At 42.4% G+C, this 144,179-nt stretch overlaps 2 protein-coding genes, 1 long non-coding RNA gene, 1 other non-coding gene and 1 pseudogene across 7 annotated transcripts; 2 read left to right on the top strand and 3 right to left on the bottom strand.

Moving 5' to 3' along the window:
- Window positions 1–70, bottom strand: part of LOC137216480 (serine/arginine-rich splicing factor 3 pseudogene) — a 1,382-nt pseudogene extending 1,312 nt beyond the window's left edge.
- A 66,366-nt stretch (window positions 71–66,436) lies between these two features.
- ITIH6 (inter-alpha-trypsin inhibitor heavy chain family member 6) lies at window positions 66,437–107,428 on the bottom strand (the record flags this gene model as incomplete). Its single annotated transcript, XM_067722729.1, is given in 20 exon segments — window positions 66,437–66,708; window positions 68,011–68,330; window positions 68,332–68,383; window positions 69,365–69,478; window positions 80,085–80,122; window positions 81,454–81,544; window positions 83,775–84,761; window positions 84,764–84,826; window positions 84,829–84,875; window positions 84,877–85,628; window positions 85,630–85,823; window positions 86,551–86,722; window positions 92,441–92,557; window positions 97,302–97,471; window positions 99,634–99,813; window positions 99,816–99,877; window positions 100,721–100,740; window positions 100,742–100,832; window positions 105,878–106,032; window positions 107,294–107,428. Coding segments are annotated over 20 exon segments (4,032 nt in total), but the record flags the coding sequence as incomplete, so codon positions are not given.
- Window positions 107,429–107,455: 27 nt separating this feature from the next.
- LOC137217631 (uncharacterized) lies at window positions 107,456–117,689 on the bottom strand. Its single transcript, XR_010940154.1, has 4 exons — window positions 117,645–117,689; window positions 113,231–113,328; window positions 108,773–108,814; window positions 107,456–107,510 (listed from the first exon to the last, which is right to left on the bottom strand). It is a non-coding gene; the product is annotated as an uncharacterized lncRNA (long non-coding RNA).
- MAGED2 (MAGE family member D2) lies at window positions 115,818–124,086 on the top strand. 4 transcript variants are annotated; one of them, XM_067724681.1, is made up of 13 exons: window positions 115,818–115,955; window positions 117,460–117,533; window positions 117,904–118,395; window positions 118,969–119,277; window positions 119,398–119,461; window positions 119,721–119,800; window positions 120,360–120,454; window positions 121,157–121,236; window positions 121,330–121,372; window positions 121,717–121,779; window positions 122,872–122,986; window positions 123,359–123,765; window positions 123,952–124,086. In XM_067724681.1, exons 2-12 carry the CDS (start codon window positions 117,489–117,491, stop codon window positions 123,755–123,757), a joined length of 1,785 nt encoding a protein of 594 aa, XP_067580782.1. In that variant the 5' UTR covers window positions 115,818–115,955; window positions 117,460–117,488; the 3' UTR covers window positions 123,758–123,765; window positions 123,952–124,086. The 4 variants fall into 4 exon arrangements, with proteins under 4 accessions (XP_067580782.1, XP_067580783.1, XP_067580784.1 ...); XM_067724682.1 differs by lacking the exon at window positions 115,818–115,955 and adding an exon at window positions 116,499–116,586; XM_067724683.1 differs by lacking the exon at window positions 115,818–115,955 and adding an exon at window positions 117,190–117,274.
- On the top strand, window positions 122,582–122,710 carry LOC137217697 (small nucleolar RNA SNORA11). The gene has a single exon (XR_010940199.1). It is a non-coding gene; the product is annotated as a small nucleolar RNA SNORA11 (small nucleolar RNA).
- Window positions 124,087–144,179: the final 20,093 nt, after the last annotated feature.

Raw genomic sequence — 144,179 nt, 5'->3', positions numbered from 1 at the left:
CTCACCTGGGTCTTCCCGGTCCCCTCGCTCCTGGCACCCACAGATGCTCTCCCACACCCGTCGTCCACGAAATGGCCCATTTAGGTGTTTTTCTGAAGTTTTATCTTGTTCCTTCATCTGGTACATAGCCCTCTGCCTTTTCATCTTGTCTATCTTTCTGTGAATGTGGTTTTTGTTCCACAGGCTGCAGAATTGTAGTTCTTCTTGATTCTGCTGTCTGTTCTCTTGTGAATGAGGCTATCTAAGAGGCTTGTGCACGTTTCCTGATGGGAGGGACTGGTGGTGGGTAGAGCTGGCTGTTGCTCTGGTGGCCCGAGCTCAGTAAAACTTTAATCCACTTGTCTGCTGATGGGTGGGGCTGGGTTCCCTCCCTGTTGGCTGTTTGGTCCGAGGTGACCCAAGAATGGAGCAAACCTGGGCTCTTTGTTGCAGCTAATGGCCTACTCTGGGAGGGCTCATGCCAAGGAGTACTTCCCAGATCTTCTGCTGCCATTGTCTTTGTCCTCACGGTGAGCCACAGCCACCCCCCACCTGTGAAGGAGGCCCTCCAAAACTAGCAGGTAGGTCTGGTTCAGTCTCTTATGGGGTCACTGCTCCTTCCCCTGTGTTCTGATGTGCACACTACTTTGTGTGTGCCCTCCAAGAGTGGTGTCTCTGTTTCCCCCAGTCATGTCAAAGTCCTTCAGTCAAATCCTGCCAGCCTTCAAAGTCTGATTCTCTAGGAATTCCTCCTCCCATTGCTGGACCCCCAGGTTGGGAAGCCTGACGTAGGGCTCAGAACCTTCACTCCAGTGGGTGGCCTTCTGTGGTATAAGTGTTCTCCAGTTTGTGAGTCACCCCCCCAGAAGTTATGGGATTTGATTTTATTGTGAATATGCCCCTTCTACCGTCTCACTGTGGCTTCTTTGTCTTCGGATGTGGGATATCTTTTTGGTGAGTTCCAGTGTCTTCCTGTTGATGATTGTTCAGCATTTAGTTGTGATTCTGGTGCTCTCACAAGAGGGAGTTGATGATCCAATGCTGATATATTATTATTAGCTAAAGTCCTTAGACTATATTAGGGTTCACTCTTTGTGTTATATATTTTAACCATAACAGTATCATTCAAAATAGTTTCACTGCCTCCTGTATCCCATGTGCTCCACCTATTCAGCCCTCCTATTTCCCCCACCCTGCCAACTCTTTGCAACTACTGATCTTTTTTACTGTCTCCCTCTGGTTTTGCCTGTTCCAGAATGTCATATACTTGGAAACATATGGTATATAGACTTTTCAGTTTGGCTTCTTTCACTTAGTTATATGCATTTAAGGTTTCTTTCTGTGCTTTTGTGGCTTGAGAGCTCATTTCTTTTTACTGATGAATAGCAATCAAGTCTATGGATGTACCAGACTTTATCCATTCACCTACTGAAGAACATCTTGGTTGCTTTCAAGTTTTGGTAATTATGAATAAAGCTGCCATAAATATTTGAGTGCATGTTTTCTTCATAAACATAAGTTTTAAACTCATTTGGGTAAATACCAAGAGACATATTTTCTGGGAATGAGTGGCCAAAATGGTGGAGTAGAAAGACCCTGAGCTCACTTCCTCCCATGGGCACACCAAAGTTACAACTGTTCAGATACAAACTTTCGATGAGAACAATGTGAAGACTAGAAGAAAACATTTTCCACAACTAAAGATATAAAGAAGGAACCACAGGGAGACAGGTGGGGGGGTAGAGATGCAATAGAGTCAATACCTATACCCGCCCTGGATAGGTGACCCACAAATGGGAGAATAATTACAATTGCAGAGGTTCTCCCCAAGGAAAGAGTGGTCTGAACCCCACATTAGGCTCCCCAGCCCAGGGGTCCTGCACCAGGAAGACAAGCCCCCAGAACATTTGACTTTGAAAGCCAGTGGGGCTTACTTTTGGGAGAGCTAGAGGGTTGTGGGAAATAGAGACTCCACTCTTAAAGGGCACACATAAAATCTCACACTCTCCAAGATCCAGGACAGAAGCAGTAATTTGAAAGTAGCCTGGGTAAGACCCACTTGTTGATCTTGGAGAGCCTCCCAGAGAGGCAGGAGGCAACTGGGACTCACACTGGAAGCATAGATGCTGGAAGGAGCCATTTTGGGGAGCTCAGCCTACCATGAGGACACTGGTGTTGGCAAGCACCATTCTGGATCCCTCCCTCTAGCTTATCAGTGGTGAGAGCCAGCCCTGCCCACTGGATAGTCAGAACCAATCCTGGGATACACCATACCAAGCAGCTAGCCAGGCAGGGACACAGCCCCACTCACCAGCAGGCCAGCTGCCATAGGACCCCCTAAACCCCCAGCCACTCCAGAGCCCAGCCCTGCCCACCAGAGGGCCCAGGAACCAGCACCACACACCAGTGGGTTGTCACTAGCCCTGGAACACCTGGGACTAGTAGCCAGCCTTTGGAACATGACCCTGACAACCAGCAGGCTACCATCAACTCCAGGATCCCTGGGGCCTGAAGCCAGAGAACCCAGGACCTGGCTCCACCCATGGATGGGCTGGCACTAGCTCCAGTACCTGGCCTTACCCACGAGTGGGTGGGTGTCAGCACCTGGGACCATATGGACCCCAATACTGCTCACCAGCTGGTGGACACCAGCCCAGGGACCACTGCCTCCCCACAGCCAGCAGTGACAGGACCCAGCCCACCCACCAGCAGGCCAGCAACAGCCCCAACACTATCTGGGCCCTGACCCCATCCATCAGTGGGCTGCCACCAGCTCTGGGACGTCCCAGACTCCACAGCCAACCATATAAGAAACCAGCCCCACCCACCAGCAGGCCAACACTAGCTCTGGGATCCTTAGCCCCACATCCAGCTACCTCAGGACCTGGCTCTGCAGACCAGTGGACCAACACTAGCCCCAGGAACCCCGGGACTCTGCAGCCAGCCATCTGGTGACACAGCTAAGCCTACCAGCAGGCCAACACCAGCACCAGGACTCCCTGGGTCATACAGCCAGCCATGCCAGGACATGGTCCTGCCCACCAGTGGCCAGCAGCCTCCACATTAGGTAACCAGTTGGACTGGAATGGGGCCAGCCATGCATATCAGCATGCAAAAACAGAAAGGCCCACACAATTCACATAGAGGGCAGCCCACACAGAAAGAACATATATCTCTGGTGACCAGAGGGGTGTGTACTGCTGGACCCCACAGGACGTCTCCTACATATGGCCACTTCTCCAGATCAGGAACATAACAAACCTACCAAATACATATAAATAAAAACAGAGAATTAAGCTAAATGAGGCCATAGAGGAATATGTTCCAAACAAAGGAACAAGATAAAACCCCAGAAGAACCAAGTGAAGTGGAGATAAGCAATCTACTGAACAAAGAGTTCAAGGTAATGATCATAAAGACACTCGTAGAACTCAGGAGAAGAATTAATGTAACAATACATTAAAAGGATCATACACCATGATCTAGTGGAATTTATCCCAGGGATGCAAGGATTTTTCAATATCTGCAAATCAAACATTGTGATACACCACATGAACAAATTGAAGAATAAAAACCATATGATCATCTCAATAGATGCAGAAAAAGCTTTTGAGAAAATTCAGCACCCATTTATGATAAAAACTCTCCAGAAAGTGGGCATAGAGGGAACATACCTCAACATAATAAAGGCCATATATGACAAACCTACAGCTAACATCATACTCAATGATGAAAACTGAAAGCATTTCCTCTAAGATCAGGAACAAGACAAGGATGTCCACTCTTGCCAATTTTATTCAACATAGTTTTGGAATTCCTAGGTACAGCAATCAAGAAGAAAAAGAAATAAAAAGAATCCAAATTGGAAAAGAAGAAATTTAACTGTCACTGTTTGCAGATGACATGATACTGTACATAGAAGATCCTAAAGACAGCGCCAGAAAACTACTAGAGTTCTTCAATGAATTTGGTAAAGTCACAGGTTACAAAATTAAAGCACAGAAACTTGTTGCATTTCTATACACTAACAACAAAAGATCAAAAAGAGAAATCCAACAAACAATTCCATTTACCATTGCATCAAAAAGAATAAAACACCCAGAAATAATCCTATCTAAGGAGACAAAAGACCTGTAATCTGAAAATAATAAGATGCAGATGAAAGAAATTGAAGAAGACACAAATAGATGGAAAGATATACCACGTTCTTGGATTGGATGAATCAATATTGTCAAAATACTATACTACCCAAAGCAATCTGCAGATTCAATGCAATCCCTATCAAATTACCAATGGCATTTTTCATAGAACTAGGACAAAAAATCTTAAAATTTGTGTGGAGATACAAAAGACCCCAAGTAGCCAAAGCACTCTTGAGAAATAAAACGGAACAGGAGGAATCATGCTCCCTGACTTCAGACTACACTACAAAGCTACTGTCATCAAAACAGTATGGTGCAGGAGCAAGGACAGAAATGTAGATCAATGGAACAGGATAGAATGCCCAGTAATAAACCCACACACCTATGGTCAATTAATCTATGACAAAGGAGGCAAGACTAAATAATGAGGGAAATACAATATCTTCAATAAATGATGCTGGGAAAACTGGACAGGCTACATGTAAAAAATGAAATTAGAACATTCTTTAACACCATTCACAAAAATAAACTCAAAATGGATTAAAGACCTAAATGAGAGACTGAACACTATAAAACTCTTAGAGGAAAACCTAGGCGGAACACTGTCTGACATAAATTGCAGCAATATCTTTTTGATCCACCTCCCAAAGTAATGGAAATAAAAACAAAAATAAACAAATTGGATATAATTAAACTCCAAAGCTTTTGCACAGCAAAGGAAACCATAAACAAAATGAAAAGAAAACCCACAGATTGGGAGAAAATATTTGCAAATGATGTGACTGACAAGGGATTAGTCTCCAAAATTTACAAACAGCTCATGTGGCTTAATATCATCCAAACACACCACCCAATCAAAAAATGGGCAGAAGTCCTAAATAGACACTTCTCTAAAGAAGATATATAGATGGCCAAGAGGCAAATGAAAAGGTGTTCAACATCGCTAACTATTAGAGAAATGCAAAACTACAATGAGCTATAACCTCACAGTAGTCAAAATGGCTATCATCAAAAAATCCACAAATGGTAAATGCTGGAGAGGGTGTGAAGAGAAAGGAACCCCTCCTACACTGTTGGTGGGAATGTAAATTGATACAGCCACTATGCAGAACAGTATGGAGGTTCCATAAAAATCTGAAAATAGAGCTACCATATGATACTGCATTCCCACTCCTGGGCATATATATGGAGAAAAACATGGTCCAAAAAGATACATGCACCCCAATGTTCATTGGAGCACTGTTTATAATAGCCAAGACATGGAAGCAACCTAAATGTCCATCGACAGAGGAATGGATGAAGAAAAATTGGTACATATATAAAAGGAAATATTACTCTGCCATTAAAAAGGATGAAATAATGTTATTTTTAGCAACATGCATGGACCAAGAGATTGTCATACTGAGTGAATTAAGTCAGACAGAGAAAGAGAAATATCATATGATATCACTTATACAGGGAATCTAAAAAGAAATGATACAAATGACACATATTTACCAAACAGAAACAGACTCACAGACTTAGGGAATGAACTTATGAATACCAGGGTTGAAGGCTGGTGGGAAGGGATAGTTAGGGAGTTTGGGATTGACATGTACACACTTGTATATTTAAAATGGATAATCAACAAGAACCTACTGTATAGCACAGGGAATAGTCCTCAATTATATGTAACAACCTAAACGGGAAAAGAATTTGAAAAAGAATAGATACATGTATATTTATAATTGAACCACTTTGCTGTACACCTGAAACTATCACAACATTGTTAATCAACTATACTCCAATATAAAATAAAAAGTTAAAAAAAAGATTTATGTGCAAGTAGTTGTTTAAATACATGTTTTCAATTCTTTTGGTATATATTCAATAACAAGGAGTGGAATTACTGTGTCATATGGTAATTCTATGTTTTAAGTATTTGAGGAACTGACAAACTGTTTTCCCCTCCACATCCTCCCCAACATTTGCTAATTCCTGTTTCTTAGATTACAGCCTGCCTAGTGAGTATGAAGTGCTATCTCATTGTGTTTTTTTGATTGCATTTCTCTAATGACTAATTATATTGAGTGTCTTTTCTTGTGCCTCTTGGTAATTTGTATATTTTCTTTGGAGAAATGTCTATTCAAGTCCTTCGCCTATTTTATTTTATTTTGTAGCACCATTTTCTCTTTTTTCAAAGTTTTTATTGGATTATATTTGATTTACAATGTTGTGTTAGTTTCAGGTGTATAAAGTGAGTCAGTTATACATATATCCACTCTTTTTAAAGATTCTTTTCCCATATAGGCCATTACAGAGCATTGAGTAGAGTTCCTTGTGCTATAAGTAGGTCCTTATTTGTTACCTATTTTATATATAGTAGTGTGTATATGTCAGTCCAAATCTTCCAATTTATCCCTTCCCCCCTTGCTCCCTGGTAACCATGAGTCTGTTTTCTACATCTGTAACTCTATTTCTGTTTTGTAGATAAGTTCATTTGTACCCTTTTTCAGATTCCACATATAAGTGATATCATGTGATATTTGTCTTTGTCGGTCTGACTTACTTCACTCAGTATGGCAATCTCTAGGTCCATCCATGTTGCCTCAAATAGCATTATTTTGTTCTTTTGTATGGCTGAGTAATATTCCACTGTATATATGTACCACATCTTCTTTATCCGTTCCTCTGTTGATGGACATTTAGGTTGCTTCCATGTCTTGGCTACTGTAAATAAAGTTGCAATGAACATTGGAGTGCATATGTATTTTCGAATTATGGATTTCTCTGGATATATGCTCAGGAGTGGGATTGGTGGATCATATGGTAGCTCTATTTATAGTTTTTTAAGGAACCTCCATACTGTTCTCCGTAGTGGCTGTACCCATTTACATTCCCACCAACAGTGTAGGATGGTTTCCTTTTCTCCATACCCTCTCCAGCATTTATTGTTTGTAGATTTTTTGGTGATGGCCATTCAGACTGGTGTGAGGTGATACCTTATTGTAGTTTTGATTTGCATTTTTCTAATAATTAGTGATGTTGAGCATCTTTTCATGTGCCTGTTGGCCATCTGTATTTCTTCTTTTGAGAAATGTCTATTGAGTTCTTCTGCCCATTTTTTAATCAAGTTGTTTGATTTTTTTAATGTTGACTTATATGAGCTGTTTATACACTTTGGATATTAACCCCTTATTGCTCATCATTTGCAAATATTTTTCCCATTCGGAGGTTTGGCTTTTTGTTTTGTTTATGGTTTCCTTTGCTATGCAAAAGCTTTGAAGTTTAACTAAGTCTCATTTGTTTATTTTTGTTTTTATTTTCATTACTCTAAGAGGTGGTTCAAAAAAGATCTTGCTGGGGCTTCCCAGGTGGTGCAGTGGTTGAGAGTCCGCCTGCCAATGCAGGGGACCTGGGTTCGTGCCCCGGTCTGGGGGAATCCCGCATGCCACGGAGTGGCTGGACCCATGAGCCATGGCCGCTGGGCCTGTGCATCCGGAGCCTGTGCTCCGCAGCGGGAGAGGCCACAGCAGTGAGAGGCCCACGTACCACACACACAAAAAAAATTTAAAAAGATCTTGCTGTGATTTATGTCAAAGAGTGTTCTGCCTAAGTTTTCCTCTAAGAGTTTTATACTGTCCTGCCTTATGTTTAGGTCTTTAATCCATTTATTATTTATTTATTTAGTTGCACTGATTCTTAGTTGTGTCAGGCAGGCTCCTTTGTTGTGGCTCACAGGCTCCTTAGTTGCGGCATGCATGCCCCTTAGTTGTGGAATGCAAACTCTTAGTTGTGGCATGCATGTGGGATCTAGTTCCCTGACCGTGGATCCAACCCAGGTTCTCTGCATTGGCAGTGTGGAGTCTTAACCACTGTGCCACCAGGGAAGTACCTTTAATCCCTTTTGAGTTTATTTTTGTGTATGGTGTTAGGCAGTGTTGTAATTTCATTCTTTTTTTTTTTTTTTGTGGTATGCAGGCCTCTCACTGTTGTGGCCTCTCCCATTGCAGAGCACAGGCTCTGGACGCAAAGGCTCAGCGGCCATGGCTCACAGGCCCAGCCACTCCACGGCATGTGGGATCCTCCCATTCCGGGGCACAAATCCATGTCCCCTGCATCGGCAGGTGGACTCTCAGCCACTGCACCACCAGGGAAGCCCTGTAATTTCATTCTTTTATATGTAACTGTCTAGTTTTCCCAGCACCACTTGTTGAAGAGACTGTGTTTTCTCCATTGCATATTCTTGCATCCTTTGTCATAGATTAGCTGACCATAGGTGCGTGAGGATCTTTCCTTTTTCTTAATGTCTACATTTATCACTATAGATTTCACTCTTAGCACAACTTTTGCTGCATTCCATAAGTTTTGGTGTATTGTGTTCCATTTTCATTTGTTTCAAGCTATTTTTAAATTTTCCTTTGATTTCATCTTTAATCCTTTTTTTATAAGGAGTGTGTTGTTCAATTTCCACACATATTTGTAAAAATTTTGTTTCCTCCTGTAATTGATTTCTAGTTTCTTACCATTGTGTTTAGAAAAGCTACTTGATATAATTACAAATTATTTAAAAAATCACTGAAACTTGTTTTGTGACCTACATATATTATCCTGGAGACTATTCCATGTGTGCTTGAGAAGAATGTGTATTCTACTGTTGGATTGAATGTTCTGTATTTATCAGTTAGGTCTACTTGGTCTAAAGTACAGTTCAGATACAGTGTTTCCTTATTTTCTGTCTGGATGATCTATATATTGCTGACAGTGTGGTATTGAAGTATCTTGCTATTATTGTATTGTTGTTTATTACTCCCTTCTCATTTGTTAGTATTTGATTAACATTCAGGTGCTCTAATGTTGGGTGCATATATTTTTACAATTGATATATCCTGTTGATGAATTTACCCCTTTATCATTATATAATGACCTTCTTTGTCTCTTCTTACAGTTTCTGACTTAAAGTCTATTTTGTCCTTATAAGTACAGCTACCACTGCTCTGTTTCAGTTTCCATTTGCGTGAATATCTTTTTCCATTTCTTAACTTTGAGCTTGTGTGTATCCTTGAAGCTGAAGTGAGTCTCTTGTAGGCACAGTATAGTTGAATATTTTTTTAAAATCCATTCATCCACTCTCTGCCTCTTGATTGGAGAATTTAGTCTATTTACATTTAAAGTGATTTAGTGTTAGATAAGCACTGTTGCCATCTTTTAATTATTTTCTGGTTACTTTTTTGTTGTTGTTTTCTCTTTTCCTCTTGTTGTCTGTCCTCCTTTGTGAATTGATGGTTTGTGTCATGGTATACTTTGATTCCCTTTTCTTTATCTTATGTGTATCTACCATAGGGTTGTACATGTGTGTGTGTGTGTGTGTGTGTGTGTGTATGTGGTTACCCTGATGCTTACTTGAAACATCTTATGGATATATAACAGTCTATTTTAAGCTGATAATCACTTAAATTTGATTGTATAAAAAATGTCTATCTTCTACCTCCCTCCTCCCTATTTTATGTTTTTGTGTCACAATTTACATCTTTTTTTATATTGTTTCCCTTAACTAATTATTGTAGCTATAGCCTTTTAAAAAATACTTTTATTCTTTAAAGTTTACATTAGAGTTAAGTGTTTAACACTCCACCACATTACAATAGTAGAGTATTCTGAATCTGACTACATATTTAACTTTACCAGTGCATTGTGTATTTTCGTGTTACTAGTTAGTGTCCTTTCATTTCATCTTGAAGAACACCTGTCAGCATTTCTTTTAAGGCAGGTCTAATGGGAATAAACTCCCTCAGCTTTTGTTTGTTTTCCAAAGTCTTTGTCTTGCTTTTACTTTTTTTAAAAAAATATTTATTTATTTATTTATTTAGGCTGTTCTGGGTCTAAGTTGTGGCATGTGGAATCTTTGTTTCAGCATGTGAGATCTTTAGTTGTGGCATGCAAGCTCTTAGTTGTGACATTCATGTGGGATCTAGTTCCCTGACCAGGGATAAAACCCAGGCCCCCTGCATTAGGAGCATGGAGTCTTACCCACTGGACCACCAGGGGAGTCCCTATCTTGCTTTTACTTCTGATGGACAACTTTTCTGGGTAAAGTATTCTTGGTTGGCAGTTTTTCCTGTCACTTTTTAAAAAATTAATTAATTAATTAATTTTTGGCTGCGCTGGGTCTTCGTTGCTGTGCGCAGGTTTTCTCTAGTTGCGGTGAGTAGGGGGTACTCTTCATTGCAGTGCGCAGGCTTCTCATTATGGTGGCTTCTCTTATTGCATAGCACAGGCTCTAGGCACATGGGTTTCAGTAGTTGCAGCATGAGGGCTCAGTAGTTGCAGCTTGCAGGCTCTAGAGCGCAGGCTCAGTAGTTGTGGTGCACAGGCTTAGTTGCTCTGTGGCATGTGGGATCTTCCTAGACCAGCGCTCGAATCCGTGTCCCCTGCATTGGCAGGTGGATTCTTAACCATTGTACCACCAGGGAAGTCCTCCCCCATCACTTTGAATATATCAACCCATTCTCTCCCACCCTGCAAGGTTTCTGCTTAGAAGTCCACTCTTTCTATTGTATGAAAGAAAAAAATGTTTTTTGCTGATTTAAAATTCTCTCTTTGTCTTTGAGACAGTTTTATTTTAATGTGTCTTGGAGATAATACTTTTAGATAGAAATTTTGGGGTGACTCTTAGCTTCATGAATGTGGATGTCCAAATGTCTCCCCAGGTCAGCAAAATTCTCTGACATTATTTCCTTAAATAAGCTTTCTATTCTTTCCTACTTTTCTTTTCCTTCTGGGACTACAGTGATGTGTAGATTATTTCTCTTAGTGGTATCCCATTAGTTCTGAAGGCTTTCTTTCATTACTTTTCTTTTATTTATTTATTTATTTTTTTGCTCCTCTGACAATTTCAAATGATTTGTCTTCAAGATCACTGATTCTTTCTTCTGCTTGGTCCAGTCTGCTGTTGAAACTCTCTATTGAATTCTTCACTTCAGTCACTGTATTCTTTAGCTACAAAATTTGTTTTGTTCTTTTTTTATGATTTGTATCTGTTTGTTGAACTTCTCAATTTGTTCTTGTATTGTTCTTCCTGATTTCATTAAATTGTTCATTTGTGTTCTCTTGTAGGTGTCTGAGCATGTTTAGAATAATTATTTTGAATTCTTTGTTGGGAAATACCTATATCTCCATTTCTTTGGGGTCAGTTACTAGAAGTTTATTGTTTCCTTTGGTGGAGTCATATTTCTCTGATTTTCATGGTCCCTGTAGTGTTTTGTAGGTGTCTGTGCATTTGAAGAAGCAGTTGCTTCTATGGACTTCATGGACTGACTTTGGTAAGGAAAGACTTTTACCTGTATGTGTGCTGGGGGTGAGGTATGCTGGAAAGTGCCGTGACCCTGGTTCTAGTGGTGTAGATCACCAAGTGCAGGGGTGTGTGGTGGCACCAGGTCTGGGAGTGTGTGTGATATCTCTTCAGCTCAGGCTACTGGGGTCCACAGCACCAACAACCATGTGGTACATGGCAAGTGCTGTGGGGTCCACAGTGTCTGCACAGGCTGTTGGGTTCCTCAGTGGCACCTTCGGGTCCAGCATCTAGGGAACAGAGCAGGCAGTGGTAGTGGCTGGAATTGGTGGTGTGTACATACTCAGCTGCAGGGGCCAGATGCAGGTACCTGTGTAGTGTCAGGCACTAGTTGCAACAATACACATAGTGGTTAGGGGGTTAGGGCATCAACAAGGGCCAGTGCCAACTGTAGGCACACTGGCAGTCACAGGGGACCTGGCTGTCAGCACGTAATACTGTGGATGCTGGTTCTCACTACAGGCACATGGCAGTGGAGGCTGGTATTGGGTGTCAGGCTGGGGGCATGCAAGTGTTAAGTCTGGAGGGGCTAGCTGTTGGTGAGCCCAGTGATGTAGGCCAGTGACAGGAGACAGGGCTGGATCTGAGCCTATAAGTACCCGTGGAAGTCCTGGCTTGGACATGCCTTCCTGTGGTTGCGTAGTCTCCCCACAGGCATGTGAATGGCAGTGGAGACTGGTGACACGGGTCAGGCAGGTGACATGCAGGTACACAGTTGGAGAGGCTAGCTCCAGTTGAGCTCAGTGGTCCAGACCAATGATAGGGTCAGATCTGGGTCCATGAGCAGCTATGGAGACTCTGGTTGTTGTTGTTCACACTAGTGCCTGCACAGTCTTCCCAGGGACTTGTGCATGGCAATGGAATCCAGTGATGTGGGTTGTGCTGGGGATGTGCAGGTGCACAGCTAGAGGGGCTATCCTTAGGTGAGGCCAGTGACAGGATACAGTCATATCTGCACCCATAGCATCTCTAGGGGCCTTTGGCATGCACCTCTATGGCTGCAGAATCTTACAATGGGTGTGCCCATGGCAATGGAGGCCAGTGATGGGCATCAGGCCAATGGTGAGCAAAAGCATAGCTATAGGGACTAGCCCCGAGTGCACATATTGTGGTGGTGGTTAACTGCATGAGCTAGGCTGGCATTTTGCACTCATGCAGCTAAAGGGCCTGGGATTGTTGCTGGTGCAGTTTCTGGGCTATGGCATGGGCATGTAGGAAGGGAGCATGGAGGGACGCAAGCAGCTGGCATTTGTCAACACAAATACTTTTTCATGAAACATGGTGAAATCTACATGGGGTCTGTGGAGGCTGTGTTGGCCATTGGTTTCCTCAGCAGTGAAATCTGCTGGGTCTTCTGCAGAGCAGGTCACTGGGAAATTTGGTTATTCCCACTGCATGGCTGGTATTGGTAGCCCCTGATTTTCTTCCTTGTTCCTAGCCATCACTATATGTCTAAGCTTTGCTTGTCTCTGAACGGGGGGGCAGGGGGGAACCAAAATAGGTCTTTCATGCAGTGCCCCAAAAGGCTGGGGAAGTTGGTCTCCCAACCCATCCTCCTTTTCTAACCAGGGAGGGTGAGGCAAAATCTTTCTAGTTGGGGAGTTCTCTCTTGGCACTGAGTAATGCTGGCTTGGGGGATGGGATGATGCAGGCAAAATGAAGCTGTTCTTCCTTCCGTGTTTGTGTGGTTATTCTCAAATATTTTGTTCCACTGTGCTGCTGAAACTTTTTAAGTGGACTCCAGAGCTCTCTCAGAGCTGTTTTTGTTCATGGATAGCTGTCTAGTTGTTGATCTTTGTGAGGGTATGGAGGCTGGGGTCGCCAACTCTTCCACCTTGGTGACTGTTCCTCTACACTAACATTATTTACCATGTATTCTTGTGGATTTAAGTTACCTTCGGGTATTATTTCCTTATGCCAATACAGCTTTGCTCTCACCCACACTTTTGTGATTTTATTGTCAAGTGTATTTTAGTTTTTACATGTATGGACCTACAATACAAATATACCTATACATGTATATATGAACACATGTATGATCTGTTTATTATCTATCACCTATCTATCTAGATATGATTTTATATAATTTCTTTTAAAATTAGCTTAAGAAGGGAAAGGGGAAGAAATATGAATTTATATTGTTTTTTATAATTGCATAATTACCATTACTGATAATCTTTCTTTTTTTGTGTGAATTTGAATGACTGTCTGGGATCACGTACTTTCAGCGTGAAGAACTTCCTCTTAGTATTTTTTTTTAAGGAAGGTCTGTTAGCAGTAAGTTATCTCAGTTTTTGTTTATCTGAGAATGCCTTTATTTTGCATTCATTTTTGAAATTAATTTTTCTGGATATAATGTTCTTGGTTGAGAGTTTTTTCTTTTAGTACTTTAAATATGTCATCCTAATGCCTGCGGGCTTACATTTTTTTCTGAAGAGACGTCAACTATTAATCTTAATCGGGTTCCCTTGTATGTGATGAGTTATTTTTTTCTTGCTTCTTTAAAGTGTTCTTTTAGTCTTTGTCTTTCAATATTTTTAATATGATATGCCTGGGTGTGAATTTCTTTGTTAATCCTACTTGGATTTGTTGAATTTATTTGATTAATAGATGAATGCATCTCATAAAATTTGGGAAGTTTTCAGTCACTGTTTCCTGTAAAACTTTTTTCTGCTCCTTTCTCTCTCTTCTCTCCTTCTTGTACTCCCATTATGCATATGGTGGTGTGCTTAATGTCTATATTTCTCTGTTCATTTTTCTTCATTCTTTTTCCTCTCTGTTCTTCAAATTTCATAATCTCTATCAATCTGTTTTCCAGCTAACTGATCCTTTTTTAAAAATGTTAGTTTAGACCTATTATTGATCCCTGTGGTGAATTTTTTATTTCAGTTACTGTACTTTTTAATCTCTTGAAATTCTATTTGATTGTTTTAAAAATAACTTCTGTCTATTTATTGATATTCTACGTTTGTGAGGCATTGTCATCACAGCATGCTTTATTTCCTTAAGCATGGTTTTCTTTAGTTCTTTTAACATTTATAATGACTGCTTTGAAGTTTTTAACTCTGACAACAGGGCCCTCTCAAATCACTTCTGTTGCTTATTTCCCCTCCCTCCTTATATGGGTCACATTTTTCTGTTTCTTTGCATGTCTCATACTTTTGTTGAAGACCAGTCATATTATGCAATATATTGTAGCAACTCTATATATTGATTCCCTTCCCTCTCTATTTGGGCTTATTTTTATTTTGTTTTGTTTTTGCTTGTTTATTTGTTTAGTCATGTGCCTAGACTATTTTAGTGAAATATTCTTCCTCAACAGTGTGATGCCTCTTATGTCACTCCTCAGAGGGTATAGCCTTGGTCATGCACAGTCACCTTGGGATGACAGAGGTTTTAGCAGGATTCTTTTTGACTATATCTTTCCCTGATTTCTACGTTGTGTGCCTCTGTTGATATTACAGTTATTAGTTTTCACTAATTTCAGGCTGATTGCTCTATTTTTTGCAACAATGCCCTGCGGAATAAATTGCTGATGTCTGATTCAATTATATTTAGGAAGAAGTAGTTTTTTTGAGGTCAGACTTGAGATTTGTTCTGACCCCAAGGAGGACTCTTCTTATCTCTCTATTTTGTTCTCTCTGGTAATGTAGGTGACCTATGATTTAACTTGTGGCTCACAGAGAGCCATCACCCTCCTCTTAATTCCCTACCACCAAAATCTATTGTTATGAGAATGTCCTTAGGCTTCAAATAAAGTCAGTTCTTAGGGACTGCTTCTTTCTCTGGGCAAAAGCTCTGAGCCACTGTTCCAAGCACTTGGCTGGGATGGTAGCCTCTGGCCTTCTTATATTGCCTCTCTCGGTGTTGGGTCTGCACTAAATGAGAAAGCTGAGGTGAGGCCATTTTGAGTCCCATATTATTGGTGTGCTGTATCTGGGGTAGAACCTTTGCCCTATGATTTGGAGCTGGCTGGAGGAAGGAACTCACTCAGAATTTTTAGCCTCTATAACTCAGAGTTGAAGCAATTGAGAAATGCTGACAGACTTCCCCTCCAGTAAGATATCATCCCTTGATTAGGAGCTATGAGGAGAGGAAGCACTCCTTGGGCCACATTCCCCTAGAGTTGAGCTTCTGTCAAGATAAGCTGGGGAGATGAGGGAGGGATCAGGTTATGGTTGAAGTGCTACAGACTCTCATTGTTCTTGTGGGGGATTTGGTAGATTTTCAAGAATAAATGTTATTTTTCAAATTTGGTGTATGCCATTAAGATAAGTTCCAGGGACTTTATTTATTTATTTATTTACTTAATAACATCTTTATTGGAGCACAATTGCTTTACAATGGTGTGTTAATTTCTGCTTTATAACAAAGTGAATCAGCTATACATATACATATATCCCCATATCTCCTCCTTCGTGTGTTTCCCTCGCACCTTCCCTACCCCACCCCCTAGGTGGTCACAAAGCACTGAGCTGATCTCCCTGTGCTATGCAGCTGCTTCCCACTAGCTATCTATTTTACATTTGGTAGTATATATAAGTCATTGCCACTCTCTCACTTTGTCCCAGCTTACCCATCCTCCTCCCCGTGTCCTCAAGTCCATTATCTACGTCTGTGCTTTTTATTCCTGTCCTGCCTCTACGTTTTTCATAACCTTTTTTTTTTAGATTCCATATATGTGTGTTAGCATATGGTATTTGTTTTTCTCTTTCTGACTTACTTCACTCTGTATGACATACTCTAGGTCCATCCATCTCACTACAAATAACTCAATTTCGTTTCTTTTTATGGCTGAGGAATATTCTATTGTATGTATGTGCCACATCTTCCTTATCCATTCATCTGTTGATGGACACTAAGGTTGCTTCCATGTCCGGGGTATTGTAAATAGAGCTGCAATGAACATAGTGGTCCATGATTTTTTTTTCATTTTTTTAAAATGAAAGCTTATTTATTTATTTATGGCTGTGTTGGGTCTTCCTTTCTGTGTGAGGGCTTTCTCTAGTTGTGGCAAGTGGGGGCCACTCTTCATCGCGGTGCGCGGACCTCTCACTGTCATGGCCTCTTGTGTTTCAGAGCACAAGCTCCAGACGCGCAGGCTTAGTAGTTGTGGCTCACGGGCCTAGTTGCTCCGTGGCATTTGGAATCTTCCCAGACCAGGGATTGAACCAGTGTCCCCTGCATTGGCAGGCAGATTCTCAACCACTGCACCACCAGGGAAGCCTTTGTTTTAAATTTTATATTATTTATTTTTTAATACAGCAGGTTCTTATTAGTCATCAATTTTATACACATCAGTGTATACATGTCAATTCCAGTCATCCAATTCATCACACCACCATCCCCATCCCCCTGCGGCTTTCCCCCTTGGTGTCCATGTGTTTATTCTCTACAACTGTGTCCCAATTTCTGCCATGCAAACTGGTTCATCTGTACCATTTTTCTAGGTTCCACATACATGCGTTAATATACGATATTTGCTTTTCTCTTTCTGACTTACTTCACTCTGTATGACAGACTCTAGATCCATCCACGTCTCAACAAATGACTCAATTTCATTCCTTTTTATGTCTGCATAATATTCCATCGTATATATGTACTACATCTTCTTTATCCATTCGTCTGTCGATGGGCATTTAGGTTGCTTCCATGACCTGGCTAGTGTAAATAGTGCTGCAATGAACATTGGGGTGCATGTGTCTTTGTTAATTATGGTTTTCGCAGGGTATATGCCCAGTAGTGGGATTGCTGGGACGTATAGTAATTCTATTTTTAATTTTTTAAGGAACCTCCATACTGTTCTCCATAGTGGGTGTATCAATTGACATTCCCACAAACAGTGCAAGAGGGTTCCCTTTTCTCCACACCCTCTCTAGCATTTGTTATTTGTAGATTTTCTGATGATACCCATTCTAACTGGTGTGAGGGGATACCTCATTGTAGTTTTGATTTGCATTTCTCTAATAATTAGTGATGTTGAGCAGCTTTTCATGTGCTTCTTGGCCATCTGTATGTCTTCTTTGGAGAAATGTCTATTTAGGTCTTCTACCCATTTTTGGATTGGGTTGTTTGTTTGTTTAATATTGAGCTGCATGAGCTGTTTATATATTTTTGAGATTAATCCTTTGTCCAATGATTCATTTGCAAATATTTTCTCCCATTCTGAAGGTTGTATTTTCATCTTGTTTATGGTTTCCTTTGCTGTGCAAAAGCTTTGAAGTTTCATTAGGTCCCATTGGTTTATTTTTGTTTTTATTTCCATTACTCTAGGAGGCGGATCAAAAAAGATCTTGCTGTGATTTATGTCAGAGTGTTCTTCCTATGTTTTCTTCTAAGAGTCTCATAATGTCCAGTCTTAAATTTAGGTCTCAAATCTATTTTGAGTTTATTTTTGTGTATGGTGTTAAGGAGTGTTCTAATTTCATTCTTTGACATGTAGCTCTCCAAGTTTCCCAGCACCACTTATTGAAGAGACTGTCTTTTCTCCATTGTATATCCTTGCCTCCTTTCTCATAGATCAGTTGACCATAGGTGTGTGGGTTTATCTCTGGGCTTTCTCTCTTGTTCCATGGATCTATGTTTCTGTTTTTGTGCTGGTACCATATTGTCTTGTTTACTGTAGCTTTGTAGTATAGTCTGAAGTCAGGGTGTCTGATTCCTCCAGCTCCGATTTTTTCCCTCAAGACTACTTTGGCTATTCGGGTTCTTTTGTGTCTCCATACAAATTTTAAGATTTTTTGTTCTAGCTCCGTAAAAATTGCCATTGGTAATTTGATAAGGATTACATTGAATCTGTAGATTGCTATGGGTAGTATAGTCATTTTCACAATGTTGATTCTTCCAATCCAAGAACATGGTATATCTCTCCATCTGTTGATATCATCTTTAACTTCCTTAATCAGTGTCTTATAGTTTTCTGCATACAGGTCTTTTGTCTCCCTAGGTAGGTTTTTTTTTTTCCCTAGGTAGGTTTATTCCTAGGTGTTTTATTGTTTTTGTTGCAGTGGTAAATGGGAGTGTTTCCTTAATTTCTCTTTCAGATTTTTCATCATTAGTGTATAGGAATGCAAGAGATTTCTGTGTATTAATTTTGTATCCTGCAACTTTACCAAATTCATTGATTAGCTCTAGTAGTTTTCTGGTGGCATTTTAAGGATTCTCTACGTATAGTGTCATGTCATCTGCAAGCAGTGACAATTTTACTTCTTCTTTTCCAATTTGTATCTTTTTATTTCTTTTTGTTCTCTGATTGCCAGGGCTAGGACTTCCAACACTATGTTGAATAATAGTGGTGAGCATGGACATCCTTGTCTCATTGTTCCTGATCTTAGAGGAAATGCTTTTAGTTTTTCATCATTGAGAATGATGTTTGCTGTGGGTTTGTCATATATGGCCTTTATTATATGGAGGTAGGTTCTCTCTACGTCCACTTTCTGGAGAGGTTTTAACATAAATGGGTGTTGAATTTTGTCAAAAGCTCTTCTACACTTATTGAGATGATCATATGTTTTATATTCTTCAATTTGTTAATATGGTGTATCACATTGATTAATTTGCATATACTGAAGAATCCTTGCATCCCTGGGATAAATCCCACTTGATCATGGTGTATGATCCTTTTAATGTGTTGTTGGATTCTGTTTGCTAGTGTTTTGTTGAGGATTTTTGCATCTATATTCATCAGTAATATTGGTCTATAATTTTCTTTTGTTGTAGTATCTTTGTCTGGTTTTGGTATCAGGGTGATGGTGGCCTCATAGAATGAGTTTGAGAGTGTTCCTTCATCTTCAATTTTTTGGAAGACTTTGAGAAGAATGGGTGTTAGCTCTTCTCTAAATGTTTGATAGAATTCACCTGTGAAGCCACCTGGTCCTGGACTTTTGTTTGTTGGAAGATGTTTAATCACAGTTTCAATTTCATTACTTGTTATTGGTCTGTTCATATTTTCAATTTCTTCCTGGTTCAGTCTTGGGAGGTTATATCTTTCTACGAAGTTTTCCGTTTCTTCCAGGTTGTCCGTTTTGATGGCATAGGGTTGCTTGTAGTAGTCTCTTAGGATGTTTTGTATTTCTGTGGTGTCTGTTGTTAACTTCACCTTTTTCATTTCTAATTTTATTGATTTAAGTCCTCTCCTTCTTTTTCTTAATGTGTCTGGCTAATGGTTTATCAATTTTTTGTGTCTTCTCAAAGAACCAGCTTTTAGTTTTATTGATCTTTGCTATTGTTTTCTTTGTTTCTATTTCATTTATTTCTGCTCTGATCTTTATGATTTCTTTCCTTCTGCTAACTTTGGGTTTCATTTGTTGTTCTTTCTCTAGTTCTTATAGGTGTAAGGTTAGATTGTGCACTTGAGATTTTTCTTGAGGTAGGTTTATATAGCTATAAACTTCCCTCTTAGAACTGCTTTTGCTGCATCCCATAGGTTTTGGATCGTCGTGTTTTCATTGTCATTTGTTTCTAGGTATTTTTTGATTTCCTCTTTGATTTCTTCAGTGATCATTTGGATATTTAGTAACGTATTTTTTATCCTTCATGTGTTTGTGTTTTTTTTCATTTTTTCCCCTTTAATTCATTAATTCCCCTTTAATTCATTAATTAAATCCCCTTTAATTCATTCTAATCACATAACTTTGTCGTCAGAAAAGATGCTTGATATGATTTCAATATCTTAAATTTACTGAGGCTTGATTTGTGACCCAAGACGTGATCTATCCTGGAGAATGTTCTGTGCGCACTTGAGAAGAGAGTGTGATCTGCTGTTTTTGGATGGAATGTCCTATAAATATCAATTAAGTCTATCTGGTCTATCATGTCATTTAAAGCTTCTGTTTCCTTATGTATTTTCATTTTGGATGATCTGTCCATTGGAGTAAGTGAGGTGTTAAAGTACCCCACTATTATTGTGTTACTGTCAATTTCCTCTTTTATAGCTGTTAGCAGTTGCCTTATGTATTGAGGTGCTCCTATGTTGGGTGTGCATATATTTATAATTGTTATATTCTTCTTGGATTGATCCTTTGATCATTATGTAGTGTCCTTCCTTGTCTCTTGTAACATTCTTTATTTTAAAGTCTATTTTATCTGATGTGAGTAGAGCTACTCCAGGTTTCTTTGATTTCCATTTGCATGGAATATCTTTTTCCATCCCCTCACTTTCGGTCTGAATGTGTACCTTGGTCTGAAGTGAGTCTCTTGTAGACAGCATATATATGGGTCTTGTTTTTGTATCCATTCAGCAAGCCTGTGTCTTTTGGTTGGAGCATTTAATCCACTCACGTTTAGGGTAATTATCGTTATGTATCTTCCTATTACCATTTTCTTAATTGTTTTGGGTTTGTTTTTGTAGGTCCTTTTCTTCTCTTGTGTTTCCCACTTAGAGAAGTTGCTTTAGCATTTGTTGTAGATCTGGTTTGGTGGTGCTGAATTTTCTTAGCTTTTGCTTGTCTGTAAAGCTTTTGATTTCTCCTTTGAATCTGAATGAGATCCTTGCCAGGTAGAGTAATCTTGGTTGTACTTCTTCTCTTTCATCACTTTAACTATATCATGCCACTCCCTTCTGACTTGTAGAGTTTCTGCTGAGAAATCAGCTGTTAACCTTTCGGGAGTTCCCTTGTATGTTATTTGTTGTTTTTCCCTTGCTGCATTCAATAATTTTTCTTTGTCTTTAATTTTTGTCAGTTTGATTACTGTGTTTCTCCTTGGGTTTATCCTGTATGGGACTCTCCGCACTTCCTGGACTTGGGTGGCTATTTCCTTTCCCATGTTAGGGAAGTTTTTGACTATAGTCTCTTCAAATATTTCCTCAGGTCCTTTCTTTCTTCTCCTTCTGGGACCCCTATAATGCGAATGTTGTTGCGTTTAATGTTGTCCCAGAGGTCTCTTAGGCTGTCTTCATTTCTTTTCTTTCTTTTTTCTTTATTCTGTTCTGCAGCAGTGAATTCCACCATTCTGTCTTTCAGGTCACTTATCCGTTCTTCTTCCTCAGTTATTCTACTATTGTTTCTTTCTGGTGTAGTTTTCATTTCAGTTATTGTATTGTTCATCTCTGTTTGTTTGTTCTTTAATTCGTCTAGGTCTTTGGTAAACATTTCTTTCATCTTCTCAATGTTTGCCTCCATTCTTTCTCCGAGGTCCTGGATCATGTTCACTATCATTATTCTGAATTCTTTTCTTGGAAGATTGCCTATCTCCACTTCATTTAGTTGTTTTTCTGGGGTTTTATCTTGTTCCTTCCCTACATAGCCCTCTCCCTTTTTATCTTGTCTATCTTTCTGTGAATGTGGTTTTTTTTCCCACAGGCTGCAGGATTGTAGATCTTCTTGCTTCTGCTGTCTGCCCTCTGGTGGGTGAGGCTATCTAAGGGGCTTGTGTAAGTTTCCTGATGGGTGGGAGTGCTGGTGGGTAGAGCTGATTGTTGCTTTGGTGGGCAGATCTCAGTAAAACTAATCTGCTTTACTGTTGATGGATGGGGCTGGGTTCCCTCCATGTTGGTTGTTTGGCCTGAGGCAACCCAACACTGCAGCCTACCTGGGGTCTTTGGTGGGGCCAATGAGAGACTCTGGGGGGGGCTCACGCCAAGAAGTACTTCCCAGAATTTTTGCTGCCAGTGTCTTTGTCTCCACAGTGAGCCATAGCAAGCCCCCACCTCTGCAGGAGACCCTCCAACACTAGCAGCTAGGTCTGCTTCAGTCTCCCCTGTGGTCATTGTCCCTTCCCCTGCGTCCCGATGCACATGCTACTTTGTGTGTGCCCTCCACGTGTGGAGTCTCTGTTTCCCCCAGTACTGTCGAAGTCCTGCAATCAATTCCCACTAGGCTTCAAAGTCTGTTTCTCTAGGAATTCCTCCTCCCATTGCCAGACCCCCAGGTTGGGAAGCCTGACATGGGGCTCAGAACCTTCCCTCCAGTGGGTTGACTTCTGTGGTCTATGTGTTCCCCAGTCTGTGAGTCACCCACCCAGCAGTTATGAGATTTGATTTACTGTGATTGCGCCCCTCCTACCATCTCATTGTGGCTTCTCAGTTGTCTTTGGATGTGGAGTATCTTTTCTGGTGAGTTCCATTGTCTTCCTGTCGATGACTGTCCAGCAGCTACTGTTGATTCTGGTGTTCTTGCAAGAGGGAGTGAGAGCACATCCTTCTATGCCACAATCTTGTTTCCTCTCCCCATGACTTTTTGAATTATAGTTTTCTCAAAGGTATATGCCCAGTAGTGGGATTGCTGGGTCATATGGTAGTTCTATTTGTAGTTTTTGAAGGAACCTCCATGCTCTTCTCGATAGTGGCTGTATAAATTTATGTGCCCACCAACAGTGCAAGAGGGTTCCTTTTACTCCACACCCTCTCCAGCATTTATTGTTTGTAGATTTTTTGATGATGGCCATTCTGACCAGTGTGAGGTGATAAACTCATTTTAGTTTTGATTTGCATTTCTCTAATGATTAATGATGTTGAGCATTCTTTCATGTGTTTGTTGGTAATCTGTGTATCTTCTTTGGAGAAATGTCTATTTAGGTTTTCTGCCCATTTTTGGATTGGGTTGTTTGTTTTTTTGTTATTGAGCTGCATGAGCTGCTTGTAAATTTTGGAGATTAATCCTTTGTCAGTTGCTTCATTTGCAAATATTTTCTCCCATTCTGAGGGTTTTCTTTTCATCTTGTTTATGGTTTCCTTTGTTGTGCAAAAGCTTTGAAGTTTCATTAGGTCCCATTTGTTTATTTTTGTTTTTATTTCCATTTCTCTAGGAGGTGGGTCAAAAAAGACCTTGCTTTGATTTATGTCATAGAGTGTTCTGTTTAGGTTTTCATCTAAGAGCATGTCTGGCCTTACATTTAGGTCTTTAAACCATTTCGAGTTTTTTTTTGTGTATGGTGTTAGGGAGTGTTCTAACTTCATTCTTGTACATGTAGCTGTCCAGTTTTCCCTGCACCACTTATTGAAGTGGCTGTCTTTTCTCCACAGTATGTTCTTGCCTCCTTTATCAAAGATAAGGTGACCATATGTGCATGGGTTTCTCTCTGGGCTTTCTATCCTATTCCATTTATCTATATTTCTGATTATGTGCTAGTACCATACTGTCTTGATTACTGTAGCTTTGTAGTATAGTCTAAGTTGGGGAGCCTGATTCATCCAGCTGATTTTCCTTTCTCAAGATTGCTTTGACTATTTGGGGTCTTCTGTGTGTCCATTAAAATTGTGAATTTTTTTGTTCTCTTTCTGTGAAAAATGCGATTGGTAGTTGGATAGGGATTGCATGGAATCTGTAGATTGCTTTGGGTAGTAGAGTCATTTTCACAATGTTGATTCTTCCAATCCAAGAACATGGTATATCTCTCCATCTGTTTGAATCATCTTTAATTGCTTTCATCAGTGTCTTATAGTTTTCTGCATACAGGTCTTTTTCTCCTTAGGTAGGTTTAGTCCTAGGTATTTTATTCTTTTTGTTGCAATGGTAAATGGGAGCGTTTCCTTAACTTGTCTTTTAGAATTTTCATCATTAGTGTATAGGAGTGATGGAGATTTCTGTTCATTAATTTTGTATTCTGCTGCTTTATCCAATTCATTGAATAGCCCTAGTAGTTTCCTGGTAGCATCTTTACGATCCTCTATGTATAGTATCATGTCATCTGCAAACAGTGACAGTTTTACTTCTTTTCCAATTTGGATTCCTTTTATTTCTTTTTCTTCTCTGATTTCTGTGGCTAAAACTTCCAAAACTGTGTTGAATAATAATGGTGAGAGTGGGCAACCTTTTGTTGTTCCTCATCTTAGAGGAAATGGTTTCAGTTTTTCACCATTGGGAACGATCTTAGCTGTGGGATTGTCATATATGGCCTTAATTATGTTGAGGTAAGTTCCCTCTATGCCTACTGTCTGGAGGGTCTTTATCACAAATGGGTGTTGAATTTTTTCAAAAGCTTTTTCTGCATCTATTGAGACGATCATATGGTTTTCCTCCTTCAGTTTGTTAAAATGGTGTATCACATTGATTGATTTGCGTATATTGAAGAATTCTTGCATTCCTGGGATAAGCCCCTCTTGATCATGTTGCATGATGCTTTTAATGTGCTGTTGGATTCTGTTTGCTAGTATTTTGTTGAGGATTTTTGCATCTTTGTTCCTCAGTGATATTGGCCTGTATTTTTCTTTCTTTGTGTCATCCTTGTCTGGTTTTGGTACCAGGGTGATAGTGGCCTTGTAGAATGAGTTTGGGGGTGTTCTTCCTTCTGCTATATTTTGGAAGAATTTGAGAAGGATAGGTGTTAGCTCTTCTCTAAATGTTTGATAGAATTTGCCTGTGAAGCCATCTGGTCTTGGGCTTTTGTTTGTTGGAAGATTTTTAATCACAGTCTCAATTTCAGTGCTTGTGATTGGTCTGTTTCTATTTTCTATTTCTTCCTGGTTCAATCTGAGAAGGTTGTGCTTTTCTAAGAATTCGTCCATTTCTTCCAGGTTTTCCATTTTATTGGCATATAGTTGCTTGTACCATCACTCTTAATCCTTTGTATATCTGCAGTGTCAGTTGTTACTTCTCCTTTTTCATTTCTAATTCTATTGATTTGAGTCTTCTCCCTTTTTCTTGATGAATCTGCCTAATGGTTTGTCAATTTTTTATCTTCTCAAAGAACCAACTTTTAGCTTATTGATTTTTGCTCTTGTTTCCTTCATTTCTTTTTCATTTATTTCTGATCTGATCTTTATGATTTCTTTCTTTCTGCTAACTTTGGGTTTTTTTTTTGTTCTTCTCTGCTTAATTGCTTTAGGTGTAAGGTTAGGTTGTTTATTTGAGATGTTTCTTGTTTCTTAAGGTAGGATTGTGTTGCTATGTACTTCCCTCTTTGAACTGCTTTTGCTGCATCCCATAGAATTTGGGTCATCCTGTTTTCAACATTATTTGTTTCTAGGTATTTTTTTGATTTGGAGTTATTCAGTGATCTCTTTGTTATTTAGTGTTTTATTTTTTTGCCTCCATGTCTTTGTAGTTTTCACAGTTTTTCTTTTTGTGGTAATTGATATCTGGTCTCATAGTGTTGTGTTCGGAAAAGATACTTGATATGATTTCAATTTTCTTAAATTTACCAAGGCTTGACTTGTGACCACGGTATGATATCTCCTGGACAATGTTCCATGAGCACTCGAGAAGAAAGTGTATTCTGTTGCTTTTGGATGGAAAGTTCTATAAATATCAATTAAGTCCATCTTGTTTAATGTATCATTTACAGCTTGTGGTTTCCTATTTATTTTCATTTTGCATGATCTGTCCATTGGTGAAAGTGGGTTGTTAAAGTCCCCTACTCTGTGTTAAATTGATTTCCCCTTTTATGGCTGTTAGCATTTGCCTTATGTACTGAGGTACTCCTATGTTGGGTGCATAAATATTTACAATTGTTATATCTTCTTCTTGGATTGATCTCTTGATTATTACGTAGTGTCCTTCTTTGTTCTTGTAATAGTCTTTATTTTAGAGTCTATTTTGTCTGATATGAGAATTGCTACTCCAGCTTTCTTTTGATTTCCATTTGCATGGAATATCTTTTTGCATCCCCTCACTTTCAGTCTGTATGTGTCCTAGGTCAGAAGTGGGTCTCTTTTAGACAGCATATATATGGGTCTCTTTTTACGTCCATTCAACCAGTCTATATCATTTGCTTGGAATTTTAATCCTTTTACATTTAAGGTAATTATCCATATGTATGTTCCTATTACCATTTCTTAATTGTTTTGGGTTTGTTATTGTAAGTCTTTTCCTTCTCTTGTGTGTCCATCCTAGAGAAGTTCCTTTAGCATTTGTTGTTAAGCTGGTTTTGTTGTGCTGATTTCTCTTAGCTTATGCTTGTCTGTAAAGGTTTTAATTTCTCTGTCAAATATGAATGAGGTCCTTGCTGGGTAGAATAATCTTGGTTGTAGGTTTTTCTCCTTCATCACTTTAAATATGTCCTGCCACTCCCTTCTGGCTTGCAGAGTTTCTGCTGAAAGATTAGCTGTTAACCTTATGGGGATTCCCCTGTATGTTATTTGTTGTTTTTCCCTTGCTGCATTTAATATTTTTTCTTTGTATTTAATTTTTGATAGTTTGATTAATATGTGTCTTGGCATATTTCTCCGAGGATTTATCCTGTATGGGACTCTCTGCCATTCCTAGACTTGATTGACTATTTTCTTTCCCATATTAGGGAAGTTTTCAACTATAATCTCTTCAAATATTTTATCAGTCCCTTTTTCTCTTCTTCTTCTGAGACCTCTATAAGTCTAATGTTGGTGCATTTAATGTTTTCCCAGATGTCTCTGAGACTGTCCTAAATTCTTTTCATTCTTTTTTCTTTATTCTGATCTGTGGTAGTAATTTAGAGTATTTTATCTTCCAGGTAAGGTATCCGTTCTTCTGCCTGTATTTTTCTGCTATTGATTACTTCTAGAGGATTTTTTATTTCACTTATTTTATTGTTCATCAATGTTTGTTTCCTCTTTAGTTCTTCTAGGTCTTTGTTAAATGTTTCTTGTATTTTCTCCATTCTGTTTCCAAGATTTTGGACCATCTTTACTATCATTAATATGAATTCTTTTTGAGGTAGACTGCCTATTTCCTCTTTATTTGTTTGGTCTGGTGGGTTTTTAACCTTGCTCCTTCATCTGCTGTGTGTTTTTCTGTCTTCTCATTTTGGTTAACTTACTGTGTTTGGGGTCTCCTTCTTGCAGTCTGCACGTTCGTAATTCCCATTGTTTTTGGTGTCTGCCTCCAGTGGCTAAGGTTGTTTCAGGGGGTTGTGGAGGCTTCCTGGTGGAGGGGACTGGTGTCTGTGTTCTGTTGAATGAGGCTGTATCTTCTCTTTCTGGTGGGCAGGACTGCATCCAGTGGTGTGTTTTGGTGTGTGTGTGGCCTTATTATGATTTTAGGCAGCCTCTCTGCTAATGGGTGGGGTTGTGTTCCTGTCTTGCTAATTGTGTGGCATAGGGTGTCCAGCACTGTAGCTTACTGGTCATTGAGTGCAGCTGGGTCTTAGTATTGAGATGGAAATCTCTGGCAGAGCTTTCACCATTTGATACTACATTGAGCTGGGACGTCTCTGGTGGACCAATGTACTGAACCTGTGTCTCCCACCTCAAAGGCACAGGTGTGACACACGGCCAGAGCTCCATGGCCCTGTCAGCCACATGGCTGCTAGTGTTGGATGGTCTCCTGCCGAGGCAGGGTGTGGCTGTGGCTCACCATGGGGACAAGAACACTGGCAGCAGAAGTTCTGGGTTGTATTCCTTGGCATGAGCCATCACAGGGTTCTCCATTAACCCCACCAAAGAGCTAGGTAGGCTCAGTTGCTGGGTCATCTTAGGCCAAACAATGCTCCAGGGAGTTTTTCTTTCTTTGAATTTCATTTTATTTATTTTTTTATACAGCAGGTTCTTATTAGTCATCAATTTTATACCCATCACTGTATACTTGTCAATTGCAATCATCCAATTCATCACACCACCATCCCCATTCCCCCGAGGCTTTCCCCCCTTGGTGTCCATATATCTGTTCTCTACATCTGTGTCTCAACTTCTGTCCTGCAAACCGGTTCATCTGTACCATTTTTCTAGGCTCCACATACATGCGTTAATATACTATATTTGTTTCTCTCTTTCTGACTTACTTCACTCTGTATGACAGTCTCTAGATCCATCCACGTCTCAACAAATCACCCAATTTCGTTCCGTTTTACGGTTGAGTAATATTCCATTGTATATATGTATCACAACTTCTTTATCCATTCATCTATCGATGGGCATTTAGGTTGCTTCCATGACCTGGCTATTGTAAATAGTGCTGCAATGAACATTGGGGTGGATGTGTCTTTTTGAATTATGGCTTTCTCTGGGTATATGCAGAGTAGTGGGATTGGTGGATCATATGGTAATTCTATTTTTAGTTTTTTAAGGAACATCCATACTGTTCTCCATAGTGGCTGTATCAATATACATTCCCACCAGCAGTCCAAGAAGGCTCCCTTTTCTCCACACCCTCTCCAGCATTTGTTATTTTTAGATTTTCTGATGATACCCATTCTAGCTGGTGTGAGGTGATATCACATTGTAGTTTTGATTTGCATTTCTCTAATAATTAGTGATGTTGAGCAGCTTTTCATGTGCTTCTTGGCCATCTGTATGTCTTCTTTGGAGAAATGTCTATTTAGGTCTTCTGCCCATTTTTGGATTGGGTTGTTTGTTTTTTTTCATATTGAGCTGCATGAGCTGTTTATATATTTTGGAGATTAATCCTTTGTTTGTTGATTCATTTGCAAATATTTTCTCCCATTCTGAGGGTTGTGTTTTCTTCTTGTTTATGGTTTCCTTTGCTGTGCAAAATCTTTGAAGTTTCACTAGGTCCTATTTGTTTATTTTTGTTTTTTTATCTATTACTGTAAGAGGTGGATTAAAAAAGATCTTGCTCTGATTTTTGTCAAAGCGTGTTCTTCCTATGTTTGCCTCTAAGAGTTTTATAGTGTCCAGTCTTACTTTTAGGTCTTGAATCCATTTTGAGTTTATTTTTGTGTATGGTGTTAGGGAATGTTCTAATTTAATTCTTTTACATGTAGCTGTCCAGTTTTCCCAGCACCAGTTATTGAAGAAACTGTCTTTATCCATTGTATATCCTTGTCTCCTTTCTCGTAGATCAGTTGACCATAGGTGTGTGGGTTTATCTCTGGGCTTTCTATCTTGTTCCATTGATCTATATTTCTTTTTTTGTGCCAGTACCATATTGTCTTGATTATTGTAGCTTTGTAGTATAATCTGAGGTCAGGGAGTCTGATTCCTCCCGCTTCATTTTTTTTCTCTCAAGACTGCTTTGGCTATTCGGGTTCTTTTGTCTCCATACAAATTTTAGGATTTTTTTTCTAGTTCTGTAAAAATTGCCATTGGTAATTTGATAGGGATTGCATTGAATCTGTAGATTGCTTTGGGTAGCATAGTCATTTTCAGTATTGATTGATATTGATTCTCCAATCCAAGAACATGGTATATCTCTCCATCTGTTGGTATCATCTTTAACTTCTTTCATCAGTGTCTTATAGTTTTCCCCATACAGGTTTTTTGTCTCCCTAGGTAGATTTATTCCTAGGTATTGTATTCTTTGTGTTGCAATGGTAAATGGGAGTGTTTCCTTAATTTCTCTTTCAGATGTTTCATCATTAGTGTATAGGAATGCAAGAGATCTCTGTGCATTAATTTTGTATCCTGCAACTTTACCAAATTCATTGTTTAGCTCTAGTAGTTTTCTGGTGGCATTTTTAGGATTCTCTATGTATAGTATCATGTCATCTGCAAACAGTGACAGTTTTAATTCTTCTTTTCCAATTTGTATTCCTTTTATTTCTTTTTGTTCTCTGATTGCCATGACTAGGACTTCCAAAAGTATGTTGAATAATGGTGGTGACAGTGGACATCCTTGTCTTGTTGCTGATCTTAGAGGAAATACTTTCCTTTTTTCACCATTGAGAATGATGTTTGCTGTGCGTTTGTCATATATGATCTTTATTAGGTTGAGGTAGGTTCCCTCTATGCCCATTTTCTGGAGAGATTTTTATCATAAATGGGTGTTGAATTTTGTGAAAAGATTTTTCTGCATCTATTGAGATGATCATATGGATTTTATTCTTCAATTTGTTAATATGGTGTATCACATGGATTGATTTGCGTATATTGAAGAATCCTTGCATCCCTGGGATAAATGCCACTTGATCATGGTGTATGATGCTTTTCTTTTTTTCGGTATGCTGGCCTCTCACTGTGTGGCCTCTCCCATTGTGGAGCACAGGCTCTGCACGCGCAGGCTCAGTGGCCATGGCTCACGGGCCCAGCTGCTCCGTGGCTTGTGGGATCTTCCCGCACCAGTGCACGAACCTGCATCCCCTGCATCGGCAAGTGAACTCTCAACCACTGCACAACCAGGGAAGCCCGGTGTATGATGCTTTTGATGTGTTGTTGGATTCTGTTTGCTAGTATTTTGTTGAGGATTTTTGCATCTATATGCATCAGTGATATTGGTCTGTAATTTTGTTGTTGTTGTAGTATCTTTGCCTGGTTTTGGTGTCAGGGTGATGGGGGCCTCATAGATTGAGTTTGGGAGTGTTCCTTCCTCTGCAATTTTTTGGAAGAGTTTGAGAAGGATGGGTGTTAGCTCTTCTCTAAATTTTTGATAGAATTCACGTGTGAAGCCATCTGGTCCTGGACTTTTTTTTTGTTGGAAGATTTTTATCACAATTTGAATTTCATTACTTGTGATTTTTCTGTTCATATTTTCTATTTATTCCTGGTTCAGTCTTGGAAGGTTATACCTTTCTAAGAATTTGTCAATTTCTTCTGGGTTGTCCATTTTATTGGCATAGAGTTGCTTGTAGTAATCTCTTAAGATGTTTTGTATTTCTGCCATGTCTTTTGTAACTTCTCCTTTTTCATTTCTAATTTTATTGATTTGAGTCTTCTCCCTCTTTTTCTTGAGGAATCTGGCTAATGGTTTATCAATTTTGTTTATCTTCTCAAAGAACCATCTTTTAGGTTTTTTGATCTTTGGTATTGTTTTCTTTGTTTCTATTTCACTTATTTCTGCTCTGATCTTTATGATGTCTTTCCTTGTGCTAACTTTGGATTTTGTTTGTTCTTTCTCTAGTTCCTTTAGGTGTAAGGTTAGATTGTATACTTGAGATTTTTCTTGTTTCTTGGGGTAGGCTTGTATAGCTATAAACTTCCCTGTTAGAACTGCTTTTGCGGCATCCCATAGGATTTGGATCATCTTGTTTTCATTGTCATTTTTCTCTAGGTATTTTTTGATTTCCTATTTGATTTCTTCAGTGATCTCTTGGTTTTTTAGTAACGTATTGTTTAGCCTCCATGTGTTTGTGTTTTTTACATTTTTTCCCTGTAATTGATTTCTAATCTCATAGCATTGTGTTCAGAAAAGATGCTTGATATGATTTCAATTTTCTTAAATTTACTGTGGCTTGATTTGTGACCCAAGATATGATATATCCTGGAGAATGTTCTGTGCACACTTGACAAGAAAGTGTAATCTGCTGTTTCTGGATGGAATGTCCTATAAATATCAATTAAATCTATCTGGTCTATTGTGTCATTTAAAGCTTTTGTTTCCTTATTTATTTTCATTTTGGATGACCTGTCCATTGGTGTTAGTGAGATGTTAAAGTGTCCCACTAGTATTGTGTTTTGTCGGTTTCCTCTTTTATAGCTGTAAGTAGTTGCCTTATGTATCGAGATGCTCCTCTGTTGGGGGCATATATATTTATAATTGTCATATCTTCTCTTAGATTGACTCCTTGATCATTATATAGTGTCCTTTCTTGTCTTTTGTAACATTCTTTATTTTAAAATCTATTTTATCTGATATGAGTATTGCTATTCCAGCTTTCTTTTGATTTCCATTTGCATGGAAAATCTTTTTCCATCCCCTCACTTTCAGTCTGTATGTTTCCATCCCCTCACTTTCAATCTGTATGTATCCCTAGGTCTGAATGGGTGTCTTGTAGACAGCATATATATGGGTCTTGTTTTTGTATCAATTCAGCAAGCCTATGTCTTTTGGTTGGAGCATTTAATCCATTCACGTTTAAGAAATTATCAATATGTATGTTCCTATGACTATTTTCTTAATTGTTTTGGGTTTGTTTTTATAGGTCCTTTTCTTCTCTTCTGTTTTCCAGTTAGAGAAGTTCCTTTAGCATTTGTTGTACACCTGGTTTGGTGGTGCTGAATTCTCTTAGCTTTTGCTTGCCTGTAAAGCTTTTGATTTGTCCTTCGAATCTGAATGAGATCCTTGCCAGGTAGAGTAATCTTGGTTGTAGGTTCTTCCCTTTCATCACTTTAAGTATATCAAGCCACTCCCTTCTGACTTGTAGTGTTTCTGCTGAGAAATCAGGTGTTAACCTTATGGGAGTTCCCTTTTATGTTATTTGTCATTTTTCCCTTGCTGCTTTGAATAATTTTTCTTTGTCTTTAATTTTTGCCAATTTGATTACTATGTGTCTCGGTGTGTATCTCCTTGGATTTATTCTGTATGTTACCTGCTGAGCTTCCTGGACTTGGGTGGCTATTTGCTTTCCCATGTTAGGGAACTTTTCGACTATAATCTCTTCAAATATTTTCTCGGGTCCTTTCTCTTTCTCTTCTCCTTCTGGGACCCCTATAATGCGAATGCTGTTGCGTTTAATGTTGTCCCAGCGGTCTCTTAGTCTGTCTTCATTTCTTTTCATTCTTTTTTCTTTATTCTGTTCCGCTGCAGTGAATTCCACCATGCTGTCTTCCAGGTCACTTAACCGTTCTTCTGTCTCAGTTATTCTGCTATTGATTCCTTCTAGTGTAGTTTTCATTTCAGTTATTGTATTGTTCATCTGTTTTTTTGTTCTTTAATTTTGCTAGGTGTTTGATAAGAATTTCTTGCATCTTCTCGATCTTTGCTTCCATTCTTTTTCCAAGGTCCTGAATCATCTTCACTATCATTATTCTGAATTCTTTTTCTGTATGGTTGCCTGTCTCCATTTCATGTAGTTTTTATTTTCTGGGATTTTATCTTATTCCTTCATCTGGTACATAGCCCTCTGACTTTTCATCTTGTCTATATTTCTGTGAATGTGGTTTTTGATCCACAGGCTGCAGGATTGTTGTTCCTCTTGCCTCTGACTTCTGCCCTCTGGTGGATGAGGCTATCTAAGAGGCTTGTGTAAGTTTCCTGATGGGACAGACTGGTGATGGGTAGATCTGACTGTTGCTCTAGTGGGAAGAGGTCAGTAAAACTTTAATCCACTTGACTGCTGATGGTTGGGGCTGGGTTCCCTCCCTGTTGGTTGTTTGACTGAGGCAACCCAACACTTCAGCCTACCTGGGCTCTTTGTTGGGGCTAATGACTGACTCTGGGCGGGCTCACACTGAGGAATACTTCCCCGAAGTTCGGCTGACATTGTCCTTGCCCCCTCTGTGAGCCACAGCCCCCCCCCCCACCTCAGCAAGAGGCTCTCCAACATTAGCAGGTAGGTCTGGTTTAGTCTCCCCTGGGGTCACTGCTCCTTCTCCTGGGTCCCAATGTGCACACTTCTTTGTGTGTGCACTCCAAGAGTGGAGTGTCTGTTTCCCCTAGTCCTGTCAAAGTCCTGCAATCAAATCCTGCCAGCCTTCAAAGTCTGATTCTCTAGGAATTCCTCCTCCCATTGCCAGACTCCCAGGTTTGGAAGCCTGACGTGGGGCTCAAAACTTTCACTCCAGTGGGTGGACTTCTGTAGTATAAGTGTTCTCCAGTCTGTGAATCAGCCACCCAGCAGTTATGGGATTTGATTTTATTGTGATTGCTCCCCTCCTACCATCTCCATTGTCTTTGGATGTGTGGTATCTTCTTTGGTGAGTTCCAGTGTCTTCCTGTCGATAACTGTCCAGCAGCTAGTTGTGATTCTGATGTTCTCACAAGAGGGAGTCAGAGCATGTCCCTCTACTCTGCCATCTAAATTCATAATTCAGATACTTGTTATTCTCAGTAGTTGTGTTCCATAAAGCTGCTGCAATCACTGAATGAGCAAATATTAAACCAGTGCTTGCTGGAAGATGGCTGCTCCAGTGATGCCCACCATTGCCAAGCACCGCCGCCCCACACCTTCTCCTCCGCCCACAGCCTGGGTCCCTCACGCGCGCTGCTGTGGGACCTGTAGCAGCCAAGCTTACCGGCCCCAAAGCCACTGCTGCTGCCGCCGCCACTACCACCACCACCGTTCCCTCTAGGGACTTTAAATGGCTGTTTTTATGAAGTAATTTTCATTAGTTATGGTTGTTTGATTTGTATAAAGTCCATGGAGCTACTTATGTAGCCATTCTAGAAGTTGGAGCAAAGTAGTCATTTATAAATCAGGTAGGAGAAGAAAAGAGTATACACTAAATATATATTGATACTGCCTTTTAATGTTTTTGTACATATATGAATTCATATTATACTCTCTATATAGTGTATGTATATATATCTATATAAAATGTAAAAACTACATATAGTTTTTATATTTACTTATGTAGTTATTTTACCAGTGGTCTTTATATTTTTTTGTGAATTTGAGTTGTATCCTTTCATTTCAGTCTGATCAACTTCTTCCTTTAGTATTTCTTGTAGTTTAGTTATTCTAGCAACACATTCTCTTGTTTTTGTCTTGAAGTGTCTTAATTTCTTCTTCATTTTTCAAAAAGAGTTTTTGTGGACATGAAAATCTTGGTTGGTAGATTTTTGCTTTCAGCAGTTTGACTCTGATGAGAATTTTGAGCGTCTTGATTGTGTAATACTTTTTTTAAATCTAAATTTGCAACTTTCCAGCCATAATTTGTTCAAATATTCTTTCTGCCCCTTTTCCCTTCTTTGAGTAAGAATATTGCTAGTAAGAAGGCAAAATGTTGGTATCCTTGACTGTGTCCCACATTTCTTTGAGGCTCCGTTCATTTTTGTTCACTCTTTTTCCCTCTGTTTTTATTGAGATTGGATTATATCAATAGACCTATCTTCAAGTTCACATTTTTCTTCTGCCAGCTGAAATCTGCCTTCGAGTCTGTAGAGTGAAATTTTATTTTATTTTATTTTATTTTTTAGTGAAACAATTTAAGTGTTTATTAGGAGGAAAAAGTGTACATGTTCACCCGTGACTGACACGGGTGAATTCAGAGAAAGAGTTACACCTTTGTGGTAGTTTGAATCACTTATATGGGACAGTTCTTCTGGGTTTCATCTGGCCAGTCATCTTGCCTTGCCTGGTTCTTGTCTAGTGAAAATTTAAATTTGGTTATTGTACTTTTCAACTTATAATTTCTTTTTAAAAAATATTAATTAATTAAGTTGTACTGGGTCTTAGTTGTGGCAGGTGGGCTCCTTAGTTGTGGCATGCATGTGGGATCTACTTCCCTGAATGGGGATTGAACCCAGGCCCCTTGCACTGGGAGCACAGAGTCTTGTCCACTGTGCCACTGGGGAAGTCCCTCAAATTATAATATCTATTTAAAAAATAAATCATCTTTATTGATAGTCTCTATTTGGTGGGATATCATTCTTTTACTTTTTAGACATAGTCTCCTTTAGTTCTTTGAACATACTTATAAAAGCTGATTTAAAGACTTTGACTAGTAAGTACAAGTTTAAGTGTCCTCAGGGAGAGTTACTATTTACTTCATTTTTTTCCCTGTGTATGAGCCATACATTCCTATTTCTTTGAAAGATTCAAAATTGTGTGTTTAAGTGTGGACATTTAAAATAATATAACTTGACAGTTCTGGAAATTAGATCTGCCACCCTCCCATTCTCAGGGGTTTTTTTTTTGTTCTTATTTGTTGCTGATGGAGATGATGTTGCTTTTTTTAAAAAAATTATTTATTGGAGTATAATTGCTTTACAATGGTGTGTTAGTTTCTGCTTTATAACAAAGTGAATCAGTTATACATGTGCATATGTTCCCATATCTCTTCCTTCTTGCGTCTCCCTCCCTCCCACCCTCCCTATCCCACCACTCTAGGTGGTCACAAACCACCTAGCTGACCTCCCTGTGCTATGCGGCTGCTTCCCACTAGCTATCTATTTTACGTTTGGTAGTGTATATATGTCTATGCCACTCTCTCGCTTTGTCACAGCTTACCCATCCCTCTCCCCATATCCTCAAGTCCATTCTCTAGGAGGTCTGTGTCTCTATTCCTGTCTTACCCCTAGGTTCTTCATGACATATTTTTCCTTAAATTCCATATATATGTGTTAGCATACGGTATTTGCCTTTCTCGTTCTAACTTACTTCACTCTGTATGACAGACTCTAGGTCCATCCACCTCATTACAAATAGCTCAATTTCGTTTCTTTTTATGGCTGAGTAATATTCCATTGTATATATGTGCCACATCTTCTTTATCCATTCATCCAATGATGGACACTTAGGTTGTTTCCATCTCCGGGCTATTGTAAATGGAGCTGCAATGAACATTTTAGTACATGACTTTTTGAATTACGGTTTTCTCAGGGTATATGCCCAGTAGTGGGATTGCTGGGTCATATGGAAGTTCTATTTCTAGTTTTTAAAGGAACTTCCATACTGTTCTGCATAGTGGCTGTACCAATTCACATTCCCACCAGAAGTGCAAGAGTGTTCCCTTTTCTCCACACCCTCTCCAGCATTTATTGTTTCTAGATTTTTTGATGATGGCCATTCTGACTGATGTGAGATGATATCTCATTGTAGTTTTGATTTGCATTTCTCTAGTGATTAATGATGTTGAGCATTCTTTCATGTGTTTGCTGGCAGTCTGTATATCTTCTTTGGAGAAATGTCTATTTAGGTCTTCTGCCCATTTTTGGATTCGGTTGTTTGTTTTTTTGTTATTGAGCTGCATGAGCTGCTTGTAAATTTGGAGATTAATCCTTTGTCAGTTGCTTCATAAGCAAATATTTTCTTGCATTCTGAGGGTTGTCTTTTGGTCTTGTTTATGGTTTCCTTTGCTGTGCAAAAGCTTTGAAGTTTCATTAGGTCCCATTTGTTTATTTTTGTTTTTATTTCCATTTCTCTAGGAGATGGGTCAAAAAGTATCTTGCTGTGATTCATGTCTTAGAGTGTTCTGTCTATGTTTTCCTCTAAGAGTTTGATAGTTTCTGGCCTTACATTTAGGTCTTTAATCCATTTTGAGCTTATTTTTGTGTATGGTGTTAGAGAGTGATCTAATCTCATACTTTTACATGTACCTGTCCAGTTTTCCCAGCACCACTTATTGAAGAGGCTGTCCTTTCTCCACTGTATATTCCTGCCTCCTTTATCAAAGATAAGGTGACCATATGTGCGTGTGTTTATCTCTGGGCTTTCTATCCTGTTCCATTGAACTATATTTCTGTTTTTGTGCCAGTACCATTTCTGTTTTTGTGCCATACTGTCTTGAATTACTGTAGCTTTGTAGTATAGTCTGAAGTCAGGAAGCCTGATTCCTCCAGCTCCATTTTTCATTCGCAAGATTGCTTTGGCTATTTGGGGTCTTTTGTGTTTCCATACAATTTGTGAAATTTTTTGTTGTAGTTCTGTGAAAAATGCCAGTGGTAGTTCGATAGGGATTGCATTGAATCTGTATATGGCTTTGGGTAGTAGAGTCATTTTCACATTGTTGATTCTTCCATTCCAAGAACATGGTATATCTCTCCATCTATTTGTATCATCTTTAATTTCTTTCATCAGTGTCTTATAATTTTCTGCATACAGGTCTTTTGTCTCCTTAGGTAGGTTTATTCCTAGATATTTTATTCTTTTTGTTGCAAAGGTAAATGGGAGTGTTTTCTTGATTTCTCTTTCAGATGTTTCATCATTAGTGTATAGGAATGCCAAAGATTTCTGTGCATTAATTTTGTATCCGGCTACTTTACCAAATTCATTGATTAGCTCTAGTAGTTTTCTGGTAGCATCTTTAGGATTCTCTATGTGTAGTATCATGTCATCTGCAAACAGTGACAGCTTTACTTCTTTTCCGATTTGGATTCATTTTCTTCTCTGATTGCTGTGGCTCAAACTTCCAAAACTATGTTGAATAAGAGTGGTGAGAGTGGGCAACCTTATCTTGCTCCTGGTCTTAGTGGAAATGCTTTCAGTTTTTCACCATTGAGGATGATGTTGGCTGTGCGCTTGCCATATATGGCCTTTATTATGTTGAGGAAAGTTCCCTCTATGCCTACTTTCTGCAGGGTTTTTATCATAAATGGGTGTTGAATTTTGTCAAAAGCTTTCTCTGCATCTATTGAGATGATCATATGGTTTTTCTCCTTCAATATTTTAATATGATATCACGTTGATTGATTTGCGTATATTGAAGAATCCTTGCATTCCTGGAATAAACTCCACTTGATCATGGTGTATGATCCTTTTAATGTGCTGTTGGATTCTGTTTGCTAGTATTTTGTTGAGGATTTTTGCATCTATGTTCATCAGTGATATTGGCCTGTAGTTTTCTTTCTTTGTGACATCCTTGTCTGGTTTTGATATCAGGGTGATGGTGGCCTCATAGAATGAGTTTGGGTGGGTTCCTCCCTATGCTATATTTTGGAAGAGTTTGAGAAGGATAGGTGTTAGCTCTTCTCTAAATGTTTGATAGAATTCGCCTGTGAAGCCATCTGGTCCTGGGCATTTGTTTGTTGGAAGATTTTTAATCACAGTTTCAATTTCAGTGCTTGTGATTGGTCTGTTCATATTTTCTATTTCTTCCTGATTCAGTCTTGGCAGGTTGTGCATTTCTACGAATTTGTCCATTTCTTCCAGGTTGTCCATTTTATTGGCATAGAGTTACTTGTAGTAATCTCTCATGATCTTTTTTATTTCTGCAGTTTCAGTTGTTACTTCTCCTTTTTCATTTCTAATTCTATTGATTTGAGTCTTCTCCCTTTTTTTCTTATTGAGTCTGTCTGATGGTTTATCAATTTTGTTTACCTTCTCAAAGAACCAGCTTTCAGTTTTATTGATCTTTTTTATTGTTCCCCTCATGTCTTTTTCATTTATTTCTGATCTGATCTTTATGATTTCTTTCCTTCTGCTAACATTGGGGTTTTTTTGTTCTTCTTCTTCTACTTGCTTTAGGTGTAAGTTTAGGTTGTTTATTTTAGATGTTTCCTGTTTCTTAAGGTAGGATTGTATTGCTATAAACTTCCCTCTTAGAACTACTTTTGCTGCATCCCATTGGTTTTGGGTCGTCGTGTCTCAATTGTCATTTGTTTCTAGGTATTTTTTTTACTTCCTCTTTGATATCTTCAGTGATCACTTCGTTATTAAGTAGTGTATTGTTTAGCGTCCATGTGTTTGTATTTTTTACAGGTCTTTTCCTGTAATTGATATGTAGTCTCATAGCGTTGTGGTTGGAAAAGATACTTGATACAATTTCAATTTTCTTAAATTTACCATGGCTTGATTTGTGACCCAAGATATGATCTATCCTGGAGAATATTCCATGAGCACTTGAGAAAAATGTGTATTCTGTTGTTTTTGGATGGAATGTCCTATAAATATCAATTAAGTCCATCTTGTTTAACGTGTCATTCAAAGCTTGTGTTTCCTTGTTTATATTCATTTTGGATGATCTGTCCATCGGGGAAAGAGGGGTGTTAAAGTCCCCTACTATGAATGTGTTACTGTCGATTGCCCCTTTTATGGCTGTTAGTATTTGCCTTATGTATTGAGGTGTTCCTATGTTGGGTGCATAAATATTTACAATTGTTATATCTTCTTCTTGGATTGATCCCTTGATCATTATGTAGTGTCCTTCTTTTTCGCTTCTAATACTCTTTGTTTTAAAGTCTATTTTGTGTGATATGAGAATTGCTACTCCAGCTTTCTTTTGGTTTCCATTTGCATGGAATATCTTTTTCCATCCCCTCACTTTCAGTCTGTATGTTTCTCTAGGTCTCTAGTGGGTCTCCTGTAGACAGCATATATATGGGTTTTGTTTTTGTATCCATTCAGCCAGTCTGTGTCTGTTGATGGGAGCATTTAATCCATTTACATTTAAGGTAATTATTGATATGTATGTTCCTATTCCCATTTTCTTAATTGTTTTGGGTTTGTTATTGTAGGTCTTTTCCTTCTCTTGTGTTTCTTGCCTAGAGAAGTTCCTTTAGCATTTGTTGTAAAGCTGGTTTGGTGGTGCTGAACTCTCTCAGCTTTTGCTTGTCTGTAAAGATTTTAATTTCTCCATGAAATCTGAATGAGATCCTTGCTGGGTAGAGTAATCTTGGTTGCAGGTTTTTCCCTTCATCACTTTAAATATGTCCTGCTACTCCCATCTCGCTTGCAGCGTTTCTGTTGAAAGATTAGCTGTTAACTTTATGGGGTTTCCCTTCTGTGTTATTTTTCCCTTGCTGCTTTTAATATATTGTCTTTGTATTTAATTTTTGACAGTTTGATTAATATGTGTCTTGGCGTATTTCTCCTTGGATTTATCCTGTATGGGACTCTCTGTGCTTCCTGGACTTGATTAACTATTTCCTTTCCCATATTAGGGAAGTTTTCAACTATAATCTCTTCAAATATTTTCTGAGTCCCTTTCTTTTTGTCTTCTTCTTCTGGAACTCCTATAATTCTAATGTTGGTGCATTTAATGATGTCCCAGAGGTCTCTGAGACTGTCCTCAGTTCTTTTCATTTTTCTTCATTCTGCTCTGCAGTAGTTATTTCCACTAGTTTATCTTCCAGGTCACTTATGCATTCTTCTGCCGTAGTTATTCTGCTATTGATCCCATCTAGAGTATTTTTAATTTCATATATTGTGTTGTTCATCATTGCTTGTTCATCTTTAGTTCTTCTAGGTCTTTGTTATATATTTCTTCCATTTTGTCCATTCTATTTCCAAGATTTTGGATCATCTTTACTATCATTATTCTGAATTCTTTTTCAGGTAGACTGCCTATTTCCTCTTCATTTTTTAGGTCTGGTGGGTTTTTATCTTGTTCCTTCATCTGCTGTGTGTTTTTCTGTCTTCTCATTTTCCTTATCTTAGTGTGTTTGGGGTCTCCTTTCTGCAGGCTACAGGTTCGTAGTTCCTGTTGTTTTTGGTGTCTGTCCCAAGTGGCTAAATTTGGTTCGGTGGGTTGTGTAGGCTTCCTGGTGGAGGGGACTAGTGCCTGTATTCTGGTGGATGAGGCTGGATCCTGTCTTTCTGGTGGGCAGGTCCACGTTTGGTGGTGTGTTTTGGAGTGCCTGTGGACTTATTATGATTTTAGGCAGCCTCTCTGCTAATGGGTGGGGTTGTGTTCCTGTCTTGCTAGTTGTTTGGCATAGGGTATCCAGCACTGTAGCTTGCTGGTCGTTGTGTGAATCTGGGTGCTGGTGTTGAGATGGAGATCCCTGGGAGATTTTCACTGTTTGATATTATGTGGAGCTGGGAAGTCTCTTGTGGACCAGTGTCCTGAAGTTGGCTCTCCCACCTCAGAGGCATAGCACTGACTCCTGGCTGCAGCACTGAGAGCCTTTCATCCACATGGTTCAGAATAAAAGGGAGAAAAATTAGAAAGAAAGAAAGAGAGAAAAAATAAGGAAGGAAGGTAGATGGAAGGAAGAAGGAAGGAAGGAAAGAAGATAAAATAAAGATAAAATAAAATAAAGTTATCAAGATAAAAAATAATTATTAAGAAAAAATTATTTAAAAAGAAAAAAAATGGATGAATTGAACCCTAGGACAAATGGTGGAAGCAAAGCTATACAGACAAAATCTCATGCAGAAGTATACACATACACACTCACAAAAAGAGGAAAATGGGAAAAAATCATAAATCTTGCTCTCAAAGTACACCTCTTCAATTTGGGATGATTCATTGTCTATTCATGTATTCCACAGATGCTGGGTACATCAAGTTGATTGTGGAGCTTTAATCTGCTGCTCCTGAGGCTGCTGGGAGAGATTTCCCTTTCTCTTCTTTGTTTGCACAGCTCCGGGGACTCAGATTTTGATTTGGCCCTGCCTCTGCGTGTAGGTTGTCGGAGGGCGTCTGTTCTTTGCTCTGACAGGACGGGGTTAAAGAAGCAGCAGATTCGGGGGCTCTGGCTCACTGAGGCCGGGGGCAGGGAGGGGTGCGGATGTGGGGCGAGCCTGCGGCGGCAGAGGCCAACGTGACTTTGCGACAGCCTGAGGCGCACTGTGTGTTCTCCCCGGGAAGTTGTCCCTGGATCCCCGGACCTTGGCAGTGGCGGGCTGCACAGGCTCCCCGGGAGGGGAGGTGTGGATAGTACCCTGTGCTCACACACAGACTTCCTGTTGGCGGCAGCAGCAGCCTTAGCGTCTCATGCCCATCTCTGGGGTCCGTGATTTTAGCCGCGTCTCGCGCCCGTCTCTGGAGCTCCTTTAAGCAGTGCTCTTTATCCCCTCTCTTCGCACACCAGGAAACAAAGAGGGAAGAAAAAGTCTCTTGTCTCTTTGGCAGCTCTAGACTTTTCCCGGACTCCCTCCCGGCTAGCAGTGGTTCACTAACCCCCTGCAGGCTGTGTTCACGCCGCCAACCCCAGTCCTCTCCCTGCGCTCCGACCAAAGCCCGAGCCTCAGCTCCTAGCCCCGCCCTCCCCAGCGGGTGAGCATACAAGCCTCTCGGGCTGGTGAGTGCTGGTCGTCACTGATCCTCTGTGCGGGAATCTCCACTTTGCCCTCCGCATCCCTGTTGCTGTGCTATCCTCCGTGGCCCCGAAGCTCCCCCACTCCGCCACCCACAGTCTCTGCCCGTGAAGGGGCGTAGTAGTGTGTGGAAACCTTTCCTCCTTCACAGCTCCCTCCCACCTGTGCGGGTCCCATCCCTATTCTTTTGTCTCTGTTTATTCTTTTTCTTTTGCTCTACCCAGGTACGTGGGGGAGTTTCTTGCCTTTGGGAGGTCTGAGGTCTTCTGCCAGCGTTCAGTAGGTGTTCTGTAGGAGTTGTTCCACGTGTAGATGCATTTCTGGTGTATCTGTGGGGAGGAAGGTGATCTCTGCATCTTACTCTTCCACCATCTTCCCAATTCCCCCGATTGACCTCTCTTGTTTACATTTTAATTGAGTTGTTTGTTTTCTTACTGTTTTGAGAGTTCTGTGTTTATTCTGGCTACAAGCTCTTTGTTGGATATGTGATTTTCAAACACTATTTCATAGTAAATGGCTTGTTTTTCATTTTCTTAACAGTGTCATTTGCAAAACAAACATTTAGAAATTTTATTGAAGTCCAAATCTATTTCGCAAATCTCTTTTTGGATCATACTTTTGGTGCCAAACCTAAGGTCATATAGAATTTTTTCCTATGTATTCTAAAAGTTTGTGGTTTTACATTTAGATCTATGACCCATTTTGACTTAATTTTTATATAAAGTGTGGTGTTTACATTGAGGTTCACTTTTTTTTTGCATGTAGATGTCTTATAGCTCCAATAATATTTGTTGAAAAGACTATCCTTTCTCCATTGAATTTCCTTTGCAGCTTTGTAAAAAATCACTTGGCTGTACTTGTGTGTGTCTATTTCTGGGTTCTCGATTCTGTTACATTGGTCTAGGTGTCTATTTCTTTGTCAATACCACACTGTTTAGATTACTGTGGCTGTATAATAAGTCCTAAAATCAAGTAGTATGATTCCTCCAACTTTATTCTTCATTTTCAAAATTATTCCAATTATTCTATTTCCTTTGCCTTTCCAAATGCATTTCAGGTAAGCTTGTTTTTATCCACAAAAAATTCTGCTGGGAGAAGGAAAGAAATCATAAATATCAGAGCAGAAATAAATGAAATAGAAACAAAGAAAACAATAGCAAGGATCAATAAAACTAAAAGCTCGTTCTTTGACAAGATAAACAAAATTGGCAAACCATTAGGCAGACTCATCAAGAAAAAGAGGGAAAGGACTCAAATCAGTAAAATTAGAAATGAAAAAGAAGTTACAACAGACACCGCAAAAATACACAGCATCATAAGAGACTACTACAAGCAAATCTATGCCAATAAAATGGACAACCTGGAAGAAATGGACAAATTCTTAGAAAGATATAACCTTCCAAGACTGAACCAGGAAGAAACAGAAAATATCAACAGCCCAATCACAAGTAATGAAATTGAACTGTGATTAAACATCTTCTAACAAACAAAAGTCCAGGACCAGATGGCTTCACAGGTGAATCCTATCAAACATTTAGAGAAGAGCTAACACCCATCCTTCTCAAACTCTTCCAAAAAATTGCAGAGGAAGGAATACTCCCAAACTCATTCTATGAGGCCACCATCACCCTGATACCAAAACCAGACAAAGATACTACAATAAAAGAAAATTACAGACAAATATCACCGATGAATATAGATGCAAAAATCCTCAACAAAATACTAGTAGACAGAATCCAAGAACACATTAAAAGGATCATACACCACAATCTGTGGGATTTATCCCAGGGATGCAAGGATTCTTCAATATATGAAAATCAATCAATGTGATACACCATATTAACAAATTGAAGAACAAAGTCCATAGGATCATCTCAATAGATGCCGAAAAAGTTTTTGACAAAATTCAACACCCATTTATGATAAAAAACTCTCCAGAAAGTGGGCATAGAGGGAACCTACCTCAACATGATAAAGGCCATATATAACAAACCCACAGCAAACACCATTCTCAATGGTGAAAAACTGAAAGCATTTTTCTCTAAGATCAGGAACGAGCCAAAGATGTCCACTCTCACCACTATTATTCAACATAGTTTTGGAAGTCCTAACCATGGCAATCAGAGAAGAGAAAGAAATAAAATGAATACAAATTGGAAAAGAAGAAGTAAAACTGTCACTGTTTGCAGATGACATGATACGATACATAGAGAATCCTAAAAATGCCAACAGAAAGCTACTAGAGCTAATCAATGAATTTGGTAAAGTTGCAGGATAAAAAATTAATGCACAAAAATCTCTTGCATTCCTATAGAGTAATGATGAAAAATCTGAAAGAGAAATTATGGAAACACTCCCATTTACCATTGCAACAAAAAGAAGAAAATACCTAGGAATAAACCTACCAAGGAAGACAAAAGACCTGTATGCAGAAAACTATGACACTGTTGAAAGAAATTAAAGATGATACCAACAGATGGAGAGATATACCATGTTCTTGGATTGGAAGAATCAATATTCTGAAAATGACTATACTACCCAAAGCAATCTACAGATTCAATGCAATCCCTATCAAATTACCAATGGCATTTTTTATGGAACTAGAGCAAATCATCTTAAAATTTGTATGGAGACACAAAAGACCATGAATAGCCAAAGCAATCTTGAAGGAAAAAGTCGGAGCTGGAGGAATCAGACTCTCTGACTTCAGACTATACTACAAAGCTACAGTAATCAAGACAATATTGTACTGGCACAAAAACACAAACATAGATCCATGGAACAAGATAGAAAGCTGAGAGGTAAACCCACACACCTATGGTCAACTAATATATGACAAAGGAGGCAAAGATATACAACGGAGAAAAGACAGTCTCTTCAATAGGTGATGCTGGGAAAACTGGACAGCTACATGTAAAAGAATGAAATTAGAACACTCCCTAACACCATACACAATAATAAACTCAAAATGGATTCAAGGCCTAAACGTAAGACCAGACACTCTAAAACTCTTAGAGGAAAACATAGGAAGAACACTCTTTGACATAAAGCACAGCAAGATCTTTTTTGATCCACCTCCTAGAGTAATGGAAATAAAAACAAAAATAAACAAATGGGACCTAATGAAACTTCAAAACTTTTGCACAGCAAAGGAAACCATAAACAAGAAGAAAACACAACCCTCAGAATGGGAGAAAATATTTGCAAACAAAGCAACGGACAAAGGATTAATCTCAAAAATATATAAACAGCTCATGCAGCTCAATAATAAAGAAACAACCCAATGCAAAAATGGGCAGAAGATCTAAATAGACATTTCTCCAAGGAAGACATACTGATGGCCAAGAAGCACATGAAAAGCTGCTCAACATCACTAATTATTAGAGAAATGCAAATCAAAACTACAATGAGGTATCACCTCACACCAGTTAGAATGGGTATCATCAGAAAATCTTCAAACAACAAATGTTGGAAAGGGTGTGCAGAAAAGGGAACCTTCTTGCACTCTTTGTGGGAATGTCAATTGATACAGCCACTATGGAGAACAGTATGGATGTTCCTTAAAATACTAAAAATAGAATTACCATATGATCCAGCAATCTCACTGCTGGGCATATACCCTGAGAAAACCATAATTCAAAAAGACACATACACCCCAATGTTCATTGCAGCACTCTTTACAATAGCCATGTCATGGAAGCAACGTAAATACCCATTGACAGACAAATGGATAAAGAAGATGTGGCACATATATACAATGGAATATTACTCAGCCATAAAAGGAAATGAAATTGAGTTATTTGTAGTGAGGTGGATGGACCTAGAGTCTGTCATACAGAGTAAAGTAAGTCAGAAAGAGAAAAACAAATACTATATGTTAACACATATATATGGAATCTAAAAAAAAGAAAAATAGTTCTGAAGAACTCAGAGTGCAGTCTCAGTAGTTGTGGGGCATGGGCTTAGTTGCTCCATGGCATGTGGGATCTTCCCAGACCAGGGCTTGAACCTGTGTCCCCTGCATTGGCAGGCAGATTGTTAACCACTGTGCAACCAGGGAAGCCCCTAATGTGTTCTTTATCTAGTTTCTTAAGATGGAAAATGAGGGCATTGACTTGAGACTATTCTTTTCTAATCTATGTATTTAATACCATAACTTTCCCCTCAAGTACTGCTTTAACTGTATCCTGCAAATTCTGATAGATTATAGTTTCATTTTTTCAGTTCAAAACATTTTCTAATTTTAATTTTGATTTCTTCTATGATTATTGGATTACTTAGAAGTGTGTTACTTCATTTCAAAATATTTGGGGAGTTTCTAAGGACTTTTCTGTTACTGACTTCCAGTTAAATTCCACTGTGGTCAGAAAACATACTTTGTATGACTTAAATAGTTTTGAATTTATTGAGACTTTTTAATAGCCTAGAATATGGTTTATCTTGTTAGATGTTCTGTATGCACTTGAGATGAATATATATTCTGCAGTTGTTGAGTGGAGGGTTCCATAAGTGTAAATCTGGTCAAGTTGGTCAATAGTGCTATTTGAGTCTATTTTATCTTTGTTGATTTTCTGCCTAGTTATCAATTATTGAGAGTCAGTTATTGAAATCTTTGACTATCATTGGGGATTTGTCTGTTTCTCCTTAAAATTCTGTCAGTTTTTGCTTCATGTATTTTAAGTTCTGACATTAGGTGTGTAAACCTTTAGGATTATGTACTCTTGATTAACGAATCACTTTATCTTTATGAAATGACCTTTAAAAATCCCTGGTTATATTCTTCACCCTGAAATCTACCTTCACCTGATCTTAATATAGCCACTCTAGCTTGTTATATCTTTTCCACTTTTTACTTTTAACCTATTTACCTTTACATTTAAAGTGTGTTTCTAGTATGCAACATATAGTTGGGTCTTGCTTTTTATCCAATATGGCAATCTCTGTCTGATTGCATGTGGATATTTAGACCGTTTACTTTTAATGGTTGCTGAAATAGCTAAGTTTGAGTCTATTATTTTGCTATTTGTTTTCTTTTAGTCTGCTCTTTTGTATAATCGCTTTTCCCTCTTTTTCTTCCTCCTTTAGGACTAATGGAGTATTTTTATGATTCCATTAATATAATTCATTGACTTATTAGCTATAACCCTTTGTTTTTTTTTATTATAGCTGTTGCTTTAACATTTACCATGCATATCTTTGATATATTAAAGTCTTTCTTAAAGTGTATTATATTATTTAATGTATAGTATAAAAAACTTACAATAGAATACTTACATTTTTCTCCTCCTAGCTTTTTTTCCTATTGTTGTCATGCTTTTATCTTATATGGTTAACCATTTGGTAACAATTTCTGATGCACTTCATTCTTTTGTGTAAATACAGATTTCTAAGTGGCATCATTTTCTTGTTGCCCAAAGGTCATTCTTTAACTTTTCTTTTAGTCCAGAGCTGCTGGAAATGAAATCACTCAACTTTTAAATTATTGAAATGTCTATGTTTTGCCACCTTGTTGTTCTTGTTCTTCTTTTTCTTGTTCTTGTTCTGTTTCTCCTTTTTCTTCAACTATTCTTACCATATGCATGCCCATTTATTTCATGTCTGTAGTAGTGAAAATTCAGATGGGTTTTGGTAAATTATTCAAGTATTACACACTTAATCAGGTGGTGATGACATTCATGTTTGTGATTTCTTGTGTAGTCTTTTTAGGAAAATTGGCACAGTCACTGGAAATTAGTATGTGGCTACCTAGCAAGTACTTTCCCCCATCTCTGTCAGGATGAAAAATCAAAAGCAGCTGACATTTGTATAGCAAGGAAAACAGAGTCCTTTCACTCTTTTGTTCAGGCCTATATCAAGTCTCCTGCATTGTCAGGTCTGGAAGAACCCTCATCATATTGATTTTCTGAAAAACATTTCACTGGTCCATTATATGTATTGACATTAGATAATAAATGGAAGTAGTGGGCAGGAGGTAGAAGCCTTTTAGATGGCTAAGTATGAAACATGCATGATAATCATTGGGAGATAAAATATAAATATTCAGGAACTATCCATACTGATGAAGTCTCTAGAGGATTAGTTGTCTGAGGTACGTTAAGTTATATTTTCAAAAGTGAGAGACAACAAAAAAAAGTGAGAGACAACTTGTTGCACTGATTTTGGAGGCATGTTATACTGCATTTAGGCAAGTTGCACTCTTGTGTTTGCTGGATTGCCCATAAGGTTTTTGAGTGGGACCTGGAGCAAAAGAAGGCTCTGCAGTGATTCAGGCCAGTGTGCAAACTGTTTTACCTCATGAGCCTTATGATCCATTAGACAAAATGGTATCAGAAATATCTGTGCAGTTAGATATGCATTGTAGAGCTGTTGGAATACATCACAGAAAAATTACAGGCTCCTAAGGTTTTGGAATAAAGTATGCTTTTTCCTGCTAACTATCCTCCATTCGAAAAATAGCTTCTGACCTGCTATTTGGTCTTGGTAGAGACTAACCTCCTGAATCTAGGACAGCAAGTGATTATGTGCCCCAAAATATTTGTCATGAACTGTTCTATTCCACCAAATCAGAATATTGGATATATGTTGTGCTGTTCCTTTGTTAACTTGAATAGTAAGTATGAGAACAGACCAAAACAGGATCAAAAGGCACAAGTAGAGTGTATGAGCAACTGGATCACACTCTGATGATATTGATTCCCACTGCTTCAATGCCTGTTATTGAACTCACCTTATGGCTTTATGGGGAGTTCACTATAACCAGCTAATAGAGGAGGAAACAGCACACTCCTGGTTTATAGATGGGCTTGCAAGTATGGTGGCATCAGGTGGAAGTCTATGACTATTGCATTATAGTCCAATTCAGGGGTATCCATGAGAGGCTGAAGTGAAGTAAAATCCTGCCACAGAGCAGAGTTTTAGGAGGTACATTTACTTGTTCATTTTGTTAGGAGGAGAGATGTCCTGAGTTTAGACTTTATTGATTTGTGTCCAATGGCTGAATGAGTTTACTGATAGCCTGGCACTAGGAAAGAATATGATAGGAAAATTGGTGACAAAGAAGTCTGGAGGCTAGTTATTTGGATGGAATTCTAGGGATAGGCACAGAGTAGAGGGATGTAAATGCTTACCAAGGGATAGGACATTAGAGGGTAGAAAACAAATGAGTTCTGGGTATTTATTTCTTTGGCTCTTTGTCCTGAGGCATGTACTGACCATTACAATATTTCTATTCTTAAGGTCTCATCTCCTCATAGAGCGGCCTTTTCTGTCATGTTCATACTCCTTTCCAGTTTGTGGGTGTAATGACTACTTCCTGGCACAAGTCCCAGGGTCCTTTATCATACACTCTTGGTTTCTATTAACTCTGCCAGTGCTTTATAAAGAGCCCAAGACTCATGGATTATTTAGAAGTATGTTGTTTAGTTTCCAAGCCTTTGGAGATTTTCCTGTTATCTTTCTGTTACTCATTTCTAATATGATTTTATTGTAGTCATAAAATGTATTCTGTATGATTTCAATTCTTTTAAATTAGTTGAGGTTTGTTTCATGGCCCAGGATATGGTCTTTGGGTACTTAAAAAGACTGTGTATTCTGTTGTTGGATGAAGTAGTCTATAAATGATGATTTGATTCTGTTGTTTCATGGTAGTATTCAGTTACGGTACATTATTGTTGATTTTCTGTCTGGTTGTTCTATCTATTGTTGAACAAGGCATACTGAAGTCCCCAGATAAAATTATGAATTTACATGTTTCTCTTTTCAGTTCTGTAAGTTTTTACTTCACATATATTGCAGTCCGTTATTTAGTGCATACACATTTAGGATTGGTATCTCTTTTTGGTGGATTGACCCTTTTATCATTATATGATATCCCTCTCTGGGTATGTAAATTTTCTTTGATCTGAAATCTACTTTATCTGATATTGTATTAGTCAGGGTTCTCCAGAGAAACAGAACCAATAGTATGTGTATATATATAGAGAGATTTATTTTAAGGAATTGGCCCATATGATTATGTAGGCTGGCAGGTCCAAAACCTGCAGTCAAGTCTGAAGGCTATCAGGCTGGAGACCCAGAAAAGAACTGATGTTGCAGTTAAAATCCAAAGGCTATACTGCTGGCAGAATACTGTCTTGCCTGGGGAAGTCAGTCTTTTGTTCTATTCAGACCTTCAACTGGTAGTCCCTCCACATTATGGAAGGCATTCGGATTTACTTAAAGTCTACTGATATAAATGTTAATCTCATCCAAAAACACCCTCACAGAAACACCTGGAATAGTGTTTGACCATACACATGGACACCATAGCCCAGCCAGGTTGAAGTATAAAATTAACCATCACAGATATTAACATAGCCACTCCTGATCTCTTTTGATTAATATTTGAATGATATATCTTTTTCTATCCTTTTCATTTCAACATACCTAAGTCATTATGTTTGAAGTAAATTTCTTGTAGTCAGAATGTAGTTGGGTCATGTTATTTTTTTAAACTTACTTTGACAACCTCAGTCTTTTTCTTTTTGACAATCTCAGTCTTAATTGGTATATTTAGATCATTTATATTTAATGTAAATGTAATATAATGTGTTAAGGCTTAAGTCTGCCATTTTAATTTTTGAATTTTATTTTATTTATTTTTTTAAACAGCAGGTTCTTATTAGTCATCAAGTTTATACACATCAATGTATACATGTCAATCTCAATCGCCCAATTCCTCACACCACCACCACCACCACCCCACCGCTTTCCCCGCTTGGTGTCCAAACATTTGTTCTCTACATCTGTGTCTCTATTTCTGCCCTGCAAACTGGTTCATCTGTACCATTTTTCTAGGTTCCACATATATGCGTTAATATATGATATTTGTTTTTCTCTTTCTGACTTACATCACTCTGTATGACAATCTCCATCCATGTCTCAACGAATGACCCAATTTCATTCCTCTTTATGGCTGAGTAATATTCCATTCTATACATATACCACAACTTCTTTATCCATTCGTCTGTCTATGGGCATTTAGGTTGCTTCCATGACCTGGCTATTGTAATAGTGCTGCAATGAACATTGGGGTGCATGTGTCTTTTTGAATTATGGCTTTCGCTGGGTATATGCCCAGTAGTGGGATTGCTGGATCATATGGTAATTCTATTTTAAGATTTTTAAGGAACCTCCATACTGTTCTCCATAGTGGCTGTATCAATTTACATTCCCACCAACAGTGAAAGAGGGTTCCCTTTTCTCCACACACTCTCATTTGTTGTTTGTAGATTTTCTGATGATGCCCATTCTAACTGGTGTGAGATGATACCTCATTGTAGTTTTGATTTGCATTTCTCTAATAATTAGTGATGTTGAGCAGCTTTTCATTTGCTTCATGGCCATCTGTATGTCTTCTTTGGAGAAATGTCTACTTAGGTCTTCTGCCCATTTATTAATTGGGTTGTTTGTTTTTTTAACATTGAGCTGCATGAGCTGTTTATATATTTTGGCGATTAATTCTTTGTCCGTTGATTCGTCCACAAATATTTTCTCCCATTCTGGAGGTTGTCTTTTCTTCTTGTTTATGGTTTCCTTTGCTGTGCAAAAGATTTTAAGTTTCATTAGGTCCCATTTGTTTATTTTTGTTATTTCCATTACTCTAGGAGGTGGATCCAAAAAAGACCTTGCTCTGATTTATGTCAAAGAGTGTTGTTCCTATGTTTTCCTCTAAGAGTTGTATAGTGTCTGGACTTACATTTTGGTCTCTAATCCATTTTGAGTTTATTTCTGTGTATGGTGTTAGGGAGTGTTCTAATTTCATTCTTTTAAATGTAGCTGTCCAGTTTTCCCAGCACCAGTTATTGAAGAGACAGTCTTTTCCCCAATGTATATCCTTGCCTCCTTTGTCATAGATTAGTTGACCATAGGTGTGTGGGTTTATCTCTGGGCTTTCTATCTTGTTACATTGATCTATGTTTCTGTTTTTGTGCCAGTACCATATTGTCTTGGTTACTATAGCTTTGTAATATAGTCTGAAGTCAGGGAATCAGATTCCTCCAGCCCAGTTTTTTTCCATCAAGACTGCTTTGACTAATTGGGGTATTTTTTATCTCCATACATATTTCAAGATTTTTTGTTCTAGTTCTTTAAAAAATGCCATTGATAATTTGGTAGGGATTGCATTGTTTTGGGTAGTATAGTCATTTTCACAATATTTATTCTTTCAATCCAAGAACATGGTATATCTCTCCATCTGTTGGTATCATCTTTAATTTCTTTCATCAGTGTCTTATAGTTTTCTGCATACAGGTCTTTTGTCTTCCTTGGTAGGTTTATTCCTAGGTATTTTATTCTTTTTGTTGCAATGGTAAATAGGAGTGTTTCCTTAATTTCTCCTTCAGATTTTTCATCATTAGTGTACAGAAATGCAAGAGATTTCTGTGCATTCATTTTGTATCCTGCCACTTTACCAAGTTCATTGATTAACTCTAGTAGTTTTCTGGTGACATTTTTAGGATTCTCTATGTATAGTATCATGTCATCTGCAAACAGTGAGAGTTTTAATTCTTCTTTTCCAATTTGGATTCCTTTTATTTCTTTTTCTTCTCTGATTGCCGTGGCTAGGACTTCCAAGACTATGTTGAATAATACTGGTGAGAGTGCACATCCTTGTCTTGTTCCTGATCTAGAGGAAATGCTTTCAGTTTTTCACCATTGAGAAAGATGTTTGCTGTGGGTTTGTCGTATATGGCCTTTATTATGTTGAGGTAGGTTTCCTCTATGCCAGTTTTCTGGAGAGTCTTTATCATAAATGTGTGTTGCATTTTGTCAAAGCTTTTTCTGCATCTGTTGAGATGATCATATGGATTTTATTCTTCAATTTGTTAATATGATGTATCACATTGATTGATTTGCATATACTGAAGACTCCTTGCATCCCTGGGATAAAACCTACTTGCTCATGGTGTATGATCCTTTTACTGTGTTGTTGGATTCTGTTTGCTAGTATTTTGTTGAGGATTTTTGCATCTATATTCATCAGTGATATTGGTCTGTAATTTTCTTTTTTTGTAATATCTTTGTCTGGTTTTAGTATCAGGGTGATGGTGGCCTCATAGATTGAGTTTGGGAGTGTTCCTTATTCTGCAATTTTTTGGAAGACTTTGAGGAGGATGGGTGTTAGCTCTTCTCTAAATGTTTGATAAGATTCACCTGTGAAGCCATCTGGTCCTGGACTTTTGTTTGTTGGAAGATTTTTAATCACAGTTTCAATTTCATTTCTTGTGATTGGGCTGTTGATATTTTCTGTTTCTTCCTGGTTCAGTCTTGGAAGGTTATATCTTTCTAAGAATTTGTCCATTTCTTCCAGGTAGTCCATTTTATTGGCATACAGTTGCTTGTAGTAGTCTCTTAGGAAGCTTTTTATTTCTGTGGTGTCTGTTTTAACTTCTCCTTTTTCATTTCTAATTTTATTGATTTGAGTCCTCTCCCTCTTTTTCTTGATGAGACTGTTAATGGTTTATTAATTTTGTTTATCTTCTCAAGGAACCAGCTTTTAGTTTTATTGATCTTTGCTATTGTTTTCTTTGTTTCTATTTCATTTATTTCTGCTCTGCTCTTTATGATTTCTTTCCCTCTGCTAACTTTGCGTTTGTTTGTTCTTCTTTCTCTAGTTCCCTTAGGTGTAAGGTAGATTGTTTATTTGAGATTTTTCTTGTTTCATGAGGTAGGGTTGTATAGCTATAAACTTCTCTCTTAGAACTATAGGTTTTGGATTGTTCTGTTTTCATTGTCATTCGTCTGTAGGTATTTTTTGATTTCCTCTTTGATTTCTTCAGTGATCTCTTGGTAATTTAGTAACGTATTGTCTAGCCTCCATGTGTTTGTGTTTTTTACGTTTTTTCTCCTTTAATTCATTTCTAATCTCATAGCATTGTGGTCAGAAAAGATGCTTGGTATGACTTCAATATTCTTAAATTTACTGAGGCTTGATTTATGACCCAAGTAGTGATCTATAGTGGAGAATGTTCCATGCACACTTGAGAAGAAAGTGTAATTTGCTGTTTTTGGATGGAATGTCCTTTAAATATCAATTAAGTCTATCTGGTCTACTGTGTCATTTAAAGCTTCTGTTTCCTTATTTATTTTCATTTTTGATGTCTATCCATTGGTGTAAGTGAGGTGTTAAAGTCCCCCACTGTTATTGTGTTACTGTCGATTTCCTCTTTTATAGCTGTTAGCAGTTGCCTTATGTATTGAGGTGCTCCTATGTTGGGGGCATATATATATTTATAATTTTTATATCTTCTTCTTGGATTGATCTCTTGATCATTATGTAGTGTCTTTCCTTGTCTCTTGTAACACTCTTTATTTTAAAGTCTATTTTATCTGTTATGAATATTGCTACTCCAGCTTTCTTTAGATTTCCATTTGCATGGAATATCTTTTTCCATCCCCTCACTTTCGATCTGTATGTGTTCATAGGTCTGAAGTTGGTGTCTTTTAGACATCATACATATGGGTCTTGTTTTTGTATCCATTCAGCTAGCCTGTGTCTTTTGGTTGGAGCATTTAATCCATTCATGTTTAAGGTAAAGCATAATTCAAAAGGAGTCATGTACCAATATGTTCATTGCAGCTCTCTTTAGAATAGCCAGGACATGGAAACAACCTAAGTGTCCATCAACAGATGAATGGATAAAGAAGATGTCATGCATGTATACAATGGAGTATTACTCAGCCATAAAAGGAAACGAAATTGAGTTATTTATAGTGAGGTGGATGGACCTAGAGTCTGTCATACAGAGTGAAGTAAGTCAGAAAGAGAAAAACAAATACCGTATGCTAACACATATATATGGAATCTAAGAAAAAAAAAAAGGTCATGAAGAACCTAGGGGTAAGACGGGAATAAAGACACAGACCTACTAGAGAATAGAGTTGAGAATATGGGGAGGGGGAAGGGTAAGCTGTGACAAAGTGAGAGAGTGGCATGGACATATATACACTACCAAACGTAAAATAGATAGCTAGTGGGAAGCAGCTGCATAGCACAGGGAGGTCAGCTAGGTGGTTTGTGACCACCTAGAGTGGTGGGATAGGGAGGGTGGGAGGGAGGGAGACACAAGAAGGAAGAGATATCGGAACATATGTATATGTATAACTGATTCACTTTGTTATAAAGCAGAAACTAACACACCATTGTAAAGCAATTATACTCCAATAAAGATGTTAAAAAATAATTATCGATATGTATGATCCTATGACCATTTTCTTAATCGTTTTGGATTTGTTTTTGTTGTTCCTTTTCTTCTCTCATGTTTCTCACTTAGAGAAGTTCCGTTAGCATTTGTTGTACACCTGGTTTGGTGGTGCTGAATTCTGTTAGCTTTTGCTTGTCTGTAAAGCTTATGGTTTCTCCTTAGAATCTGAATGAGATCCTTGCCGGGTAGAGTAATCTTGGTTGTAGGTTCTTCCCTTTCATCACTTTATGTATATCATGCCAGTCCCTTCTGGCTTGTAGAGTTTCTGCTGAGAAATCAGCTGTTAACCTATGGGAGTTCCCTTGTATGTTATTTGTCATTTTTCCCTTGCTGCTTTCAATAATTTATCTTTGTCTTTAATTTTTGCCAATTTGATTACTATGTGTCTTGGTGTGTTTCTCTTTGGTTTATTCTGTGTGGGACTTGCTGCCCTGCCTGAACTCGGGTGGCTATTTTCTCTCCCATGTTAGGGAAGTTTTTGACTACAATCTCTTGAAATATTTTCTCTGGTCCTTTCTCTTTCTCTTCTCCTTCTGGGAGCCCTATAATGTGAATGTTGTTGCATTTAATCTTGTCCCAGAAGTCTCTTAGGCTGTCTTCATTTCTTTCACTCTTTTTTCTTTATTGTGTTCCACAGCAGTGAATTCCACATTCTGTCTTCCAGGTCACTTATCTTTTCTTCTGCCTCAGTTATTCTGCTCTTGATTCCTTCTAGTGTTGTTTCCATTTCAGTTATTTTATTGTTCGCCTCTGTTTGTTTTTTCTTTAATTCCTCTAGGTGTTTGTTAAACATTTCTTGCATCTTCTCGATCTTTGCCTCCATTCTTTTTCCGAGGTCCTGGATCATCTTCACTATCATTATTCTGAATTCTTTTTCTGGAAAGTTGCCTATCTCCACTTCATTTAGTTGTTTTTCTGGGGTTTTATCTTATTCCTTCATCTGGTACATAGCCCTCTGCCTTTTCATCTTGTCTATCTTTCTGTGAATCAACACTACTTTTGCCTTATTAATTTTCAGTTCCAGATGATATGTTCACTGATGTAACTAGGGTGTTAAAGTTGCCTACTATCATTGTATTATTGTCAATTTCTCCCTTTATGTCTGTTAGTGTTTGCTTTGTATATTTAGGTGCTCCTGTTTTCAGTGTGTTTATGTTAATGAGTGCAATATCCTCTTCTTGTACTGATCCCTTTATCATTATATAATGTCCTCTTTTTTCTTTTGTTTTAGACTTTGTTATAAATTCTATTTTGTCTGATATGAGTATTGTTACCTTCCCTTTCTTGTCTTTTCTTTTTACATAAAATGTCTTTTTCTATCTGTTAACTTTCAGTCTGTGTGTCTTTAGCTCTGAAGTGAGTCTCCTGTAGGCAGCATACAGATAGGTCTTGTTTTTTATTCAGTCAGCACCCTAGGTCTTTTTTTTTTTTTTAACATCTTTATTGGGGTACAATTGCTTTACAATGGTGTGTTAGTTTCTGCTTTATAACAAAGTGAATCAGTTATACATATACATATATTCCCATATCTCTTCCCTCTTGTGTCTCCCTCCCTCCCACCCTCCCTATCCCACCCCTCCAGGCTGTCACAAAGCACCAAGCCAATATCCCTGTGCCATGCGGCTGCTTCCCACTAGCTATCTACCTTACTACGTTTGTTAGTGTGTATATGTCCATGACTCTCTCTCGCCCTGTCACAGCTCACCCTTCTCCCTCCCCATAACCTCAAGTCCGTTCTCTAGGAGGTCTGCGTCTTTATTCCTGCCTTACCCCTAGGTTCTTCATGACATTTTTTTTTCTTAAATTCCATATATGTGTGTTAGCATACGGTATTTGACCCTAAGTCTTTTGATTGGATCATTTATTCCACTGATATATAATGTGATTATTGAAAGAAACACACTGCCATTTTATTACTTGTTTTTCAGTTGTTTTTGTAGTTATTCTCTGTTAATTTCTTCCTTTTTGGTTTGATGATTTTCTTTAGCAGTATTTGCGTTCCTTTCTTTTTAGTGTCTGTGTATCTATTGTAGGTTTTTGACTTGTGGTTACCAGGGTGTTCACGTATGTTAACCTATAACTATACGTACTTTTCTAAAACTGGCAGTCATTTAAGTTCAAACACATTCTGAAATATGTACACTTTTTATCCCCCACCCCCACATTTTTTGTTTCTGATGTCACATTTTACATCTTCATGTTTATCCCTTAACTGTTTATTGTAGTTATAACTGCTTTACAATTTTTTAAATCTTTTAATCTTCATAGTAGCTTATTTAAATGGTGAAACTCAGTCCCTACTATATACTTGCCTTTACTATTGGGATTTTTCCTTTCCTATAAATTCTTACTTCTTGTTATAGTCTTTTCTTTTCCACTTAGAGAAGACCCTTGAACATTTATTTAGGGTGGGTTTAATATTGATGAACTCTTTAGGTTTTGCTTGTCTGAGAACTTCTTTATCTATTGTTCAACTCTAAATGAAAATATTGCTGGGTAGAGTATCCTAGGTTGCAGATTTTTCCTTTTCAACCCTTTGAATATATTATGCCACTCCCTTCTGACCTACAAAATATCTGCCAAAAAATCAACTAATAGTCTTGTGGGTGTTCCCTTGTATATAATGCTTTGTTTTTCTCTTGCTGCCTTTATAATTCTCTCTTTATATTTAACTTTTACCATATTAATTATGATATGTCTTGGTGTGGGTCTGTTTGAGTTCCTCTTGATTGAGACCCTCTGTGTTCCCTGTACTTGGATATCTGTTTCCTTCTTCAGGTTGGGAAGTTTTCACCCATGATTTCATTCAATAAAATTTCAACTCCCTTCTCTCTCTTCTCCTTCTGGAACCCGTATAAGGTGAATATTGGTATGCTTGATGTTATCCCAAATATCCCTTAAATTGTTATCATTAAAACTTTTTTCTTTTTGCTGTTCTGATTGGTTGATTTCCAATATTCTATCTCTCAGATAACATGCATTTTGCTGTATCACCTAGTCTGCTGTTTATTCCTTGTAGTGTGTTTTTCCTTTCAGTTATTGTTTTCTTCAGTTCTGACTGATTCTTTTCTATATTTTTGAGTTACTTTTAAAAATTCTCACTGTGTTCATCTATTCTTTCCCCTAATTCAGTTAGCATTCTTATTATCTGGTAGATTAATTAACCAAGGAAGTAAAAGACCTATACTCTGAAAACTATAAAACATTGATAAAGGAAATTGAAGATGATACAAAGAAATGGAAAAATATCCCATGTTCTTGGATTGGAAGAATTAACATTGTTAAAATGGCCATACTGCCCAAAGCAGTCTACATATTTAATGCAATCCCTATCAAATTACCCACGACAATTTTCACAGAACTAGAGCAAATAATCCTAAAATTTATATGGAACCATGAAAGACCCAGAATTGCCAAAGCAACCCTGAGGAAAAAGAACAAAGCTAGAGGTATCACACTCCCTGACTTCATACTATACCACAAAGCTGCAGTAGTCAAAACAACATGGTACAGACACATAGGTCAGTGGAACAGAACAGAGAGTGTAGAAATAAACCCACACACTTATGGCCCATTAATATACAACAAAGGAGGAGAAAAGATATATAACGGAGAAAAGACAGTCTGTTCAATAAGTAGTACTGGGAAAACTGGACAGCTACATGTAAAAGAATGAGATTAGAATATTTTATCACACCATATATGAAAAATAAACTCAAAATGGATTAAATACCTAAACATAAGACCTGAAACCATAAAACTCTTAGAAGAAAATATAGGCAGAACACCCTTTGACATAAATTGTAACTATATTTTTTTGGATCTGTCTCCTACAGCAAATGAAATTTAAAAATACTAAAGAAATAAGACCTAATTAAACTTAAAAGCTTTTGCACAACAAAGGAACCCATTGATGAAATGAAAAGACAACCTACTGAATGGGAGAAAATATTTGCAAATGATATGACCAATAAGGGGTTAATATCCAAAATATATAAACAGCTCATACAACTCAACATCAAAAAATCAAACAACCCAATTAAAAACTGGGCAGAAGACCTGAATAGACATTTTTCCAAAGAAGACATATGCATGGCCAATAGGCACATAAAAAGATGCTCGATATCACTAATTATTAGAGAAATGCAAATCAAAACAACAACAAGATATCACCTCACATCTGTCAGAATGACTATCTTCAAAAAGTCAACAAATAACAAATGTTGGCAAGGATGTAGAGAAAAGGGAACGCTTGTACACTGTTGGTGGGAATATAAATTGGTGCAGCCACTTTGGAAGACAGTATGGAGGTTCCTCAAAAAACTAAAAATAGGACTACCATATGATCCAACAATTCCACTCCTGGGTATATATCTAGAAAAAACAAAAATATTAATTCAAAAGATACATGTACCCGATGTTCATAACAGCATATTTTATAATTGCCAAAATATGGAAGCAACCTAAGTGTCCATCAACAGATGAATGGATAAAGAAGATATATATATATATATATATATATATATATGCGCATATATATATACATACACATATACATAACTCAGCCATAAAAAAGAATGTAATTCTGTCATTTGCAATATTGTGGATGGATGGACCTAGAGAATATTAGGCTAAGTGAAATAACTCTGGCAGAGAATGACAAATACTATATGATATCACTTATATGTGGAATGTAAAAAATAATACAAATGAATGTATATAGTGAAACAGAAACAGACTCATAGATATAGAAAACAAACTAGTGGTTACCAGTGTGGAGAGGGAATTGGGGAGGGACAAGTTAGGGGTATGGGATTAAGAGATACAAACTACCATGTTTAAAATAGATAAGCAACAAGGTATATTGTACAGAACAAGGAATTATAACCATTATTTTGTAATAACTTTTAATGGAGTATAATCTATAAAAATATTGAATCACTATGTTGTACATCTGAAACTAATATAATATTTTTAATGAAATATTAAAATATTCAATTAAGAAAAAGGAGTGTGAATGTGCACCAAGGATAGAGTTTTGTGTTTGTGCATTCCCACCCGCTAACACCTCAGAAAGGCATTCTCTTCTCCCCTCTCCTCTCCTCCCATCCTATCAGACCAAGCTCCTCAAGTCTGGCTTCAAGCACCATCCCTTGCCCCAAGCTGCACTGGTTCTACTGGCCCTGGAAGAAAACTCACATTTCTCATCCACACTCCCTCTTTCCACTTCACTCGTTTTACCCTGCCATCCACTCTCCTCACTAGATCACTCTCATGCTTACCCCTGTCACAAGGCTCAGTATGAGACCACTCCCTCTCCTAGTCTCTCCTTTTCTCCTCTTTGTCAATGGTAAAGCAATGGTAAAAGTCCTACAAGGCCTGGCATCAAGAACACCTTCAGATCCTTTGTGTCCCATTCCTATGTCTCCCACTGTTTGTGTATCCCAGTGTCTTTGTGTCTCAAACTTTGAGTGTCACAGTGTTTGTGTATATCCCAGCGACATTGTGTCCAAATGTTTTAGTTTCTGTGTGTCCTAATGTCTTTATGCCCTGGTGTCTCTGTGTTCCAGTGTTTGTATGTCCTAATGACTGTGTGTCATAGCTTTTCTCTATGCCCAAGTGTCTATGCGTCTTGGGGTCAGTGTTTGAATATCCCAGCACCGTGTCCCCACTGTTGGTATTTACCCTTATGTGTAAATGCCAGTGTCTCTGTGCCCCAGTGTCTGTACATGTCCCAATGACTATATTGAACAGTGATGTTATCTTAGCATCTGTGTATATCTCAGAACCTTTGTGTTTCCAGTTTCAATATGTCCCAGTGGCTGTATATCTCAATGTCTGTGTTTCCTAGGGTCTGTGAGTTGCAGGGTCCAGGTATGTTCCAATGACTGTTTGTCCTAGTCTCTGGGTCCCAGTGTCTGTGTCCCAGGGTCTCTGTGTTACAATGTCTTTGTGTGTCCCATTGACCAAGTGTGCCTGTGTTTCTGTGTCCCAGTCAGTGGTTCTTATTGTCAGTATGTTCTAACTCCTGCTTTCCAGTGTCTATGCATCCTATTTACTGTATGTTCCAATGTTGTATATTTCCTGATGGCAGTATATCCCAGTGTTTATGAGCCTTACTTTCTGTGTGTTCCCATATCTGTATGCCTCAGTGTTTGTGTATCCCAATGCTTGTGTTTCCTGGTGTCTGTGCTTCATAGAATCTGTGAATGCCCCAGTGTTGGTGTGTCCCAATGTCTGTGTACCTTGTGTGTGTGCACCAATATCTATGAGTTCCAGTGCCTGTATATCCCAGAGTCTGAGTATCCTAGTGACTATGCACCAGTATCTACATTCCCAGTGTCTGAGTGTCTCAATGAATATATATCCCCATGTCACTGTATATCAAAGTTTCTATGTGTCTCAATTTCTATGTGTCTCTGTCTATGTACCACAATGTCTATGTATACCAATTTCTCTATCTCTGTAAATAAGTGCATTAGTGTCCATGTGCCCCCAGTGTCTGTGTGTCATAGTGTCAGCATGTTGGTTTTATAGCTCAGTTTCAGTGTTTCTGTGTGCCTCAGTTTCTATCCCAGACTGTGTGCCCTAGTGTTTTCATACTAGTGTCTGTGTTTTAATATCTGTGGAAAGAGTGTCTGTACGTCCCAGTGTCAGTGTATCCCCATGTCTGTAAGTTTCAGTGTCTATGTGTCCTAGTGTCTATGCAAGTCCCAATGGACTATATGTTCTATTGTCTGTCAATGTCTGTATGTCCCAGTGTTTGTGTGTTCCAAAGTGACTGTGTGTTCCAGAGTAAGCATGTTGCAGTGTGTCTATGTATTTCAGTGTTTTGTGTGCCTTAGTGTCTGTACCCCAGTTTCTGTGTGTTTGAGTCTGCATATCCCAGGGTCTACATGTTTCAGTGACTGTGTCCCTATGTCAGCATGTCGTATTCTGTCTGAGTTTCAGTGTTTGTGTGCCTTAGGGACTATATCACACTGTCTGTATGTCCTAGTGTTTGCGTGTCCTTGAATCTGTAGGTTTAAGTGTTTGCTACTGTATATGCCAGTATCTGTATGTTTTCTGGTGTCTGTATGTCCTAGTTTCTGAGGACCCCAATGTTTGTATGTTCCAGTGTGTACCACAACATCTCTATGTGTCAGTGTTTGTGTGTCTCAGGGTCTGTAAGTCCCAGTGGTTGTCTCAGTGTCTGTGTACCTTGTTTCCCAGTGCCTAGGTGCCCTAGTGACTGTACATCCTAGTGACTGTACATCCTAGTGACTGTACATCCAAGTGTCTATGTGTCTCAGGGGCTGTGTCCCAGTGTCTGTACACCCAAGTATCTGTGTGTCTCAATGTTTATGTATCCCAGTGTCTATGTACCTCAATGTCTATAAGTCCCTGTTTCTGTCTACTGACTATGCAACAGTCTGTGTGTCAAAATGACTGTGTGTCACAGTGTATATATAACTCCCAGTATCTGTAGATCACAGCCTCTCTGTACTCTAATGCTTGGGTGTCCCAATATCTGTTTATGTCCTAACAACTGTATGTTCTAGTGTCTGTGTGTCTTGATGTCTGTGAGTGTTCTGGTATCTGTGTTCCTCAATTTTTATATGTCCCATGGTTTGTATACCCCAGTGACTGTTTCCATGTTGCATATGTCTCTTAGTTTCAGTGTTTTTGTGTACTTCAGTACCTGTAGCCCAGTGTTTATGTGTCACAACATCTGTTTGATCCAGTTTTGTGGTGGTTCTATGGTGGTTCTGTGTCTCTATGTGCCTCAATAACTGTATGTCCCAGGATGTGTCCCAGTTCCTGTGTGTTCCAATGTCAGTGTGTCTCAGTGTATGTATATTCCAGTGTTTGCTTGTTCTACTGTTTGTGAGGTAAAGTGTCTATGTGTCTCAATGTTTTTATATGTCCTTATGTCTGTGTGCCTCAATATCTATATTCTATTGTCCGTGTGTTCCAGTCTCAGCATGCTCCTGTGTGTCTCTGAGTTTCAGTTTTTGTGTGCTTCAGTCTCTATACCCCAGTTTCCTTGTGTCCCAGTGTGTGTGTGTGTCCCAGGTTTTATGTGTCCCTGTTTGTGTATCCCTTTTTGTGTTCCTGAGTCTTTACATGTTCCTGAATCTTTTCACTTTTCTGAGTCTTTATTGTGTCCTCGAGTCATTGTTCATCCTTGAGTCTGCATGTTCCTGAGTCTTTGCATGTGATCTAGGATCTAGTGTCTGTTCATCTCCATGTCAGGGCACCCATGAGCCTCTGTGTTCCAGTATCTGTGTGTTCCTATCTTTGTGCATCCCCAAGTTTTGCATATCCCTGAACTTTTGTGATCCAGTGTAAGTGTGTCCTGGAGTCTCTATATTCCTGTCTGGGTGTCTCTCTCTGAGCCTCTGAGTTCTAGTGTCTATATTAATGAATCTGCACATGCCTCCTTCTATGTGCCCTTGTTTGGTGAGTCTCTGAGTCTATGCATCTCTGGGGCTTGGCTCTCCATGTCTGTGATTTTGTATTTATCCTACTTCTCCATTTATTTTCACCAGCTTTTGCCAATGTTTCTGTATTATTTTCTTGATGTTGCTGTGTCTTAAGTTGCTCTGTGCCTCAGTGCCTCTCTTTCTTAGTCCATTGATCTTTTTCTCTAGATTCCCATGACTGTGTTCTTGTTTCTATGGGTCTGTTTGTCAGGGTGTCTCTCTGTATCTGTTCCTCTTTTCGTCTTGCTCTGTCCTTGGTATGCTTTTGATCTGACTCACCACGTCTGTGTCCCTGTCTCTGTTTGTGTCTGGTGTCTGGATCCATGTCTTTTTATTTTTGACCCACTATTTATGTGTCCTTGGGTCTGATTCACTGTCCCCATCCATTCATCTGTGGCCTTGATTGCCTTTTTGTGTGTCTTTATTTCTGGATAACCCAGGTGTATCTTGATTCTGTGTCTTTGCCCATTTGCTTATGTTCTGTGTATCTGTTTCTCTGTGTCTAGGTTTCTTTATTCCTATCTTGATCCTTCCAGAAGTGTGCCTGTGTTTTTGTCCCTATGTCTAGCCTGTATTCATACGATTGTGTTTGTGAGTTCACATCCCCATGTCTACTTGTTCTAAGATTTCTGTCTCTGAATTCCTGTGTCCCTGTCATTGTGTCACAATGTCCCCATTATTCCTGGGCCTCTATTTTGTCTGTCCTTATATCTCTGTTACCTGGTCTGAAACTTATCTCTTTGGTGGTGTTTGTCACTGTTGAGGTGTCTGCATCCCCATGTCTTTGTCGCTGGATCTCTAAATATATAAGTCTATGCTCCTGTCTCACTCTTAGTGTGTTTCTGCATGTGCGTGTGTCCTTGGGTCTTTGTCACCAAGTCTGGATCTGTGTAACATCTCTATTTCTATGTCCTTATAGGTCTCTGGTCTTGTATCTTTGTGTTCTCTTCTCATCCCCCACCCCATGTCTGCATGTCATCATGTCTATGTGTTTCTACCTCTCTGTCCTTGATATCTTGGACTGTGGTTTTGACCAATGTCCCCCTGGTTACTTCTGTGTCCTGTGTGTCTTGACTCCTCTGCTCCTGTGTCTGGATCTCTGTGAATCTTTATCTTTTCACTTGTATGCTGTTATGTCTCAGTGTCTTCACATTAGTCATTGTGTGCCTGTCCCTGGGTGACCTCATTTTTGTCTCCCTGCCTCTTTGTTTGTGACAGGGACAGCACCTCAAAATGGGGATACAGAAGCCCAGCAAGTGGGCATCTGTTTTTCTGGGTTTATGTCCCTGATACTGTCACTCTGGCTTCCTGCCCCCCTCTTTGTATGTCTACATGCTCTTATGTCTATTCTCTTTATTTTGAGATCCTTGTGTTTCCACATGTCTCTATCTCTATTTACCCATCCATGCCTGTGTCCTCGTTGCTGTCTTTCTGTGTGTGATTCTGTGCCTTTGGTTGTGAGTATTATATGTGTGTGTCTACTGCTGTGTCATGGGATCCTTTTTGGTTCATTCATTCAGCAAATATTTACTAAGCACCTACTATGTGCTAGGCCCTAGGGATACATAGATGATTCAGAAAAGGTCCTTGCCCTCAAAGAGCTCACAGTCTAAGTAAGGGATCCAGACAAGTAAATAGATGATTACTACATAGTATGATAGGTGAGCTTGAATGGAATGTGGGGGTGGGCTATGGTAACAGGAGGGGACCACACTCAATCTATGGGAGGGGTCAGGGAAGGCCTCCTAGAGGAAGTGACAACTAAGACTTGAAGAATATGTAAAATTTACCTGCATGAAGCCAAGGAAGGGAGTCCCACATAGAAGGAAAAGCACACGCAAAGGCCCATTGGTGGGAGAGAGCATTGTTTGCTAGGGGAACTGTAAGAACTTTAAATATGTCATCAGAGCCAGAGGTCATGAGCAGGACTGGTGCTTCAGTTTTTTGTTTTAAGGAAGTCACTTCTAAGGCTGCTGTGGAGTATGGATTGAAAAGAGTAGAGACTGGAGACAGTAAGGACTGTGAGGAGGTAGAAGTCCCTAAGCCTCTAGGTCCATAGATCTGCATGTCTTTGTGTGTGTGTTCTGGTATGTGTGTCACTTAGTGCATGTGTTAGTGTGCATGTCCCTGTGTGTTTCCACGTCCTCGGAGCTTTGTTCCTGGCTCACCCTATGCCCTGGCCTCTGGGTCTCCAAAACTCAGGTCTCCTGCTCTGGGGTTCAGGGGCCATCGCAGGACATAGGCAATGTAGGGGTGGCCCAGCAGCTGCTGTACATGAGAGTGCTTCACCAGCCAGCAGGAAGCCCAGTGGGGTGGCAGCCTTGGTGAGTCCTTCAGCAGCCTCTTGCCTAGGATCACAAGCACATCTGGGTCCTGGTGCCTCCTCAAGCTTGGCGCCATAGGCCCTGCCACCAGCTGGATGTCTGCATGCTGGAAATGTCCTGAGGGAGAGAGATGCAACACCAGTTAAGGCAGTGGTCTCAGTCCTACTGACAGCTCTGAGAGGATCCTAAAGCAGGAAACCTAGAAGGAAAAGTGGGAGGGAGGAAGGGCAGCAAAGGCCTGGAGGAGGGAAGAGGCTGAGCATTGTGTGAAACGTGGAGGAGCCAGATGGGGCAGTAGTATGAAAGTAGAGAGCCAAGGTGGATGAGATGGCAGCAGAGGGGTTCAGTCCGGCTTGAAGGAGATGACAAGGCAGATTGGAGAAGTGAGGAAGTTCAGAGGAAGTAAAAATATCTGTCCAACCCACCATCACTGCCCAAACTCTTTGGCGTGTGCCTCTGCCTCAGGTTCTGCTAGTGTCTCCTGACCTACAGTCTGGTTTCCTGCAATCTCCCTTTACAGTAGCCTCCAGAGGGATCTTTGTAATACTCAGATCTGACTGTATCTTTCACCTGCTTATGCCTTTTCATGACTCCCATTGCCTTCAGGAAAAAGCCAAATTCCTCATGCTGGCATTCTTGTCTGATCACTCCAGCTCCATCTCCTCCAATCTCTATTCCTTTCCTCTACATGTTTGCTCAGCTTTACAGACTCAGTGTGGGTCTGTCTACTATAGGAGATCTTTCTTGAACTCCAGAGCTGGGCAAGATGTCTCACCCTGGGTTCCTCCAGCTCCCTGGACTGCTTTCTGTCTAGCACTGATAACTCCCTGGGATCACTATCCATGCCTGGGTCTGTCTTTTATATATATATATATATATATATATATATATATATATATATATATATATATATATATATATATATATATATAATTGCTGCATAGGGTCTTCATTGCTGTGTGTGGGCTTTCTCTAGTTGTGGCAAGCGGGGGCTACTCTTCATTGTGGTGCGTGGGCTTCTCATTGTGGTGGCTTCTCTTTGCTGTGCAGCATGGGCTCTAGGCGCACGGGCTTCAGTAGTTGTGGCACATGGGCTCAGTAGTTGTGGCTCACAGGCTCTAGAGCAAAGGCTCCATAGTTGTGGCACACGGGCTTAGTTGCTCTGTGGCATGTGCGATCTTCCCAGACCAGGGCTCGAACCCATGTCCCCTGCATTGGCAGGCGGATTCTTAACCACTGTGCCCCCAGGGAAGTCCTGGGTCTGTCTTATTCCTAGACCAGGAGCTCTCCAAGGGCACAGCTTGGCTCTGATTCCTCTTTGTGGTTTGAGGGTCAAGGTGCTGGGGGCTCATTGGCCTCTCACCCTGGCAGAGTCTCTCTTGGGACTGGTGCCCTCTGACCACTATCAGCCTCAGTAACACTTTTCCAGCAGACCACGAGCCAAGGGGCTGAGACCTGAGCCACTGATCACATAGAGCCCCAGGTGGGGTAGTTGCAGGGTGCTGGCATTCTGGTAGCGGTGCTGGAGGACTAGGAATTCAAGGTGGGGCCCAAGGCAGAGGATGAGGTGGGCTGTAGCAGCCGCATGGAGCTCCAGCTGGGACCTCTTCAGTAGGGCTGACTGATCCCAGGACAGAAGCAAGGTACCCTCACCTTGCATGGATATGGAACTGCGGGTGATGGTGATAGTGTAGGCCTGGGATTTGTCTTTAGTAACTGTGATGGTCTGGAAGTAGGTACTTGTGCCCTGGCCTTGATGGTGTCCCAAGCAGCTGTCCACGTACATGCAGCCCTGGAGGGAGAAGAATGCTTGCTGGGAGCACAGGCTTTCACATGGTCATTCACATAGTCACCCACAGCACAGGAGGGGTGAAGTCTCAGGGCCTGAAGTTCAGATGAAGTGGTGCAGATCTGTGGTTAGAAAGCTAGCTCCTGAGGAAAGTGCTTCTACCACAGCCCATCTATCTGTTCCTTCCTGTGCAGTGTATGAGCATGTATGTATATGTGTGCATGCTTACCCCAGTGGGGCTATTTGCATGTATGTGCTTGCCTCTGAGTGTGTAAATGTGTGTGTTTAGTTCTGTTCATATGAGTATCTCTGGACATATCAGTGCATCTGCGTATTTGGGGAAGGTGTTATGGTAGAGCGTGTATTTTTTTTGGTTGTATGTGTATATGTGTCTCTGGATATGTTGGTGTTATAAGTCTTGGTGAATAGTTTATGTTGTGTGTGTCTGGCTGTGTGTTGGTACATATTGTATAACTGGGGGTGTCACTGTGCATGCATCTGGCTGTGTGTCATGGTATTTATGTGCTTTGGTATGTTTTATATGTCTAGAGTAGCAGAGTATGTGTACCTATGTGTGTTGAATTCTTGTGTATTGGGATGAGTGAGGTTACCAGCGCATGTGTGTGTGTCTGAGTGTGTTGATATATGTGTCATTGTGTAGATCTGGGCATGTGTTGTTCATCTCTGTGTGTCTGGATGCTTATTTGTATGTTACTATGTGTAGGTGTGGAAAGTGTCAAAATATATGTGCCTAGATGTGTATTTTTGTGAGTTTACTGTATTCCCTAGTGTGTGTGTATGTGTCTCTGTGAGTGTCTTGGTGTTAGAGTATATTTGTGTGTGTTTCCTTGTGTCTGGGTATGTCCTTGTGTGTTAGTGCGGTGCACTGATATGTGTTTGTATTAACCCACAAATGTCTGGGGGTGTTGACATGTGTATATCTGGCTGTGGAGTTATATGAGGTAGAGTCTTTGGGGCTATCACCTGCCTTTGGGTCATCTATGAGCTGTAGTAGGTCCCCTGGGCACCCATCTAGTGTGAAGCGGATCCTCTCTTTTGAGCATGGGCTGTGGATCACAAAGTGGGTGTCCCCATCCACTGCAAGGCAGGAGGCACAACTCTGAAGTTATGGTCCTAGAAGTGAGGCAGGAGGTAAATGGGTGTCCCAGGGTAGGCAATTGGAGATTCGTTCCCTAAGGACAGAAACTCCAAGATGAGCATAGCAGGACAATTGAGAGAGGAGGCTGGGCCCTGCTCAGATAGAAGATAAGAGACCATATATTTCTCATTCTCAAAGTCAAGGAGACCTTCCCAACTAGAAAGGCTCCTTGGAGGTCAAAAAGGGAGGGGGCGCCACCCCATAGTAAGTGATTTCAACTACCCATAGGCCTCTTGGGTGGCATCCATCTTGGCGCACACATTGGGAGGATCCTGAGATATACCAAATACGGACTCTGAACCAGGCAAATCAAAATGATTGGCTAAAGGAAACCTTGAGGAAATGCCCCATATAAGTGATTTAAACTACCACGAGGGCGTGACTCTCTTTTTGAGTCAATCCCTGTGTCTATACACGCGTACTGTACTCTTTTTCCTCCTAATAAATACTTTACTTGTTTCACTACTTTCCATCTTTGTGGGAATTCTTTTCTGCAAAGCTGAAGGGCCAGAGCCTTGTCACTGACCACTGGTCTAGTGGCTAGGATTTGCTGCTCTTACCACCACGACCTGACCTCAATCTCTGGCCAGGAACAGAAACCCTGCTTCAAACCGTTGCAGGCTGAGGCACCTGAAATCATATTTGGTTCCGACACCTGGGAATTCAGGCATTCAAGGTAAACAGTGGGTTTCACCCAGCTGCGGCTTGAGGTCCCTGACTTTTGCTCTTATTTTCTTTCTCACTCTCCACTTCACTTTCTTTTCAAGACCTGCAGGGCATAACCTCTGTCTGCTCACAGCGTTGTGGCTACCCCAACAACATTGAGGGTGGCAGGCAGATTCCCCAGGCTGTGCAGATTCAAATAACACTTGGGTGACAGCTGATGCTATCCTTTGGGACATGGTGGAAACGTGATTTCCAACTGAGAAGGAACCCAAGGGGTGTCTTTTTCTCTCTCTTGCTCTCTCTCTCTCATTGTCCTGTATGGAACCCTCCACTACGCTTTTCTTTCAGAAATTACTTGCACAACAAGGTCTCTTTCTCACTTCGTATCTCTGTGCCCTTTTAGGGAAGGATTTCCTGGACATCATTCCTAAACTGCATCCCCGCCACTGACAAACCCAGTGCTGCCTGTGTGAGACAAAATTGTCAGACCCTTCCCAGTTCTATCTTAGCTGCCAGACAGGGCAAAGGATTTTGGGTTCTTTTGCTGTCTAGTCTCTCACCTCACTCAACGCCCAGAAATTTACTATGAGAATTTCTCCACCTCCCGGCCCTGGAACCTTGAACCCTGTGGCATCTTCCATAGCGCCCAACTCCAATTTCTCCAAGGGTTCCTCTTTGCATCTATGGGACCCCCTTCACTCCAGGTCTTGGCAGCCTACACACTGCTATGGACAGCCTGTCTGGCTGGCCGCTACCCAGAAGCCTGAATTATAAACTTTGTAGATGCTCAGTCATGAGGAATACACCCCAGCATAGGAAGACTTATCACAGGACATAAGCTCTATAGACAAGGGATCCCTCCTAAGGAAAGTCCTGGCAACTGGTCTGCACTGGTTCAAAGGTCCTCCCCTGGCCATGTTGGGGGAGAAGGCTTGCACAAGTTACCATGGAAGACCAGAGACATCTGGTCAGAAATCGATGGGAGAGTAGAGGACACTTGAAACCTCATCAGGTTTGAAGAGAATTTGGGCTATGCCCTGAACCCCTTCAGGTTAAAGCCTCCTGATAAATGTTTCCAGCATGCCAGATTCCATTCTAGAAGCTCTCTCTTGTTCTTGCTTGCAAGTTACTCAACATAGGAGGATCCCCCTCCAAGCAAGAAGAGACACCTCTGGAGTGTATCCTTAAGAATTGGAAATTTTTTTTAAATAGAAGGGCTAAGAAAGGAAAAACTTAAGTTCTACTGTAACAGTGCCTGGCCTTTGTATAAGTTAGGGAATGGAGAAAAATGGCCTGAAAATGGGTCTTTAAATTACAATACCATTCTGCAATTGGATCTTTATTGCTGCAGGGTGGGAAAGTGGACTGAGGTTCCCTATATTCAGGCTTTCATGGTCCTTTACCAAAATCCCACCTCTTATAATTCAAAACCTGGGGAACCAGAAAACTCTCCTGACATGTTAGATGATCCCCCTTCTAAGCTCTCCCATCTCTCAGGGGCAAACCTAGCTCCTCCTCCTGACAGTATCCCTACTTCTCCAGAGCCACCTACTTCTCTTGCTCCCTCTGACTGACCCCAAACTGCACCTCCTTATGTCCCACCAGACCCTCCATTACCCCAAGAGAGGCTAGTCCTTCTTGGGTAACTCGCAGTGGAGCTTCCTATCACCCAGGATCAGGGAAACTATGCCCTCTTAGGGGAGTAGCAAATGGAGAAGGGACAATCAGAGTACATGTGCCCTTCTCTTTAACTGACTTAGCCCAATGCAAACAGAAACGGGGCCAATTTTCTGAAGACCCTAGTAAGTTTGTTGAACGGTTTCATGACTTAACTTGGAAGGATGTCCAAGTAATTCTATCTATTTGCTGTACTCCTGAGGAAAAACAGAGAATCTGGACAGCAGCCCAGGGACATGCCAACCAGCTTGCCAGACACCAACCCGAACATTATGCTATGGGTGGAGATGCAGTCCCAAATCAGGAACGCCCTTGCAATTATAATTTGCAGGCAGGAACAGAAGCCAGGAAGCCTATGCTCCAATGTGTATTAGAAGGGATGAGAAAGTGTATCAAAAAGTCAGTTAACTATGAAAAGGTTAAAGGAGTGACCCAAGAAGAAGAAGAAAATCCAGCCCTCTTTCATAGGCAGCTTGTGGAGACTTTTAAGAAGTATACCAACATAGATCCCTCCACTTCTGAAAGTCAGCCCCTGCTGGGACAACACAACATTTTATTAGTCAGTCCACCCCTGATATTAAATGGAAACTCCAAAGATTACAATTAGCCCTACAAACACCCATGCCCCAACTACTAGATGTGGCATTTGGGGTATTTAATAATTGAGACCAAGCTGAGAAGGAAGAGAGAACCCATCATGAGAAAAGACAGACCAGGGCTCATGCAAAACTGATAGGTGTTGCTGTCAGCCATGCCTTGCAACCTCAGGACAACCCAAGGGGGCCAAGGAAGTCCAACTCTCCATCTGGAGGTAAGACCAACAAGGGGGAATGCTACAAATGTAAGTCAACTGGCCACTGGGCCCAAGATTGCCAGAAAGAGCCCCCCAGGCCATGCCCAACCTGCAAACAAATAGGTCATTGGAAGAGGGACTGCCCTCAGTCCCAAAGAAGAAGGGGGGCTCCCGCTCCCAAGATGGCCATGCTCGACAACTGAGGTGGGCTGGGGATTCTGGTGGCTCCCCCCAATGAGATGTCTTATCTCCATCGAGGAGCCCTGGGTAGTCCTTGACGTGGCAGGTAAGAAGATTGATTTTTTAATTGATATGGGAGCCACTCACTCTGTCTTAATTTTTCACTCTAGACCTCTTTCCTCCAAAAGCTGTACTGTGACTGGTGTTGATGAAAAGCTTAGCACCCATTGCTTTACTGGGCCTCTCACTTGCCAATTTGAGCAGTGGTTGATTTCGCATGCCTTTTTAGTTGTACCTGAGTGTCCCACTCCATTACTGAGGAGAGACCTTCTGAGCTCCCTCAGGGCCATACTCGATTTAGGAGGCCCCGAGCAGCCCCTTATCTTGACTCTGACTAAGACAGACCAACTGGAAGAGCAAGGTCCTATTCCCAGCCATATTCTACAAGCAGTGGACACTTCAGTATGGGAAAAAGGAATCCCTGGAAGGGCCATAAATGCCCAACTGTAAGAATTAGTCATAGACCAGAAGCTGCCTACCCTAACAAGAGACAATACCCTATAAAGTTGGAAGTGAAGAAGAGTTTACAACCCCTTGTAGATAAATTCTTAACGCACGGCCTCTTGGTGCCCTGCCAGTCTCCGTGCAATACTCCTATTAGGCTAGTTGTTAAGCCAAATGGGGAATGTAGGATGGTACAAGACCTTAGAGCAGTAAACGATGCAGTGGTCCCTATACATCCCCTCATGGCCAATCTTTATAACATATTAGCCCAAATCCCTGAGGACACTAAATGGTTTATTGTACTTGACCTCAAGGATGCCTTTTTTTTGCATCCCAGTTCATCCCTCATCACAATATCTATTTGCCTTCTAGTGGACTAACCCCGGCTCAGGCCAAATGCAACAATATACCTGGACAGCATTGCCTCAGGGGTTTTGGGACAGTCCACACTTTTTCACCCAAGCCCTAGGAAAGGAACTAAGGGAAATACACATGAAAGAAGGGGCTATTATACAGTATGTAGACGATATATTAATATGTAGTCCCTCCATGGAGGCCTCAGATCAAAATACCATTGAAGTGCTTAATATCCTTGGGGCCTGGGGTTACAGAGTCTCTCAGATAAAGGCACAAATCTCAAAACAACAAGTTAAATATCTGGGATATATTATAAACCCTGGAAGTAGACAGTTATCTCCAGATAGAAAACAAGCTATATTAGGCCTAAGCACACCAAAGACAAAGAAACATCTCTGTACCTTTTTGGGCATGACAGGATTTTGTAGAATTTGGATTCCAGGATTCAGGCTAATGGCTAAGCCCCTATATGAAGACACTAAAGGCCCAGATACAGAACTATTACTTTGGAACGGGGAATAAGAAAAGGCTTTTTAATGATATCAAGCAGGTCCTCACCAGAGCCCCTGCTCTGGGTCTCCCCAATTTGAAAAGCCATTCATCTTGTATGTGGCTGAAAAGCAGGGGACAGCTTTTGGTGTCCTTATACAGAATCTAGGGGAAGTTCCTCAGCCCATAGGCTACTTTTCCAAGCAACTAGACTCCATGGCCCAAGGTTGGCCTGGCTGCTTCCGGGCAGTAGCTGCCACTGCTTTATTAGTGGAAGAAGCCAACAAGCTCACCTTTGGACAGCCACTGGAAGTCCAGACCCCTCATCAAGTGCAAGGGATTCTAGATACAAAAGGTCACAATTGGCTAACTGGAGGCCGTCTTATTAAGTACCAGCCTTTGCTCCTTGACTCCCCAGAGCTAACCCTCAAAACTTGCCACACTTTTAACGCCACTACACTAATGTTCGCCGAAAGCCCAGAGCTAACACATTCTTGCCTCAAAACCCTTGACTGGGTCTATGCCTATAGGTCTGACCTAACAGACCAGGCCACAGAAAACCCTGAGGAAGAATGGTTTACTGATGGCAGTAGTTTCATTAAACATGGAGTTAGGAGGGCAGGGTATGCTGTTGTGAGCATGCATAGTGTCAGAAGCAAAACCTTTGCCACCTAAAGGCTGAACTGATAGCTCTAACCCAAGCCTTAATCCTAGGGGAAGGAAAGATTGTAAATATATACACTGACTCAAAATATGCCTTCCTTGTTTTACATGACCACACAGCTATCTGCAAAGAGAGAGGACTCCTAAATGCAAGAAATTTCCCTATAAAATATAGGGCTGAGATTTTACATCTCATAGAAGTGGTTCAAAAACCAAAACAGATAGCAGTCATTCACTGCCACGGGAACCAAAAGGGAACTTCTCAAATTTCCCAAGGAAACAACAGGGCAGATCGGGAAACAAAGAAAGCAGTCTTGATGCCCATAACTGAAATGGCATTAATCCCATCTCTTACCCCTTCTAACGTTATACCCAGGTACTCAACTTCCAAAGAGAACTGGACATGAGACAGAGGAGGAACTAAGGGAATGGATGGCTCGTGGCACATAGATCAGAAATTGCTCATACCTCTCTCTGACCAATGGAAAATTATTATAGGGCTACAAGATTCTTTCCATCTGGGGAGAGATGCAATGTTTATAATTGTTTTCCGTCTTTTTACAGGGAAAAGGCTCCCAGAGACAATTAAAAGAGTTACTTGAGCATGTGCCCTTTGTGCCACCCATAATCCAGGAGGCAACTTCAAGCCTCCCCCTCTTGTTAACCCAGTCCAGCGATGTAGGACTTACCCAGGAGAGGACTGGCAAATAGATTTCACTCAGATGCTCTCTTTCCAGGGTTTCAAATACTTACTAGTCTTTATAGATACTTTTACTGGATGGAGAGAGGCCTTCCCTACTAGAACAGAGAAGGCAACTGAAGTGGCTAAGGCTCTCCTAAAGGAAAGTATTCCTAGATTCAGGTTGCCCCGTCACCTTCAGAGTGACAATGGACCTTTGTTTGTAGTAAAGATCACTCAACAGCTTTTTCAGGCTTTAGGGATTAAATACAACCTCCGTTCATCCTGGAGACCACAGTCTTCAGGAAAACTGGAACAGGCTAATCATACTCTAAAGAAAACCTTGGACAAACTCCATCAGGAAAGGTCAGAGTCATGGTATTGCATGCTGCCAATAGCCCTCTTAAGGGTAAGAGCAGCCCCTAAAACAATCACTAAGTTAAGCCCTTTTGAAATGACATACAGAAGAAATGACATACAGAATGACATAGCATGTCCTTACTCTGGACATGCTAACTGACCCAGAAACCCAGGTTCATCTTAAATACATTATAAACCTAGGCCTGGTGCAGAGGCTATACAAGAGCCTGGCAACAGAGTACAGCCCTCTCCAGATGACAGTCCCAGTCACTCTGTTGTAAAACCTGGAGATTGGGAACTTTTAAAGACCTGGAAAAATGAGTTCCCTGGTCATCAGCTACTCACAAAATGGAGGGGTCCTTACCAAGTCCTGCTGAGCACTCCTATAGCAGTTAAACTCCAGGGGGTCACCAGCTGGGTTCATCTGTCCAGAATTAAACCTGTTTCCACTGATATGTTACAAGAACCTGAAGACCTACATTCCAGCCATTCTTGTGAATCCACCCCTTCCTCTGAGTCTCCACAGGATCCGGAGGACCCAGAAAAGCCTGAAAATTCCAGGTGGATGAATGAACCTCTCCAAGACCTGAAGCTTTTATTTGAAAAGGACAAAAAGACTTCTTAGACCCTAGGCTAAGTACCCATAGCCACTATCTTCCTTCTTGCCTTCCGGTACACTTACAGAATAATTGATAGGCTCTGGTAGATTTAGATAACTATTGTCTTCTTTGCTCTCACCTTTGCTTTTGGAATTTACTAAACTTCTCTGCCCATGCTAGGTGATTTAAATATGACTCTGACTGGTGCTACTATGAAGCCTTAGCTTTTCTATGCCTATTTCCCTTATCCACAGGATGGACAGCAGCTCTGGTTCTCATTGCACAAACTCTTGCTTCCTCCACTCTATTGACGGAATGCTGGATTTGTTTACCCTGAGCTAAGTCCATTGTGGACCAGAGCAACCCTCTTGTCCATCTTGTAAGGAATTATAGCCAAGTTCCTGATGGAAAATGGTCTTCTACCAGAGACCCAAGGCTCAGAACGGTAATGTACGGAGTCAGAATTGTTCATTTTCCTACTGAAGAAAATTCTAATGTCTCTTGCCTAACCCTCCCCTTAGCAACAGAAGGAGAATATGAAGTCAAACTGGGAGGACAAAGAACTGGCATTAAAGCACCCCAGCATTTTATAATGCCCCCCCAAGCCAGAATTCCAGTTACTTATTTGTGCTCAAACTCTAACTCGCTACCCAAAGGAAGAACGATCCACACAGGAGAAGCAGATAGTAGGACGGATGTGGATGGAACGGGTTGGTTTTGTAGCTGCAGAAATTTTCCATAACAATAGAATTGGATGGCTAGGTCTTTTTTTTTTTTAAAAAAAACATCTTTATTGGAGTATAATTGCTTTACAATTTTGTGTTAATTTCTGCTGTATAACAAAGTGAATCAGCTATATGTACACATATATCCCCATATCCCCTCCCTCTTGAGCCTCCCTCCCACCCTCCCTATCCCAACCCTCTAGGTGGTCACAAAGCACCGAGCTGATCTCCCTGTGCTATGCAGCTGCTTCCCACTAGCTACCTATTTTACATTTGGTAGTTTATATATGTCAGTGCTACTCTCACTTCGTCCCAGTTTACCCTTCCCCCACCAGATGGCTAGGTTTTAAAACTTTGGGTGAGTTAGTCTACCGTGCCCTGCCAGGATACATTTTCATATGCCAGGTAGATAAAAAACCATGCACCACTAATTGCCTACAAAATAACTCCATGCCCACACAGTGTATGCTGGGAACCTTGATTACCCCTTTCTTAATCCACTCCTTAAACGAATCCAAGCACTGGGCCACTTCATTAAAACTGTTCACACAATTAACTCGAGATTTACCTGGTGGCATCCCGGATGCAGATGCCTATTTCTTTGGGTATACATTGTTACCATGGTGGGGAGTAGCCGCCCACCAACATGTCCTTCGAAACTTGTCTTATACTCTTACTACCATAGGTAACAGTACTGCTAACTCTCTCACTAATTTACAGAAGTCTCTAGATTCGCTGGCCAAAGTGGTACTTGACAACTGACTGGCCCTGGATTATCTGTTGGCAGAACAAGGAGGGGTACGTGCAGTTGCCAACACTTCTTGTTGCACATACCTTAACACCTCTTCCCAGGTAGAGGCCAACATTGAGAAAATTCGACAACAAGCCACCTGGCTTCAGCAGACAATTAACCACCAATCCTCGGTATTATGGGTGGGAAAATTGAAAACTGGTTCTCCAGCTTGTTTTCCTGGATCCCACAAGATATTAAAACCTTTCTAATGCACTATGATAATCTAAGTGGGAGGGAAGTCCAAAACGGGAGGGGATATCTGTATGCGTATGGCTGATTCATTTTGTTGTGTAGTGAAGGCTAACACAACATTGTAAAGCAACCATACTCCAATAAAAATTAATAAAAAAAGAAAGGGATTTAAAAAATGTAACAGGAAGTGGCTTTAAAAGTAAAAGTATAATAATATTCTTAAAAAGAAATTAAAAATAGAATTAATATTAGATTCTAATTAAGTTCACTCAAAAGATAAATTAAATTTAATTAATTAATTTTTTGGTATACACAGTTGTTTCCTTTATTGGTTCTAGTAATTATAATTACATGTATTTATTAGAGTTCTTTAATCTTAAAAACTTTAATTTCTAGTGATATCTAAGAATTAAGCAATTGTGAACTGTCATGCCTTCCTATACCAGCATTCTTTTTTTAAATTAATTTTTATTGGAGTATGGTTGCTTTACAATGTTGTGTAAAAATAAAATCATGAACCAAAGAAAAAGAACCTCTCTGATGGGAGGTTTCCATTTCCTTATAACCTTCCTTGTTTCAGCCATACTGATTTATGTTATATTTTGCCTAGTGCTCTGTTGTCTTCCATACTGTTGCAAATTTGCAACCAAGACCTTTCAGTCCAAGAAGGAGACCTGGAACCAACAGGTTCAGAACTTCCATTTTAGAAATAGAGAAATATACTAAAATTTTAAGCCTGAGATTAACAAAGATATGCTGACCTTGTATAACCAACTTCCTACCCTTGCTTGAGTCTCTGATTATAGTAGTCTTTTGCTAGTCTTTAGCCCCTGCTTCTCTAATCTAATTATTTAGTTTGTTTTCTCTAGGGCATCACAGGACAATGGTGGTGCAGGGACTCCAACCACTCCCCACAGCCAATCCTGCTGAAATAACAGAAATCACCCTGGGGCCCCTTAATGAGACAGGGCAAGAGTTCTGTGACCCCAGTTAGGTAGGGTCTACAAGACCCTTGCCAGCCTGAGGAAGCTATGGAAGATAGACCTTTGTCCTTCATCTTCCCCATAAATATTTCTTGGGGGCTACTTCTCCCACGGGGTATTTGAGGCAGGAGGTAGATGCCCTCCCTAGGGCTAAGCTATTGGAGATTCAGTACCGGTGGACCGATACTCTAAGATGAGAATAGTAGGACAATTGAGAGAGGAGGCTGGGCCCTGCCCAGATAGAAGATAAGAGACCACATAGTTCTCATTCTCAAAGTCAAGGAGATCTTCCCAACTAGAAAAGTCCTTGGAAGTCAAAAGGGGAGTGACACCCAACTACCCATAGCCCTCTTGGGTGGAATCCATCTTGGTGCACACATTGGGAGGATCCTGAGGTATACCAAATACGGACTCTGAACCAGGCAAATCAAAATGATTGGCCAAAGGAAACCCAGAAGAAATGCCCCATATAAGTGATTTAAACTACCATGAGGGCTTTATTCTCTTTCTGAGTCCGCCTGTGTCTATCCACATGTACTGTCTCTTTTTCCTTCTAATAAATACTTTACTTGTTTCACTACTTTCCATCTTTGTGGGAATTCTTTTCTGCAAAGCTGAAAGGCCAGGGCCACTGGTCTAGTGGCTAGGATTTGGTGCTGTCACTGCCACGACCTGACCTCAATCTCTGACTGGGAACCAAAACCCTGCTTCAAGTCACTGCATGCTGAGGTCACTTGAGATCAGAAGGAATGGGAGAGGAGGGGAGGGAAGGAGTGAGGAGAAGGTAGGAGGCCATGTCTATTTCCCCAGAGAGACAGCCCAGACCCAGTCCTAGTGCACAAGCTGTCCTGTACTCAAACAGGACAGCGAGGGTGGCTGGCTTACCCGAGGATGAGAAGGTGAAGATGCTTGGCAACGTGCCTACAAAAGAGAGGGGGAGGGATTCCCTGGTGGCGCAGTGGTTGAGAGTCCCCCTGCCGATGCAGGGGACATGGGTTCGTGCGCTGGTCCAGGAAGATCCCACATGCCGCGGAGCGGCTAGGCCTGTGAGCCATGGCCTCTGAGCCTGCGCGTCCGGAGCCTGTGCTCGGCAATGGGAGAGGCCACAACAGTGAGAGGCCCACGTACCGCCAAAAAAAAAAAAAAAAAAAAAGAGGGGGACTGTGTTGGTAAGAGACTGATCCATTACATTCCTAGGTACTCTGGGGCCCCCTGGCCTCTCAGTCACCTCCTCCAAAATAAACCCCAAAATCCTGAGCTCAGCATTTAAGTCTTTTCTGATATCTAGTCCCTGCCTAGCTCTCCAGGCTCCTCTGCATGCTCCAGCCCAACTGAACTGACTATTCTTATGAGTGCCCTGCCTTATCTTGCTAGTGACCCTTTGCTTCTGTTTTTTCCTGTCACCTGGAATGTTCTCCTTCCTTTAGCTACTAAGGATCAATTTCTAGTTATTCTTCCAGGCCAACTCAAATGTTATTTTCTCTTGCTCTCTGTCTGTGGTAGGTAGAATTCTAAGATGCCCCCCAAGATTCCCCAGTATACACACCCTGTAAAATCCTCAGGGTGTGATATGGTGAGTTATCACTCCCATAAATAGGTCATGGTATGTGGTGCAGTTGATGAAATAAGGAGATTATCCAAGTGGGCATGACCTAATCACACGAGCCCTTTAAATCTGGGTCTGGAGATCAGAGGCAGAGATGTCAGAGGGATTTGAAGTATGAGAAGGATTTAACAGGAGGGAGATTCTCCATGGCTGTCTTTGGAAGATGGACGGGGCCACGTGGCAAGGAATGCAGGAAGCCTCTAGGACCTGAAAGTGGCCCCAGGGGCCTCTAGAAGCTGAGAGTGACTGCTAGCCAACAATCAGAAAAAAACAAAAAACCCAAAGAAAACAAAAAACCCCCCAAAAATCCCACAGCGATCTCAGTCTTAATACAAAGAACTGAATTCTGCCAACAACCTGAACGAACGTGGAAGACAATGAGAACTCAGTCTGATAGACACCCTGATTTTAGTCTTATGAAATCCTGAGCAGAGAACCTAACTAACTCTTGCCTAGACTTCTGGCCCATAGAACTGTGAGATAATTAATGGGAGTGTTTTAAGCTACTAAGTTTGTGGTAATTTATTATGCAGCAATGGAAAATTAATACATTGCCCCTCCTCTGGGATCACACAATGCCTGTGAAAATTCTAACTGAATGGAAATGAAAGCTCAGGGATCTTTGTCAGGGGAGCTCTTTGTTCAATTTTTGCTAGCCCTGCAGAACTTCCCTGAGATTCCATGCTGTCTCCAGCTCCTCCCAGAATCTCCTCAGAATTGCTGTCCCAATGTGGATTTTCTGCCAAGTGTAAAAGAAATAAGAGAAATCCTTCACACTCTGAGGGCAAAGATGTCCTCGGCCCACCAAAGGGGAGACTCTCCTTCTGACCAGGAGAGTCTTCACTGGCTTCCCAATCTGACCTGCACATTGCCAAGACTGAGACCTTATGTTCTCCATAGTACCTTAGTCTTTCAAGCTCAGTTATGTTCAAAATTCTTTCTTATAGCATTTATGCATGAATTCATGTGATCATTTATTTATTCATTCAGGCACTGTTCAAGCATCAGGGATATGGTGGTGAAAAAGTCAGTCATGATTTCTGACCTGGTGAAGCTCATATTTTGGTTGGGAAGGCAGGCATGAATGAAATTATAATTACCAATGATGACAAATGCTATAAGAAAAAAGAACAGATTGATGGAGGGAGTTGCAGATCCTTGACATAGTCTGGGGCAGTAGAAAGGGGTGAGAAGGACATTTGACCTGAGATTTAAGGCATGAGCTGGAGTTTGAGTGGCAATGGAAGAGATGAGAGTGGTAGGTAGGGAGCAGGGCAAGGCAGGTCAGAGCAATTTTCAAGCAGGGGGAACAGCTTGGAAGAGGTCTCTGAGTGGAGGCAGGGATGGGGGTAAGGCCCATTGGAGGAACAGGAGGCCACTGGGGCTTGAGTTCAGAGGGTGAGTGGGAGAAGGTGAGGTCAGAGAGGTATGGGATAGAGGGCAGATCATGCAGGGCCTTGAAGCTCATAAAGAGGACTTTGGACTTTATTCTAGGTATGATAGGAAACCCTTGAGAGGAGTTAAGTAGGGAAGGAACATGAAGTGATCTATGTTTTGAAACGATCGTTTTGGGCTTCCCTGGTGGCGCAGTGGTTAGGAATCCGCCTGCCAATGCAGGGGTCATGGGTTCGAGCCCTGGTCCAGGAGGATCCCACATGCCACAGAGCAGCTAAGCCTGTGTGCCACAACTACTGAGCCTGTGCTCTAGAGCCTGCAAGCCACAACTACTGAGCCTGCGTGCCACAACTATTGAAGCCCATACACCTAGAACCCGTGCTCCGCAACAAGAGAGGCCACCACAATGAGAAGCCCATGCACCACAACGAGGAGTGGCCCCCGCTCGCTGCAGCTAGGGAGAGCCCGCGTGCAGCAACGAAGACCCAACACAGCCAAAAATAAAATAAAATAAAATGAATTTATATAAAAATAAATGATCCCTTTGGCTGCTGTGGGAGAATGGCCAAGAGAATATCTCAAGAGAGGAAGCAAGAAAACCAGTGAGGAGGCTGGAACAGTTTTGTTGGTGAGGCACAATGGTAGTCTGCCCTAGGATAGTGAGAGTTGGGGTAGTGAGAAGTGGGTGCATTTGACAAACATATTAAAGGTAACAGTGTCAGGAATTGAAGATGGATGGGATATTGGGAGGGAGGGTGGTGAAGGATAGGGGTATGTCAAGGATGTCATGCCCAAATTTCTATCTCTATGACTTATTGCCACCAACACCTGGTTCTAATCCTGTCCTACAAGGTCACCCCAGGAAATGTCACTCCTCTCAGGAAGGCGAATAGTGAAGTGGTGAATCACATTCAGCATGGGACCAGATTATGTAGGTTCAAATCTCTTACTAGCTATGTGATGTGGAACAAGTTATTTCACTTCTCTGTGCTTCAGTTTCCCCATGAGTAAAATGCAGATATTAAGAGTTTTTTGGTGAGGATTAAATGAGGACTACAAGTACAATATGTAGAGCAGTACCTGCACATAGGAAGAGCTAAAAAATGTAAACTGTTATTATTTCACAGTCTTTGGGAAATTTAAAGACAACTGTCATCATCTTCCCCAATTTTTATATCCCTTTCATTAAGCAGGGCTGTTCATAGAGCACAAAAGAACCAATCAGAGCTGACTGGCCTAGTGATGCTCCAATTTATAACCCCACATCCCTTCTCTGCTTGGGAAGCATGAGCAATTCTCTTGTCCAACAAAGCAAATGTCAAAGCCATAGCTTGGCCAGTTCATTTCTGTGCATTCCCCAGTCTTAACATCCCTTCTCTCCCAGGGCCTCTAATTATGTGCCTATGTGCTGAGGCCCAGAGAAGTTAAGTAGTTGGTTCAACGTCTCAAAGTAAGCAAGCAAGCAGTTTGAATCACAAGAATTTGCACAAGCTTTGTATACTTCTAGCTCCTGGTTCCCTCTATTCATACTGCTCCCCCCACTTGTGGCTTGACCTCTTGCCTATGGCACTCACCATCTTTGTCAGGAGTGAGGAAGGTATAGAAAGCCGGTGGGTTCAAGGACTCCACAAATTTGGACTCCTCCATTGACTCAGACAGCAGCTGTAGCTCCTCAGGGATAAGGAGCAGGATGACCGCCTCAGGGAGGATGCTAGAAGGCAGCAAGACTGGCAGGTTTGGGGGGTTGCCTTCTGGCATAGGCCTGGAGCTGTTGGGTAGGCCCATTGTTGGGACTCCTGACACAGATGGTCCCAGAATTTTCCTGGTGCACTGGGGCTCTGGCAACAGGTCATGCTGATGCCATAGCCTTCCAGGCGGCAGCAGAGAGGGCAGGGTGGGGTGAAAGAGAGTAGGGAGGGGCTCTCCAAGGACAGAAATTGTCATGGAACTGCTGGGACTTGTAGGACTTGAGATAGTGCTTAGAAGTATGCTAAGGCTCTGAGGAGGTGGGGACCTGAGTTTGTCAGGTCTGGAGGGTAATGAGATTTTGGGTTTATTGGGGATTGTTGTCTTAGGTTTGGAAAGTGATAAGCTTAGGGGAGTTTGATGAGGTGGGGCACTAGGTTTAAGAGGTGATGGGATTTTAGGGGTCTTGGGTAAGAGGATCCCAGGTCTAGGGTACGGCAGGTTGTTTGGGGTCTTAGGAGCAGGAACACTTGCTCTGGTGTGTGATGGGTATTTGAAAAACTGATGTGTGGAGACTCCAGCCCTGGGCTGTGACAGACTTTTGGGTGACTGTGATGTAAGTACCCCAGGTTGGGGGTGTGATGGGGCATCTAATTTAGGTTGTGATGGAGAACCAGGTTTGGAATGCAGCAGAGTAACATGTTTCATAGAGCCACCTTTGGGCTGGGCTGGGGTGCTAGGATTCAGAGGTGGGACTTGTGTCTTGGAATTCATGGGTAATAGGGTACCAGAATTCTGATGTAATGGCGTGTTGGGCTTCAGAAGCAATAGGCCACCAGAATTTGAGGGCACAAAGGCAGCAGGTGGTATCCTAAAGTTGGCTGAGCCAAGTTGCCAGAATCCTGTTGTGCTGGAATTTGGGGCTTTGGTGTGCGAGGGTGGATGGGGTACTAGGGCTCTGACCCAGTGGCTCCAACTCCTTGGAACTGGGCAGGAGTAGTTGAGGATAAGTAGAACTTTGGTTTCACAAGCCTTGATTTGGGAGAAACCTTGGGAACCAAGGCTGGCTGGGCTGTGCCTGCCCTTAGGCCATGACTGCTGGTGGATGAGGGCATGATGGTGCCTAGTCCATCTGCGGTGAAAGTCTGTTTCCTGACTTCAGAGGCTTCTTTGGGCTGCACCATGACCAGTGATGTCAGAGGTGTGACAAAATCTTATTCAAAGGACAGGTTGAGGACCTTGGAAGCCAGCAGGTGGTGAGTGCTGGCATCGTGAGCTTGGAAGTGTGCCTCCAGCAGTTCTCCAGAGGTGATGTTGGCCCAGAGGCAGCGTATGAAGTGGGCTACATTGGGGGCTGGCTCCCCTGGGCAACCAAAGACATTCTGGCTGCTGTTGGTGGCCACCTCACTGTGGCAGGCCCCGAGAAGCCGACCCCTGGGGCCACGGGTTGCCAGGTAGATGTCTAGTTCCTGCTCTCCTGGTTGCACTTGGCCTGCCACCACCAGCTCCGAACCACCAAAGTAGTTGGGGAAAAAGGCCCAAGGTGAGGCCCCAATCAAGCCACCTAGGTAGTCCAGATGCACATCTACCAGCAGAGGCATGGAGATCTCTTCACAGAGGCCCTCCAGCTGTAGGGCTGTGTTGGTGTCCTCACATATGGGTCAGGCTGCTCCTTGGTTCTCCAGGGACAAGCGACGCAGCAGTGGGAAGTCAGCATCATCCCCAAAGGCCAAGCTGACCTTGGGACACTCTGTTGTCCAGTGCCTGACGGATGTTGGAGAGGATCACACTGGGAGTTGTCACTCCAGCCATGGGCTCCCCATCTGTCAGGAAGATAATGAGAGGGATCCTCCCCACACTGTGGCCCCTCCCAGGCTCCTGGTTTCTATGGTTCAGCACTGAAGTAGCTGCCAGCAGAGCTGCATTGATGTCAGTCCCTAATTGGAGAGCAGACTGTGAGACCATTTTTTCTAGTAACTTCTACCCGCATTGGACACACTGGGTACCTCACCAACCTCCCAGGCAGAGTCATATCTCCTTATCTTTGCTCACACTGTTTCCGCTGCTCATCCTTCCCAAATCCCCACCCCCACACAGGCTCCCTGAGATCTGACAGTGGGGCCCACATGTCCTTGGTTTTTATCACTCCCTGTCTCAGACTGCTCTGACTGTTTCCTGGGGGGATGTCTCATTCTCTAGTCAGATTGGCAGATCCCCAAGGATAGCATCTCCACCTCCATGCTACAGGGGAAAAAGGGCTGAGTTGTCAGGAGGTGGTGGGTGGGGGAGACTTCAGTAATCGTCTGAGAGAGGATTGATCAGAAGCCAAAATCAGGGCAGCAGCTTGCTCAAATACTTAGAAATAAATATCTAGATTATTGATAAAAAAAACACAAAAGTTTCAGCAAATTCTTTTGAGTATGTGCTTTAAAGAGGAGGAAATTCAGCCCCAAAGAGGAATGTGTCCTAAAATACATGGAGATTTAGCTATGCTCTTTCCACTAGGCAAAGAAACACAGAAGGACAAAGGGACATATTTGTGTAAAATGTAACAGTGATATTTCAGACATTATGAGAGGTGAAGTGGATGGGTGCGTGAAGGGAGGGTTTCAAGAATTTCCCATGTAACCACAGCCTGCCAATTTGGGTGGGTAGGTCTAACACAGCCAGCAGCTTCCACGTGCCCCAGGTAGTCCTTGGCACTGGGGACATTCTGGATGGTGGCCTGGATGGAGCCTCTGGCTTTCCAGACACTAACTGTGTCAGAAAAGGAGATGATGTTGAAGTAGTCGCTGACCGGCAGGTTACCAAGGATCACACTCATGGCCTTTTTAATCTGTGGGATATAGATGATGTGAAGGAGATGGACCAAGACTTGAGGTCTTGTTCAAGACTGAAAGGCTCTTTCTATACAAGGTACTAAGTGTTGTATGGTTTTAATGTTCTCTGACTCCAGCACTTTAAGTCTAGGATTCTTAGGCCAAAATGCTCTATAGGCTCTAATGGATCAAAGCCTAGAACTGTACTGTCCAATGGTAACTGCTAGCCACATGTAGTTATTTAAATGTAAATGTAAGTTAGTTACAATTAAAGAAAAAGTTAAAATTCTGTTTCTTCATTTGCAGTAGCCACGTTTCAAGGGTTCAATAACCTCATGTTGCCAGCAGCTACTGTACTGGACACTGTTTAGAACATTTCTATCATCAAAAAAGTTCTACTGGACAGTGGTGATCGAGAAGGTTCAAGTTCTATGCTTTCAGAGAGCTAGGATTCATGAGTTCTATGGTTTCTGAGCCCATGATCAAGGATTCAATGATTCGAGGGCCCTAAAGTTTAAGAGCTTTACGACTCCAGGTATTTATAGCTACCTTTCAATGACTTTGCATGCTTTGGTTCTCTGTTCTCTCTAATCTGTTCTTCTACCTCAATTTCTGTTTCTTCCAGGCTGGTCTTCTCACCAGCCTCCAGATAACCTAGATTCTATTTCGTCTCCACAACTTTGTCCTTTACTTATTCATACCTTCATAGTTCCTTCAGTTGCTCTTTCTCTGGGCAGCCCTTCCTTGATTGCCTAGTCTGATCCATGCCCTTCACACCCAGATATTCCCTGTCCCACACTATTTGCTGACTATCTTACGTGGAATATTTTCATTCTCCATACAGATCTTGAGTCCTCTGAGAACAGGGCTTAGATTGCTACTTCCTCTTGGCTCCCTTCTCCATGACAATATTTAGTATAGGGCTACGCTCAGGGAATACAATATGTAGGTTCCAGTATTAGGGTACCATTTATAGGATAATTGCTATGCTCCTGGCAGTGCAATTTTAGATGCATCAGCTCATTTCATCTTCACAGCAACACAATGAAGAAGGTACTAATATTATCCTCATTTTACAAGAGATGACATTAAGGCTCAGAGAGTGGAGTGGCTAGCTCAAGGTCACACAGCTAGTCATTGATAGACCAGGGACTCAAATCTGTATTTTGGAGGTGGTAAATCCAGTGATTTTAAGCATAATATACACCTTCAACCTTTTATAGAGGTGTGGATTCTAGAAACCACAGGAAGGACATTTGTGGCTTGCCTTTCTCTACATCTTAAACTGATAGAAGATGCCTTGAATGCTTTTAAGGGAATCAGAATATTTCCTGCCATAAGATGAACTCAGGGGATAAGTCACACATTCTGGGATCAGGAGCTGAGCACCGGGGACTTCCCTGGTGGTCCAGTGGCTAAGACTCCACACTCCCAATGTAGGGGGCCCTGGTTCAATCCCTGGTCAGGGAACTAGATCCCACATGCCACAACTAAGAGTTCTCACGTGGCAACGAAGATCCTGCATGCTGCAACTAAAAAAAGAAAGAAAGAAAAAAAGATCCCACATGCTGCAAATGAAAAGATCCCACATGCCACAAAGAAGATTCCACAAGCTGCAACTAAGACCTGGAGCAGCCAAATAAATAAATAAATATTTAAAAAGAAAAAAGGAGCTGAGCACCATATTCCTGCTTCCATTGAGAGGGCTGACACATAAAGGATGGCTTCCCTGAGAATCTCCTGTTATCCAGGGACAGATTACGTTTTTAAAAGTATGTTGTTTAATCTCCTATTACTTTGAGATTTTCCAGCTATCTTTCTGTTGCTGATTTGTAGTTTTATTCCATTTAGTCTGAGAACATACTTTGTATGATTTATATTATTTTAAATTTGTTAAGGTGTGTTTTATGGCCCACAATGTAGTCTGTCTTGGCAAATGTTCCACATGAGCTTGGGGCAAATGTGTATTGTGCTGTTGTTGGATGAAGCGTTGTGTAGATGTCAGTTAGATTCAATTAAATGATGGTGTTGTTCAGTTCAACAATGTCCTTATGGATTTTCTGCCTGCTGGATATGTCCATTTCTGATATAGGGAAGTTGAAGTCTCCAACTATAATAGTGGATTTGTCCATTTATCCTTGCAGTTCTATCAACTTTTGCCTCATGTATTTTGACACTCTAATGTTAGGTGCATACACATTAAGGATTATTATGTCTTCTTGGAGAATTGACCCTTTTACCATAATATAATGCACCTTTTAATCCCTGACAATTTACTTGCTCTGAAGTGTACTTGGTCTGAAATTAATATAGCTGTTCCAGCTTTCTTTTGATTAGTGTTAGCATGGTATATGTTCTTTGCATCCCATTACTTTTATCTATCTGTGTCTTTATATTTAAAATGGGCTTCTTGTAGAAAACATAGTTGGTTTTTGTTTTTGTTTTGTTTTGACACTGACAGCTTCCGTCTTTTTTTTTTTAATTTTTAAAATTTTGTTATGGTAAGAACACTTAACATGAGATCTAGTCTTTTAAATTTTGAAGCAATTTTTAAGTCAGCCGTACTGTTTTTTTTTTTAACATCTTTATTGGAGTATAACTGCTTTACAATGGTGTGTCAGTTTCTGCTCTATAACAAAGTGAACCAGCTATACATAAACATTATATGGAAGCTTCTGTCTTTTAATTGGTGTATTTAGACAAGTCATCATTAAGGTGATTACTGATATAAGTAGATTAATATTTGCTATATTTTAAACTGTTTTCTCTTTGTTTCCCTTTTTTTTCTTTGTCTCCTACTCTTTTCCTGCCTTCTCTGGTTTCAGTCGAGTGTTTTATATGACCCCATTGTCTCTCGTCTCTTAGCATATCCATTATGTTAAGAAAATTTCTTAGTGGTTGCCCTGGAGTTTGCAACATGCCTTTACAACTAATTACAGTCCACATTCAAATAACACTATACAGCTTCATGAATAGTTCAAATACCTTGTGACAGAGTAGTCCAATTCCTCTATCTTGTCCTTTATAACATTGCTGTCATTAATTTCACTTATCAGTAAACTATATTCACTGAATACATTGTTGCTATTATTATTTTGAACAAATCGTTATCTGTTAGATCAATTAGTTAAAAAATAAAATATATTATTTTACTTTTATTTATTCCTTCTCTAACAATCTTCCTTTCTTTATGTAGATCCAAGTATCTGAGCTATCCCGTTTTCATTCTCTATGGAGAACTTCTTTTAACATTTAGCTGTGCAAGACAGGTCTACTGGTGACAATTCTCTCAATATTTGTTTGGCTGATAAAGTCTTTATTTTTCACTTTGGAAGGACAATTTTGCTGCATACAGAATTCAAAGTGAGTGGTTTTTTCCTTCAACACTTTGAATGTTTCACTACACTCTCCTTTTCCTTGCATGGTTTCTCAAGAGAAATTCAATGTAATTCTTATTCTTGTTCCTCTATAAGTAAGATATTATTTTCTGTGGGCTTTTACAGGATTTTCTCTTTGTCTTTAATTTTCTGCAGGTCGAATAGGATATGCGTACATGCACATTTCTTGGTATTTATCCTGCTTAGTGTTCTCTGAGCTTCCTGGACCTGTGGTTTGATGGATGTAATTTATTTTGGAAAATTTGTATCTGTTATTCCTCCAAATATTTCTTCTGTTACTTTCTTTCTTTTCCTTATGGTATTCCCATTACACATGTTACACTTTTGTACATGTACACAGTTCTTGGATATTTTGTCTTTGTTTTTTTTTTAACATCTTCATTGGAGTATAATTGTTTTACAATGATGTGTTAGTTTCTGCTCTACAACAAAGTGAATCAGCTATACATATATCCCCATATCTCCTCCCTCTTGCGTCTCCCTTCCACCCTCCCTATCCCACTCCTCTAGGTGGTCACAAAGCACTGAGCTGATCTCCCTGTGCTATGCGGCTGCTTCCCACTAGCTATATATTTTACATTTGGTAGTATATATAAGTCCATGCCACTCTCTCACTTCATCCCAGCTTACCCTTCCCCCTCCCCGTGTCCTCAAGTCTATTCTCTACATCTGTGTCTTTATTCCTGTCCTGCCCCTAGGTTCTTCAGAACCATTTTTTTTTTTTTTAGATTCCATATATATATATTTTTCATTCTTTTTTCTCTTTGCTTTTCAGTTTGGGAAGTTTCTATTGTCATATCTTCAAGTTCATTGATTCTTTCTTTGGCCATGTTCAGTTTCCTAATGATCCCACCAAAGGCATTTTTCATTCCTGTTACAGTGTTTTATATTTCTAGTATTCTTTTTAATTTTCTTAGGATATCCATCTCTGCTTAAATTTGCCATCTGTTCTTGTATGTTGCCCACTCTTCCCATTAGAACCATTAGCATATTAGTCATACTTATTTTAAATTCCTGGTCTGATAATTTCTAAGCTCTGCCATATCAGTTTGGTTCTGATGCTTGATTCATTTCTTCAGATTGTGTTTTTCCTTTTAGCACTCTTTGTATATTTTTGTTGAAAGCCAGACATGAGGTATGAGGTAAAAGGAAATGAAGTAAATAGACCTTTAGTGTGAGGTTTTATGTTTATCTTGTTAGGAGTTAGGTTGTGTTTGTTGGTTGCTGCAGTTGTGGGTGTCAGAGGCTAAAATTGTTTCTAGAGTCCTTGTTTTTGTTTCCTATGTTGTCTTGGATTTCCCTAGAGACTCTTTCATAAATAGAGTACAGGCTTCCAGTTCTTTCAACTGTAACCTCCTGCTTTTACACAGGGACCCAGCTGATATGGTGGTCATGCATGGGGGGAGGGGAAACATTCTATAGTTCTAGGATTAGGTCTCAGTCTTTTAGGGCACCTAGCCCCTGGAATATGCTCATCACAAGTTCTTTCAGCTTTTATCCTGCCTTAGATGAAATGGGAAGACTAAAAAGGTTTGGAGTTGGGTATATCCCTTCCCATACATTAAAGGCTAGAGGAGACAGTTTTCAATACTTCCCTTCTCCCAGTTTGGTTATATTCTCATAAAACACAAGTCAGTTAGCCTTAGGTCGGATGGGCTCTGTGGTTCAAAATGTCAAGGTAAAAAGGTTACACTGTCCCAAGACACTAGAACTGTATATTTCTAGAACCCTAGAGTACAATGGTTTGAAACGCTGCTTCCAGAACTTCATGGATTCAGGCTCTAAAGTCAAAATCTCTTTGGCCTATGGCTCCAGGATTCTGTTTCAAGGGTGCTATGGTAGGTGAGGTACAAGACTGAAGCCTAGATGGACCCAGGACTCTATGGCTTCTAAGCCCTATAAGGCCAGTGCACTGTATTCTTCTGGCTATATAGTCAAACAAAACAAAACAAAACAAAGCTGTGGCCCCTTGACAGTTCTGAATCTAAAATGACTACAGTTTTAATGTTTTGACTCATGCTTTATGATGCCAGAGTACTCTAGCCCAAAGTCTCTATGACTCTGGGCCTTATGAGACCTGGAGGTTTGTGGTTGAGGCTCTTGATGGATTCAGGCCCCACAGTCCTATGTTTCAGTGTTCCTATGATTCTGTGGCTCCATGTCTACGTGGCTCCTGATATGTAAGGTACCAAGACTCTAAGGTAGGCCTAGGCCTATAAGGTCCAAAGGTGATGGGATGGCAGGGTGTCTTGTCTCAGGGAACCACTGTACCAGCACTCTCTGCTTTCTGAGCTTTCTAAATCAAGAGCAATGAACGATCCCCAGGGTCCTTGTTACCTGCTTCATTTTGGTACCAAACACGGAGCCGCTCGCGTCAATAACAAACACCACGTTTTTCTTAACAGGTGGAAGGCTTCTGGGTGCAAAGTAATGAACAAAATAGCCATCGCAAATCTGGAGAAAAAGAAGTGGAATCAACAAAAACTGTGAAAGCCAGTCTAAATCAAGTCCCCTCTTATTTTGCTGCATAAAACCCTGCTCTTTTCCTTCCTAGGCCTTATCACTGTTGCTATTAAATAGGCATTTGTGGGATTGTTTGCTCAATGTCCATCTCCTCCACCAGAAGTGTATCTCTGCTGGTCAGGCTGCCAGCCCAGGGCCTGCCCCTGAGCTGTGGAGAAAATGAGACTGGCTTGTGGCCCAAGGCTCCAGGGATCAGGATCTCTGTAATATGTGAGTTCCTGTCTGTGAGAGCTGGGCTTGCATAGTCTTGAGGGCCCCTAGGGACGTTTTGCCTGGGCTCCAGGAACTGAGAGTGTTGTTTTAACCTCCCTCTATAGAGTGAGCCTGGGGCCCGGCTCCATTGCTGCCAGGGGCTGGGAGTTTGCAGGGCCTCCCTCTCCTCCTTAAACCTCCTTTCTGCTGTTGCTGGGCAGAGCAGGGAGGGGAGGAGGGAGCAGAGGCTGAGTGAGCTATTTGTTCAGAGGGGATTGGTTAGACCAGGTGCAGATGCCTTGGGCTATCAGGGATATGATTGGCTGCTGACCCCCTTCCCCCACTCCATCTCTCCTTCTGCAGAGCCTGGGGCCTGGGACAGTTGAGGGAAGGGGAGGGGGAAGCTGGAAGGGCCCCCAGGACCAGTGGCAGCTCAGCCTAAGGAAGTATAGGCTTGCTGAGGGTCTGAGCTGCCCAGGAGCCTGAAGCAAGCTCTGTCCTGGGATAACCAGCTTATTCTCCTCTCAGCCCTTCAGGCATTCTCCGGTCACAAAGCTGGACACACTATCTCCTCCCATCTTGGAGGGCGGGAGGGGGGTGGTGGAGAGCAGGAAGGAGATGGGAGGACATCTTGCTCTTCCCCTCCACCCCAGCCTTTGAATTAATTCACAAGCACAAGCGTAGGCTTTGTCTGCACTTTTTCCTGGCACTCTACAGCAGTTCCCCGAGCCCTGGGTCAACCATCCTGCAACTGCCCAAGCCACAGGCAGAGTCCAGCTGCCCTTCTGTGTTCTCCCCATACCTGGGTAGGTGAGACTTCTGGGAAAATCACATTCCTACCTCTCCATGGTCCCAGGCTCACCAGTGACCCCACACCTCACATCCTATTATGTAAACCAGAGGCATGACCCAGGTCACCAACCTCTCACACTCCCTTCAACTGTCATGCCACCCCATTCTCAGGAAATGCCTCCCCTCCCTCTTCATGAAAAAATTAAGGGCACCAGGCCATGTCCCTTGGACTGCCCACCCCACCCTTGCGCAGGGTCCACACACCTATATGCCTCCTCCCTCTACTGAAAGACAAAACAATCCTTCCCTGACCCCATGCATGCCCAGCCTCCAGTACCTCCTCCACCAGCCAGACTCCTACTCTCCAACCCAGCCCATGCACCCGACTGGGTCTTCTTTAGAGTTTAAAAATGTTGGTGTCTTTTCCATCCACTAAGACAACCTCCATTCATCCCAATCCCACCCAAACTTCAAATCAGCTCCTTTCTTCCCGGTAGCATGCCAAGGTAATGAACTCGGCAGCTGCAATGGTCTTCTCACCTCCGGTTTACTCCTCTGCCCACTGCAGCCTGGCTCCCACCCCCACCGCTGATCCATCTCTCACCAAAGGTAGCAACGACCAGTTGGTTGGAAAACTCAGTGGGTGTATTTCAGTTCTCACCAGACTGCACCTCCCTGATATATTTCACAATTGACAATCACTTCTGCTCCTCAGAAGAATCTTTTCCCCTGGGATCCAGAGAGGATGAACACTCCTTATTCTCCTACCAGCTCTCAGGTCCATCGGATTCAGTCTCTTTCTTCAGCTCCATTTCCCCACTGTCCCTTAAACAGTGTTGCCTAATATTTGTCTGTCATGGCGTGCAAAGAGAATGATTACGTTTGTGTAGCACAATGGAGGGAAGTGGTGGGGATTTACAGCCCTGAATAGGCTGATGGCAGCTCCGTGGGGCCAGATACCCCAAGGGCTGTGGAGATCAATAGCTCCTAGACTGGGAAGCTCTACCTTAGCAACTGCCATCCTGGGTCTGCTCTTCTGGCTCTATACATTTGGCCTGGGTCACCTCCCTAGCTCTCTTGGATTCAACCCCTGAATTTCCACTGCTGACCCCACAACTCTTTCCCCAGTCCGATGCTCTTCACTCTTCCCCCTCCACAGCTTCATACACACTCACCATTGGACCTGTTCCCTTGGATGGCTGAAGCCTCCAATGTATGTTGCCCAAACAACAAATTCATTACCTTCCTCCCATCTCAGCCTTGCGTGTCTTTGTCATTTAGAGGCACCATCATCCACATGGTCACTCCAGATACAAACCTGAGTGTCACCCCTGAATCCTCCTGTGTCCCTCACTCCTCACATCCAACCAGCCACAAATTCATGCTGGTTTGATCTGCTGGATATGTCTCAGGCCCAACCCGCCTCGCCATCCCAAACTAATGAAGTCCAAATTTAGGGCTCCTTTCCCTCTGGTTTCCCTGCTTCTCCTGGGGCCCCTCCCGTCCATGCATCGTTGCAGCAGCTGCAAGGTCTGGTCTTTCTAAACACAAACCTCATAGCATCATTCCCTCTCAGGGCTCCCTGGGCATGTTCAACATAAATTTTATGTTCCTTATCAAGCCCCTGCAGCACTCATGGCCTTCAGTCTCACCTCTTAGCATTTCTTGGGCCTCAAATCAAAACTCCAGGAACTCCAATCCACTTGTAGTTCCCTACACACCCCTGGATATTTCCAGCCTCTATTCTTTGTATCATGCAGCCCTCAGTTTACTAGACTGCCTTTGCCTTCTGAGAGCCCCCCTTCCCAACTTGGCACACTTCTTTGAATTCTTTAAGACCCAGGTCAGGCTCCCTGACCTCCTCACCCCTCATGATGGCTTCCATCATACTTATGTTGTCATTGATAAAGCACTTCTCATCTTGTGTCATTCTCGTGTCTCTCTGTTTCACCTGGAGACAGTGAATAAGATCTGTGTGTGATTCACTTCAGGGTTCCTGACATCAGCCAGCAGTGGGCATAACGGATTAGGTGCCCATGGAGTAAATGTGTTGGGCTTTGAAAGGCAGGCATACTCAAGTAAAATGGGAGGTGAATTGAGGGGTTCTTGGTTGGGGGATGCAGGAATCATAGCACACAGTGGATGGGGGTATCAGTCGTACTATTTAATGCCTAGTTCCGTCTGTTCTATCTGTATCTTTACTCCAGGCAATGATGGGAGAGGTAAAGAATGAACAAGCAGACAAATGTCTCAGTTCACACGTGCACGCGCGCGTGTGCACTCACTCACACACATACACACACACACACACACACACACACACACACACACACACACCAGAACACCAGGTTAAGGCCCTGCTGCCACCTACTGGCATGATACCCTCAGCTCCTGAGAGGGTGAATTGCTTCTATTCCCCTTACACAACAGGCCTCTGTTATACCTCTGTGCCTCTGCATATGCGATTCCCTTCTCTCTGCATGCCCTCCCCTTCATCCTATCGGCCCAGGTGGAGGTAAAGTCTATTCAGTTTTCCTATGCTAACTTAAAGGCCAACTCGTTCAGGAAGGCTCTCGTGAAACCCTCCTCAGTGGTATCCATACGTAACCCATTACATATTTATACACAGCCCTTAGAACCTTTTATGACTGCTCTGGCTCTATGTATCGAGTTACCTCAGGATGGGACATTTCCAAAGGGAGATTAGGGACTGTGTCCAACTCATTCCTGACTTCCCAGAGTCACTGAGGGCAGGACTGGGCTAGAGATGTTTCCAGCTTGATGGAGGTGAGTCCACATATGAATGAATGAATGAATAAGTAAGTGCATGAGGAGAGGTGTAACCAAAGCACTATACTAGCCCAGAGCAGAGAGAGGAATTGTAAGTGGGGTGGGGTCATCATGGAGGTGGCACTGAAGCAAGGTTTTCAGGGATGAGGAGGACACTCACCAGTGGAAAAAGGAGGGAGAAGACATTCCCAGGGCGGCAGACAGTATGAGCACATACTCAGGCACAGATGACTGGCAGGTTCAGGTGCTTTGGGACATTGGTGTGTGGTGTGGCGTGGTGTGGGGCAGCTGGAGGATGGTTTGTGTGCTGGAGGCAGTGAGAGGTGTGGTGGGAGAAGCAGGCTGGGACCAGACCTCTCAGGCTGCCATGCAATTGTTGTTGTGAAGCCAAGGGTCCCGGATCAGCCTCTACCCCTCTGGTAGAGCGTGGGACCTCTGCACATTCTTCGTGAGTGTGTGAGCTCAGAATTTAAGGGTTCCCTGTTTAGGCAAATGGCTCAAGTGAGGCAAAAAGAATTTTTAAAACTTAGAGACATCCAGAAAGCCCAAGAGAACATGAGAGTATCAGAGCTGCAGAAAGTGTGAGAGACTAATCGCTGGCCAATGGTTGCCTTTCCGAAAGGTCTGGTTAAGAGTGGGCTATGACTTGCTTCAGTTAGGAATGGATTCACCTGGATCTTGATTCAGTTTATACAGTTCCGGGTGTCCAACCCTTTGGGGGACACATGTGCCTCACCAGGTGTGAAGTCATGTGTCGCTACACACCGTCCTATCCGTGTTCACTAGTCCTCACTGATCCCTAGGGAGAAACAAACGTGCACCTTGTGGAGGCCAGCGCCTTGTTTCCCAGGTCTGTCTGACTCCAGAGCCCACGCTCTTTCCATTCTCCTGGCCCTCTCACCTGCACGTCTCCAACGATGTCCTCCATGACTACATCATACTGGACCACGAAGTCGGCCCTGATGCCTGAACTGGAGAAGGCAGACTGATCTTGCAGTGTCGCGCAGAAGGTAATTCGGACACTGGTCTCTCCCCTCTCAATCCTGGTGGATGGGGGCGAGTCAGCCTCACCTGCATGGGTGGGGAGGGGTTAGGTGGGATGGAGAGCTCACCAGGCAGAAAGTCAGGTAAAGGGACATCAAAAGAGGCAATATCTGGGGAGGGTGAGAAGTAAGCCCTGCACCACCTGCTGTTCCTTTTGCCTGCAACGCCCCTCCACCTGCCCAAATGCTACATTCCTCTCCCAATCCTACAACCAGCTCCCCCTACTCTGCCTCTTCCACGGGCCCAGCCTGACAGACCCAGCCCCCACTCAGCTCCCAGGCTCTGGCAGCCTGGCCCTCACTCACAACTTCATCCTGGCTCATTTGCCATCCATCCAGGGAGCCCAGTCTCTGGAGGAGTGTCATGTCCCCAGGAGCCTGGATCTCCTCCCGGAGAGACCGTGTCGTGTGTGTTGTGGAGAGAGACAGATACACAGTCAGGGCCTCGGTCTCCTCCCATGCCCCTTACTGCTGTGGGAAACTGCAGCCCAGCAACGTTCTCTTCTAGATAGAATTTCATGTGTTTTCTTCCCCCTCTGGCTCCTTGACTCTCAGAATCACGTGTGTGAATAAGACTTTTAGCGCCTCATGAAATCACAGATGAACTTCTGGTCCCGGATGTTTGCTGAGCTGGCCACAAGATCAACTCCTCTGGAATTTCAGCCCAAGACAAATGTCCATTTAGACATGCCTCTGTGCCTCCTTTTTTCCAGAAAATGGAAACTAGGGAATTCTGCTCCCCACCCCCCTTTCCTGCTACAGCTGTCAGGAAGCTTAGGGGCAAACTGAGCCCCCATACTCTCTGAGGCGTCTGCTTACATACATTCCCTTGGCTTCCTTCCTTTCAGAGGTCTTTGTTCTGTTTTATCCCCACAGGATTGGCTCTCCCCTCCGTTTTAACCTTTAAGGAGAAGGGGGGAGGGAGCTGCCATTTATAGCTTAGGGTTTAAGCGTGCAAGCTCCAAGGACTCAGATGCTGCCTGTGGGCCCCTGGACAAGTTATTCACACTCTCTAAGCCTCAGGCTCCTCATCTGTAGCACGGGAAGGATAATAGCTCCTCTTTCATAGACAGTGTTTGTGCGAATTCAGTGAGATCATTTATGTAAAGCATTTGGAACCATACTTGGATCTTAGTAAGTGCTCGATAATGCTAATGATTACAATTATCATCAGGTCTTCATTACTCTGTACCAGTGATTTGCAGAGAGGAATTTTCTCAAATTCTCACAGTGGTCCTGGGCCATCGATTGCACGTCCCCATCGTACAGACGGGAAAAGTGAAGCAGAGCCAGTGAGTGATTTGCCTGCTGCCCCACCTTTGGAGAAGGTCAAACCTGGGATTTGAACCCAGGTCTGTGTCTGTCTCTCTCTTGTCTGTATTCCATACTGTCTCTCTGGGTCAGCAGGATCCAAGTAGGTAGGACATCCGAAGCTAAACAGTTTAGCGAGAGTGGCCACATGACATGGGTGATTTCTCTGTGCCTGTCCACTTGTCCCTCAGCGGAGGCGTCTAGGCCGGACCAGTGGTTCTCCAATCTGACTGGACATCAAGTTCACTTGCAAATGGGTTAAAAAGATAGGTTCCTGGGCCCCTCCCCAACCTACTGAAGCAGACTCCAGGAGGGTGGGGTCCAGGAATCTGTATTCTGACAGCTCACATAGCGATTCTGCTGGCCGTAGCCAGTGTGGCCTTCAAACACCTTGAGATGGAAAAACAAACACCTTGAGATGAAGTTTGAAGCAAGCCTGGCAGCCAGGACATCTCTCTGGCATACAGGGCCTGAGATGATGTCCTCTGGGGCAGCCTGCACTTCACACTGTCCTCCCATTGCCCTTCCATTCTCAGTGGTGATTCCAGAGGAAAGCAAGTGTGGGCTCTGAATCCCTTAGCAATGTCAACATATGATTTCATGGAGCTGACCCAGCAACTCCTTCTCCCCTTTTACAATTTCAGGAGGGAAATCACCACTGCGGGAAATGTGGGACTTGCTGGTTTCACACAGCTTGCAAGGATGAGAGCAAGTTTGTAACCGAAATATTTTCAACTCCAAACCTGCCCTCTTCTCCTTGTTTGAATGGGAAAGGAACCTAGGGCAGAAGTGGTATTAGAGGGAAGCAGAGGGAAAAGGGGCAGCTTCCCATTTAGGGAAGGCCAGTCTTATGGTTGACCTGTAGTGCTGCTCACATACTTGTGTGGGTGTTGGTGTGCAGGCGGCTGGTCCTCAGCGGTGGTACGTGAAGATAGCCAATGCCTGTCTTTTCTGACACTGTGACCTCTACACTCAGCCTTGTCACCAATTGGGGTCTCAGGCTCACCACCAGCTGGTACTGGCCCTGGTGCCGCTGCAGCAGCTCCTCGTAGGCGAGAAAAAAGTCACCTTTGTGGCTGTTGCCAGGCTGGTGAAGATGCGAAACTTCTCTGATTCTCAGTCCCTGGTCTTGAAAGGGAGGAGGATGAGAGATGGGATGTCGTGAGGAGGAGGGGAGCTGTTAGATGACCTAGTTCTGGCTACCCCCTCTCTGGCCCCAGCAGACCTGGCCAGGCTTCTGTTTCAGCTAAGTCCCTCAACCACAGTTAGTTATTCACTCACCCACTTGTTAAACTATCTCTCTCACTCATTCATCCTCTTAAATATTCTGCCTAAGAAATTCTATCACAGGCAGCTTACCCATAAGGAAACTATGTTAGTGAAAATCTGAATCTACAATAAAACAATAAGGGAGTAATGATTTATTTTATAAAAAGAGGTTTCAATTTACACACAATGTCTCTTTCCCTTCAAATAACCCCTCACACCCACCCCTCCCCCATGCTTTAGACTAAGCTTGTTTATACGCCATTAATTCCTCAGTATGCAGTAGCCAAACCTAAAGTTTCCGTGCTTGATGAAACTCTTTTGGAGGCTGAGAGGAAACATTGAAGGAAGACAATACACTTCTGCCATCAGAATGGAACTCAGTTAGGAAACAGGATTTGATTTAGAGAAATCTCACTTGAACATAACCTTACCGGAAGATGCCAGTTCTTAAATAAGCCACATCCTGCTGGCAGGAGGAAAGTGGAAGTAGTGAAGTAAACTCCCATTTATTGAACACCTACTCTCTTATAGGTTTTGCTATTCATTAACTCACCTCATCTTCATGTAATCCTATGAAGTAGAGATCATTATCCCCACATTACAGAGGTAGAGATTGAGGCCAAGTGAGAACATGTGTAAGTCCCTGATCACACATCTAAGATGAACTTGTCATGTTTCAGACTGGTTGGAGCCTTACCTGATGCCTACATGAGCAGCTATTTTTTCCTTGCTGATGGGCTTCCTCATAGATTTTCTTTTCCTGGTGCTTCTCTTTGACTTCTGCAATGTAGACTTTATTGTTGATGGTCCTGATGGAGCAGGAAAGAGGAAGGACAGACAGAAACAGAGAAAGGAAAAAAGAGATGGTCAGTGACATAGACAGAAAGAGACATACAAAGAAGATGGAAGAGGAGGATGAGGGATGGGGAGAGAAAAAGAGCAAAATAGAACTGTGAAGCCAGAGTGAGAGAAGGAAGAAGAGAAGAGAGCAGAGTCCAGGGAGATAAAAGCAGGTGAAGCAGTTATCATTATCTCCATTTGTCAGGTGGGGAAATAGAGACCACACAGTTGGTATATGGTTGACTTGGTGTTAGGACTTTATGTTTTCCAAAGTGTTGAATGAATTCCATGTTTTGGCACATAAAATAATTTTAGGTGGGACACAACTGAACATTTTTATTACAATTGTTATATATTTACTGTAATGTGTATTAAAAATATAAGTAGCATGTTGAACACATGAGCTCATAGATATTGTTACTTAGGATAAGCCTAACTTAGGTAATCTTAAGTGTATCTATTTACAGAAACTATATTAAGTAACTAATATGGTGGGTGGCACAGGCAGTAAAAATTGTGAAAGCAGAATGCAAATTGCTGCAAAGGCATCTGAGATTGACTAGGGAAGGGGCCTTGACCTTAGCGGGCTCAGAGACCAATGAGATACTAATTCAAACTTGTTTTACCCCAGTTTTTCCTATTGCTCTAAGGAAGGTAATAAGGTATAAAGGAGTTCAAAGAAGGGAGGAAGCACTTTTGCCCAAGTCTTCCAGAAAAGGTCCTAGAGGAGGTGGCCTTGGTGGTGGGGGAGTTCAAATTAGGGAAGATTTGGACAAATGATCATCACTGGCCATGCCTCCTCAGTCTCCTTTGTTGGCTCCTTCTCTTCTTGATTCTAAATCTTTGGAACATTCCTAGACTCTGCTCTAGACCTCCCCTTCCTCTCCTCTGTTCTTTCTACAGTCACTCTCTAGGTGAGGTCATCTAGTCCCATGGGTTTAAATATCATTTGCACACAGAGGCCTCCCAAATCTGTATCTCTAGTGTGGACCTGTCTCCTGAACTCCAGACCTATATATCGCTTACTTGACATTTCACTAGCATTTCCAATAGGCACCTAAAGCTTAACATATCCCAAACTGAGTTCCTTGTAGCTCCTCCACCTCCCAAATCTGCTCCTCCCTTGGTTTTCCTTATCTCAGGAAATAGTTGTTCGGCTGGAAATCTTAGAGTAATGCTTGCCTCCCTTCTTCCTCTCATACACCACTTCTAATCCATCAGGGAATTTTGACCCTATCTTTAGATATGTCCACAATCTGATTACTTCTCCCCACACCCACAATTACTACCCTAATCCAAACTAGCAACATTTCTTGCTTGGATAAATGCAACAACCTACTAACTGGCCTCCTTCTTTAAAGCCTTGCCTCCTTATTACCTGTTCTCTTCACAGCAGTCAGACAGATCCTAGATCCTGTTAAATCCTAAGTCAGACCATGTCCCTTCTTTGCTCAAAAGTCTATGTGGCTCTTGTCTCAAATCAGAGTAAAGGCCAAAGTCCTCACCAGGGCCTCCATGGTCCTATACTATATGGCTCCCTGTCACCTCTTTAACCCCATCCCCTCCTTCTCTTCACCTTATTTATTATTCTCCAGCCACCAAGGCCTCCTTGCTGTTTCTTGAGTTTTTTCAGAACACTCCTGTTTAAGAGCCTTTACAATTTCTGTTCCCTTTGTTTGGAACACTCTTCCTCCAGATATTGGCAAATCTTATACTCTCTCTTCTTTCAGGTCTTTGTTCAAATGTCATTTCCTCAGAGAGACATCCTTGATCGCTCCTAAACAGCGCCTTCCCACTCACTCTTTATCTCTCTTGCTCTACTTTCTATTTCTTTGTAACACTTATCCATAAACTGACATATACTTCCTTGTTTATTTTTCCCTTATCTGCCTTCTCCATTGGACTGTAAGCTCCTTGAGGGCAGGGATTTTTTCTGTATTAATTGCTACTGTATCCCCAGTACCTGGAATGCTGCCTGGCACATAGTAGGCGCTCAACAATTATTTGTGGAATGGGCATTCAATACAGACAGCAGGAAAACACAGGGACCATGTTTCAGAGAACAGCAAGTAGTTAGATTTGGCTGGAACAGAGAGGTAGGGAAAGGAGTTATGGAGAGAAGTTTGGAGTGGTTGTATAAGCCTAGAGAATAAAGGGTTTTGAACACTAGACTCAATGAGCTCATATGACAGTGAAGACTAGATATGGAGAATGGGAGTCCAAGATAAATCTTGAAGGGGGGGATGGGTCAGATCTGGTCTTTGAGGAGTGATAGATAGTTCCTTGTCCTAGAGAACGTTACTGCAACTCTGCAAGCGGCAGGAACAACAGTCTCTCTTTAACAAATGGAAGGCACAGGTACTGGGGGTGGTTGGGGTAGAATGAAGTTATTTGACCAAAGAAGCAGTTTCTAGGAACACTTGAGGAGGATATGCAACCTGCAGAAAAGACCACTCAGGTGGGAAGTGTTTCTAGGCAGCTGAAACAGACTATTGCTGTGGCTGGGCTCATGTGGGGGTGGGCTGAGCTGGCATTGCCCCAAGGTCTCCTGGGGGTTGTAGGGGTGTAGGGTGGGGCTGGTCTGGCAGCAGCACACTGGGGCCTCTCTATGTGTGCTACCTGCAGCAAGCATACTTTCCATGGAGTCTGCCCAAAACATTTCCTCCAGCCTGCTTTGCTTAATTAAAAAAATTATTTTGGAGTTTTTTCTATTAGAGCAAAAATCCACATTCTGTTTGACTGCTTAGCTCTTGTATCATTTGACCAGCAACCTCTCTGGTGAGCCCCCATACTCCAAACCCATGCTGTCTTTTTTGCCTTTGATCTTCCTGGGTCACCCACACACAGTGATCCTGGTTCCTTCCAGTCTTACCCATATGGAAATCCTGTTTCCAGGAAGCTTTCTTTGACTACCTCACCACCTCTCCCATGAACTCCCTTGCCAGGGACACACTGCCTACCTCCTCCAACCTTTCCTCTCTTCGGGGGAGTGCCATCTGTCCATCAAGGCCAGGAGGTTCCTGATGACAAAGCTCAGGCTCTAGGGCTGCTGTTAACAGAGGCTTACAGATTGTTTATAGCACAAAGCCCACCTCTGGTGAGGGGGTCTGTGCAAAGGCCGAAACTCTGCACGTGCTGGCCTCATTCATCTGCTAAATCTGAGTCACTCTTCCCGTTGGGACCATTTTCTAATTCACACTAAGGTATTATATGAGCCAATGAGGCCCCACCAAGTTCTCCTTATCTGCTCCTCCTCTCAACGTTTACCATCTCAAAGAAGGCACTGTCATCTACCAGGTCAGACAAGCTGAAATCAGGTGGGCACCTTCTATCTTTACTTACTCCCCACATGTATGCACCAGGTTGTTTCTCCCTCCTTATGGTATCTCAAATCCCACCCCCACTACGCTGTTCCAGCCCTCAGCAGCCCTTATGCGGATATTGCCTCAGGCTCCTTACTGAGCTCCCTGCTTCCCAGCTGGCCTTTCCAGCCCACCCCACCTCACTATTGTCACTCCTTGCTTAAAACCTTGCCATATCTCCTCATTATGGGCCACAGTTATTTCTAAAGTGGAGTACACACACTCTGGGGGTGCTGGAGTGTGTACACGCCAACACACACTGAGGGAGTGGGAAAACAATGTTAACACTCTACTTATAGGGTTTTCTCTTACATTGTCTATGTATATTTTTACATATGCTTCATAATGTACCTAATATATTTGCTCAGTAGTGTATTTATAGACTTTATAAATTAATAAATAATATATATTTGGGAAGTACATGATCAATTTTTTCCTGATGGGTGTGCAAACACATAAGATGGTTTGGAGACCATCAAGTAAGGTCCAGGTGCTTGGTCTGGCATTGGCAGCCTTCTACCACCTAGTCATTCCTTACCTCTCCAGTCTCAATTTTGACCACTCTCTACCTCTGCTTGTGCCCTACACTCTGGTGACACTGAAGTCCTTCCAGTTCCCCTAATGGGGAAACATTTATTCCTGTGCTCCTTTTGCCTGGATTCTCCAGCCCTGCCCTCAGCCTGCTTGCCCGATGAACAGCTCATATTTTGAACCTCAGTTTAGGTATCATCTTTGTGAGGCTTTCTCTGCATGGGGCTGGGGAACTGACCACTGTCTCCTGGTAGGTCTCGCCATTCCCACCATCCCCACCATCCCGCATTCACGCTTCTCTTTCTTCCCAGCATACTTTATTAAAATTATCTGCTTTCATTTTTATTTCCCCCATTAGACTGTGAACTCTTTGGGAGCAGGACCATGTGCAATTCATCTTCCTTTTTCCGTAATACCCAGCCCAGTGTAAGTCACACAGTCAGCATCAGGAAATGTTTGTTAAAAAAATAATCAAGCAAATATTATCAAGGAAATATTATCTGCCCGCCACTAATTTTAGCATATATTTTCACATATATTAGCTCATTTAATCCTTTCAGGTGGGTTCTAATTTATTTTATTTTATTTTATTTATTTATTTATTTTTGGCTGCACTGTGTCTTCGTTGCTGGGTGCGGGCTTTCTGTAGTTGCGGCGAGCAGGGCTACTCTTCATTGCAGTGCGCGGGCTCCTCATTGCGGTGGTCTCCCTTGTTGCAGAGCATGGGCTCCAGGTGCACGGGCTTCAGTAGTTGTGGCATGCGGGCTTCAGTAGTTGTGGCTCGTGGGCTCCAGAGCGCAGGCTTAGCAGTTGTGGCGCACGGACTTAGCTGCTCCGTGGTATGTGGGATCTTCCCAGACCAAGGCTTAAACCCGTGGTCCCCTGCATTGGCAGGCAGATTCTTAACCACTACACCACCAGGGAAGCCTGGTGGGTTCTAACTTTATCCCCATTTTACAGATGTGTAAAATGAGACTCTGATAAGTGACATGATTTGTCCTGAGTCCCATAGCTGGCAGAATCAGAATTCAAACTCAAGAGTGCATGCTCTCTATCACTATGCTCTGCTGAAAGAATGAACAAAAGAATGAATAAAACAGTGAGTTTGGAAGCAGACTTACATGGTGAAATTGGAGATAAAGGTGAGGCGAGGCAGATCCAGGTCAAAGATGACTTCATGAGCCTTGGCATGCGGACTGAACAAGACAGAGGTGACCAAGGTGTGGGCGTAGCGGGAAACCACAGTAGAATGCATTGAATAGATTTTCATCAACAGCTGAGGGAAGACAGGGAGGTGGGTTAGGTAGACTCTATCCTTGGCCTACATGTATTAGTACCCAGGACTCCTGGACAGGCCTCAAGGTACAAGTGGAGAAACTGAGGCCCAGAGAGGGAAAACAGCCTCTGTCATTCATTTTGTGGATCTGCCTAATATTTCAGTGAGCTTTACCAAGTCTCAGACCTAAAGGCTCACAGAGGATCACAAATCAAGGGACTTCTGGACAAGTGCTTCTCCAACTTTAATGTGCACATGAATTTCCTGGACATCTTGTTAAAATGCAGATTCTGATTTAACAAGTCAGGGGTGGGGACTGAGATTCTGACTTTGTAACAAACTCCCAGGTGATGTTGATGCTGCTGGTCTATGAATTTTACTTTGGGTAGCAAGGCTTTAGAATATAACAGAGTGGCTGTCATTCATTGAGCTCTACTCTGTGCAAGACACTGTGATATATGTGTCTATAACTATATCTATATCTATTCCCTTTTTAGGAACTCAAGTGTAAAGGATTGCACCTGGGGACTTCCCTGGATGTCCAGTGGTTAAGACTCTGCACTTCCACTGCACAGGTCACAGGTTTGATCTGGTTGGGGAACTAAGATCTCCCATGTTGCAAGGCGGGGCCAAAAGAGGGGAAAAAAAAAAAAAGAATTGCACCTGATAAGTACAATCAGACACTGAAAGCATGATAAGCATTTGGCATCCATGATCTTATTTAATCCTCACATCGGCTCTATGGGCTACATAATATTATTGTTCATATTTTACAGATGTGTTAACTGGGCCCAGAGCCTGAGGCCGCACAGTAAGTAACATATCGATCTTCTTCCTGACCTTTCCTGAAGCCATGATCCCTTCATCTACCCACACGTCTAGCTCATTCTCAGTGTGGGGCAGAGGGAAATGAAGGCATTTGGGATCAGCTGGACCTAGAATCAAATTCTGGTTCTGCCACCTCTTAACTGTGTCAATCTCTGAGCCTCAGTTTCCTCTTCTATAACAGTAGATAGCTTAGCTATCTACTTAGCTATAATAGTAGAGCTTAGGTTACAGGGATGCTGTAAGGACTAAATGAAATAATAACTCTAAAATCCCTGGTGGAGCACCTGACATATGCTCAGAAAATAGTAACTCTTTCCTCTGGCCCTAGTTTCCTAGGACTGAGAAAGCAGACCAAATAACCTTCCACTGTTGCCCCCAAGGAGCTAATTTCCTTGCAAATCCTGGGGCTCTGTTCCCTCATCCCAGATCTAACCTTTGTGCTTGATGAGGAGGTCCCAGAAGGTCCCTGGCATGTCAGTTCCAGGAGAATGGTCAGCAAAAAGCTGATACAGATGAGGCATCTCCATTTAGACAAGATGCCACCTCTGGCCCGGGGCTGTTGTTCACATCCAGAAGGTCTGAGCCCAATCTCCAAACTCGTGCTCTTTTAAGCCTTCAGGTATCCCTTCTCTTGGGAGGGAGGGACTATCCTGAAGGGTGGGGAAGACTCTGAATGTGGCATTGAATCCACACAAGCCAGGATTGTCCAAGAGCTGGGGTTGGCATCTTGCCTGGAGAGGGGCCAGTTCCATGCCTCCCTTTTTCCCATCATCCAGCTGTAAGATGAATGGAAACTAAACATACTAGAGTTCTGGGTCTGTCTGTTTGCTGTGTTGGCCCAGGGTGGGGTTTTTCTTTCCTATAAACATCCACAGGAGCACAGTAACTGAGGCCAGAGAAAGGTCACTTAGCACTGATCATCTTAAAAAGGTAGCTGATATGAGAGAGGGGTTGGTGGAGCAAGGCCCCAATCCTGGTCCTTTCTGGCATGGATTTTAGCCTTGAGACAGGAAGGATTTACTTAGGGTCCCATAAAAATTGACTCTTACAGATATGAGTCTTACAATCTGCAGAATATTCAGAGGCCAAGATAGGCTAGGGTAGGACTGAGAAAATAAGATAGTGGTTCAAAGTAGAACTACTGGACTCAGACCATCTGGGTTTGTCTCAGTTCTGCCACTTACTGAGAGTGTAATATTGTGAAATTTAATTAATTGCTCTGCAGCCTCAGTTTCCTTACCTATAAAAAGAGAGTAATAATAGTACCTATTTCATAAAGTTGTTATGAAGATTAAAAAAGCTTGTACTTTCAGAATGCTTGGCACATGGTAAGCATTCAGTAAACATTAGCTGCTAGGACTAGAGCTGGATGAGGCCTGATTGATCTCGAAAGTATGGGAAGCTCCCTGTCCCTCTGGAGACCTAGGTGGGGGAGGGGTGGGGAGATGCTCAGTTGATGGGCGTCAGTCTGCCTGTGGGAACCCAGAGATGCTCTGGACTGTGTCTACAGGAACTGTGGAGGGCAGGAGTGAGAACTGGAGCTGAGAAAGAAAATTACTTGAAGGTGCGCACACGGGACATCAGCATCAGTCAGAACCCCTATCCCTCTGCCCTTTCCATCCACATAGAGCACATGCAGCCCCAGCACTTACCTTCAGGCAAAATCTCTAACGACATTTTACAAACTGCGTAGGGAACATTCAGACTTGTCCTATGGCATTTGGTATCGCATAACAAAACCTCCTCATTCTTGTATTTGGTGACCATGGCCTGTCAGTTGCAACCTCCCCCAAGTCCACACGAGGTTTCCTGTCAGAATTTCCTCATGGGAGAGAGCCCTAGCTAGAAAAAAACAGCTCTGCTTATACAACAACAGAGAAACCCACATCAGCTACCAGTCCTTTTCCCTTACCTGGGATGGATAACCAAGTGTCTTCAGGCAAATTAAGGGAACCTGCAGCATGAAAGCAAAAGACTAAAATAAGAAAATAGAACAACTGACCCCAGAGAAATTGGGGAATTTTGGAAAGGAAAGAGAATTTCAGAAAAGAAATGATAATATCCTCAGCAAATTTCAAGAAGGTAAAACATGAAAAAAACAAGACGTAAATGCCACAGAACAGGAACAATCAGAAAAAAGAAAGACTCCTTAGGGATGGAAAATAAGTTGCTGAAATTAAAAGAAAATCAACAGAAGGACTGGGAAATAAAATTGAGGAAATTTCCCAGGATGCAGGGCCAAAAAACAAAGAAACACAAAGTAGGAGAGAAAATTTAAGAGATGAAGATTAATCCAGCAGGTTCAACATCTGAATAACAGGAGTCCTAGCCAGAGAGAACAGAAAAAATAAAGGACAATTTGTCAAAAACTTGTTAGAAGTTAATTTTCCAAAGTTGAAGAAGGATTTCCAGAACAGGTGCCCAGAACAGTGAACCCAGGTAATAGTGGATCCAACCCAAGCAATTACTAAAACAGCCTCCTCACTGGTCTTCAGCTTCCTAATTTGTCATCCCTGCCCCCTTCACCAGTATATTTTCACAACAGCCAGAGGGATCCTTTTAAAACCCAAGTCAGATACTCTCCCACCTCTGCTAAAAACCCTCCTGTGGATTCCACTGTGGCTTGGCTTACAGGGCCCTATAAGATCAGGCCCCCATTACCTATCTGACTTCATTTTCTATTACTTCCCTCCTTGCCTTCCTCCACTAGTCTAGCAACACTGACTTTTATGTTCTTCAAAAATGGCAGGCACGAGACAAACAATGCCAGGCACAGTCCTGCTCTAGGGCCTTTGCACTGACTGTTCTTTCTATTTGGAATGTTCTTTCCCCAGGCATCCACTTGGCTAGCTCTCTCACTTCATGCAAGTCTTTGTTCACATGCTACCTTTTCAGTGAGTCTTTCTCTGACCAACCTATTTAAAACTTCAATAACCTCCCACTCTCACTGGCATTCCCTATCCTTTTTACCCTGATTTATTTTTCTCTATAGCACTGATAACACTTAAACTTGTTATATATTTTACTTATTTATCTGATCATTTTCTCTTTCTTCCTCACTAGAATATCACCTCCATGGGGACAAGGATCTGTTTCACTGCTGTATCCTCAGCTTCTAGAACAGTGCCTGGCACATTGTAGATAATAAATGTTTGTTGAAAGAATGAATACAATAAAGGCAAATAATTCAAGGAATAAAGAAAGGCTATTAGAGAATCCGTGTGTGTGTGTGTGTGTGTGTGTGTGTGTGTGTGTGTGTGTGTACCTGTTCGAAAAAATCATGGTCTAACTACAAAGCAAAATAAAACATAACATGATTATAAGAAGCTGATGGAATATAAGAGGGACTCCCTTTGACCTTGATAGTAGAAACATTCTCTTTGGAGAGGCCGAAAGATTGTGACATAGGACTTGTAGAGAAGGAACTGTATTCCTGGCTCACTATTTGGCTGGGTTTTGAAAAATATTTACATAGTCATGATAATGTAAATCATGACTGGTTTTCAGGTTTTACAGTCAACATGAAGACAAAGCAGGGAAGAGCTGGTTGTGGCTGCAGGACAGAATGTAAATGTTAATAACCTAGACAATGTGAAGGAAAGATCAAACTGACAATGTGGGTCGTTCAATGGGCAGAGGGAGGGTGGTGGCTCTAATATCCTTGTCCTAAAAAGTGGGTAGTCAAAATTACCTGTCAAAAATGGATGGAATAAGGAATAGAGGTTTGAGTATATGTATTTTTTCAAGTTACAAAGTTAACTAGGAACAACAAAGGAATATCAGCGTTAAACATTGCAGGGGAGTGGAGAGAAAGTGAGGCAGTGTACAGAAACAAAGCCCTCATTGTCATACTTGAGAGTCAACAGGATATTGTCTAAATTTTATAAACCAAGAGACAAAGTATATACATGTTATCTAGAGTTGTAAAGGGAGCCACCAGCAGAACTAAGTGCAAGAACTGGGTTTTTTTTTGGTTTGTTTTTTATAAATTTATTTATTTTATTTTTGGCTGCGTTGGGTCTTCGTTGCTGTGCACGGGCCTTCTCCAGTTGCGGAGAGCAGGGGCTACTCTTCTTTGCAGTGTGTGGGCTTCTCATTGTGGTGGCTTCTCTCATAGTGGAGCACGGGCTCTAGGCGCACGGGCTTCAGTAGTTGCGGCACGTGGGCTCAGTAGTTGTGGTGCATGGGCCTAGCCACTCCGCAGCATGTGGGATCCTCCCGGACCAGGGCTCGAACCTGCGTCCCCTGCACTGGCAGGCAGATTCCCAGCCACTGCGCCACCAGGGAAGCCCAAGAACTGTTAAAAGGTTGCTTTGAAGGGGTGGGATGGAGATGGGGAGAGTCAAGGCAGGGGACCATTGGTTTTTATCATGTGCTCCTTCTTACTGTTTGATTTGTTGCCATGTATGTGCATTACTTTAATAAAAATAAGATCTTAAAAACTTCATGTTGATCTTACAACAAAATAGTTATATATCCTATGACACTTTATGACAATATCAGAATGGGTATGTGGATATCCAATTAGACTTGCCTCCACGGAGGGAAATCACACTGTAATGTGCCTTGCATATGTTTATGAAGAGGGTTGGAAAGGATATTATGGGACTTAAAACATTGGCAGTACTTGAGCATAGTAGTGGAGGCTCTGGTATTCGGCATCGTACTGGCCTGGGTTCAAGTCCTCTCTCTGCCATTCATTAGTTGCTCTGTCATGGGCAAGTTACTTCCCTCACCCCCAGTTTGTCCGCCATAAAAGGAGGCTAATGCTCAAACAGTAGAAATGTAAGCCCCTCAAGAGAAAGAGCCACCTCTGTAGAGGTGCATAATATATAGTTGATGCTCAATGTCTGCATGTGAGGCCCGAACCTGCCTCACAGGTATGTGTTGATGAAGGACTCAATGTGCAAAGAGCAGGGGAGAAGGAGTGTTAGTTCAAAAGTGGGTAGCCGGTTTCCTCGTCTATGGGAAATTTGCCTTTGGTTTAATAAAATGTAGTCATTTTGGCTATGGAAAGAATAGCTCTCAGGGCTTAGAGTGATACAAAATGAATTAAATTGCCCTGTACATAAAAGGAAGAAAACAATAAGAATTCACCAGCAGCTCAAGGGAGAGGGCACATGAGCCTGGAAATGGAAAGGAGGGGAGCTGCTTTCTCTGAGTATTGGGAACAGAAAGAACCCAACAGCGATAGGGAGTGGGGTCCAGGAGAAGGGTTGGTTAGGAAGCTTTTCCAGTGATGGGAAAGGCTTAGGAAACGTGAAGAACAGGAAAGTCTGATGTCCAATATTAAGTTGGTTGCTAGGCTGTGCTGTACAACTTAGATGACTAAAGAAGTGATAGGTAGCCTTGGAAGGAAATCTTTGCCACTTACTCCCAGCCTTCAGAATTTTCCAACATTCAGAGGTACTGATTTTTATATAGTTTGGGGGAAGGGAAATGTGTTAGGAGAGGACTGGTGGTGAGGATATTCTGGGCTTCTCATGTAAGCTTTAGGTGTCTGAAATCTTGGATGTCCCGGTACTAGGCAGTTTCATCCCCTGACATTCTGCAGTAAGCAGTCTTTAGCCTGCCTTTCCTTATCACCTGAACAGAGCTGCTTGGTGATAACTCAGCTTTTCATCTTTGTTCCTAGTTAATATGTAGAATCTATATGATTTCAGGTATTTTCCTGCTGATTTATGAATGCTGGAAACCGGTCTGGGACACAGTGACCTAGGTTCATCAGAGTTTATGGGCAGATGCTGAAGTTCAAAAGATTCCAAGAGTTTACAAAGAGAGAAGGTGGGAGGAAATCTCTCTAGTCAAATGATGAAGATTGTAAGTGAATTTATTTTTTTCTCTCCTGTTAAGGTTTCATCCTGTCCTCTGATCCCCAGATCATAAGATGAATGATTATGGTATTATGCTATGAAGGTGTTTGGCATTGAGAGGCACTGGGGAAGTTTGGCTTTGAAAGTCTCTGGGAATATCTCTCTGATGGACATGGACTGAGATTTTGCCTGAGTCCCTTGAGTCCAATATCTCCTAAGGATCTGACTCTATATTCTTTTAAAGTTATCCCAGGATCCCAAAGGCCACAACCAGGACTTAAAATGTTGTGGAATTTAAAATGATGGAGGTTGTAACAGAGGGTAGATATAACAGAGGGCGTTCCATAGGGAAGAAATCGTATGAGCAATGGCTCCTAAGAGAAGGCAGGGCACATCTGGTAATAGTGAAGTGTTTGTTTGGAATATACACAGTACTCAGAAAAATAGCAAGAAAAAGCCTGGAAAACTAGTCAGGGCTAGATTTTGGGAGAGTCTCAAAATCAGAGTCAGACATTTCTTGAAAGAGTAGTTTATGCTCATTGTCAGGAATACCTCACCTGCAATTCACATCTCAACTCACTGCAGTCATAAAACTTCTGCATGGCATAGACTCCCAAACAGTGGCTTCAATCAGACATACATGTATTTATCTCACCTAAAAGAAATCCAGAGTTAGGCAGTCCAAAGTTTGTATGGTGGTCCTATGAAATTGTTAGAGATCCCGATTCTTCTCAGTTTACTCCTCCACTATCCTTAGGGTGTGACCCTTGTCCTCATGGCCTTTATTCCAGGAGGCTATGTGTCCAGGTAAAAATCAGATTTTCTATTAATAGGGAAGGAGAGGAGAATGTATACTGGAGTAAACAGTTATCGACCTATGCCACAAGTGTGAAACTATCCCCTCCGTGGTCACCAGAGACCAGACCACTACCTGACTGCTACAATCCCTAGACATTTTTCAGGACTTTTCTTGACCTCTGGGTAGTATTCAACACTATTGACTCCTCCCACCTTTTGAAATATTCTCTTCCTTTGGTTTTGTGGCATTACTTTCTCCTGCTTTTCGCTCTGTCTCCTTGGTCATTACTTATCTGTCTCTCTCCTGGGCTCCTTTTCCTTCACCTATGCTGAGGTTGCTGTTGGCCTCCAGGGCTCTTCCCTGGGCCCCGTCTCTTCTAAGGTTTTTATTCTTCCCAGGCCCAGGGAAGAGCCGTTAGTATTCCATATGTTAGTGAAAGGGGTTACCATCTACACATTTGATCTCTCAAATTAGATTCCCAAAAGTTGCCTTTGACACTTCCCTCCTCCTCACCCCTTTCCCTACATCCAACTATTCATAAAGCCTTGCTTTTTATTTCTTTAATATCTTCTGAATTCAATCACTTCTCATGACCTCCACTGCTACCACTCTAGGCCTAACCACAATCATTGTTTACCTGGATGACTACTCTCCCTTTTTCCAGGAAGACATCTAATTCATACTCCTAATGGGTTAGGCAGCTAGAGTGGTGTTCTTTCTAGAACACAAATCTATGTTGCATCCAAGCCTAGAACCCTTCAATAATCTCTCAGTGTTATCAGGATCAAGACCAAAGTCTTTATCTTGGCATTCAAGGCTTGCCATGATTTGAAAGGGATGGGAATTTGGGGTACTAGAACTGGAAGAAAAGAAGGGCTGTGTCTAGTGTGAAATAAAGCCCTGTAGATGGGGGGAGAGAACCTAGGAGGTAAGAAAGTGGTGAGCTGATGTCACAAACTTGGAGGGAGCAACAATTTAGAGAAAAAGTCAGGCGAACAGAAGCCCACCATGAATATCTGTGAAGTATGTGTGTATGTGTGCATGTGTATGTTGAATTGTCCATAGAACATAGGGATTCATATTTTATTTGCTTAATAGAGGAAAAGGTGACTTCATAAAGCAGAAGACATAACCATTTGAATTACTTTTGATATAGGAAACATATTGAATATTAATTCTATAACTGACCACTGTGTTGACTTTTATTATGGTTTCTAACAACATTAATTGATGCTCTCAGGTTGTCCAGGTCTGCATTCATATACTCTGTAATTAATGATAATGTTGTTTACTTTCAATTTTTTATACATCTTATTTTGTTCTCTTGAATAGACCCAATTATTGATACTTATGTGAATTTATTACGTGGTAAAGGTGCCATTTCAAATCAGTGGGGGAAAAGATGGATTAATTTGCACATGGTGTAGGGATGAGGCTATATTTTTGGAAAATAATTAATCTTTATACAAAATAAATGTTGGAGTGATCAAACATTTAAATGTAAATAATAAAACCATAAAACTGCTTGGAATAAAAGCAGTGATTATTATAACAGGAGTGTGGAAAGCATCTCTAAGCATGAAGCAGAATCTAGTCATGGTAAAGGAAAACCTGATACATTTCACTACATAATAATTAATCCTTATTGTATAGCAAATATTATGCTAAATAACATGAAAAATATTTGTAGTATATGCAACACATAAACATGCAAGAGACATTGCTGGTGGAAATGTTATTCTGTGTATCTTTTTAAAGTTGACAAGTTTTGTATCAAAATGGAGTCAGCACTGCTTGTAATAGTAAATAAAAAATGAAAACAATCTAAATGTCTATGTATCCTGGACTGGTTAAATACATTATGGGACATTTACAGAGAAAAGATTATGGAGCAGTTAAGAAAAATGTGCACTATGGAAAGCTGTTTAGAATATATAACTGGGAAAAAATAAAACAAACCCTGGTCACAGAACAGTAGGTATAGTGTACCATTTGTGGGGAGAAAACCCAAATAATTAGTATATAAATAGAAACAAATCTGGAAGAATGTATATCAGAACGTTAGTACTGGTTATTTCTGGGGCATGAGATAAGGGTGGCCTTTCATTGGTATGTTACATATTTCTGCATAATTTGAAATTTCACAACTACAACATGTTACTTTTGCAATAAGCAATATATATATATATATATATATATATAAACATATTCAATGAATGAATCGCTTTGAGGCGGTAGTTTTGGTTTGGAATGGCTTCAGACCAAGCCTGGTACAGTGGCATAAACACGGGCTTCGGCGTCAGACAGCCCTGAGCGGGGCCCCATTGCCCCACCCCCGAGGAAGGAGAAGGGGGGTGGCAGGGGGCTGCGGAAAGGGGCTGGGCTGGGCTGGGCTGGGCTGGCTGCAGCTCTAGTCCAGAAGGCTGAGACTTCGAGAGGGACTGAGAGAGGGCAGACGAATTCCGGACTCGCTAGAGGACAAGGTGAGGGACGTTGAGATTGGGGTTTCCAGACAGTGGTTCCAGTCCCCTCGAACCCAGAGCCAGGCAGGTGGTCAATTTTTACTGCACCACTGCAGCTAGGGGAGAGGTTACTCGGAGTGGGATGTAGGCAACGAAGACGACCGAGAGAGTAGTAGGCTGTATGGACTGGAGAGCAGAGGCTAGTTGAGGAAGAGGGGGAGAAAAACTGGGAACCGGGCGTGTTGAGTGGTGGATGGAGAATATGAGGGGGAAGGGGAATACTGAGAGGAAGTGGAAATTAAGAGAAGAAAACAGGGGATGTAGAGAAGGGTTAAGGAATACTGGGGGAGGGGGTGCAATGGTAGCATGAAGGAGGATGTAAGGAATGGGAATCCGGAATTCTGTGGGGTAAATAGGAACGGCGATGGAGAAATAGGGAGCAGGGAACAAGGCAGAGGGAATACGGAGTGGTACGGAGTGGGGGATAAGGAATGAGGAGCGGGCGGGGGGGAAGGGCAGACTGGCTGGGACGGAGGCCCCCTAGGGAGGCGGAAAGGGGCGGGACCACTTCCGGCCTGGAGGGGGGAGGGCAGTCTGAGTTTATGAGGGGCTCAGAGGGAGTGGACGCACTCAGGAGTAGTAGAAGGACGAGGTGAGCAGGGGGGCCCAGCTCTGGATCCGAGCCCGGGAGGGGTCGGCCCACCCTCTGGGATCTGGAGAAATCCTGCTCTAAGGACCGGATCATACCGGATCCATCCGGCCGGGAAGGGAGGGGACAGGACCCTGTTTGGCTGGGCCCAAGATGGAATCACTAGCTCAATACTGATTTGAGGAGGGGGGTGTATTAGGGAAGGGGCGGAACCAAGATGCGCTTGGCCCCTGTTTGGAGGGGGGCGTATTATGAAAAAGGGCGGGACCGGACGGTGCAGTGGACTTGGGCTGGATGTCAGCAGGGGAGGGGCCTGGACCCCCAGACGCTGCGACAATTTGAGAGAGAGGCTTGTTGGGGAGGGGGCGGGACCGAATGGTACTACGAACTTGGAGAGGGGCGTGTTGGAAAAAAGTACTGGACTGAGCCTCTATTTACGCATGCGCACTATGGATCTCTGGAAAGGGGCGTGTAGTGAAAGGCCAGCTTGGAGACAAGCCAGCTGCCAAATGCGCATGTGCACGGTGGACATCAAAGAAAGCTTCTGCTGGGAAAGCGGGCGGGGCTGAGATGGGCCCTGCAACGGATGCGCATGCGCACTGTCGACTTGCGGCTGGGGGGGTGTGCACTGGGAAAAGGGGCGGGGTCCTCAGAGCTGCCGCGCTGGCACATCTTCCTGGAGTAGGGGAGGGTACGGCTGCAGAGAATTGAGATCTAGGCGCTCTGGATTACTGAATTTGAGAACGAGGGCCTTGGGGGGGTGGGGAGAGGGTTTGGGATTGGGACCCTAGGGAAGGTGGGTATCAGCCTCCAGGCCGAGCGGGAGAGAGGACGTTAAGTGAGCTCGCCTCTTAACCCAGGCCTTCTCTCCTTCAGGCTCAGCTCCTGCCAGGCCAACTTGAGACATGTCTGACACAAGCGAGAGTGGTACGGGTCCAACCCACTTCCAGGTAAGCCCTTCTTCTGCCCTCTCCCTAGCTGCATTTGCTCTCCAGCCCCTGTTGCTGCCCCAAATCTCTTGGCACCTCCCCTCCCATCCCAGCCCTTCTTCATCTACCTACCTGCTTCGTTGCCGCCTCCCTCCCCCAAGTAGAGGGAGGGAGGAGGGAAGGAAGGAGGGAGGAAGGAAGGCGGGAGGGAGGGTAGGCCCGCCCCTCTTCTGCTCAGAGGAAAGGGAGGCCTTGTTGGGCTGAGGTGGTCAGAGCACACTGCAAGTAGGAGTTAGTGTAGGTCAGAGAAGTGAGGCCCTGGAATTTTGGGGCCATTTGCCTAGTTGGGGGTGGGGAGAAGGTCTGTGAGCTTCCCTGCTTCCTCTTGCAGGCTGAAGCTTCAGAAGAGGACCGTGGCTTGAAGATGCAGACCCTATTGACAGTGACCCAGAACTTGGAGGTCTCAGAGGCACCGAAGGCCTCAAAGGCACCAGAGGTCTCAAAGGCCATGAAGGTCTCAAATGCTGCAGGAGTTTCAAAGACCACAGAGGTCTCAAAGGCCACAGAGGCTCAGGAGGTATCTGCCACTCAGGCCTCAGCTACCACTAAGCTGACTGATACCCAGGTTCTGGCAGCTGAAACGAAGAATCCAGCAGCTGACACCAAGATGCAGAATACTGACCCTCAGGCTGTGACAATGCCTGCTACTGAGACCAAAAAGGTCAGCTGTGGGGCTGATACAAAGGTCAATACAAAGACCCTGGAGACTGAGGCTGCTGCCTCTCAGGCTCTGGCAGATGAACCTGAGCCTGAGGGTGCAGCTGCACAGGCTCAGGAAAATCAGGATACTCGGCCCAAGGTCAAGGCCAAGAAAGCCCGAAAGGTAAGACCCTTGCCTTTCTGTTTCTCTCAGTTGGTTCATGGTTCTATAAACCTTTAGAAAGTTCCCTCAGCTCATCAAGGCTGTGGCGGGACACTAAGAGAAATGTGATATAATTCCTGTTTTCAGAAAGCTCACAGACTGGTGGGCACATGAGACAGGAATACGAACAGCTGCAATCTGAATGAAATGCAGTTTATATTTACATAGTAGCTACCATATGTCAGGCCTTGAGCTAGGCACATTCACACAGGTTATCTCATTAAATCCTGAAAGTAATCTAGTTTTGTAGAGAAGGAAGCTGAGTCCCAGAGAGGTGGAGTGACATGTCCAGGATGGTATAAGCAGAGCCAGTGGTGCACACAGGAGGAGGAGAAGCCTCAGGCCCCATCCTTGTGTTGCTCCTGGCCTGGTGGGAAGATGAAACTCCTGCTTGGAAAACAGTGAAAGACAAATCCAAGACTCAGGCAGTTACTACAAAAGTGGGATTAGAGGGGACTTCAGGAAGAGAGAAGATGAGGAAAAAGGACCATCTGCATCATCTGGCAATGTTGTGCTTGCTCTCCATTGATGCAGGTGAAGCATCTGAATGGGGAAGAGGATGGCAGCAGTGATCAGAGTCAGGCTTCTGGAACCACGGGCGGCCGAAGGATCTCAAAGGCCCTAATGGCCTCAATGGCCCGCAGGGCTTCAAGGGGCCCCATAGCCTTTTGGGCCCGCAGGGCATCAAGGACTCGGTTGGCTGCTTGGGCCCGGAGAGCTTTGCTTTCTCTGAGGTCACCTAAGGCCCGTAGGGGGAAGGCTCGCCGCAGAGCTGCCAAGCTCCAGTCATCCCAAGAGCCTGAAACACCACCACCTCGGGATGTAGCCCTTTTGCAAGGGAGGGTAAGAAACCTGTCCTCTCCACTCAGCGTTATTCACTGCTTTGCCTGCCCTCTTCTCTGCCATCCTCTCAAGTCTTCTGCAAGCATGTTTTGATCATTCCATCTTTTCCTCCTCTCCCAGGCCAATGATTTGGTGAAGTACCTGTTGGTTAAAGACCAGACGAAGATTCCCATCAAACGCTCAGGTAGAGTTCTACTAACCCTCCCTTCCCCCAGCTCTGTTCTCCATTGCCCTCTCCCCCATGTGCTGAGGGCATTTCTTGCTCTCCTGCTCCCACTTATGTCCTCCTAAAGTTCTAATTTAGCAGTAGTAGTATCTCTGTTCATTAGCTTAGAACGTGTTTATGCCACCCACAGCAGGGTTGGTGAAGGGTCTTTAGTTTGGGTATGGGGGCCACCCGGCCTCACTTCTGCCCAGGTGCTCGCAACACTCTCCCCTTGCAGACATGCTGAAGGACATCATCAAAGAATACACTGATGTGTACCCTGAAATCATTGAACGAGCAGGCTATTCCTTGGAGAAGGTGAAGGGGCAGACCTGGGGGATGGGTGCAATGGGGTAGCCTTGAATCAAACAAAGGTGTACATGTCTTTACTGGGGGGTACCACAGAGACTAATCCAGCCCCATCACTGTGCAGATGGGCAGACAGTGGCCTAGCAAGGGGCATAGACTAGCTTGAGGTCACACAGTAAGTCAGTGGTAAAATCACAGCTAGGACCCAAGCCACCCAGCTTAGTCCTGACTTCTGTCCACTGCTGGACATGTCCTATAATGTATTTCAGATGTTCTTTCTCCCTTTCATTCCCCACTCTCTGGCTGCCTAGATTCCCACTAATCACAAAGATGATGTTGATTAAAAATAATGCATTTGTTGCCTGTTTGCCGTGTGCTGGCCACTCAGCTAAGTGATTTAAGGGCATTATCTCACTGATGTTTCTCTCTCACACACACACATACACACACACACACACACACACACACACTCACACACACACACACACACCCCTAGTCACAGGGGGAGCTGTGGGATGCCCAGAAAGCTGAATTCTGTGATCTCACAAGCTGTTTTCCACATCTGCAGGTATTTGGGATCCAATTAAAGGAAATTGATAAGAATGACCACTTGTACATTCTTCTCAGCACCTTAGAGCCCACTGATGCAGGCATACTGGGAACGTAAGCTGGGAAAGGGCTGGGGTGGGAGGGAGGCTTCTGCTTTTGCCCATGGTACTACTCCATCCCTGTCCTCTCCCCACATCCCCTTAGGAAGTCAGGAAAGACAGAGCCTAAAAACCCCTATTCCAGCTCCTGCACGTAGTTGGAGCCCTGCACACAATAGTGATACCTGATTATGATTTACTGTAGGGTGTAGAAGCCTGGGGCAGGGCACTCCTACTGTCAGGCTTTTTGTTTCTCCCGAAGCTTCCCAGGAAAGCAGACCTGTCATTGCTTATCTCTTCCTGTTGGCCTTGGTAGAATGGTTCTCACAGGAGGGCTTCCTGGTATGAGTGGCTCATGATGTTTGAAGGCCAGGAGCATCAGTGGGGCTGTGCGTAGAATCCTCTTGGAGCTGAGGGGTCTGGGAGAGCAAGAAAGGACTCACATTGGCTGGGTGTCCGGGTTGTACTGGGTTGACAAGTACAAGTACAATTCTATCCTCTCAGCAACCTGGGGAGAGGAGAATGTGATTTTCCCATTTTATGAATAGGAGAGTCTAAGTGCCTTGCCCAGGGTCACATAGAGCTTGAAGCATAGACTGGGCAGAATTCTCTCATATGTGAAGAATCTGGGAGAAGCTAGCCTAGTGAGCTGGCTGGTGTGTTTTTTTGCAGATAGCTCCTGGATGTAAACCTTCTCTCTGTCCCATTATTCCCCTAGGACCAAGGACTCACCAAAGCTGGGTCTCCTCATGGTGCTTCTTAGCATCATCTTCATGAACGGAAATAGGTCCAGCGAGGGTGAGTGGCTGGGCTGGCAGCTGAATGGGGGGTCATGGTCGGAATTCCACATGTTCATTTTCTATCCCTGTTTCCTTTTGCCTCCCCTTGCAGCTGTCATCTGGGAGGTGCTGCGCAAGTTGGGGCTGCGCCCTGGGTATGATTGGGCTCTGTCAGTGCTTGCTGTCTGTGTTGTCCTTTGGCAAGAGAAGATGGTCCCAGGATTGCATCAGCCTGGTGATCTGGTGGAGTGGGCAGGGTTGCTGGACTGGGTAGAGGGTCCAGGGTTCTGACCTGGGTGGATGGGGAAATGGTCCTGAACTCTGCTGTCTGTCTCACTGACTCTTGGGCTTCTGTGGAGCTTCCATCTTAGGTTGGAAGCCTCTTTTCCATGTTGGAAATGTCTCTGCCCACATCTGGGAAGTGCAACAGCCCCAATTATATTTATCTATGTATGTAATTATGTATGTATGTATGTATTTTATCATTTTCTGCTGTCAGGATACATCATTCGCTTTTTGGGGATGTGAAGAAGCTCATTACTGATGAGTTTGTGAAGCAGAAGTAAGTGTCTAGTGTTCCTGTGTTCCATGCATTTTGCCTGTCTTAGAACTGAGTAATAAAGCTGTGGTGCACGTGCATGTGCATATGTGTGCGTATGCAGGTGGTAGTTTATTCCTGAGGTAGTAGCAGAGAACAGAAGCACACATTTCCTGACCTACTTGTACTCTCACATATGCCTTTGGAACAATTCTTCAAAGGAGGGATTGTCATCACCAGTATTGTACGCATGAGGAAACTGAAGCTCAGAGAGGTGAAGTAATTTGCTCAGGGTTATTATACAGGTAGCAAACGGAAGAGTTGTATTTAGATCCTGGCCCCAATACCTTGGTTCTTTTTTACTGTGCTAGCTAGGGCTTCATAGAAATTAATCTCCATAAAGAAATGCCATAGAATGGTAGCTTTAAGCAGCCACGTACTGTGCTGGGGTCTTGACTAGTACATCTCATTTCATTTTCATAACTACCCTGCAGAATAGCTGCTGTCATCTCATCCCCTGTATCAGTTGAGGAGCCTAGGGCTCGGAGAGTGGAAGCCTGAGCATGGCTCCGGCTGGTAAAGGATTCATTTGGACTTGAAGCCCAGACCTCCTGACTTTTCTGGCCAGGGCCCACCCTATTCTTGGTCCTTGGAGAACATGTGTGCACTCATACAAGTGTACCAGCACACACCTGTGGGCTCACATACAGATGGTCGAGAGTATGCATGGAGTCCACTGCTCTTGGTTGACTGTTTCTTCCTGTACAGTCATTTTCTAGGGTGGACTGTCCCAGGGTTCAGCCAGGCCATGGACAAGCCCCATGGTGAGGTGTGCTCAGAGCAGGGGGCCTGAAGAAATGGCTCCTCTGTTTACAACACACCCAACAGGAACCTGGGTTATTGTGACAAGGGGCACAAAACTCGTGGCCTTCCTATGAACAAATGCCCTACACGTGCCCCCTGCACCTCCACGTGGCTGCTGGGCAGGACCAGTGGGATAGGGCTGAATATAGGAAGAAAAGCTGCAGTATTTAGTGGGGGAGTTTTCCACCTAAATGCATGAGTGGGCCACGAGTGGTCTTACAGACATAAAGGCTTTGAACCTCTCTTTTCAAGGTACCTGGACTATGCCAGAGTCCCTAATAGCAATCCGCCTGAGTATGAGTTCTTCTGGGGCCTGCGCTCTTACTATGAGACCAGCAAGATGAAAGTCCTCAAGTTTGCCTGCAAGGTAATTGGAGAGCTGTCCAAGCCTGGCACATCAAGAGCATGGGGTGCCACTGTTTAGGGTAGGCTGTGTGCAGAGCAGCCTGCAGCTCATGCATGAACATTCTGAAGCCTGTATTAATGTGCAAACACTCTATCTGAATAGTTTAATCCTTAAAACTAACATGTCATTGCCTTACTGCAGATGAGAAAACTCAGGCTCAGAGAGGTTGTCAGGTGTTATGTCCAAGGTCGCAGAGATAGTAAGTGTCAGAGCAGGGATGGAATATTAGGTGTATAATTACTAGTAGTATTTATTGTATTACTATAATTTGCATCCTGTAGGCGCTCAGTGTTCAGATTATGATCCTTCAGATGGTTGTTATTCCTGTTTCAGGTACAAAAGAAGGATCCCAAGGAATGGGCAGCTCAGTACCGAGAGGCAGTGGAAGCAGATATGAAGGCTGCGGCTGAGGCTGCAGCTGAAGCCAAGGCAAGGGCTGAGATTAGAGCTCGGATGGGCATTGGGCTCGGCTCTGAGAATGCTGCTGGGCCCTGCAACTGGGACGAAGCTGATATTGGACCCTGGGCCAAAGCCCGGATCCAGACGGGAGCTGAAGCTAAAGCCAAAGCCCAGGAGAGTGGTGGTGCCAGCGCTGGTGCCAGTGCCAGTGGCAGCTTTGGTGCTAGCACCAGCCTGACAGCCACTCTCACGTTTGGGCTCTTCGCGGGCCTTGGTGGAGCTGGTGCCAGCACCAGTGGCAGCTCTGGTGCCTGTGGTTTCTCCTACAAGTGAGATTTCAGGTATCTATTTAGACTTGGGGGAAGCCGGGCCTCGGGGGAATGGGATGAGGAGCTGGGTGGTTATAGGAAGGCCAAGGTTGGAGGACCACATGGAGAGTGTGAGAAAACACTACTTTTGGCATTTTATTCCTTCTTTTTTGGTGGATATCAATTGACTTTTTGATTTTCTTTTACTTGTGTTTTCAGATATTCCTAATCCCAGCAGTCTTTCTCTTCGAGCCAGGGTGCATCCTCAGAAACCTACTCAACACAGCACTCTAGGCAGCCACTATCAATCAATTGAAATTGACACTCTACATTAAATCTATTTGCCATTTCTGAGTTTATTGCTTTTTTTGGTGGGCTGTCACATTTTGGTATCACATTTTAAAATGAATTGGGAAAGTTTCCACCTCAATCTGTGCTTAGCTTTAGGTGACACTGTCAAATAGAGTAAAATTAGAGCAAAATTAGCATGTTTCTCTAGGATAGGTTGGGCCCCATCTCTAGCCTATAGAGCAGGCAGGATTGCAGTGGTGTGAAGAGTCATGGGGATTATAGGCATAGAGGACACACTTTGAAGAAGAGCCCTGAGGTGGGCAAGTCTGGAGAAGAAAAATAGAGATTGAACATCAAGTATAGACTCTCCTTTTGAGAAATTTGGGTGAGACAAGAAGGAGGGAGAGGGAGGTAGCTAAAGGGAGATACGGGAACAAGTAGGGATTTTCTTGGGAAAAGAGAGAGAGACTTGAGCAGGCAGGAGCCAAAAGACAGGGAGATGTTGAAGGCTGACTCGTGCAGCCCAGTCCCTGAGGAGGTGGGTGGGGAGGACCTGTGGGAAGGGACTGTACAGAAGGGACTTGGAGAGGGGACTGTGGAAGGATGTTAGGCAGTGGAGAGGCCCCAGTAGAGCATGGAGCCCGTGGTTTTTGGGAGACCCCTTCCCCGTGGCAAGGTGCTCAGTAATCTTGTAGGAATCAAGATGAGTGTTAGTTTATTCCAAGGTTTTCATTCTGTTGTTTGGTTGTGGAATAAGGACAAGACCAAGGGCAGTGAGTGTGTGAGTCTGAATCTTCGTTACTGTATCCACAGTGTCTGACATATAGTAGGTTCACAGAATGGTGGAAGAGATGGACCGTGGGACCCAGGCAGGCTTGGTGAGGAAGATGAGGAGATTGTGTGACAGACTGGGAGACAGTGTAGGGGTTTGTGGACAGGAGTCTCTGAAGTCTATGAATAAGGCAGAACATTAAGTGAATATACTAAGTGCCTGCTATGTGCCATGTTCTAGGTGTCTGGGAAGGAATGTTGAGAGAACTGGAAGGATAAACTGGGGCACTAGTCAGATGGTCAGACAATGGGATGATTATATTTAAGAAGAGAGCAGAGATAACTCTGGGTGATGAGAAGGTCCAAGGAGTAGGTGGTTAAACGGGAGAGAAGGTGATGGTTCCTATACATGAGGGGTCAATGGCCTGGGAAGATGGGGTATTGGTTGGGTTATCCATTTGGACAGTGAAATCACCGAGGATGGAGGCAAGTGCCAAAGTCCCTTCGTGTAGTCCTCCCAGCTCTAGTGCCCACTAAGGCATGCGGCCTGCAGGCAATCAGAGATCCACCTTTGCCCTGTTTTGGGGAGTATTTCCCTGGACCTTTCTTTCCAGGAAGCTCTCATCATCTAATTGCCACATTACCAGATTCCTTATCTGGGACAGAGTCTTGCAAACAATGAGGCTCTAGTAACAGCTGCCTTTCCCCTCCTGTAGACTCTGTAAGCAGTAAAGGAACAAGGTTTGCTGCTTAGGGAACAGGATCTAAAAAAGAAAAAGCTGCACCTGGAGCAAGGTAGTTCCTTGCCTGTGGTCATGAATTGAGACCTGCTTTTGCTGCCGAGGTTGTTCTTCACTGGAAACAAAGATTCTTCCATTAATTCCATAGGCCATGGTCCCTTCTGGGTGGATAGTACCTGGGAGAGGTAGACAAGGCCAGAGGCAGCTTAGACCTAGGAAGGACTCTCTAGTGGGTGGGTACCACGTCCAGGGCCCTCTCAGACTTCCAGGTGATGTCCATCTGAAAATGGAATGGGTGGGGGGGGTGATGGTGAGGGGTGGCAAGGAACTTGGGGACTATGATTCTAATAAAAATTGAGTTCAAAGTGCTTGATAGAGATAAGGGTGAATCATAGTCATGAAGAACTCTGACCTTCCCACTTACCTTCCCTCTGCAGACCACTAGGTTTGCAGGGCTCCCTACCTCTTCTCCTTTCCTACAAGGCTTAGACTTTGACAGGGCAAGTGATGGACTTTTTCTCACTACCCAAGTGTAAGGACTGAAGGCATGTGAGGCAGGGAGGAAGAGATCAAGTCCAGTTCCAGGCAACTGGGGAGTGGCCAGAGCTAGGAAGAGGGAGTGCCAGGGGAAATGGGGATAGACCCTGGTTCATGTTTTTTGTCAGCTTGGAGGCCACTACTACAATGGAAGAACTCCCACAGTATATCATTAATTCCAAATAATTCTAGAATGTATCATATATCCTCCATTTGGCTAGGAGTGGGAAAAGCTCCTAGAGCAGTTTATCTATTTTTTATTATCACCCCCCAAGAAGCCTATTTAGACATTTTTGTCCTAATTGCTACCCCCCATGAAATTTGAATATCACAGATATACTGTATATCTATTTAAAAATTATGTACATTTGCACTTTATACATAAGAAGATATTTTATTCAATATAGGGTTTATAGTGACTAAATAAAATGTTTAAAAGTTTAACAATTTGTAAAAGCTATGAACATTTAACTATTTGCTGAGCAACTTTAAATGTAACCTATTTACACTGTAAGGTATCAGAGTACATATGTAAATTAGCAATTTATGTAACTGATGATATTAGCAGTGTAATCAAAATTTTAAAATACTATTCAAAACATTTTTTCAGCAGAAGTAAAACAAATGAAGTTTTAAATTAATTTCTTAAAAATTATTTTTAGTGAAATTAACTTTTAAGTGTTGCTTGATATGAGAAAACTTTTAACTAGCTCTTGGATATTCATTCAGGTATCATCAACATTTTTCTTTTCAGTACTTGACATAATTAATGATAGATTGAATAACTTTTGTAGAATTAAATAAAAGCCATTTTTCTTTAATTCTCAAAGCCCAAACAACACACAGAGCCACTGAGGATCAAACATAAAGGCAGTCAATGGCAGCCAAAAGGCACAAGCTGGTCACTTCTGCAAGAATGAGCAATAGATTGAAAGTCTTCCAGTCATAGCCATCTATTTGCCATGGTTTTGTAGTGTTGATCTTGCATATATTTTGTGTATTTTCCTCATTGTTGCTCATGTGAAACCCAAGAAAACCCAGTAACAGAAATTAAATATTAAAGAGTAAGATTCCTCAGGTAGGGCTGAGCTTTAGAGGGCCACAAACTATTGTAATTTTTGTGAAAGTTTTTTGTGATTTTTGTCCCCCACAAGGACCAATTTTCACTCCCTTGTGGGGTGATTACCCACCATCCTATCTTCCCTTTACCCCTGCATTGAGAATAGAAACCCTACAGCAACATTTCACCTGGACTGAATAAAACAAGGTAGAATGAATGCTGAGTGGGGTGTGGGGAAGAAGAGAGAGAGAGAGGGAGGGAGAATGAGAGGAAGACAAGAAAGGAAGGGAGGGAGGGAGGAAAAGAAAACAAGAAATATCTACTAGAGACCAACCATTTGTGAAAACAAAATGGATAACAATATTTTTCTCCAAACTTACACTTTCAAAAATGCTTTGGTCCAACATAATACTATTAATCCATGTACAATTGCCATTCATCCCTTCAGAAGGAGATCACCCCAAATCTTATTACCTACTATCTCCAGCCTCCAGTCTAGGAATTTTTGGGTGATGTCCTTTTCTTTTCTACCTACCTTGCAACCCATTCTAGATATGCTACAAGCTATGAACTAGATTGTACATTGAACCACCATGACCTGTGAGTGTATGGGTATTGTATCATTTGGATAATCTTTGGATCATCACTGTGTATGATGTGGATGAAGGTACTAAGGGGATTTCCTGGGACTCATATACTCATATATAGAAGGTAGATTAAGCCCTGCTCCAGTGGGTCCAGCAATCCTGAACTGCAAGTTGTGCGTTATGCTCCTGAGACCTTAGAGGTTGCCTCCACAATGACTGTGTGGAATCTGAGCTCTTGGAGGTCCTACCTGTATTGGCTGGCTGTAATATGCGTTGACCTTTTGCCACCAGACATAGCAGTGCTAGGGTCATGCAATGAATCTCCTGAGTTCCAGACATGCTCTTCCTTACCCCATTGTGTAGCAGAGAGAGTCCCTATTTCCCCTTGATAGTTGGGACCACTCATCCCAGCCACATAGTAAACACCCTTTTTTTTGCCTGTTGGTTCAATGTCATGAGGAACTCCAAATGGCCAGGTGGAAGTCTCAACTTCCTGTGAATCAAAGTTTTGCAATTGTTTCACTAAGTAAAGTGATGAGAGGTGCCATTCCCATTTCCACCCTTTGGTTTCTAGACCTGTGTATTCTGTTTATGGGAGAAAGATCATCATATATTGGTCGTTGATTCACAGAATACACTGAATTCTGCAGGATGGCCCCCCGAGCTCACAAAGTGTTGTTTCCTAACTGTCACCAGAACTAAATCTTCCATAGGCCATCCCACCCTTCTGCAAAGGCGGTTGCTTATGGGTGATTGCCCATCGCCGTTAGACCATTTGTCTTACCTCTTTCACTGTGAAATGTGTTCCTTGACCAGAAAAAAAATATTGTATGGGATATCTCAATGATGTACAAAGTGTATAAAGTAATTAGAAAATCCAAGGATGGTGGTACTGGTAAAAGCACCAGGGAAGGCAAATCCATTCCAGAATATTTGATTATTTCCATAAGGATAAATTGATGCCCACTCCCTGATGGAAGAGGTCCAATGTAATCCCTCTGTCATCCAAGGATTTGTTGGTCTCCCCAGGAAATGGTGACATATTGGGGTTTCTGCTGTTGAGAAATTGGGCACTCAACAGTGTTGGTAGCCAAGTCAACCCATGTGATGGTAAATCCATGTCAAATCTCTGCATAACATCCATCCCTTTTACAATGGCAGTTTTGTTCACTGGCTCATCTAACAAGCACTGGAATGTCTAGAGAAAGAGGTTGACAGATTTCCACAGGCTGGGTCATCATGCTCCCATTTGTAAGCATTCACATGAGACACAAATATTCTCACACTCAGCCCATTCCGAGAGATCTGTTCACTTACTCCTCATATATACGTAGGCAAAGCAATTAGACTGTGCCTTACATGTAATAAGCGCTCTCTAAGTATTTTGCTGCCTTGTTGTTATGGCTCAGTTCTCCAATCTTGTTCCTTCCCAGTGTCTGACAATCTGACAAGACTGTTAATTGGCATTTATCAGTGCCCTGGCCAGGTCACTTTCTGAATTAAGAGATCAACCAGATGCACAGCTCCGAGTTTTGCCTCCTAGGAGAATTTCCCTTCCTTACTTCCCATCAGGGTCACATCTAAGTGGGGCTGTTAACTTCCAGTTAGTTCCTACTTATCATACAGCATCATCTGCAAACCATGCTCCTGGGTTTTTTCTTCTTCAGTGAGCTGGTTATTGGAAACTCACCACAAGGGCCTAGAAGTGAGCTGAGGGAGAGCAAGCAGTGTGGCATGAGTAGGGACTAAGGGAGTTTGTGCCTCCTATAACTCGCTTTTGCTTTCAGGACCTGCTCCAGACTGACTTTGTTTATACCGCTGCTCTTTGGTGATGGAGTGTTGTTATTGCCTGACCAAATTTATGGCTTGGCGGATCAGATGGCACCAAGCCTAGGATGGGCAGCTCAGTTTAAATGGTCACTTGGGGTCCCATGGTTAGGTGTTCAAACTCTACCAGGGCCAGTGATTTAACTTTGTTAACTCAATCATCAGGTGCCAGGAGCTGTTTCTCAAAAGGAGGGTAATTATTTGACAAAGAGCATGGCTTATGCTCCAAAACTCTAGAGACTTGTGCTTAGATTCTCTGCTTAGGGCTTGTCACAGGCCCCACACAGCATCCCAATCTGTCACAGACGCTCACTCAACTCACTCAAACATTTACTTGCTCATTCCACAAACCTCTGCTAGTGACTACAGTGTTCATGGCCCGTGCTGGGTACTGGGGTGGCCTGTTCTCAAGAACAGTGAGGGAAACAGTGACAGCACCAAAAGGAACCACTTGGGTTTGTGGGAGCCCAGATGAGCAAGTGATTCACCCTTCTTCTGCATATAGGCATGTTATTAATCACAGATGTTGTGTGAGGAACATCTGCACAAATGTACAGTTACAGGCACACATTTTCATGTACAAATATAGGCATTGTGTACACGCATTCTAATTACTGAATATGAGTCAGCAGTCAGTGTGTTCTGGTGGAAGGAGTCCTGACTGAGAGACAGGCGAAGAGGGTTAAACTGCCCCAGCTCCCTCACAGGGTCCCCGTGTGGCCTGGGGCATGTCTCTGGCCCTCTCTGGCTTCATGTCTGCTGCCTGTAACATGCGAACAGCATTAGCTCACCCAGCCTGGTCTTCATGAGTGTCACATTAGATAGTAGATGGGGAGCACCCAGAGTACTTTGTGCCCCAGGAGATTTATATCTTCGCTAATTTATCTTCAGTTTACTGATTCAGCGAGCCATCTGCTTTTTGATGGCATTCTGACTGATGAAGAGAGTAAATGGGAAAGAAAAGGGGAATGAGTGAATGTGTGAGTAAGGAAAGAGTGGGTGAATGTAATGTGAGCAAATGCATGAATGAATCAGTAAATATGAATGAGTGAATGACTGAATGAGTTGATCAGTAACCTTCTCCTATTTATTCTACTAAGGGATTCAGAGCCCACACTTGCTTTCCTCTGGAATCACCACTGAGAATGGAAGGGCAATGGGAGGACAGTGTGAAGTGCAGGCTGCCCCAGAGGACATCATCTCAGGCCCTGTATGCCAGAGAGATGTCCTGGCTGCCAGGCTTGCTTCAAACTTCATCTCAAGGTGTTTGTTTTTCCATCTCAAGGTGTTTGAAGGCCACACTGGCTACGGCCAGCAGAATCGCTATGTGAGCTGTCAGAATACAGATTCCTGGACCCCACCCTCCTGGAGTCTGCTTCAGTAGGTTGGGGAGGGGCCCAGGAACCTATCTTTTTAACCCATTTGCAAGTGAACTTGATGTCCAGTCAGATTGGAGAACCACTGGTCCGGCCTAGACGCCTCCGCTGAGGGACAAGTGGACAGGCACAGAGAAATCACCCATGTCATGTGGCCACTCTCGCTAAACTGTTTAGCTTCGGATGTCCTACCTACTTGGATCCTGCTGACCCAGAGAGACAGTATGGAATACAGACAAGAGAGAGACAGACACAGACCTGGGTTCAAATCCCAGGTTTGACCTTCTCCAAAGGTGGGGCAGCAGGCAAATCACTCACTGGCTCTGCTTCACTTTTCCCGTCTGTACGATGGGGACGTGCAATCGATGGCCCAGGACCACTGTGAGAATTTGAGAAAATTCCTCTCTGCAAATCACTGGTACAGAGTAATGAAGACCTGATGATAATTGTAATCATTAGCATTATCGAGCACTTACTAAGATCCAAGTATGGTTCCAAATGCTTTACATAAATGATCTCACTGAATTCGCACAAACACTGTCTATGAAAGAGGAGCTATTATCCTTCCCGTGCTACAGATGAGGAGCCTGAGGCTTAGAGAGTGTGAATAACTTGTCCAGGGGCCCACAGGCAGCATCTGAGTCCTTGGAGCTTGCACGCTTAAACCCTAAGCTATAAATGGCAGCTCCCTCCCCCCTTCTCCTTAAAGGTTAAAACGGAGGGGAGAGCCAATCCTGTGGGGATAAAACAGAACAAAGACCTCTGAAAGGAAGGAAGCCAAGGGAATGTATGTAAGCAGACGCCTCAGAGAGTATGGGGGCTCAGTTTGCCCCTAAGCTTCCTGACAGCTGTAGCAGGAAAGGGGGGTGGGGAGCAGAATTCCCTAGTTTCCATTTTCTGGAAAAAAGGAGGCACAGAGGCATGTCTAAATGGACATTTGTCTTGGGCTGAAATTCCAGAGGAGTTGATCTTGTGGCCAGCTCAGCAAACATCCGGGACCAGAAGTTCATCTGTGATTTCATGAGGCGCTAAAAGTCTTATTCACACACGTGATTCTGAGAGTCAAGGAGCCAGAGGGGGAAGAAAACACATGAAATTCTATCTAGAAGAGAACGTTGCTGGGCTGCAGTTTCCCACAGCAGTAAGGGGCATGGGAGGAGACCGAGGCCCTGACTGTGTATCTGTCTCTCTCCACAACACACACGACACGGTCTCTCCGGGAGGAGATCCAGGCTCCTGGGGACATGACACTCCTCCAGAGACTGGGCTCCCTGGATGGATGGCAAATGAGCCAGGATGAAGTTGTGAGTGAGGGCCAGGCTGCCAGAGCCTGGGAGCTGAGTGGGGGCTGGGTCTGTCAGGCTGGGCCCGTGGAAGAGGCAGAGTAGGGGGAGCTGGTTGTAGGATTGGGAGAGGAATGTAGCATTTGGGCAGGTGGAGGGGCGTTGCAGGCAAAAGGAACAGCAGGTGGTGCAGGGCTTACTTCTCACCCTCCCCAGATATTGCCTCTTTTGATGTCCCTTTACCTGACTTTCTGCCTGGTGAGCTCTCCATCCCACCTAACCCCTCCCCACCCATGCAGGTGAGGCTGACTCGCCCCCATCCACCAGGATTGAGAGGGGAGAGACCAGTGTCCGAATTACCTTCTGCGCGACACTGCAAGATCAGTCTGCCTTCTCCAGTTCAGGCATCAGGGCCGACTTCGTGGTCCAGTATGATGTAGTCATGGAGGACATCGTTGGAGACGTGCAGGTGAGAGGGCCAGGAGAATGGAAAGAGCGTGGGCTCTGGAGTCAGACAGACCTGGGAAACAAGGCGCTGGCCTCCACAAGGTGCACGTTTGTTTCTCCCTAGGGATCAGTGAGGACTAGTGAACACGGATAGGACGGTGTGTAGCGACACATGACTTCACACCTGGTGAGGCACATGTGTCCCCCAAAGGGTTGGACACCCGGAACTGTATAAACTGAATCAAGATCCAGGTGAATCCATTCCTAACTGAAGCAAGTCATAGCCCACTCTTAACCAGACCTTTCGGAAAGGCAACCATTGGCCAGCGATTAGTCTCTCACACTTTCTGCAGCTCTGATACTCTCATGTTCTCTTGGGCTTTCTGGATGTCTCTAAGTTTTAAAAATTCTTTTTGCCTCACTTGAGCCATTTGCCTAAACAGGGAACCCTTAAATTCTGAGCTCACACACTCACGAAGAATGTGCAGAGGTCCCACGCTCTACCAGAGGGGTAGAGGCTGATCCGGGACCCTTGGCTTCACAACAACAATTGCATGGCAGCCTGAGAGGTCTGGTCCCAGCCTGCTTCTCCCACCACACCTCTCACTGCCTCCAGCACACAAACCATCCTCCAGCTGCCCCACACCACGCCACACCACACACCAATGTCCCAAAGCACCTGAACCTGCCAGTCATCTGTGCCTGAGTATGTGCTCATACTGTCTGCCGCCCTGGGAATGTCTTCTCCCTCCTTTTTCCACTGGTGAGTGTCCTCCTCATCCCTGAAAACCTTGCTTCAGTGCCACCTCCATGATGACCCCACCCCACTTACAATTCCTCTCTCTGCTCTGGGCTAGTATAGTGCTTTGGTTACACCTCTCCTCATGCACTTACTTATTCATTCATTCATTCATATGTGGACTCACCTCCATCAAGCTGGAAACATCTCTAGCCCAGTCCTGCCCTCAGTGACTCTGGGAAGTCAGGAATGAGTTGGACACAGTCCCTAATCTCCCTTTGGAAATGTCCCATCCTGAGGTAACTCGATACATAGAGCCAGAGCAGTCATAAAAGGTTCTAAGGGCTGTGTATAAATATGTAATGGGTTACGTATGGATACCACTGAGGAGGGTTTCACGAGAGCCTTCCTGAACGAGTTGGCCTTTAAGTTAGCATAGGAAAACTGAATAGACTTTACCTCCACCTGGGCCGATAGGATGAAGGGGAGGGCATGCAGAGAGAAGGGAATCGCATATGCAGAGGCACAGAGGTATAACAGAGGCCTGTTGTGTAAGGGGAATAGAAGCAATTCACCCTCTCAGGAGCTGAGGGTATCATGCCAGTAGGTGGCAGCAGGGCCTTAACCTGGTGTTCTGGTGTGTGTGTGTGTGTGTGTGTGTGTGTGTGTGTGTGTGTGTATGTGTGTGAGTGAGTGCACACGCGCGCGTGCACGTGTGAACTGAGACATTTGTCTGCTTGTTCATTCTTTACCTCTCCCATCATTGCCTGGAGTAAAGATACAGATAGAACAGACGGAACTAGGCATTAAATAGTACGACTGATACCCCCATCCACTGTGTGCTATGATTCCTGCATCCCCCAACCAAGAACCCCTCAATTCACCTCCCATTTTACTTGAGTATGCCTGCCTTTCAAAGCCCAACACATTTACTCCATGGGCACCTAATCCGTTATGCCCACTGCTGGCTGATGTCAGGAACCCTGAAGTGAATCACACACAGATCTTATTCACTGTCTCCAGGTGAAACAGAGAGACACGAGAATGACACAAGATGAGAAGTGCTTTATCAATGACAACATAAGTATGATGGAAGCCATCATGAGGGGTGAGGAGGTCAGGGAGCCTGACCTGGGTCTTAAAGAATTCAAAGAAGTGTGCCAAGTTGGGAAGGGGGGCTCTCAGAAGGCAAAGGCAGTCTAGTAAACTGAGGGCTGCATGATACAAAGAATAGAGGCTGGAAATATCCAGGGGTGTGTAGGGAACTACAAGTGGATTGGAGTTCCTGGAGTTTTGATTTGAGGCCCAAGAAATGCTAAGAGGTGAGACTGAAGGCCATGAGTGCTGCAGGGGCTTGATAAGGAACATAAAATTTATGTTGAACATGCCCAGGGAGCCCTGAGAGGGAATGATGCTATGAGGTTTGTGTTTAGAAAGACCAGACCTTGCAGCTGCTGCAACGATGCATGGACGGGAGGGGCCCCAGGAGAAGCAGGGAAACCAGAGGGAAAGGAGCCCTAAATTTGGACTTCATTAGTTTGGGATGGCGAGGCGGGTTGGGCCTGAGACATATCCAGCAGATCAAACCAGCATGAATTTGTGGCTGGTTGGATGTGAGGAGTGAGGGACACAGGAGGATTCAGGGGTGACACTCAGGTTTGTATCTGGAGTGACCATGTGGATGATGGTGCCTCTAAATGACAAAGACACGCAAGGCTGAGATGGGAGGAAGGTAATGAATTTGTTGTTTGGGCAACATACATTGGAGGCTTCAGCCATCCAAGGGAACAGGTCCAATGGTGAGTGTGTATGAAGCTGTGGAGGGGGAAGAGTGAAGAGCATCGGACTGGGGAAAGAGTTGTGGGGTCAGCAGTGGAAATTCAGGGGTTGAATCCAAGAGAGCTAGGGAGGTGACCCAGGCCAAATGTATAGAGCCAGAAGAGCAGACCCAGGATGGCAGTTGCTAAGGTAGAGCTTCCCAGTCTAGGAGCTATTGATCTCCACAGCCCTTGGGGTATCTGGCCCCACGGAGCTGCCATCAGCCTATTCAGGGCTGTAAATCCCCACCACTTCCCTCCATTGTGCTACACAAACGTAATCATTCTCTTTGCACGCCATGACAGACAAATATTAGGCAACACTGTTTAAGGGACAGTGGGGAAATGGAGCTGAAGAAAGAGACTGAATCCGATGGACCTGAGAGCTGGTAGGAGAATAAGGAGTGTTCATCCTCTCTGGATCCCAGGGGAAAAGATTCTTCTGAGGAGCAGAAGTGATTGTCAATTGTGAAATATATCAGGGAGGTGCAGTCTGGTGAGAACTGAAATACACCCACTGAGTTTTCCAACCAACTGGTCGTTGCTACCTTTGGTGAGAGATGGATCAGCGGTGGGGGTGGGAGCCAGGCTGCAGTGGGCAGAGGAGTAAACCGGAGGTGAGAAGACCATTGCAGCTGCCGAGTTCATTACCTTGGCATGCTACCGGGAAGAAAGGAGCTGATTTGAAGTTTGGGTGGGATTGGGATGAATGGAGGTTGTCTTAGTGGATGGAAAAGACACCAACATTTTTAAACTCTAAAGAAGACCCAGTCGGGTGCATGGGCTGGGTTGGAGAGTAGGAGTCTGGCTGGTGGAGGAGGTACTGGAGGCTGGGCATGCATGGGGTCAGGGAAGGATTGTTTTGTCTTTCAGTAGAGGGAGGAGGCATATAGGTGTGTGGACCCTGCGCAAGGGTGGGGTGGGCAGTCCAAGGGACATGGCCTGGTGCCCTTAATTTTTTCATGAAGAGGGAGGGGAGGCATTTCCTGAGAATGGGGTGGCATGACAGTTGAAGGGAGTGTGAGAGGTTGGTGACCTGGGTCATGCCTCTGGTTTACATAATAGGATGTGAGGTGTGGGGTCACTGGTGAGCCTGGGACCATGGAGAGGTAGGAATGTGATTTTCCCAGAAGTCTCACCTACCCAGGTATGGGGAGAACACAGAAGGGCAGCTGGACTCTGCCTGTGGCTTGGGCAGTTGCAGGATGGTTGACCCAGGGCTCGGGGAACTGCTGTAGAGTGCCAGGAAAAAGTGCAGACAAAGCCTACGCTTGTGCTTGTGAATTAATTCAAAGGCTGGGGTGGAGGGGAAGAGCAAGATGTCCTCCCATCTCCTTCCTGCTCTCCACCACCCCCCTCCCGCCCTCCAAGATGGGAGGAGATAGTGTGTCCAGCTTTGTGACCGGAGAATGCCTGAAGGGCTGAGAGGAGAATAAGCTGGTTATCCCAGGACAGAGCTTGCTTCAGGCTCCTGGGCAGCTCAGACCCTCAGCAAGCCTATACTTCCTTAGGCTGAGCTGCCACTGGTCCTGGGGGCCCTTCCAGCTTCCCCCTCCCCTTCCCTCAACTGTCCCAGGCCCCAGGCTCTGCAGAAGGAGAGATGGAGTGGGGGAAGGGGGTCAGCAGCCAATCATATCCCTGATAGCCCAAGGCATCTGCACCTGGTCTAACCAATCCCCTCTGAACAAATAGCTCACTCAGCCTCTGCTCCCTCCTCCCCTCCCTGCTCTGCCCAGCAACAGCAGAAAGGAGGTTTAAGGAGGAGAGGGAGGCCCTGCAAACTCCCAGCCCCTGGCAGCAATGGAGCCGGGCCCCAGGCTCACTCTATAGAGGGAGGTTAAAACAACACTCTCAGTTCCTGGAGCCCAGGCAAAACGTCCCTAGGGGCCCTCAAGACTATGCAAGCCCAGCTCTCACAGACAGGAACTCACATATTACAGAGATCCTGATCCCTGGAGCCTTGGGCCACAAGCCAGTCTCATTTTCTCCACAGCTCAGGGGCAGGCCCTGGGCTGGCAGCCTGACCAGCAGAGATACACTTCTGGTGGAGGAGATGGACATTGAGCAAACAATCCCACAAATGCCTATTTAATAGCAACAGTGATAAGGCCTAGGAAGGAAAAGAGCAGGGTTTTATGCAGCAAAATAAGAGGGGACTTGATTTAGACTGGCTTTCACAGTTTTTGTTGATTCCACTTCTTTTTCTCCAGATTTGCGATGGCTATTTTGTTCATTACTTTGCACCCAGAAGCCTTCCACCTGTTAAGAAAAACGTGGTGTTTGTTATTGACGCGAGCGGCTCCGTGTTTGGTACCAAAATGAAGCAGGTAACAAGGACCCTGGGGATCGTTCATTGCTCTTGATTTAGAAAGCTCAGAAAGCAGAGAGTGCTGGTACAGTGGTTCCCTGAGACAAGACACCCTGCCATCCCATCACCTTTGGACCTTATAGGCCTAGGCCTACCTTAGAGTCTTGGTACCTTACATATCAGGAGCCACGTAGACATGGAGCCACAGAATCATAGGAACACTGAAACATAGGACTGTGGGGCCTGAATCCATCAAGAGCCTCAACCACAAACCTCCAGGTCTCATAAAGGCCCAGAGTCATAGAGACTTTGGGCTAGAGTACTCTGGCATCATAAAGCATGAGTCAAAACATTAAAACTGTAGTCATTTTAGATTCAGAACTGTCAAGGGGCCACAGCTTTGTTTTGTTTTGTTTTGTTTGACTATATAGCCAGAAGAATACAGTGCACTGGCCTTATAGGGCTTAGAAGCCATAGAGTCCTGGGTCCATCTAGGCTTCAGTCTTGTACCTCACCTACCATAGCACCCTTGAAACAGAATCCTGGAGCCATAGGCCAAAGAGATTTTGACTTTAGAGCCTGAATCCATGAAGTTCTGGAAGCAGCGTTTCAAACCATAGTACCCTGTGGTTCTAGAAGTATAAACTTCTTATATCCTGTGGCAGTATAGCCTTTGTTACTGAAAGAACCACATAATTCATTGGAGGAATGCTATAGGATGCAATATCCCCTGAATTTTAGCATCTTGGGTACCTGAGTGCTTAAAATCTCATGAAGTTATTGGACATTAAACTCTGGAAGGTTAGGGTTTTTTTTTTTTTTTTTTTTTTTGCATCATAAGCTCCAAATCTCTAAGCCTAGATATCCTAGGCCAGAGTGATTTTTCAGCCCCTGAACCACAGTATCTTTTGACTCACCCTGTCTTCATATCCAGTCTACTGTTAAATGTATTTAGTGATTACCTAATTTTGGGTATGTTATTTTTTTAGTTTTAGAAATCAGCATTAGTGAGTTCAAGAGATCACTAGAAAGTATCTTAATTGAGGCAAAGCCACCCAAGATAATGAAAATAATACAGTAAAGGGTTATAAACATGTGTCAGAAAGCCAAATGATGAAATAAATTTTATTTTTATTTCTTAAAATTTATTTATTGAAGTATAGTTGATTTACAGTGTTGTGCCAATCTCTGCTGTACAACAAGTGACTCAGTTATGCACATATATACATTCTTTTTTTAAAATATTCTTTTCCATTATGGATTATTACAGGATATTAAATATAGTTCCCTGTGCTATATAGTAGGACCTTGCTCTTTATCCATCTTATAAATAATAGTTTACATTTGCTAATACCACACTCCCAGTCCTTCCCTCCCTCACCCCCCTTCCCCTTTGCACCAAGTCTATTCTCTATGTCTCTTAGTCTGTTTCTCTTTTGTAGATATGTTCATTTGTGCCACATTTTAGATTCCACATAAAAGTGATAATGATTAAATAAATTAATATATAGATTCTAATAGCTTAGAGAATACCAGTTAGGGAAAACAGAAAGAAAACTAGACCTAGGTACACCATGAGCAAGCTGTTTAAAACCAATGGAAGTGAAAAAATGTCAAGAGCATCGAGAAAGAATTATTATCTTTAGGAAATAACAATACATCTTAGAAATGAACTTTGAAAAGAAACTATGGAAAGTCATAGGCAATGCAATGACTTTTTTAAAGGAATTATATTTTAAAAAAATCCCAAGCTATATTCTGTACCCAGCAAAAATGTTCTTCAAAAATTAAGGTAAAATTATGACATTTTTGGACAAGTACTGATAGAATTTATTGCCAGCAAACTCAAGCTACAATAAGTAGTAGAGGATGTTCTTTAAGTTAAAGTAAAATGAACCTAGATGGACAAACAGAATTGTAGAACGGGTTGAAGTTCCCTTGGAAAAGATACACATATGAGTAAATGTAAAAGAATACTGACTGTTTTTTGCAACAATGTTAATTACTTGCCATGGGATTTATAGTAGGTAGAACTAAAAATATTTTTAAAGTAAAGTGCATAAAGGAAATAAATGGAGTTAAATGGTTTTATGGTTCTTTCATTCTTTGAGAAGTGGTTAAACTACTAAGTTAAGGTAGACTATAATAAGGCAAGAATGCATGGTTAGTATTTAGGGTAAACATGACAACAATACAACATTATATAACTAAAAATCTAATAAACGAAATAAAATGGACCAATAAATACTAATTAATCCAGAAGAAGTCAGGGGAGGAGAACTAAAGATACAAAGAACAGATGGGACAAATAGAAAAGTAGTATTAAGACATTAGGCTTATGGGAGAAGACAAGATGGTGGAGTAGAAGGACCTTGAGCTTACCTCCTCTTACAAGAACACCAAAATTACAGCTAATTGCTGAACAACCAATAAGAAGAATACTGGAACCTACTAAGAAAGATATTCTACATCCAAAGACATAAAGAAGAAACCCAGCATGATGGTAGGAGGGACACACTCATGATATAATCAAATCCCATACTCCCTGGGTGGTCCACCCACAAACTGGAGAATAATTATATTGCAGAAATTTTCCCACAGGAGTGAGAATTCTGAGACCCATGTCAGGCTCCCCAGCCTGGGTGCCTGGCATCAGGAGGAGGAGCTTCCAGAGCATTTGGCTGTGAAGGCCAGTGGGGTTTGATTGCAGGAGCACCACAGGACTGTGGGAGACAGAGACTCCACTCTTGCAGGGCACACACAAGGTCTCATGTGCACAGGGACCCAGGGCAAAATCAGTGACTTCATAGGAACCTGGGCCAGACCTACCTGCTGGTCTTAGAGATTTTCCTGGGGAATTAGGGGTGGCTGTGGCCCTCTCTGGGGTCATAAAAGCTAGTGGCAGAAATACAAGGGAGTGTTCATCTACTTGAACTCTTGTTGGAGACAGACATGTTGCTTTGGTAATTAGCACCAAGACCTGGCTCCACCCAACAGCCTGTAGGCTCCAGTGCTGGTATGAGTCAGGTCAAACAACCAACAAGGCAGGAACACAACACAATCCATCAGCAGACAGGCTGCCTAAAGACTTTCTGAGCCCACAGCTGCCTCTAGACATGCCCCTTGAGATGGCTCTGCCCACCAGATGGCCAAGATCCAGCTCCATCCACCAGTGGGCAGGCACTGGCCCCTCCCACCAGGAAGCCTGTACAAGTCTCTAGATCAGCCTCACACACCAGGAGACAGACAACAGAAGCAAAACAAAACAAAACAAAACACCCCAAAAACCAAAACTAAAACCCTACAATTCCTCAGCCAGTGGAACTGAGTCCTCAAACAGGTCCTCAAACAGGTCAGGACCTACCCTGGCACCAGCTGGTGCCTGGCACATGGGTGAAGAGAGGGAAGTGTACTCCTGGGATGCATAGGACATCCCTACAGAGGGCCACTTCTCCAAGGTTGAGAAACATATCTAACTTTCCACATACATAAAAATACAAATACAATTTAGACAAAATGAGACAGCAGAGGAATATGTTCCAGACAAAGGAACAAGGTAAAATCCCTAAGGAGCAACTAAATGAAGTGGAGATAAGCAATCTACCCAAGAAAGAATTCAGGGTAATGATCATAAAGATGATCCAAGAACTCAGGAAAAGAATGGATGCACAGAATGAGAAGTTTTTAACAAAGAGTTAGGAAATATAGAGAAAACCAAAGTTGAAGAATACCATAACTGAAATAAAAATCACACTAGAAGTAATCAATAGCAGAATAAATGAGGCAGAAGAGGGGATAAGAGAACTGGAAGACAGAGTGGTGGAAATTACTGCTGTGGAACAGAATAAAGAAAAAAGAATGAAAAGAAGTGAGGACAGTTTAAAAGACCTCTGAGACAACATGAAATGCACCAATATTCGCATTATATGGGTCCGGGAAGGAGAAGAGAGACAGAAAGGGCCTGTGAAAATATTGGAAGAGATAATAGCTGAAAAATTCCCTAACATGGGAAATGAAACAGTCACCCAAGTCCAGGAAGCACAGAGAGTCCCATACAGGATTAACCCAAGGAGGAACATGCTGAGACACATATTACTCAAATTGAAAAAAGTTAAAGATGAAGAGAAAATATTAAAAGCAACAAGGGAAAAGCAACATATAACATACAAGGGAATCCCCATTAGGTTATCAGCTGATTTTTCAGCAGAAACTCTGTAGGCCAGAAGGGAATGGTATGATATATTTAAAGTGATGAAAGGGAAAAATCTACAACCAAGAATACTCTATCCAGCAAGACTCTTGTTCAGATTTGACAGAGAAATCAAAATCTTTACAGACAAGCAAAAGCTAAAAGAATTCAGCACCACAATACCACCTTTACAACAAATGCTAAAGGAACTTCTCTAGGCAAAAAAGAAAAGGCCACATCTAGAAAGAAGGAAATTACAAAGTAGGAAATCTCACCAGTAAAGGCAAACATATAGTAAAGGTAGGAAATCATCCTCACAGAAATATGATATCTAAACCAGTAATCATGAGAGGAGGTGAGTTCAAATGCAGGATATTTGAAATATTTTGTAATAACCTATAAGGGAAAAGAATCTGAAAAATTATATACATATATATATATATAAAAGACTATGTATACATATATATACATACATATATATAACTGAATCATTAATTATATATATATATATATATATATATATATATATATATATATATATATAACTGAATCATCCGGCTGTACACCTGAAACTAACACAACGTTGTAGATCAACTATACTTCAATACCAATTTTTTAAAAAAGATATTAGGGTCAAACTGAACTATGTCCTCATTACATTAAATTTAAATACACCTCACACTTCAGTGAAAAGACTAAAAAAGATAGAATTCAATTATATGTTTTATTAAACAATAGATAGACCTTAAATATAAGAACACAGGCTGAAACTAAAAGGATGGCTGGTGTCTTGTATTAATGCCAGATTAAACAGGCTTTGAATCAAGAAAAAGAAGAACATTTTGTAATGATAAACGGATCCATTCAATTGTAAGATATAACATTTATAAATTTGTATGTACCCATTATCACAGGCTTGACATATATAAAAAATTAGAAAAAATAAAAAGAGGAAAAAAGTAAACTTTATCCTCAGTAAATGTTAAACTCCCCCCACCAAAAAATTGATAGAAATAAAAGGAGGCATAAATTCACAATCATAAGTAGAGATTTTAGCATGCTTCTCTTAGTAACTGATGAAAATTAGTTAACAAATATGTAAGGATATGGGTGATTTGAACAACAATATTAAACAGTTTTGACATAAAGGACATCTATAAAGCACTACCCCAAATGATAGCAGAATACACATTCCTTTTAAGTGTGCATGAAACAATTTCCAAAAGAGACCACACTCTGGGGTATGTCATTTTTCAAAAAATTTTAGAATACACATTAAAATCACAACGAGATACACTACACCTATTGGAATGTCTTAAAAAACAAAACCAAACTAAGGCAAACCAAAAATTCATAATACTAAGTGCTGGTGAGTATACAAAAAGAAACTCTTAAATATTGCTGGTGGGAATGCAAAATAGTACAGCCACTATGGAGAGTGGTTTGGGAATTTCACGTAAATTTAGAAAAAAAAACTTACCATATAACCTAGAAATCCTATTCCTAGCCTATATTTTTTCCAATAGAAAACAAAACTTAAATTCACATAAACTTTGTAATGAAATGTTTTAGTGGCTCTATTCATACTCACCAATTAAAAGGAAACAACTCAAATGTCCTTCAACATTTGGTGAATGGTTAAATAAACAGTGTTGCACCCATACAATGGAATGCCAGGTATTTACCCTGGAGAAATGAAAACTCATGTTCACATGAAAATCTGTATACAAATATAGCAGATTTATTTATGATTGCTGAAACCTGGATACAACTCTAATGTCCTTCAATTGGTGAATTAAAAAAAAAAGCTTTGATGCATTCATACAATAGAATACTACTCATCAGCAAAATAAACAAACTACTTATACATGCAATGACATGGATGAATCTCCAATGTGCTGTGGTAAGAGAAAAAAGAAAAACTACAGATTCCAAAGGCTATATACTGTGTAATTCCATACATAAGACCTTCTGGAAAAGACAGTGTTATTGAAAAGCAGATCTGTTGTTGTTAGGACCTAGGAGGGGTGGAGGAGTTGACTACAAAGGGACAATATGAGAGAGTTTTTTTGATGTGATGGAATTGTTCTGTATTTTTCTTTTGTTTTAGATTATGTGACTATATGTATTTACCAAAATCATAAAATTGCAGACCCAAAATAGTAACTTTTACCCAATTCAAATAACAGAAGTAATAAGAAGTACTTATGAGAAATTTTATGCTTGTAAAGCTTATAACTTCAGTAAAAAGATACAATTTCCTAAAAAATTACAACTTACCAAAATAGACACAAGATCAAATCAAAAGTGTGGGGCTTCCCTGGTGGCGCAGTGGTTGAGAGTCCACCTGCCGATGCAGGGCACACGGGTTCGTGTCCCGGTCTGGGAGGATCCCACATGCCACGGAGTGGCTGGGCCCGTGAGCCATGGCTGCTGAGCCTGTGCGTCCGGAGCCTGCGCATCCGGAGCCTGTGC

The sequence above is a fragment of the Pseudorca crassidens genome, chromosome X (genome assembly GCF_039906515.1).
Source record: "Pseudorca crassidens isolate mPseCra1 chromosome X, mPseCra1.hap1, whole genome shotgun sequence".
NCBI lineage: Eukaryota > Metazoa > Chordata > Mammalia > Artiodactyla > Delphinidae > Pseudorca > Pseudorca crassidens.
Note: the sequence above shows the minus strand (reverse complement) of the source record. Positions and strands in the feature narration are given on the sequence as shown.

Excerpts from the sequence above, each read along its gene's own strand:
- MAGED2 (XM_067724681.1), top strand. The coding sequence starts at position 117,489 with ATGTCTGACACAAGCGAGAGTGGTACGGGTCCAACCCACTTCCAG. Across the intron at positions 117,534-117,903 it reads CGGGTCCAACCCACTTCCAG|GCTGAAGCTTCAGAAGAGGA; the intron begins GTAAGCCCTTCT and ends TTCCTCTTGCAG. Across the intron at positions 119,278-119,397 it reads TAGCCCTTTTGCAAGGGAGG|GCCAATGATTTGGTGAAGTA; the intron begins GTAAGAAACCTG and ends CTCCTCTCCCAG.